General features: G+C 40.7%; 2 protein-coding genes across 2 annotated transcripts; both read right to left on the reverse strand.

Moving 5' to 3' along the window:
• Positions 1-4982: 4982 nt before the first annotated feature.
• Positions 4983-69595, reverse strand: TTC17 (tetratricopeptide repeat domain 17). Its single transcript, XM_086748796.1, has 25 exons — positions 69380-69595; positions 53988-54077; positions 52136-52305; positions 50998-51109; positions 49712-49843; positions 48917-49026; positions 48486-48630; positions 47983-48122; positions 47579-47739; positions 47102-47214; positions 45434-45574; positions 44879-44994; positions 43605-43779; positions 42930-43007; positions 40160-40384; positions 36717-36903; positions 19193-19363; positions 18296-18546; positions 17262-17427; positions 14736-14856; positions 14244-14403; positions 13642-13725; positions 11034-11153; positions 8688-8831; positions 4983-5219 (listed from the first exon to the last, which is right to left on the reverse strand). Exons 1-25 carry the CDS (start codon positions 69593-69595, stop codon positions 5088-5090), a joined length of 3660 nt encoding a protein of 1219 aa, XP_086604922.1. The 3' UTR covers positions 4983-5087.
• Positions 69596-70892: 1297 nt separating this feature from the next.
• API5 (apoptosis inhibitor 5) lies at positions 70893-87273 on the reverse strand. The gene is made up of 14 exons (XM_086748754.1): positions 87097-87273; positions 83414-83575; positions 82354-82447; positions 81277-81342; positions 80781-80932; positions 79229-79435; positions 78523-78627; positions 77753-77842; positions 76982-77163; positions 76683-76776; positions 76110-76166; positions 75201-75277; positions 74712-74848; positions 70893-73065 (listed from the first exon to the last, which is right to left on the reverse strand). The coding sequence occupies exons 1-14, from the start codon at positions 87163-87165 to the stop codon at positions 72986-72988; spliced, it is 1572 nt and encodes a 523-aa protein (XP_086604880.1). The 5' UTR covers positions 87166-87273; the 3' UTR covers positions 70893-72985.
• Positions 87274-144179: the final 56906 nt, after the last annotated feature.

A 144179-nucleotide genomic window follows, 5' to 3' on the forward strand; every position in this document is an offset into this window, starting at 1 on the left:
CCAATCATTAGGTTTAAAAGGTTAAAAAAAAGCCAACTACTTGCAAAAAGTTTGAGAGGCTGCTTTTTAAAGAAGTCAGCCTTTATCAAAGCACTGTTCCTAATCAATCCTGAGCTTTTCAATACTTGGAAATGAGAAAAGCTTAAAGTATGAGAACCCTCTCACTTAATTCAGACTTTCAGTTTCTTAACATTATGTGTACAGAATATAGGCTGTATTACTCTTGTGCAGATTCCCTAAAAATAATAATAAAAATAAGTTGTCTTTAAGTTCACTGCCTGTCCTTTCCTGGTAGTAATTTGTAGGACAACCTTCTGTTGACTCTCACAGATGACCAGCATCAGACTTCAGCAAGAAGACCATAAATTGAAAAGAAGTTTTCATAAGCCTCAGTGTTCATAGACCCATTCACTTTGCTTGGATCAATACTGGCACACTTGAGTACATTCAGCAAATTAAGAGAAAAATAAAAAAAACCCAAAAATCAACAGAAGCAACCCCACAAGTGACAAGCCTTTCTCTTTGGGGATATTTCTTTCAAGAGAGTCTAATTGATTCACAAACATGGGCAACTGGTCCTCTAAGAAACCAAGGCAACCTGCAGCATTCCTGAAGGACACCTCTAAGTGATGCTTGAGACGGGAGGACCACCCTGAACCCGTCACACAACATCCAGTAGCTCTGCAGAAGAGGAGCTTGCATTTTTCTGAATGTCACAGGAAGTTCTTCTAAAGCATTTTCACTCTTTCAGTGCTGATGCAGTGACTATTAAACTCTTCCCGTTCCCCGCTTCATAGCTCTCCACACAGTTGTTTCCAATTTGCGTTGCTACTGTTCTTGTTCTCTGGCACTGCAACTCTTTCTCATACAAAGACATAAACAGCAACGATTCCAGCTCCAAAAAACTCCGTATGTTCTAAAAAGACATCAGACAGCGCGTGGGAGGAAGAGAGGTGCAGCAAGGAGGGGAAATGCCTTGCCTAGAGTCATACAGGAGGACAGCAACAAGAATAGGAACATTACGATTCATGAAACAGGTCTAAACCCAGGAGGTCCTAAATTGCTACCCAGACATGTTCATGACAGCTACTGAAAATCGCAGGAAGCAAAAGTATCACACTACTGCAATGCTAATACAGCATCTTTGGCTACATCACACAACTGTTACAGAGAGGTTATTTTTTTTTTGTTGTTTGTTTTTAATCTTTTGCCTGTAAGAGGGAAGGAGGGAGGGTTAGACAGTGGGAAAGAAAACTTTTCTGATTAATATTTTCAGTCTGTTATGAAAAATGGCCATCACAGGTGATGCAAGGTGTCCATAAGTGATGGAAATTAAGATCCCAGCCTCCACTGCATTGTGAAATCTGTTTGAACGTGATGCTGTGCGCACATTAAGTTCCAACGTGGCATTGTAGGATTTTCTTTTCTGTATGGCACCAGTGCAGCCGTGAGCAGTGCAATGATGCCATCAATGGTGAACCAAAACCACCGCTCCATAGATAAAAGTATCTGATTCTCTTCCTGTAGCTTTTGCCCTCAAAAGCCCCTGGATGTCAGGAGCATGATACTATCTGCAAACAAATGGAGACTTCCCCCCCATCCCAGCATCTATACTTCATTTCTATGTATACTTTGAAAACAGCTGAGGAAAAGAACTTTTTTGGAGAAGAGAGGATTTTGCTATTTAGCTATGGTTATGTCATCCCTAAAACAGACTACTTTGGTGACACGTTTAGCAGAGCCAGTCCATATGAAATGAGTTGCTAAATCTCATTATTAGAACTCATATTGAAGTTCAGTTGGTCAAAAGCACCTCAACAGTCAATGGAAAGGAACAGGCAGTTTGAACAGGCAATTTGCAACATTCTACAACAGGGAGGGTGGATCACCCTCTCAGGATAATAATCTTTTCCATTTACTGAAAATAGAGCCTAGACAACTACCTTAGCTTATTCTAAAATAGCTTAAATGGAAGGAGAAGAATCTCATTTTTAAATAGCTAGCTCAACCCTGCAGAGTTGCACCTTTGCTCCGTAAAATTCACTGGCTTCCCTTTCAACATGATGTCCAACTTGTCTTCTGCTCATAAGATCAGCAAAATTAGTTTTGTTTGTTTGTTTTTTTAACATTTGAACACTGCCAAACTACTCAAAGCCACCACTCTTTGTATTTAAACAGGAGGGCTGAGGACATGGAGATGAGCGGAGAGTCTTCCATTCGCCTTCTCCAGGGTGGGAGCCAGCGCTCCCCAGCAAATTCAATGGGTGAAATCTTTAAGAGACACATTCTGTTGCTGACATTACATCAAGTTTATGCTCTCCAATAGATCTTTCTGCTTCTCTGCTTCAGTTTTATGTACTGCTTATGCAGTACACTTAGAGGAATTATCTAAAATTTCGGAAAATACAGTTAAAAGGAAGCATGGGCACGGGCTATTTTAAAATTAGTTGTATGGCAGATACAGCACACAGTAGCCGAGTAGCAAATGAACAACTGTTCATACAACTTTTATGAGAGTAAGGCAGTACACATTCCCTTAAAGTAGTTAACCAAGATTTAGAAAAAAATTACATGAACTCAGACTACTGCAGTTTTCAAAAACCATTTCCAAGGTGCAAGTTCTTTGGAAATGCAAACAGAACAAGAGCAGAAGCCTACTATCTCCTTGCTCGTAATACCAACTTATAGTATGGTCATGTACACAAAACTTAAGCGTTCCTGCCTTTCGTATGATGTCAGTATATAGTGCACCTTGCTGCATTTCTTAATAAAAAATAAGCAAATACTGCAGTACACAAGATGTAAACTGACGTGAGTATTAACAGCTAATTTTAAGTGCCCATCAGTGTTGTCTATGAGCATAATGCTTGGTGATCCAGAAAAGGTCTATTTTAACTCCACGTCATGTCAAAGCCAAAGATGACCGTCTGTGCTCCAGATATTGCTGCTCTAGGTTCTTATGGACCAGCCTTTCTGTTCGCTCAAATCCCAGCATCTCTCCTCAGAGAGTAGAAAAGAGTTCAGCATGTGGCAATCACTTGATTTGACCATATGACTCATTAGGAAACCAAGTAGTAAGATGGTTCCTCTGTACCAAGAGAAGTTTTTGCACATTGCATTTTAAAATTAGCACACAAAATGGAAGATTTACCAAATATACTTAAGTGACTCCCAAGTATTTATCAACCACTACAAAAGTAAAGCAGAGCAGTTAACAAAACTGATTAAAAGCAGCCTCTCTGTGCTTTGCCTTAGTTCAAGGAAAAGCCTTTGCTCTAACTTTTTTCTATCTCAAATAGAACTTCTTTCCATTTACTTGTACCTGCTTTACTGCTTTCCCCTCCCACATCTCTGCGTGAGAAATCTCTGTAATTCATTATCCCAGTCCATGGTCCTAGAGGTGGTGTATCAAACCTTCCAGAAAGGGATTCTCCTCTTGAAGTTTATATAGATACAGCTTTGCCCATCTCCAGCCAACAACATCCAGCCTTCAAGGAGCCTTGGGAAGGGAAGGCTTTGACATACTGTTGGCTCTGTTGACAAAAATTTAACACATTCACCCATTTTTTAAAATAAAAATAAACCCAACAGTAGCATTTGCTCATACCTCTGTCAGGCTTTGTAGATGAACAAAAATTACTTGCAGTAAAAGAGAGGTAAAATCTGCATTAGAACTGCTCATCTTCAATTATGCATATTCAGAGATCCTTTTATGAAGTAAAAAGTTAAAGTATTAAAAAAAATTATTGACATCATAGTTTCCACCACTGCTGTACTTGCTCTTAATTTGCATTACTGAAAGAGGAAGAAAATTGGAAAAAAAAAAAAAAAAGAGTAAGTTCATAAACATTGTTAGTTCTTTAAAAAGAATCACTAAGCAGTATGTTTAACACTAAATCTGGAGGATAGGTTACGTGACAGACAGCTGATATAGTTAACTTTCCCTTATTCTCTTCTGCCACGTAAAAGGAGTCAGGCACAGAGGTGTGGGAAGTTTTCCATGGATATAGAGAAAATAATTGTCTAATCAGGAGTGTTAAAGGTTTTCCTACCTCTCAGCTCTGTTGCTCCTGGGGAAAAGGCTCCTTGGAAGGCTCCCCAAGCCTCGACTCTTGCAAACGGCGCATGACACAAAGATTAGAGGAGAAGCTGTGTTTTGTTCATAAACAACTTATTTTATTTCAAATATGTGCCCTTGTTGATTCAACAATGAATGATGTCTGGAGAATCATGTCCTCCACCAACCAAAGAGAGAACTGATTTGGAAATGTTCCACCTGACTTATTTGCTGATGATACCTTGACACCGCCTCCCTCCTCCTCCTCGGCAGCTGAAAATGCAGCTCAGAGTGAGCATAAACTTGCACCTTATTCTGAAATGGCTAAAAGTACAGTGAACAAATAATTAGTAAATCAACCATTCAGGGAGGCAGAGGGCTGTGAATATATAGACAAATATAAAACATGTTATTGGGATTTTTACTGATTTTTTTTTTTCTGCGAGTAAGACTAAAAACCACTTTGACTTTAGTGTCCTGCTGTTCCCTCCTCATCCCCCAACAGAAACAAACAATTCAAGAAATGCTTAATGTTCCTAATGTTTCTTATAAACATTTAAAATCCTGTCCCTCTCCTTCCAAAAAAGCAGGTAATGTGGTATGGACTGAACAAGACTGGACAAAGCATATGGACGAGTTGCTGATTATCTCCTCTTACTATTTGGTATGGGTGTGTGCTTTGCATTTCCATTGACCTCGATCGTAAGACATGAAGCAAGTCATTTTGAATCTGATGCCAATTTGAGCATTAAGGAAAAACTAACAGTGCCTGGGTCTCAGTACAGGTGGTCATGGACTCATGGAAGTTTCTCAGTTTAATATTTACATGGATGTTTTAAAATTATGGTCTGTGAAATATATTTTCCAAAGATGCTCCTATATTTGAGGAAAAAAATAAAAGAACCCTTGATCCGAATTCCATCTCTTTTTAAAAGTCTTGTTAAAAACTGATTCATCAATTTATCTTAGCACACTTAAAAGCAGAATAGAGAATAATGACAACTTTTAAAAAAGAGAAAGATGCTGATCTCTAAGGAGACCGTCGCTCTTTTTTCATAAGTAAATGACACTGAATGGTGCGGATTCGATTCTTTGCTGGGGCAAACTCCGGCTGAAGTTTTAGTGTTGACTCGTACCATTTCATTGCCTTTTCAAACTCCTCCTGTAAAGAAAGAAAGAAAGATTGCAAAGAGTTAGATTCTAAAAAACAGTAAACACGTACATTTTCCTATGCCCTTCCTGTCCTAAGTAGCTGAGCAGTATAGTATGCACAAAAGCAACTGAACCAATCCTTGTAGTTTAGGATTCTCCCTCCTCCTCCAAACAACTCTGATATTTTCTTGGGCTAATGACCCAGTTCTGCATACTCCATAGAAGGGAGTCAAATCACTGCTAAGCATTACTGACCAATGTTCTTGCCTTTTCCTTTCAATAGTAGGTCTTAGCGTTCTTGCTGTAACTTTTAAAAAAAGATTTCAATCAGAATTTACACAGATCAAGCTTTAAAGTCCTAGACAACGCAAAAACATCAACTTTGCTTGAAAAGTCAACATTTTTAGAAACAACTTGAAATTATTTTTAAAAGATTACTCAAAGTAAAAAACAACCAAACAAAGCTTTAAGAGCACACACAAGCTAGACAATTTCAACTGATAAGCTGGACTCCAGAAAGGCAGTAAGAAGCATTCATGCTGAAATAACATCTGTTTTTATACAGCTGAAATCTAATTACCTATGCCACTCCTCTTTTTCATTAACTATTAACACCAACATCCAATAGCGTATTAAAAGAAAAACAAAAGGGGGAAAGACCCAAAACATTCTGGATTTTTCAGTCACTTTCAACACTGTTTTTGTTCTCTTAAGTTCCTTTTCTCACTAACTTTATTTGTCCAGCAGAGGTAATAATTTCTAGCCACATTATAAACACTAACTAGATCAATGTGAGTTGTAAAGTTTTGATTTTTTTTTTTTTTTAAGTGTATTCTAATACAGTTTCAACAGGAATTACACAGAAAATCCCATGTTAGTTTGTGGGAGCACTGACAAACAGCAGTGAAAACAGGAACCAGATTTTTCAGTTTTTAGATGTAATAATTTACATTTGCTGTGATCTGATTATTCTGATGTTCCTTTAGATTCCCAATAGTTTCTATAGCATTCATCCAAAGTTCTCAGTTCTTTACATGGCCAACTTACTGAAAAGTTTTTCAACTAAAGGAACCTTGGCCTCTATAACAGAATAATGCTATACTGATATATGCTATAATGCTATATTATTAATTAGCATGACATCTCCTACAACCTGTTGGCCAGAGTCAGCTCTCAACAGGTTAAATATGTTGTAAATAAACTAACTTGTCTTTATGTTAGCATGATTTGATCCAGAAGATAAATTTTGTCCTGTTGCTACAGTTGTTTCATATAATGAATATGGGGCTTCACCGAGATGCCTCTCAGACCCAGGGAGAATGAAGTTATCCTTAGGTACTGTGCTAACTTTAAAAAGACATTGGCAACTAAAGCATCAAACTTCTACTTAGTTTCTTTCAAACAATTGTCCGAAGTTATACCTTAATAGAACCAATTCATGCTTTTTTTTCAGTTTGTGTGTTTGACAACACTGTGCATTTCAACTCTTCTCAACCCTGATAGCCATATTCCATGATTACCTGCTCAACTTGTCCTGTTATCTCTGTGACCCCCTCAACCACAGGAGTAAAACATTAAAGACAAATCTATGACAAGTGCTGAAAACTGGCAGGGACACATAAGAACATGTGTAATTGAAAATAATTTTGACACAGACATAGATATCAACTGTGTCTCAGTTTAATGGTGCCTCTTTTGCCTTTCAAATACACTGGCCCTGTTAAAGATAAGGCTGAAACACACAGGAACCAATACAGCATTAGTAAGATAAAAGGAATGAACGTTTTGTGTTCAGAGAAAGCACTGGAAGCTACATTGCAGATTAGAATATATAGACAGTATGAAGAAATTTGAGTTCAATCAGAATTATTTTGGGTGTTGATAATCCAAATATTGAAATTAAACTTCCATTGTGTTTGTTCATCACAACTCTGAATGAGGTTTCACTTATTATGTTAAGCTCAGCTCTTCAGGACAGAGATCCAATTTATCATTAATTTCCCAGTATTATAAAAATATCCTGTGTTTAGATGGGCAGTCAACCAAAATTATCAATTGTTTGCTGCTGTCTTAACAAAGCTTTGCAGACAGCATTCTGAAGTCAGCTTATAAAAACGTTGGCCTTCAAGTACTAAATGAGGAATAAGAGTAAAATGAGTAATAAGAGTTCTGGCATAAAAGAAAAATAAAAAAAAAATTATTTCGGATTGATCCTATCCTACCTGAATTTCTTGAATGTTGCTCCTCCAACATTATGTGTGAGAATAAGATCTTTAAAATACACATATATGTATGTACTTGTCGTAGTTCAGCCCCGATCAGGACCAGACTACGCAGTCTGTCTCTCGCTCCCCCCACCCTCCGAGAGAACAGGAGGAGATGATATAAGAAAAAACAGCTCAAGGTTTGAGATAAGGACGGGGAGAAATCCTTAAAGTTACCGTCACGGGCAAAACAGACTCGACTTGGGGAAAACTATTCATTTATTTCTAAAATTAGCAGGAGAATGAGACAGGGAACAAGATAACCTCCCCCCACCCCTCCCTCTTCCCGGGCTTAACATTATCTCTACTACCTTCCCCTCCCAAGCAGCACGGCTCGGGGGAAAGGGAATGGGGGTCGCGGTCAGTTCATCACGCGTTGTTTTACGCCGCTGTATCATCGTCAGGGGAAGAACTCCTCGCATTCCTCCTCTGCTCCAGCGTGGGGTCCCTCCCATGGGCCACAGTCCTTCGTGAAACTGCTCCGGCGTGGGTCATCTCTTCCTCGGGGTGCAGTCCCTCTAGAACAGCTGTCCCAGCGGGCCCTCCATGGGCCACAGCTTCCTTCAGGCCTCCACCTGCTCTGGCGTGGGGTCCTCCACGGGCTGCAGGTGGATCTCTGCCCCTCTGTGGACCTCCATGGGCTGCAGGGGGACAACCTGCTCCACCACGGTCTTCACCACGAGTTGCAGAGGAATCTTGGCCAGGAGCCATGTTACTCTTCCCCCTCCTTCTTCACTGATCTTGGCGTCTGCAGCTGTTCCTCACAACAGGCTGGCAGACGTCTCTCAGGATCCTTTTTACATCTTATTCACTTCTCATCTCCTCTCCACTTCTTGCAGCCGGGCCGGGCCGAGTCGGGCCCAGTCGGCTGCCCGGCGGGAGGCCAGAGGGTGAGGCCTGCAAGGCCCATGAGGCTCGCGCCTCCCCCTCTCTGCCCCCCGCTCAGCTGCTTCACATCTTCTCCTCCTTTTTTTCCTGTTTTCCCCTACTTAAATACGTTATTGCAGAGGCGTTATCACGGGACATTCTGCTACCAATTGGCTTGGCCTTGGCCAGCAGCGGGTCCGCCCTAGGCCTGGCCGAGTCCACTGAACAAAGGGGAGCGACTTCTAGCAGTTTCCTACAGAAGCTACCACCTTAGGCCCCCCCTCACTAACAAAACCAGAACAGTACTGTAGCAAACACAAGACATAACTGGGTGACAGCACACTCACCATTGCTACGTAGACGTTTGCCAGTGTGAAATGATTAACCACAAAGTGTGGTGCTATTTCCACTGCCATGGTAGCCACAATGATGGCATCATTCCAGAGTTTTGCGTTGTGGAAGATGTTTGCTAGGCTTATTAGTGGTACATCCTGGAAGAGAAGAGAAGAGCAAGCGATAAACAGTGAGGTTGTTTCCATTGAAACTGTCTCAGGATCAGCAAGACAAACATAATATTTCCCCACTGGCCACTCTCACTTGATTACTGCGCACTCCACTACCTGGTGACTTTGAAAGTGATGAGTCAGATCTATTTTACTATAAAAGGGCATTTGGACCTCAGTTATAGACAAAAAACCTCACATACATACATCTGCTCACAATAGTAACAAACACTACTGTTACACAAACAACTAAAAAGTTAGATGCTCTTTCACTAGTTTTCTCCCGAAAGATGAGACACATTCTGAGAGGAAAAAAAAAAAAAAAAAAAAGAAAAAAAAAAAGCTGTTTGTTTGGCCACCCTCCTTCAACTCTTGCATAAAAGGGGAAGGAATATGAATAAAAGGGGACAGCAGGGAAGTGAAAAAAGCATCTAACCACTAGTGCAGCTGATGCACTGGTTTTTATCCTGCCTCTGACATAGAATTTCTGTATGATGCTGGATAACAGCTATAAATAAAATTTTCTCAGGTAGTCACTGATGGTATGATTTTATTTCCTGGATTTCCAGACTGTGACCTTGTCTGACTGACAAAACCGTTGAGCCCTGACAGCCATAACAGACTCTCAGGGAGCTGGGCTTCACACCTTCAAAGGACAAAATACTACTTAGTAGCAAGTCTTAGGTGCCCTCAACAGGACAATAAAATTTTTGGATGTATTTGATCCCTGCCTCCTTGACTGCTACAAGGCAAGGAGTACGTTTGGTGGGTAAGTCGTTGATGTTTGCAAAGCAGATATTATGGAAGGCACAATCACAAAAGAAGCCCACAGGAAAATTAATTACCTTTTATTTACATGAGAAGAGGCAAGAGAAAGTAGCAAGAGTGCGTAAAACCAAAGATGAGGATAAAACAAAATATTAAGTATTAATATTAAGTATTAGTATTAAGCTGTTCATTCAGTGCAAATTCTCACTGAGTTCAAGTTGCAGCTGTATCTTTACAAACAAGACCCACAGTTTTCTCTGGAGGCAGCTTCAGTATGGGGGATAAAAACAAGGCACAAATTTGGAGAGTAAGCCAGTCCCAAGCAACATAATATCACATCTCTAGAAAACAGCTACACCATTATCTTGCCGAATTGTAGTTTCCAATCTGTACTCTGAGACTTACAAGTCGCGCAGTTAAGGGCACTGTTTCTGAGGAACCATTCCCATTTACATAGAAAGACAAGAAAATAAGCAAGAGCTTGTTGCGCTAGATCTTGGTTCCAACTTCGTTGTAAAAGGACAAATGCAAAGAGACAGAATTACAGGGGACATAGATACACAGGATGTACATTTCTGAGTTGAGGCATTTCTACTGTTAATGGCTAAATCCTCCTAATAATATTTTGAGAGTGTGAACTACTCTGTCTCTTGCTTTTCAAAGAAAGACTTAAGACCAAGATTCAAAAAGGAGTATACATTTTGCAGTGCTGCACAATTTGTTGCTCAGGTCCCAGAGTGAAACCTGCAATGTTGAGTGAGGAGCCTGTGTTGCATTTATCATTTCGCAAGAGCCATCTTGGTGTTTAAGAACAGACATTATAATGCTCAGCATACTATGTGGCAAGATGAAGGGTATAAAGGACTTTAGTAAACTGAAATGCTAAACAAAAGATTATGTCCAAAGTACAGCCTTTTTTGGAGCAAAGCACAGAACTGCTGCACAAAGTCAGGCACAAGTGTCCAGCTGAGATTCACAGCTCAAACACTTAAGATTTAAGCATTTAAGTTCTTTGTTTAGATATCACCTCCTCCCCTCTTTAAAAGCACAACCAGAACATATACTCCCCACATCTTAGGTTTGTTGTTCAGACAAAGGCTGATGAAGAATCAAAGTCCTGCATAACATGGGAAAGTTCAAGCCTGCGTTATTCAGAAGGGTGTCAAACCCACCGAACTGCAGGAGATTCCACTGAACCTCTTTTGCAGTTGTCCTTTTTTTTTTTTACTATTAATTTTAAAAATCAGACAGTGCACACTAAACAGGTGGTGAGAGTCTTGAGGTTTCACCACAACTAGCTAGTATCTAATACAATACAGACACTTGGGACACACAGTGCTGGCCTTAACAACAGCCTGTGAAAGCTCTATTGTGACAAGCAAAACATTGTTTCATCTGAGTAGCGGGCACATGCGTACACACCTTCATGTGATGGGGTGCATAGTGCAATGCCTGCCGTAAGCAATCGATTGCCTTCTTTCCTTGGCCTTTCACCCTCCAGTAAAGAGCTGCCATGCTAGAGAGGACCCATGAAGTCTGATTCTGGCAAAAGAAGAACACAAAAACCAGTCATGTTAACACCTGTAGTGAACAGTCATTTTGTCTTTCACTCTTCCAATGTATTTGATATATTGAGTTAGAGAGTGTTACACCTAAAACTAGCATTAAACTATTTCAAAGCAGCAAAAAGTTTCTAACATATATGCAATAGCCAGGTAAATGAGATTGCCAAATGAAACAACTTCCAAATGCAACATCATTTTCTTAAGAAAGGAAGAGCAACAACAGAAACAACAATTCCAGCAGCCACAACAGCTGCTAGCCAGCTGCCTGATGCTGAGCATCTAGATGTGTATACACATCATCCACCATAAAGCAAAAAATTTAGCTAAGTTAGCTGATCGGACTCATAGGTTCTCCGTAGTCACTGCAAAGAGAACGGATGCTCTGGGATGCAGCTCAGAGTAGAAGCCTGACAAGTCTAGCTGATTAAGTTTGGTGCCTCTAGCTGGCTGACTCCCATGTCACGTGTTAGAAAGGAAAATACTATGTGCTTCAATTCTGTGGACTCAGATACAGTAAATGAATGTTTATGCTCACATATGCAATTAGATAAGTAGCCATCTTGATTTGTTTAATTAGCTCTTGTGAATACTGAATGAGATTAGTAGACAGAATAACTGCATTTTATTTCCAGCACAGTTGGTCTTACTGAGAATTCTGCTTCTGACCTCAGCACTAAATTTTCAGCTTATTTGGATAAAACTTGCTGTCTGCAGGGGGAACTGTAGCATGCAGGAGAAAAAAGTTAGTATAGGTCTAAAGAGGAAAGAAAACTAACGTTTTCTAACATGAGTGCAACTAACTTCTAACCAAGTACAAGGTCCTGCACCTGGGTCAGAGCAACCCCCAGTATGAATACAGGCTGGAAGATGAAAGGATTGAGTGCAGCCCTGCCAATAAGGACTTAAGGGTATGGTGGATGAAAAGCTAGACATAGGCCGTCAACGTGTGCTCACAGCCCAGAAGGCCAACCGCATCCTGGGCTGCATCAAGAGAAGCGTGGACAGCAGGTTGAGGGAGGTGATTCTGCCCCTCTGCTCTGGTGAGACCCCACCTGGAGTACTGTGTCCAGTTCTGGAGCCCTCAGCACAGGAAAAACATGGACCTGTTGGAGTGGGTCCAGAGGAGGGTCACAAAAAAATGATCAGAGGGCTGGAGCACCTCTCCTATGAAGAAAGGTTGAGAGAGTTGGGGTTGTTCAGCCTGGAGAACAGGAGGCTCTTGAGTGACCTTATTGTGGCCTTTCAGACCTAAAAGAGGCCTATAAGAAAAACAAGGACAAACTTTTTAGCAGGGCCTGTAGACATAGGACAAGAGGCAATAGTTTTAAACTGAAAGAGGGTAGATTTAGAGTAGATAACAAGGAAGAAATTTTCTGTGATGAGGGTGGTGAAGCACTGGAACAGGTTGCACAGAGAGGTGGTAGATGCCCCATCCCTGGAGACATTTAAATCAGGCTGGACAGGGCTCTGAGCAACCTGATCTGTTGAAGATGTCCCTGTTCACTGCAGGGGGGTTGGACTAGATGACCTTTAAAGGTCCCTTCCAACCCAAACCATTCTATGATATTGGTTTTGGTTTCAAAGCACAGTAGTACCTCGGCTTTCAGTAGAATAGGCTAAAGGCACCAAACTGTTTTTTCTGAGCCCTTTTCTTATAATGGTTTAGGATATCCTCCCTGCCAGCTGGAAACATACAACAACAATCCCTGCATCCTTATCTACCTTGTAGATCCTGGGAAAATTATGTCCCAAATCATCTCCTCCTAAGAACCTCAGCTGACGTACTGTCTTTCATTCTTCCAATTTGTTTGGTATACTGAGTTAGAGGGTGTTACACTTAAAACTAGCACTAAACTATTTCAAAGTAGCCAAGTTTCACCTCAGCTGAGGTCCTTCACAGCCTTAATCTACTAGGAAGCCTGGCTTTCTCAGGGGAGAACAGGAAGTGGAGCCCTGCACATGATGCCGTACCTGTGGCCTGAATGCATTTGACACTTCAGCCCAACACTGCATAAAGTAAAAGGAAGCAGGCAGAGAAGAAAGGAAGCCCCTGCCTGCTATCTGACCACTGCATGCCAGGAGTGTGACTGGAGATGTGAGCTGTAGCTTAACTCAAGTTTCCATAAACTCCAAGGCAATGTAGCACAAAAAGAAAGAAGAAGGCTGAGAACTGTTGAAACAGTTTTATATATATCAACAACCAGCAACACTGCTCACTGCAGGGCTGGAAACATTAGGAAATTTGACAAGCTTAGCTTTCAGTAGAGAGAGACGCAAGACACTTGACAGTGTAAGCACAGGATACAGCTCAACAAAATACCTGTGAGGGCATTACGCAAATCCCTAGTCCAAGTACTAATACATTCCTTGACTGGGATTTCAGACAATCGGTTTGAGACTGGATTGACCACTACGTCTGTCATGAGTGGTAGGCCAGACTTCTAATTTTTCTCATTTACACGTACCTTTTCCAGAGCTTTCGCTATTCGAGTACCAACTTGTTCTAATGACTGTGGTGAGTACTGGTCTTTGCCAAGATTCTGTAGCACCTGTGGAAAAAGGAATAACAAGTGCTTAGATGCTGGAACCTGGTAAGAGATGTCCCTCACTTGTTGGTTGCTTTTTTTTCCCCAGCCTTTTACAAATGCTGTAACCTGTTCCAACCTAAACATCACTGTCTATCTTCAATTAATACTATCAGTATCATCCCACAGTGTTATACCTCCGTGGCACTGAATACTAAGAACGGTAGAAATTTATGTATGCTCAAAAATGTATTCTTTCACTAATTCATCCATCAAGAGCTATAAATACAAAGACACTAATGGTGTTTCAGGATTTCTCTCAGGCCAGATTGTTGATAGCTGGGAAAATATTCTGGTAAAATCTTGCTTTCAGCTTGATTGTTTTTATAATATGGCAATAGGCTTTAACAGCTGTTCTTACGGTTTTATCCAGGCATTCACTTGGTGAAGGTCACTTTTGGGGACAGGCCACTGAGCTAAATGTGCCTTGAATCTGCCATGGTGTGGCCATTTTTGTGTGACAGCCTTCAACTCTGGCATACCTCTTTCAGTTGACTTTCTCCAGTGTAGTGCAAGCTGGCTCGACTAGAGACACCTTGCAGGTGGTCCAAAGTATGCATACTGGCTGGTAGATTTGGGTTACAAAGGGGCTCCATGGCTGGTTCTTGCAGCTGTGTGGCAAAATCAATGTGTTCTGTAATGCTACAAAGGTCATAGAAAAAGTTAAATCAGTCAGGAGAAGAAAAAAGAAAAGTCATTACAAAGTTCTCTAATGAGTGTAAACTGCCCAGAACCTGGCAGAATCTCATTTCAGTAGCTCAAGCAGCAAGATAAACTAGATCTTCCATCTGCACTTGCACTCTTCTTTGCAAGCCCATTGATGAAATACCACATAATATTTTCAAATTTATTTGAAATCCTGGCAGTGATTTCTTAAATAATACTCAAATCTTCAGTTTATGCACATGGAAGGCCATGTAACTTTCTTGCTTTGTGAGAGTAAGTTAGTTAAGATTCATATAGAAGATACTTACTCAATGTTTTTAGCAGAAACAGCAAGCCATGTGCTGGCTACAGTCGTAAGCTCTACCCTACGGAGTTTCAGGCATTCATCAGGACTTGGCCAGCCAAGGCTACGATAGTCACGCCTTTCTCCTTGAGGGGAAAAAAAAAAAAAAAAAAAATAGAAGAAACTGTCTGGAAGCAGAAGAGATTCTACTTCAGTACAATGATTTACAAAATATTTTATACCAGTGGATACATTCCCTATATTACACAAGTCATAGTCCTGCGGCCAGATTTCTTTAAGAACATTCCTGAACCTAAATGCACAGAATGGAACTTATGGGATCCAAAGACAGAACTGGATCCTATGTAAGACAGATTATGAGACAGGGTTTTAAAACTTGTTTCATTACACTTTTTCAATAGCTACAAATTAAGAACGATTGCCACTCTTGTTTACAGGTAATGTCTCTGCTTAAATGTCCTTTAAGCAAGTGAGTCATCATTTATGCTTAACAGCTACAGTAAAAACTAATAAAAGTTGATTGCTCCATCTTCTGACAATTCCAGGTGCAAAATACTGACGTTTCTTTTAAATGAATATTGTTTAAGACCAATAGTGGCTTTTACTGCATTCTTACACTCAAGGTAGCTCTCACTTCAGCCCTCCCATTTTGCAGAGAAGTTAACTGAGGCAGGGAAAGGTTAAATAAGTTTTTTTACGTTAAAAAGAGATCACTGGGAGAAACAAGAACCTGATCTTCACATTTGAACCAAAGCCTACTGAAATATTTCCCTTATATTTGGCGGATACTACAGCAAGTTCTAGGAATCCAGCTCGTGTTAACTGTTAGGAAACATTTTCCTCTCACATCAGAAACATTGGAACTGTTCAGAATATAAGAAAAATCCATTGTAGCCATAAATTTGCACAGCTGGAAGCCAAGTTTAATAACGTGCCAGTCTATTGCACTAGCTATGTAGGCAGTATTTCAGTATTTATTTCTAGTTACCTGAAATTTTGCCCATTTGGATGCAAATTCTATCTCCAATCCAAGGTATAGTAAACTGCTTCACTATAATTTCACAAAATAACAATGAAGTTTGTAATACCACATCTTGTAAAGTATTCTGATTAAAGGAAAACTAACTTCCAGTAACACTCAGAAACTTCAGAGGGGAATGATCAGCTCTCCTCACCAGCACTGTGAACTACCTGATTGCGAGTTCTTATTTGCATGAACAGCAAAAGACAGAGGTATGGAAACACTACACAGAGATAGTTCAGTAATCTGAGAGGCAGTCAAACGTAAGACAGCTAGCATCATTTCCTTGTTCTACCAGGAACTCCCCAGGTGACCTCCAATAAGTTACCTGAACTTTTGATGATTTAGTTCTTGTGAAGAGGATGTCAGTGGACCCTGCCTGAACGGAGCATCAGGAAGGTAACTACTTTACAATCGAGGGATGCTATGTAATAAAGCCACAAAAGTAGCTTGGGAGAAAGAAGATACATAAAGGAAAGTATGGGTGTGTGCTCATAAATGATAGTCTGTTTTCATGTACTCCCTTCCCTCTATTTAAATATTTAATTCAGTAACTTACATTCGTCAGTTGCTAAAAAAAGAGCTTGTTAAAGATTTAATGCACAAGTCTTGCAAATGTGAAGTCACTTTCTAGGTCATCAAATTGTCAAGGACTGAAATGTAAAAATATCACTAAAACATCAGCCCTACACCATAAAGATTTTACCTCAGTTGAAATCAAGATAAGACAAAAGTGGTGGTGTTCTTTGGCATCATTAGGTTCTAGCAGCTCTAAACTTCATCCCAAGCAATCATGTGCTGATGATTTCTGTCCACCTGAAGACATCAGTGGAACTAGCTTGCACCGTAATAATAGACCACTCTCCAATTCCTGTTACTCAGCTAGCAAAGAGTCCACCTCTCTCCCCAAACCATCTCATCTATGTTGGTGTTAAACTCTACTCTTCTGTAACTCTAGTCTTCTGGATGAGAGTCTCTAAGTTTTCTCTTATAATATCACCAAATCAATTAGAGCAGAACACTTAAATTTTATTTTTATTAGACCAAGTTTTCTGCCTTTTGTTTTTGAGTTGTGTGTCTTATGTTTAGTCAGTAATCAACTCAAGCTCTCATCTTGCATTTGTCCCCGAAGGGTTGTCTCTCATCTGATTAAAACTGAATGGATGGAGAAATTAGTTTAAGAAAAATATCATTAAAACTTCCTCTCTCTTTCACAGTATCTACCTCTTTCATTCTCCACTCTTACCACCTCATCCCCAGAAGTTCTGGGAATTAACTTGAACGTTTTCATTCAGCAGATAAAGTTATGCGGCACTTCAGGAAGAAGGTGGAGACGGAAGAGATTTCTAATTTTTCCACGTACTCATCTAGAAGCCGTATTTCACTACATAGTGTTTATAAAGCATATTTATGCTAATAAACCAGTGTAATATAAAAGCTGCAAAGGAAATAAACCAGACTAACACAAAAGTTGCAAACGACTCTCTCTCTTTAGAAATAGCAGGTTACCTATTGGTCCAGGGGAAGGTATCTTTGGTCCACTGATCTCCAGGGCAGTTTGGTAAAAGTTTTCATTTTCTCCACTAGTCTCTTCTTCCCCGTTTCTCCCAGCTGGCTCCTGGAGATCCAAGCTTTCAGCTTTTGGTTTCTTTAAACGTTTGACCTGAAAAGTGATCTGCCAGAACAGTATTGGCAAGGTTAACATTAAGAAACACCATGAACATTATCTGCTCCAACACAGTACTTGTTTTAGCTGAAAGATTCAATTTCAATGATGTTAAAGATGAGATCTTCCTCTCTCTCCCTCCCCTCCCATCTCAACTCATTCTTCAAAAGCCTGCTCACTTTCACTGCATCACACCATGAAAACAAAGTACATAATTTTGTCTCCAACATAGCAGAAACCCAGTTTAACTGCTAAAGAATGGAAAGGCATTTTTCATTATAAATTTTGTTTGTAACACGATGACAACAGATATTACATTGTTTTCATGCTAACCACATCATAGAATCATTTAGGTTGGAAAAGACCTTTAACCTAACATTACCAAGACCACTGCTAAACCATGTCCCTAAGTGCCAAATCTACCTCCAGGGATCATGACTCAACCACTGCCCTGCGCAGCCTGTTCCAATACTTGCCAAACCCTTTCAGGGAAGAAATTTGTCCTAATATCCAAACCTCCCCTGGCACAACCTGAGGCTGTTTCCTCTCACCCGATCATTTGTTACTTGAGAGAAGTGACTGACATCCACTTCGCTACAACCTCCTTTCAGGTAGTTGTAGAGAGCGATAAGGTGTCCCCTCAGCGTCTTTTTCTCCAGACTACATAATGTCAATTTTAGTGATGTGGAAGCCTTTCCTTTAGAAGATGGACTGAAACTACTGGTTCATTTCATACGAGTCAGGAGACAGCTCTTTTAGGCCCGTAGCAGAAGTTCCTATATATATTCCAGCGTTAAACTCCCTGAACTGTCCTCATCTTTCCCTCCTCCACAATAATAAGTTGGTACAAGACATAAATAAACTCATTCAAACGTACCCATTCAGCTTCATCATCATCACCACAGTCCCCAAAACAGGAGCTAGCCAGTCCATCCTGAGATCCCTTCTTTAGGACTCGGATTCCCTGCAAGTCCATCCGACGACCTTTCACCTCCAGTGCCCCTTCAAAAGCTTCCTGAGGCCAAGAGTTTTCAAACTCATCCACCAAAGCCAGCATCTCTTCAGACATCTGATCATCTTCTAACGGCTCCATTCCTTCTGAACCGTTGCTTTCTGCAGTGACTGCGTCTAAGAGGGAATACCATAAAAATGTCAAAAATTCTCTGCCTGCTGCTTCCTCAAATTGTATAAAAAGGATCTTTTTTCTGTGACCTGACTTTACCACTTGCACAAATATCACTACTCACTGCACGCTGCAAATGGAGAAGGGGATTGGAGAATGCAGACTTCCCCACTGCAAAGAATCACCCACTCTTGGTTCAAAAATCAACACCTCCAGACCACTTTCATCAGTTTCCTTTCCAAACCAGAATTCTGCCTGTTTGAGATTGGTGTCTTTTCTCTACACCCTGAACAAAGTGCTCTGTATCTTAGCCATAGGCACTGTTTTTCTTCCCTTCTGTCTGGCACAGCTGATATAGAATTCACTGAGGTAAAACCAACACCTGTTTGTAGAGCCTTGCAAGAAACTACATCCTATAGCTTGGAAAGCATCTAAACCTTGATCTCATTTTTTGATGTAATGCATTTTAATGTAAGAATTGGAAAAGAAGAACAGTGAACAGAATGAAACAGGTTCTAAACCTTACTTGTCATTTTACAGATGAGGGGGTCAGGAGGGAAATCATAGCTTCTTGGAGAAAGGAAGACAGCTCTTCTGAAAAATCTAGAAATTGATTCATTTGTCAGCACTGATTTTGTAAGACTGACTTACTTTCCAGCCTCAAGAAGGCGGGATCCCTTGCTGAACTCTGAGTAAGGACTTCTGGATCTTCTGTACCTCGCTCAGAGTGTCCTTCTGTCACTGCTGTAACTGGCTCATGGTGGTCATCAAAGTATTTCTCCTTGTCATGACTGTCATCTGGATTTTTGTCATGACAGTGGCCTGAAAGAGAAAAGTTTACTGTAAGACCTCTCCTCCTGGATATAAGCGCAGAAGCTGTACCAAGGAAGTTACAGTCTTCTAGTTTTCAACATATGATTTATTAGGATAATTCTATCAGGTATCAAAGACTTCATTTGGTGATTAAAAAGCTGATCTGCCTCTTGACAAGGCAGACCACCTAAAACAGTTACAGGAAACAATGTTATTAGGTATACAGTGTGAACTACTAATGAAAGAAAAAGGTATCTATGTGCATAGTACATAGAAAATTACTGTGTTGGCAGTCACTCCAATGAACATTGTCCAGACATATTTTCAGTGACACTGCACCATACGTGGGAGTTGCCTGCTATACGAACTTCACTTAGACAGCGTAAGGCTCACTATGCTACGTGCAAGAGAAAAAGGGCCAAGGCCGACTGATATGGGATGGCCAGACTCTGACCTTCTGTGTCAGCAACAGACAGGACGTAGGTAAGACTAGCTCATTAAACAGACAAAAGCTAAGGGTATTAATCTGTACAAAAAATCAGAAGTTCATTCAGCTGAAAATTTAACATCTGTAGTTCTGTGGTCAGGTTATAGGCTCAGATTTCACCAAATACAAAGATCTAGGAATAACATTGGAAAATCCAAACGTAGAGCCAGTAATGAGCAGATTGAAAAAAAAAAAAAAAAAAAAAGTGCAAACTTGCAACAGCAGCCTTTGAGCATCCTTCAGTGAAACACTGTTAAGCTTTCAGAGACTTTAAAGCGTAGTCACCTGCAACTTTGTAGCAATGTTTTTGATCTCAAATACATTTTAACCAAAGATCTCTGATTTTCCACTAATGATCACTTGCCAGTCTTCCAGGGCAAGAAGTGTTTAGAGAGCTGCTCCCTCAGCCAACCCCCAGCACCGCACAGGTAAAGAGAGGATCCTCCACGTGTCTGGGAGGCTGGGAGCTGCCCTGAACCCCACCGCACAGCTATGGGACCGAGACACGGATGGGGCACCTGCCTGTCGTCACGTGGGAAGGCTGTCACCACGCAGAAAAAACACATTCTGTGTACAAAGCTGCTGCTCTCAGATCCCTCCTTCCTTTATTTCAGTCACTGGTGAGTGAAAATATACATATACAATTCATGTACAAATGAATTAAGGAGCACACAGCGAATCAAAGAAAGCTTAAATTAAATGCAAGACTCACAAGTATGTTCCCCATTCTACTCTCATGAATGCAAATTGTACTGCTCCATGCATATGGAAAGCATTATTTTTTTCAACTGGCAGCATAAAAATATGAAAAGTGTGAATAAAGTAGATCAGTGGCTCCTTTCTTCTCCACGCAGTGATCCCATGTTACAAAAGAGTATTTTTAGGTCTCACTCTTTTATCTGGCTAGGAGGAAGAGAGAACATGGTTGTAACTCTTGTGTAAGGGTAACCTGTTCCACCATTTCTCAGCAAAGTGAAACTACAGCTTTTTGCTGTACGCTTTCTACTTTTGCATCTGTGAACACTCAGGTGGCACCCCTGGAGAAGAAACAGAGCAGCGTTTTCTGCAGGAGAGTGTCACCAAAATCAAACAAATAAAACTATATTTGTAAACCCTCTGTAAAAACTATGTTTTGCCATACCTTTTCTGTTGTATATAAAAAGTCAAATAGTGTTATTTTATGAGTAAATATATAAACCAGAAGCAGTTAACTTCATAAACTCTTCTAACATCAGCCATACAGTTACACTCTGCCTTTCCTACTCCATCAGTCATTGACTCTTTAATCCCCTTCTCACCTCCCCCATGCTGTCAATAAAAAATTAACTGGTTTCATTAAAAAAAAAAGTATAAAAGAATCACTTCAATATATGCAAATCTTCATGTTCAATTTATAAGAAATGGTGTGCACAGAACTCTAAAACTGAAACCAGTCCCCCTGCCTGACACCAAACCAGCCTGATTGTGATGCAAGTCAGGTGCTTCTCAGTAATGTGACAACCACAATTCCCTTTGCTGAAGGTCAATTCATCATTAGTATAAAGAAAAAAAGCAAAGAGGCTGAAAAATAGACAACTATTTTAAATGAAATAAAAACGCCAAAAAGAGGAAAAAAGCTGGAAACAGCAAGCAGAAGGAAAAAAAACATGACGGCACTTAAAATTCTACTTAAGGCCAACTCTGTTAATATTAATTTACAAACACTGACAGCTGAAAACAGACTAGATGAGAGTGCTGGCTTTCTTGGTATCTGAGAGCTGCTATATATAGAAACCTGAGGGGCCTATTTTTTTTAAATTGCTGCTTTCAGTTGTCTAATGTCGCAGGAGAAAAAAAAAAAAATGCTGGTTGAAAAACCAATGGAAGTTCAAGATCTCTGATGAGCGTACCATGAAGCTGGTGGTGCTGAAACACTGCAAGTCAGAACCTTACAGCTGGAATCAGCTGGATGCCTGAAGACCAACAGGGGAAGACCACCAGGCAAGAGTGTGAGACCAGCAAGGCAACCACGTAGCCCCAAACTCCAGGCACATTCACTGGCTGTAGAACATCAGTTGTGTTGCTGCACTACTTACAGCACCTTAGCTGTGTGAAGGGCAAAAGTGACTGCCACCCTACAAATGCTCAGCTATGTATTGCTTATTAACATTTCACATATATTCTGGTTGTTTAAAGTATGCACATATGCATTTTAGGTGTAAATTCCTAACATCGTGATATTGCAGGTACACAACTTGGAAGTCTAAAACTGCTTCATAGTACTTCATCAAATCAGCTTACTCCATCCTGAAAACTTGCTACAGAAGGACCACTTTCTTCCTCATTTATGTTCTGAGAGCAGCTGTTGCCACTTTTTCTACTGATTCTGCAGAGCTAAGAAAGCCCAGAGGCATAGTGGATCAGTAGGTCCTACCTTGTGTATTACGATACCTGGTTACTGTGTTCCAGGCAGTGAAACAAAGAAGGTATAGAGATGACACAAAATAAGCATCTGGGTCTTTAAGTGACAAAAATAACATAAATAAATAGTCTGATTGTGCCAGGTTAATGTAGCAATTGGGAGGGAGAAAAAGAAAAAAAAAAAGAAAAAGAAAACAGTTCCTAAATTATAAAGCAAATCCATTGGACAGAAAAAGCAAATCCGCTGGATAGAAAAAGCAAATCAAAGTCCCAATTGAAGCATTGAGACTTTGGAGATTAAAAGCAGAACATGGTATCATATACTAAAGGTCTCAATTTTTCATATTGTTCTAGTTTACAATGTTTCGGGGCCAATGTGAATGAACTTGTACGGCATTAGCATAACACATTTCAAATACTGAGAAGGTCTGCTAGATCATCCATCTCATCTAATATTAACCACTTTTTTGATTTTTAGGACCCTACTCAAATAAGTCCACCGAAGCTGTGGTACCTACTGCAGTTGACAGGGCTAAAAAACCCCCAAACAAAAAGTCAGACTCAAGCTCTTGTTCAGGAATTGGATGATTCCAAATACTCAAGCTGAAAGCCATTTAGTGCAAGGAAAGAAACACCCAGAGTGTTGACATCTGCAGCAAGGAAGGAGAAGTGATGCAGTAACTGAGACTGAAGACTTGTTCCATCTATAAAGGGATAACAAATATTTATCCTGAACTGTACTTCATATTGCCACATTTCTCAGAAAAGTCACACTTGGAAACAATTATGAACTTCTCTTATTATATATACACTTTTTTGGTACTAGATGGGGTGTGTTTTTTTTTTTTTTTTGTTTAAGAGCAAATTTCTGTCAGTTTGGATGACTCCAGACCCTCAGACTGAAAGGCACTTCCCAAAAGCAAGGAAAGGAACATGTAAAGTATGAAAAAGAGGAAAGATGAACAAACAGCACTCCCAGTGTACCACAGGGAAGTGCTGCACCTTGAGGAAGGTCTTGAAAGTAATCAAACTCCACCACTAATGAGAGCATTGATTATCTTAAAAATCTAAATTAACTGTCACTATAGATGTTTGTGTCTTGTGGTACATCTGGCAGAGAGGACAAGGCCTCACTAAATATTTTCACTGTTTGATTTGTATATGTTAAGACAGATGATTTGGTGTCATCAGCAGCACTGGAAATAAAAAGTAAAATTATCTCCAAGTGTCTTTGGTCAGCACAGAGTTTTTACTGACTTTTTATTCCTTGTTTGCCAGCCCAGACCTTGCAAAATACGGTGTTCCTAAATCCAACATCTATGTTCCAACATACTAGGTTTAACAAAATTATTGGCTCCTAACTTCTTACAATGAGACAAACTAATTTTCTTCATTTTTTGGTACACATTCAGAAACTACCATGGCAGAACATGCTTCGAAACTAAAAGTCAAGTCATTTAAAACTTAGGTACTAACTTTTTTCCTACCACTTGGAATAAGCAGAGCTGGGTTATCTCTTGCATGATTACAAGAGTCAAGCGACTATCGCTGTAGTCAGTGACTTGCACTAGGTTATGCAAAATGCAAGTTATCTGGAGATAAGCATCACTTAAATGATGTGCCCCCTTTACGGTTAAACAATGTAAAGAGAGAACTCTACTTAATACAGGTGTAATACCTGAGTTGTTAGAGCACAGAACTGAAACCAAGCTGCCAGCAGCAGTTATTAACTCCATACTTGTATTTTTGGATGCACACTCAAAACTAGTATTCCCCACTGAAATTCAGTAAAGGTAGTTCTCTCTTTATACAGCAAGAATGACATATCACTAAGCTTAATGGAAATAGGTTTTAATCCCTGCAAGCAGATGAACAGTCTCACCTACAGACATTTCAGGACCAGTGCATCAATAAGCAATCTTGTTTTTACTTTTGCTAGTCACTGCTTACACAGATGCAGAGAGACATGAGTCAAAGAGGGTGGTATATTACCACTTTACACATCAAAGTGTGTAACAAAATTAATGCTGCTCTTAGGTTATGTGAAAACTTGAGGGGTGCACACTCTTGAGTGACAATGCATAGTTAGAATTAGGCTAAAATATATCCATTATAGAAATCAAACTGAAAACCAGCATATTGTCACCAATCACTTTTATAGAACAAGTCTTGTTCGGTGCTTCATGTCACAGGCAATATAATTTACCAGGGTTTACAAAAATAATCTGGGATGAACAAATTCACCTACCAGAACCCTTCTGTGCACCTAAAACTACTGGGATCTCAGTCATCAAACTTTGGGCCAAACTAGCGCCTGAAGAACTGTCTTTGTGCACCACGGTCACTTCACCACAATACGACATTAACAAGTGTTACTGGGAAGTGCTGTTTGAGAAATCGTCCTTCAAATAAAATATAAACATGAGCTTTGACTTCCATAGCAATGTTAACATCGCTGATTAAGACACTGCATACCTAAATTAACCTGACGTTTCAAGGTGAACATAATAATGTCCTAAAGATCTTGTGTGTCATTAACAGCAAACGTGTTATTCCAATCACATACGAACAGATATTTGATTGCAAAACATTTGTTAAAGGAAAAAAATCCAGGCCAGTTATTTTGAGATGAGTTTTAAAAGCAACAGGATGAGCAGTAACTAGAGAGGAGACCTATCTTTAGCACCTGCTGCTGCTCTGCTCACCTTAATTATAAATTAATATGGTTCTAAGATTTTGCTCTAAAATTCATGCATTCCTTTTTGTACCGTTTTCCTGAAAAAAAAAAAAATTACATTTCAAAATTAATCCCACGATTAAGCTTCAAAATTAGAAACTACAAACCACTTATGACTGAATAGGATTGTCATCAAAAACATTACAGAAAGGTCACAACCTGTAACTGCTGAAATGCAAGACAGCACTGCTCCAGAAGTAGTACCAAAGAAAATTTGGTGCTTTCCACACACACAAATGTAAAAAAAAAAAAAAAAAAAAAAAAGTTTTTATATATATAAACAAAGACTTCTCAGTTTATTTTTAGTGAAAAATGATCAACAAAGTGACAAATGAAGCAGGGAAGTAAAGGGAGCAGAAAAGCAATTGTTCTTAACTACAATTACCTGGCTATGAAATACTGACCCGTAAATGTTTGACAGGTCTATATCTAACTGAAAAGGAATACACAAGTCCTACTACATATTCACTGTGCACTATAGGACGTAGGAAAGATACAAAATAGATGGGCAACAAGTACATCTACAGAAGCATAAAATTGTTCGAAGCCTTGTTGCAGACTCAAGAAGCCAAACAGCCCACCCAGCGGTCAGTCTTGCTCTCTCTGAACCCAACAGTATCACTGCCCGTTTTCACAAGTGTACCTCCAGTACCTTTCACAGTTGTAAATATATGGGATAAATCACTAAAAAAAAAGTATTACTACCCACACATTATCATAGCTACTGTTCTGGAATAATGAAGGACAGTTTGTACTAAGTTCACTCCCTGGTCAAGTATTTCAAGTTAAGTATCAATATGAGTACTGGCAGACAATGATGAGTATAGTGCTCAAAATTTAGACTAAGCTTTTGGTGTGTTTTCTCCCTAAACAGAAATGCTGTTTATTTTTAGCTTTCGTCTTTAATATAAACCCTCCTTTCCAAAACTGGAAGTTACAGAATAAAAACAAACATTTTTAAAGGACAGGACATACTCCTAACTGAAAAATAAAAGTTAAGTGTAGAGAACACACTGAAATATGAAGTATTTTAAAACTTGATTTTCATAAATTCCTACCTCTTCTCTAAATTTCTCCCTTAGATGAGCGGTCAGTGGCCCTTCTTCAAAGATGATGAGAGGCACGCTCAAAAATTGAGTATTCAGAAGAGTGCGCTACATAATAAGCTTTGGTCTGATGCATAGCAAACAACAGGATGATTTATTTGGTCAAAATTTAGAGTCAAGCACACAAAATGAAGCATACAAAAGTTCTTTCTTTTTTATTATTTATTCCAACAACAGGTTTTCAATTAAGAGAATTGCATAGTAAAATAACTGTTCTCACTTGAAGGGAAATAGTTTTAAAATCTGATTTGCAGCCAAAAGATGCCTCTAAATTGGCTTAGCTATAGATTTAAAGATTATCTATTTGTCTCATGACAGGAGTTCTGATTAAGCCTTTCAAAACATAAAATGCCAACAATACATAACCACATTTCTTGTTCATATTAAGTGAGAGAAATACCTCACCATTGCATAACAGACCAGTCCCTGATGAACAGACACACAAATTCTCCTTATGAAATATAAAGAAGTGATAAATAAAACATGGCAAAAAAATTAAAGAGGAAGACAAACCTATTTAAAATAGAACACAATGCAGTTTAATAAGGGACATGCATGCAAAACATCTTGAAGAATTCAATACGCTACTTTATAACAGAGTAGAAAATGTAAACTCTCCTCATCAACGCCTCTTCCATAGTTAAAAACAGAAAGGGGAAAATCAAAGACAGTGACTTCCTAAAGTCTTCACTCTCTTCCTTCCTCATCACCCAGTAAAATAGGAGCCTTTTTTTTTTTTTTTCCTTTTTTGTTTGTTTGTTTTGGTTTTGGTTTTGTTTCTGTTATTTAACGATGCACATCTAGAAGAAATAACTTGCTCTATGATGTCTGGGAATAGGGCCCAAAATACAGAAACCTCTAAACATCTAAATTTAAACTCTCCAATCCTGTCAGTGGATAAAAGAGACTAGAAAATATCTCTTTCAGAGGACTCTGGTCATACATATAGAGTAGGAAGGTAAGCAGCACTTCAGTCTGAATTTCAGCCTGAGCCTCAAGAATAGCTTAATTTTTTTGTGTGTGCGGGTTTTTTTTGTTTTGTTTTTGTTTGGGGAAAGACAGCAAGAGAAACAAGCACATATAAGTTCTGAAGATAAAGGCTTGTCCTCAGTGACTTCTATGTGCTTTTTTTTTTTTTTTTTACTGTCAGATAAGAAAACAGTTACTTATTAATTCCTTAACAATAACCACTCACCCACAGTAGATCACAGTATAACGTATGCTGTGAATATCAAATGACTAAGATTTAGTTCCCTGCACAAAACACACTTTTGAAATCTGTTTCTGATTAAGCCATGGAAATTCTTAGTTTAAGGATCACTAGCACAGGCAAAGGCAACAGTGGCCTGCATTTGTTTTGCTTGCCTTCTAATCTCTCCTCCATCATAAGCCACATACCTCTTCTTATGCTAAACATTCAATATTTTGCCAGATCCTGTTAGACCCTACGGTACCTACGAACTCAAGTTTAAAAGGGATTTTAAGTACAAGAGTAACCCACTCACAAGAAATGGCGTCACGCAGTGGAACCCTACAACAGTTTGCTAATCCCATTACGAGTTACTGTTAGCTTTCCACTTCTCTCTGCAGGGAGCTGACAATATAAAGCCAAGCAATGGCTTTACATGTGTCTTTTGACTGCCACTCTGTCTGTAAGGTATGTGCCATATATTGGAATTTAAACATTATTCCACAGGGACTTGACTTCGTATTTTCTATGTTAAGAAGATATTTTTGATTGGCTGTATTTATTTCTATAGGACGAGGGGTAATGGTTTTAAAATAGAGGGGGGTAGATTTAGATTGGAAATTAGGAAAAAATTTTTTACAATGTGAGTTATAGAACACTGGAACGGGTTGCCCAGAAAGGTGGTGGAGGCCCCATCCCTGGAAACGTTCAAGGCCAGGCTTGATGAGGCTCTGAGCAACCTGATCTAGTCAGGGATGTCCCTGCTCCTTGCAGGGGGGTTGGACTAGATGACATTTGAAGGCCCCTTCCAACCCTAACCATTCTATGATTCTATCTCTTCACTAGGTTATACTGCTCACCAAGAGCAGATCAAAAGTCAGACATGATCCATGACAATTTACAGATTTGTTTGGGATAGATATCCATGCGATCTTCCTCCCAACTGGAGATCAAAGCAGAGACACTGACACACTCAAATAGCAAAACAAAGCATTAACTGATCAGGTAGGTATGTCCCTTATTAATCTAAGATAGCTTTTAAGTGCTTAGCAGTTTGTCTGACAGGCTACGTTTTACACAATTCCATGAAGAAACAGAGTTGTTACTGTAAACAAGATTTAATTAAAAAAAAAAAATAAATCCTGGTTTTGAGTGAGTGAGGAACAAGAATTGGATTAGCCTTTTCTTGAGCCCAGGTAAGGAATACCTGCAGAAGTTAAGTTTCACAAGAATACTGCCAATGACCCTAGTTGAGGAATCAACAAGGAAAATACTCTCCCCACACTGCCAGAATAGTACAATGCTACAGAACAGTGCCTGCAGAAAGACTAGGAATTTTTGGAAGAACGTTCCTTCTCCCCAGAAATGCTGCATTCAAGAAGCATCAGCTTCTTCCTACACGGAAACTTGGAATTGTTCTAGTTTCAGTCACTTGTAGCCAGAACACATGATAGATTTAAAGCTTTGAGGACAGTCAGAGCACAACAAACTCTTATGAACAAGCCAACCAACCTTAAAAGGAGAAAACAAATCGTTAAAGCAGACAGATCAGGGGTAGTTAAGTGCCTGGCACTCCAGGGCTCAGCATGCAGTGCTCATTTTAATCTGCGCACATGGCACTGCATGCTGCTTTGAGACAATCTCAATATGATTCATTACAGGCTGAGGCTACACATCACCACTTTACAAAGTTCTCAGATTTAAGCCAAGTGAATACAGCTTTCAAGGCCTTGGCAAGTTGTTAATGACACTAAACTACACATTGTCAGTTCTCCCATACGTGAGGACCACATGTTCTTTCTCTCCCAAAAGTGCTTTAACCAACGCACTAATTCAGTATGTACAGCTTTATTATGAAGTTGTTTGTGCAACTGCATCTTTCTGGAGATGTAGCTGGGGAATTTATTATCCCTCCTAAAAAGGCTGAACATATGCAATTATTGGACCTTTTTAAGAAGGTCCAGCTCTAGGCAGTGGACACTATTCAGGTCCAGGAAGAATTTTTAGCACTTACATGCAAGAAACCACTGCTGGCAAAAGCAGTCTGCTAAAAAGCACCAAAAACATTGCAGAGAAATGTTAGTATGTCTGATAACTGAAGGTATCAGGTTATGAAAAATTTACTTGGAAAGAGAACTTTTTCCCCTTCCTCTCTAACCCCTGATGATTCTCCTCCTACTACATGAGCATGTAGTTACGGTGAAGTAACTGAAGGATCCAGATGACATACCATGAAGAATCATTTGCACTACAAAGGGAGATAAAAAATAGGAAGTGTCATATTATATTAGTTTAATACCGTATTGCTTTTCCTTCTTATATTTATAGTTTTGCATCAGTAAACTCTCACTGAACTCTAGTACAATTCTGAATTCCCTTCCACCATGCTAACCCCATTTCCTCAGTGACTCCTGCAGCTGAGGCCATGACTTTCTTCTCCCTCCTCTGCTAGCTTGTGGCCTTCTGATCCTGGGAAAAGATAGAATGAATACAGAACACTGAATATTGCAGGCATATCATTTTTAACAGAGCATGATCCAAAGTGAGACTGATGACTGTTGGGAGAAGTTGTTAGGTACACTTTATGCTTTAAATAAGCAGATTAAATACCTAAGCTAGCAAGACAGACTTCGCATGATGTAATCGCCTAATGTTATAGCATAAAAAGAAGCTGCAGACCAAATTCACCCATTAGCATGTTTAAAAAATGCAGAAGAGAATGACATTTGAGCAACAGAGAGAGACTTAAGACAGCACACTTTGTTTGCTAGTTACAGAAACCTTTAAGATGCGCAACAGCTTTCTAGCAAGCAGTAGCTGGGAAGCAATGTGTATGAGCAGTGGGTATACAGCCTTTGGATTCTGGTGTAGCTAAAATGCCACCTGTGACATAGTATCACATTCTTCGATTTTTAAGTTTAAGAATCTCAGTCTATACATCTCTGCAGTTTTGAGAAGAGAAATATATGGAGCTTGGAAACAAAAGACAAGTTTCAAAGTGAGCTTGGCATGGCACTATCAGGATGAGGTCCTTCACTTTCAACTTTCTTTTCAGCCACTCAAGAGATGCCAGACAAAGACACTTCAGGGAAAGATCGGATTTATACAGTAGAAAACAAATCAAATAGTAAAAAGTATCAAAAAGCCTGTGTCTGGGTCAACTATCTTCCAGATTATAGCACTAAAATTCTAGGAATGTCACGATTATTGCAGCAAAGATGGATGGTAGAAACTGCTTCTTCCCTTGCTGGGCTAGTAGTGCAGAAACAGTAGCACAAAACTGAAAGAATAATTGGGTCATGTTATTCCCACAGAGTACATTCTCACGTAAGATTTCTCCAGGATCTCCCAGTCAGAGGCATGTCTGACATTTCCTGGCACCCCCACTCCCTAGGGATGTCTGCCTCCGACGGGACAAAAAGCAGTCCTCATTCTCCATATCTGCCAAGTGCCCGCATTCAGTAAGATGCTTTCATTCCATATAAGTACAATTGAACCTCCTCTTAATCCTTTAGCGCTGCAGAGCCTAAATACGGTGACCTAGATTCCACTGACACAGCAGCAACAAATCTTTCAGATGGACTGACATCTCAGTTGCCAGAGATGCTTGAGGGAGAAAGAATCCAGCTTGATTTTCAGATCCCAGGTGGAACATGCCGGGTAAACGATACGTACACAGATGTATGCAGGTGTGTGTAGGGGGCAGACATAAGCAACTGAGTATTTAACTTCAAATGATAACATTGATTTTGGAACTGCTACTATTTAAGACAGAACCCACTTTCTCTATGCTGCTATTAAATGACAATGCAAACATCTGCCATGATGTGATTCTGAGAGCTCTGACAAGCTGTTCCCATAAGGCAATGGAGAGAGACTAAAGGCAACAGAGAAATGAATGGTCACAGATTCCATCCCTTTCATCAATATAATCAGATAAATAAGAGCACTAACATTCGTGGTAGTCTAACTAAGGCTCAGGAGCACTCAAGAATTCTGCCTTTACATGATACGCAAGTCAAAGAAAGAAAAAGCTGAATTTTAAACATACAGTAGAGTTCAGTTCAGAATCTCATACAATTAATTGGTACAGATTCTGGTCTTTTGCTTCAACTAAAACAAGATTAATTTCTGAGCTAAGCTCAACACTTCGCCCCAAGAGTAAACATCCCCTCTTTCCACCTACCTATTAACACTGTAAGTGATGAGCATTCTGTGAAGGAACAAGATACAGCTTGAGAAGGAAGAAACGAAAATGCTATTATGATAAAAGTGTCTACAAGGACCTCATGCTATAGCAAATGGAAACAAGACTTAGCATCCCCTTGCTGGAACTATCAAGTCAGTCATAGCTTGTAGGGGATCACTGAGTAAGTGAGAGGTGCACTTAAAAAGGTAAAGTATTTAACATCTCTATGTTTTAACACACTACTGTAAAGAAAATGTATGTGATGCTTTTGCTTAGCGTTTGAGTGTCTGAAATCGCTATAGGGAACACAAAGTGACTGCAGCTGTCAAGACAGAGTCAGAGGCTTAAACTATAATGTTGATTTAAGCAAGTTATTTAATCTGTCCATAAGCTTACTAACAGAGTTTCAAGCAGAGATTTTCCTTTCAGGTCAACCTCTCCTCTTCAGGTCAATTTGCTTAAAGGTCTAAGCTTACTAACTCTGTAAGAACTCAAGTGCTGGAGGACAAAAGAAAATCCATACACTCAGAAGATCAAATACCTTTTCCCCATGTTTTATTTTAAGAGGAAGTAGATGAAACAAGGCTTTTGATTTCATGCTGTACGGGGCATTTGCACCACAAGAGGGCACTAAAGCCATACCTAAAGATCATAAAGCAATTGCTGTACACATTACAGAACTAAGTCATAAAGTAAGGAAGCATGCGTTGCTTTCACAGACACACACACTCATTACACAAAAACACTCAGATATCCTGATGGCATGCACATACACTCATCATGTACTCACACTGCCCCTACTTCCAACAGAGCAGCACAAAGCTTTTTGTAAAAGCACTATCCTGCCAAGTAATGAAAGACAGTGAGACTAAAGAAACCTGAAGTTTGAAACAAGTTGTGCTTCATGTTTTGAATACCATCAGCCTACTAATAAAGTTTAAGATTTTGAATTTCTATCTTGTCTAAAAGAATGTGAAGTGTGTGAGCTTGTAATGAATTGGAACTGTCAGAGGCAGATGCTTAGTCAGATAAGAATAATTTGAGTACAAATGACTTCTGCTTGTCCAAGCGGCAATTGTTTATATGCATAAGGAAAAGTCCTACGCAACAGCAATTAACAAATCAGCATGTTTCAATGGCCAGATGACCATCACACTAAAAGTATGCTTCTAGTACATCGTAACCTTTTTAATAAGGCTCGACAGCATCTGAATGTTCGTATCAGCCCATGAAGTACCACAGAAACATCCCCTTGGGCATTAGTTGGGTATTCCTCTACAGACTTTACCACATCATCCAGTAGCAACACCCTTAACACTGCCAAGTCACCTCTGGAAGGACTTTCACAGGATAATCCCATAACAATGAAGTCCTACAACCATGTTCTCAGTTGTACGTGAATAAGGCAGTACGTGGGCTGTTGGTTCACGTAAGGCAGGTGTATGTAGCACGGCAGCACTGTTGCTGTATAGCAGCACTGTTGCTGTACAGTATCTTTATTAGCTGCATCTGACTGAACTCCTGCAGTTGCCTAAAACACGTCACAGTCATACTAAGTTTTGGACACTTCACGCACCTCCTCCGTGACTAAAAAAACTCTACCAAAAACCTTTGCAGATTTAGGCATCCTTTTACAATGAAAGCAAACATTTATATAAACTTTAATATAGGAGGCAGAAGTTAAATAGAAAAGTGTTGATCTGAGGTTTTTAATTCCTCTTCTCACATGTATGATGTGACTTGGATTTGAAATACAAATTTCTCTCTAGAACAAAGGTAAAGTAGAATAAAGAAAGTACCAGGCAGTAGTACACAGAGGAGCACATAAGCAAGCATCCAACAAATCAGCATTAGTGTATCACACTTCCAAAGTCCTGTGCTAACAGCAAGTGTCCCAACACATTTGAGAAAATTCCTGTTTCTTCTACTTGAAATACACACCAGGTACATACTGTAACCAAAAATCAGACTATAAATTCAGATTTTTGATCTCATATTCCATCTCATGCTAGCGTATAACTTCCACTGACCATTTGCTGGATTCTGCCCCGGCAGCCATGGCTCACGGCAGCAGAGCAAGGAACCCCGTGTCTCGCTAGTTAGTTCCGTTCTCGTGAACGGAGGCTTTTGACATGTGAAGTGAAAACACAGCTATCACACAGGCCTCCAGCCCAAAGCACAGGCAGTCCCACTGCTGTTACTTTCAGAAATACTGAATGAAGGCTTATCAAAACAAGATATTAAACCAAAGACAACATTTGACATTCCAATTTCTTGGTAAATTTTTCAGCATAACATATCCGTCTTAAAGGATATAAATAGTTATGACATCCCATAGAGTGCATAATAACAAGAGGAGAAACAAAATTCAGTATCAGATGTCCCCAAGCAGCAACAGATGATCTGAAAGGCTGTGAAAATCTTCTGAAGTAACAATCCAGTGACACTGGGATTGTCAAGCATATATTTGATCTCTGTATTTACAAATGTGCTGCATTAGCTCTACTCCTAAAGTTCCATTCAGAAAGGTGTGTGAAAGCAGTGTTAAGTTTGCCTCTTGTCACCAAAACATGCTTTCCAGTCTGTCACGGAGCCAAACCAGAGCAGACTGTGTTGCTTTATGAGTCATGATATTAACATTTCAAAAAATGCTGTAAGGGCAATAGGTAATGTTAAATACTGGCATCCTAATACAGTTTGCATTTTTTAGGTTCTACGTAGTGGTTGAATAATTGTATATAAGATTGTATTACATATGTAAGGTCAAAATTCCAACTTGCAATCTCTTTTCAATTGTTTTCTTTGGACTGAAGGATGAACAGAAGACTCACAAAACATCAGGATACTTCTAAGTGTGAAGTGTGATTTCTGGGTATGCATTCTTGAAATAATTCTGGATTTGGAGACTTCACCTCACTTTCTTACAACCTGTCAAGGTTCCTCTTGAGTCAGCTGAAGTTTACAGTGGGGCCTGGGGGGAAAAATATTTCCCCAAACCTTATTAAATTAAAATAGGCAAATCTACCTTTCCATTCTTGAGTTCTGAGTTTTGACTTAAACCACAAATCATCATCAAGGTTGAATTAACCAGTATGTTTATTTTACACTCTGCACAAGAATGTACAAAGTACATTTACACTATTTGTCAGGTTCACACTTTCAGGTTTCTTGCACTCAGACAAAAGACGACCTAAAGGATATTATAAATAGAAATGAAAAAGAAAGAAATATTAAGACAGGAAGAGTCCCAGAAAAAGGGAAAAATATAAACACAGAGTAAAATACTTAAATACTGGAATACCAAATTTAATGAGCAAATTAACATGCTAAGGCATATTCAGCTCCCTCTTGATTTAGCAGCTTCACAGACTCCTTTACAAACAAAATTACCCCAATGTACCAGATGAATATATTCATGCTCACTTTGATAACCTGCAGCCAAACTAGCAAAAAAGGAAAAATAAGCATATTTCCTCATATTCCAAAAACTCAAACTTCCTAAACAGCATATGCAGTAACGGTTGACCTCAAACTCAACATCCTGGATCAGGAATTGATGCAAACAGCAGCCAAGAATCAGTCAAACTAGGAGGAGGACATTTTTAAGTTTTATGACAAGTTGAAGGAAAAAAAGCATAGAAAAGAAAAGACAGACTTAGAAGATTGCTTTGGGGTTCAAATACAGCCATTGCTCATTACCATCTCAGCTTTCTGAATATACTTTTAAATTACTTTCTGCTTAACTTCAAAATAGAGTGGTTATCATTAAGGCTTGACTGGAACAACTTTAACCTTGTGAGTTAAAGCCATTTTTAAAGAAATCTTGATAAAAATAAACAAACATTTTTTTTTTTTTTTCCCTGAACAGTGGAAGTGTCTCTTGTGACAAAATGTGCAAGTCCTACTATTGCTTACAGTATCTGTAGGGATTTTTGAGGGAAGGGCAATCTGATGTTAAGAGATTCAATGAAAGGTACTAGTCCAAGATTTGACACTGTGGAAGTCGGTAAGAGACCCATCAGTTGGGCCATAATATCACTTACTACACTATGTTTAGCCAAACAGTATTCGTTTCTCTGCACAACTGATGTGCTGTCAAAGCAGCGTAAAAATGCGTAAGGCCATAAAAGATAGCACTGTTCTAATGGCATAGTCCTGGAATTTCACCTGCAATGGCATCATCCATATTATACCAGGAGGTATGATGGCCCCTGGTTTATGTTTAGACAGTGCAATCCTAGATACTAAATCAGAGTAAGTTTCTCCACATCTTTCCGCTGGAGAGGCAACTGAAAAAAAAAATTCAGAGAAAGTCCTAGCAATACTAAAAATCTAAAGCGTTTCTCTCATGCGAGGTTTCAATTTAAAAATAAAGGAAAGATTAGATGGAAAGATATCTCAGTAACAATTTGAAAGAGAGGGGATTATAAAATATATTCTCAAGATTGCTCATGAGTAGCATATTAGCCATATGCAAGTATAGACAAAATACTTGAAATATTCCAGTGGGATTCACTGAAATGAAAGACTCCTTCTCCAAAAGCTATTACTGGCTTTTTTTTTTTTTATACAAGTAGCCACTAAGGACAACAAAGCATTCTATCTTAGATTTTTTCAAGTATTTTTTTTGGAGAGATTAGGTTCAAAGACATTCTTCTCAGAGTTCTGAAGGGTTAAGAGCAGTGACCACAGACCCATATAAACAAAGTAATGTTGACAAAATATAGTCTATTCTGTAAAGACTGAACACAAAAAAAATGATACCCAAAGTACCGAACACATTGAAAAGATACGAATTAACTCTAAACTGCTTTTCATTAAATTCTTCAGCTTTAAGAAAACATATCCATCTGATGGTGACCTTTGAAGGGATGTACAAAGGGGCTATCGAGTAGCCTAGCAGTAGTAGCTGTGCACTTCCATAAATACTGAATCAAGCATTCCTCATTTACCATTGAGAGATATTAGTGAGGCTGTTATGGTATTCCTGACACACTCAGGAAGCAATGTGCACTCAGTGTCAGCCCTCTAGATATTTAAGAGGTCATCCTCAAGCACTTCTTAATGGACTGTAACTTTTCCATTAAAAGCAGTACCTCAACCTTGGTCCTTAAGGGGAGAAAGCACTTTAAAGCAAAAGGGAGGATCCTTGGGGGGGGGGAGGGGGAAGTAGAGTAACTGTGAATTTCAGGTGCAATGCCCAAGGCAAACAGGCATTATTTCACTTGTGGTTCATCTTTCAGCAGTTGCTTACCACTGCACGCAGAAGAGGTGATGTTGTAGAGAAAAGGATAAAACTGCAAACAGCGGATCATCTTCAAGCTGCTTTCACACTCCAAGCACTTGGTCGTCAAATCCAGTGCATGTCTGAAAGCCTGAAGGGCTCCACTAATGTTGTTCAGAGCCAGATACGCGTTTCCTAGGCTCAAAAAAGTCAGGGGCTGAAAAGAGAAAAGCAACATACGCCAGTATAAGTATGTTCATTGTTAAAAATTGAAGCCAACTAGGAAAACTCTCTGTCAACCCACATCCTCACAAATTTGGCCGGAACAAATTTTAAAAATGTCTTAAATAGGGACTGCCTATTCTTAGAATGGAGAAGTAACAGCTTAATGCACTGATGCTAAACGAAAGCTGTTTTGACATAAGGTTGTGTTCGGGATTCCATCTTCCTATGATGAAAAACAGCTGTTAAATACACACAAGCTGAAATGAAGCATTAAATACTTACTTATAACCCATCATAAACAATACTTACTGCATAGAGTAGCAAAGAACTAAATTGAAATGCTTGAAGAAATTTTACAATGATTAAAATCAGGAAAAACATAAAAAAACCCCACTAGAGTTTAGCAGGACAGATGCATTTCATTTGTGAAGAGTGTTCACAATTTAATGGAGCAGAACTAGGTTACTGAAAACACCAGTGTCACACTAGCTCAGGGGTATACATTTATGTCTACTTTCAACTCTTTATAAAACTTAATATTTTTGTCCACTGCTTTTGGCTAGTCTCCCTAAAACATGTACTTTTTAAAAGACGTACAAATTATAAACATATTTCTCACTGTGTAGAATTTAATCAGCACTTCAATACAGGCACACAGTAAAGCATTACATTTTGTTTGCTCACTGAAAAGTCTTTCACTTACACAAAGTAATTTGCTGCAATTAACAGTATAATGCTAGAATAATGACTACAATATTGTAACTTAGCCGTCATTTTTTCCACTGAAATAATTTTACATTCATTATCTGAATATGTGGAGACTGATCAGTAGCTTAAGATTTTTCACAGCATCTTAGCTTGTTTTATTAAAAAACATTCAGAAAAAGGTGCAAACTGAGCAACAGGATTTTTTTTTTTTTTAAAGCTTTTGCTAATATAGCACATACTTCCCTCCCTGTAGCTGTAATTAATTTTAATTTGTATCTACTTTCCATTATATTCCAGGAAATACTATTCAAGTACAAACTCTCCTGCCAGATTTTTTGATACAATAGGTATTACAGGACTGAGAATGGCTGAAAAAAGGAACAGGCGTTACTGTAATGAGGCAGGACTTGCCAATATTTTTAAAGAAAAGCCCCACTCGCACAGTATGGTCCTAAGGATCCCTAGGCTCCTGCCCTCCAAGGCTGTGCATTCAAGTGTTCTTCATCATTCAAGCATAGTTCTTTCTGTAGTTCCTTTTTGCACTCTTACTTGACACCCAAATGGGGTAGATTCCTTTCCAACAATTGCAAAGCTGTTCCTGGATGCTATATTGAAAAAGCTTATTCCATTTTTTGCTTTATCACATGCTAGATGACTGGTGGCTTGGCAGGTTTGAGCTCTGTCTTTATCTAACTACAGAGGTCGAAGCACAGAAAAAAGTCACTTGAACTTCCTATTGAAGCATCTCAAATCTAAGACCAAAATTACTTGCTAGAGAAAAGGTGTCCCCTGCCACATCTCCCCCACCCCCACTTCCTTTTCACAACTGTTCTGAACAGTCTAGTAGTTTAAACAGTTTACACAGCAACTTTCTATGTGACATAGATGACAACCTACAAAATGTTTATAACGTTACCATTCAGAAATACAAAAACCTGTTTTGAATCTATGATTGGAAGTAAAGTCACCAAATAACTAGAACACAGCTTTTCCTCTGGGTATACAGACGAAATCTGGGGCCAAATAAAACAGTACAAATAAAAAGTTAAGTGACACAGAAAGATGTCTATACAGCCAAAGATCTTTGTGACATACGTGCTACCTTAAGGGTTTTGAAAATCAAGATACAGTGCCAACAGCATTATGGATCTCTGTTTAGATGAAAATGTGGCCAAAATACCAGGATAAGATTCCTTGAAACCACTGCTAAAAAGTACAGGTTTTGGAAGGCAAAAAGTCAGTCGTGTTTTAGAAGAATTTCTACTCTAGATGTTTAAATTCTTAGCAACTAATATTCACCCTCAGTGTGATCAAGAATCATAGAATAGAATCATAGAATCACATGGTTGGATGGGACCTATAAGATCATCTAGTCCAACCGTCTTCCCACTACCATTGCTGCCACAGCTACTAAACCATATCCCGTAGCTTCTCATCAAGCCGCCTCTTGAACACTGCCAGGGACGGAGACTCCACCACCTCCCTGGGCAGGCCGTTCCAGTGCCTTACCACTCTTTGAGAGAAAAAGTTTTTCCTCAAGTCCAATCTAAACCTCCTCTGGTACAACTTGTGGCCATTTCCTCGGGTCCTGCTTGTTGCCTGGAAGAAGAGGCCAAACCCCTGTTCATCACAACCTGCCTTCAGGAAGCTATAGAGTGCAATGAGGTCTCCCCTGAGCCTCCTCTTCTCCAGACTAAACAATCCCAACTCTCTCAGCCGCTCCTCATGAGACTTGTGCTCCAGACCCCTCACCAGCTTTGTTGCCCTTCTCTGGACACGTTCCAGGGCTTCAATGTCTTTCTTGTAGTGAGGGGCCCAAAACTGAACACAATACTCAAGGTGCGGCCTTACCAGTGCCGAATACAGGGGGATGATTACCTCCCTGCTCCTGCTGGCCACACTATTTCTAATGCAGGCCAGGATGCCGTTGGCCCTCTTGGCCACCTGGGCACACTGTCGGCTCATGTTCAGCTGAGCATCAACCAACACCCCCAGGTCCCTTTCCTCTTCACAGTCCTCCAGCCACTCAGCTCCGAGCCTATAGCGCTGCATGGGGTTATTGTGGCCAAAGTGCAGGACCCGACACTTGGCCTTGTTGAACCTCATGCCATTCAGCTCAGCCCAGTGATCCAGCCTATCCAGATCCCTCTGAAGGGCCTCCCTACCCTCAGGCAGATCAACACCGCCACCCAACTTGGTGTCATCTGCAAACTTACTGAGGGTACACTCAATCCCCTCGTCCAGGTCATCAATAAAGATATTGAACAAGATGGGCCCAAGTACCGACCCCTGGGGGACACCACTTGTAACAGGCTGCCAGCTGGACTTGACTCCATTAACCACCACCCGCTGGGCACGGCCCCCTAGCCAATTCTTTATCCAAAGAAGGGTATACCTACCCAGTCCATTTTAAGCTTAATTTAAAGCTGGTAGTTGAACTGAACACATAGGTAAACAAGCACAAATAAGTAGCATGTATTTAGAAAATAATGAAGGAAAGGACATTCACCACTAAATGAACACAAAAAACATCATCTTACCTCAGAGGCATTGATGGCCAAAGCCTTCAGCAGGAGCCTGCTGGCATCCAAATGAAGACCATAATGAATCAAGAGGTTAGCAAGATTGACCAGAGGGATGTCCTGATACTCATGTGGAGCCAAACTAAATGCTTTTTGCAAACAGGCGATAGCAAAGGTGCTATTTCCAACTGCACGCCAGAACAATCCAGCTTCATTAAGCACAAGCCACAGGGGATCTTCTGGCTATAGGAGAGTCAGGGAAAAGGATGAAAACACTCAAAGAGGTGTCTCAGGAAGACAGAATTGCCTGCTCTTTGGCGAGAAATAAACAAACAAAACTCACCCTTGCATTCGACCGTATTTACTAGATACAAATTACACTTTGCTGTGACTGCTAGCAGATTATTCAATGTGCTCTACCCTACCCAAACTGATTCGACTTACAGTCTGAACTGTAACTTAGTAGCAGCTGCTGCTCACACTCCTTATATCACGACCACAAAATCCCTTAAAACATACAAGTAATAAAATGGTTAGCTCATTTCAGAAAGCAACATTTTGTGAGCCACTTCAGAGTCTTTAAATTGTATTAACACAGATCTATATAGAAGTGTTACAATTTGAAGGTCAGGCAGGTTTTAAATTGTAGTTAGACGTGCTTCCAGGTCCTATATCCAAAATCAAGATCTTCTGTCAATTTAAGGTTTCAGAATTGTTTTTTTTTTAGGTTTAGTTATCTATTTGTCTTATGAGAGTTGACAAGTGACATGCATTAGATACTGTTTAAAGATTATAAAATAGCAAGCAACAAGTGAGGGTAGGTGGAAGAATGGAGGAACTGTCAAATACACCTTGAATGTTCCTTCCTCCTCTTTCACCTATAACAGAAAAAACAAAATGCTCATCCTAGAGGAGAAACAGCAAAACTTTAAAATACTGACAGGTGGACAGAGATATGTAACACATCCACTTTCAGATGGAGCAGTCTGAAATGGTTTAGAAACATTTACATTCTAGTTTTTAATATTTTCATCATTCTGTGTTACCCAGTTCTACTGAGTTTGAAGTACAAAAGCAACAACTGAAATTCATGTCCAATCCAACCCACGTGTCTGAAGCCCAAATGCATGCATTAGTAAGAAACACATAGCTAGGATTAAAGAAGTGAAACTGATAAGGATCTTTACAGTAGTATTGTAACAATGCAATACAGTTGGCATTACAGTAATACTGTGTTGAAAAAGTTAATCTGTACAAAGATTTTCTTCCAGATTTTGAAAACAGTCTCACACAGGAGGGTTCTACCTGTGGTTCAAGATGAACTGGCAGATATCAAGAGGATATACTACCTCTTTGTTCGGAACACCTTACATACTCTTACAATCATAGATTATTTATTACCTTTATTTTGCAATGCACATAGATAACATTACTTGCATGTTATTCATGCCAAACTCCTCACTGAATTACACTCCATACATAGGCCTCAATGACCTTTCTTTAGAAAAGAACAGAATGGTTTGGGTTAGAAGGGATCTTTAAAAGTCATCTAGTCCAACCCCCCTGCAAGGAGCAGGGACATCTCCAACCAGATCAGGTTGCTCAGAGCCCCGTTCAACCCGGCCTTGAATGTTTCCAGGGATGAGGCACCAACCACCTCTCTGGGCAACCTGGGCCAGTGTTCCACCATCCTTAATGTTTCCCTAATGTCTAATCTGAATCTACCTCCCTCTATTTTAAAATCATTACTCCTTATCCTGTCACAACAGGCCCTGCTAAAGAGTTTCTCCCCATCTTTCCTGTAGGCCCCCTTTAGGTACTGGAAGGCCACTATAAGGTCTCCCCGGAGCCTTCTCTTTTCCAGGCTGAACAGCCCCAACTCTCTCAGCCTGTCCTCATAGGAGAGGTGCTCCAGCCCTCTGATCATCTTTGTGGCCCTTCTCTGGACTCACTCCAACTGGTCCATGTCCTTCTTGTGTTGGGGGCTCCAGAGCTGCATTAGACATGTATAGGAGTGTTCTGAACAGCATAACAACAGGAATCAACTCCTACTGTTAATTTTTCTTCTTGGTAAGACAGATGCACATAGTAAATGGTACTGACTTTAGACTGAACCCAATACATACATACACTGCCTTGACACAACTTGTACAAGTGAGTTAATTTGAGAAATAGCAGCTTGACATGTCAAAAAGAGTCAACCTCTATTTCAATGCTTCCTGTCATTTGACTTGTGATGACTCTCAAATGCCCCACGCAAGATGGAGGTGGCATTCCACTGGGTGTCATACAGATGTACATTCTTTGCCCTAGAGTACTAATTATCCTAACAGAAGATTGACAGAGGGTTGGTTTCTTTGGGGGGGGGGGGGGGTGGGGTGGGGAGGGGAAGGCAGGCTAGTGAGGAGGAGGAAGAGCAAAAACCAGGCATGTAGGGAGAGTAGTTCCAGGCTATTCAGTTCAAGGAGTAGTTCCAGGCTATTTCTCTCAGTTAATTAAACTGAGTTAATTAAACCATTACCTAATGTATTGCTGCTCCATGTACTGCAGTCACTACAAGAACAATTAACTACAGGGCTTTTTGGTCCACGCTAAGCTACATTAAATGGATACTTCTCTAGATGTTCACACTTTACTTGTAAACATGGATTTTTAAGTTAGTTTCATCTCAGTTACAGGCAGTAAATAAGCTTATTTATTGCACATCACTGACTGACTTCTTTAAAAGTATAAAACAAATCTCAAATAAGAATTCAGAATTTATCTCATGCTTCAGTTTTTCACATACCTTTTTCATGGCATGATCTAGAAACGCTCCTATCTTTTCCAGTGTAATAGTTTGATTGTTGATACGAGAATGCAAGACCTGGACAACAAAGATTTTAATTTTTTTTTTTTTTTTTTTTTTTAAAACTGAAGAAACTTTACAGTAGATATCTACACGGGTCATTCAAGTCTCACTTCCCTAAGTCTCCCCTGCAGTAAAGGGGAGGGTGGGGGAGGAAAAGGAAAAATTGTTCTAAATAGAAGGTGTGAACATGTAACAAGTAAAGCATTCAATTTCCAGAAAGTAATATGATGGACTAACTTTGGTCTAAAGTTACCAACTTGGTAGAATACAGTAGTTATTGGAAACCCAAAGAAAATGAATCATGTCAAGTGACTGTTAGAAGTTTTAAAATAAAGCAGTAATTTTAAATAGTAAATTACATTTCCTATTCTGGGTGCTTTTGGTCAGCATTTGAAAGAAGTCAGACAACAAGTCTTATGCTGAGTGACAAGTTCTCCCTTTCTCCTGCCCTATTAGAAAGCAATTGCTCCCCTGTTTTGGAAGTACTGATTGGCTTGCGATATCATGTAATCTTTTAAATATCAGAACCTTTCATGTTCTGAGTAAGATTCTTAAGGCAATAAAGAGGGGTACTTTAAAATGGAAGAAAACCAATGACAAGATGTGTCTTACTTGTCTTGCTTGATCATCTGGCATCTTGAATTTCAAATCTAGATTACTGTCTAGTTCCTTGATGAGTAGGTTTAGAGATTCGTTGTTACGAGCATCAGTAATGGAAGAACAGTCTGGTACCTGGGTTTCTCCATGCTCGACAGTATCTCTTAGGATACTCAGGATTGGCTGAACTCTAGCAATAAGGAAAATCAAGACAAATTAATAGCATGTGCTGCATGTCACTCACACATAAATGTAAGAATTGGCTACGTATCAACTGACAAGTCTCATATTGTAGACTGCCACAAGACATGAGCTACAAACCAGGAGAGTTCAAGGACCACCCTTCCCTTGAAAAGTCATCAATAAATAAGGTCTTTATTTTCCATTTTTAAGCACAGACTACCTGTAGATAATGGACAATGCAGTAGAGATAAGACACAGAAGGTTCTCATATTATGCTAACAAGGATTGTATGAAGTTTAGGACTAAACAGATAACTGAAACTGATTTCAAAAACATTAAGAGGTAGCTAAATTACTTGAGAAGAACATCTTAAGCTGAACATTGTTTTTGTCAAAGGAAGCTTCAGGACCATTTGTGGATGGGAATCTTTGCTTTAACACACATGGTCAATACTAGAATTATCTGACTAGGAGAAGAAAGCTTATAATGTTAAGCGAGAGTCTACGATGAAACTGCATTGATCTACGTAAGGTAGCTATTGCAGCACAGACATTTATTTTATCCTATATATTAACAAGTATTACCAACTATTCTACAACTAAGTTGGTTTTCTACCTCTGTCCCAAAGGAATAAAGCCAGGGCTTTCCACTCCTAATCCTTTTTTAGTATTTTCTGGTCTTCACAATTTTCTGTTACAACTAAAGCTAGGAGGAAGTATGCAATGCACAACAGTTAATTGTAGTTAATAAATAGATACTTACCCCATTCTCTCTCTCTCAAGGTCTTTTTTTTTTTTTTTAAATATACTCTAGAAGACATTCAGACTTGTGCTTAAATTCTCATTGTCTTAGTAATACTGTAGATATTTCATGTATTCAACTTATACTAACAGTCAGGGAAGAATCACCATGAAATTGGATCTGTTACAGTAAAGACAACAATAAAGGAAAACACCCTACTCCTTCTGTGGAATGGCCAGAGAAAGAGGTCTAAACACATCTGCGCTGTTGATTACTAATTGCACCCATCCTCTCCAGAAAGAAAATGCTCATTAAGACATCAGTGTGAAAATTTACAAGTATAATTTTTAAAAATCAGCACTTGCCTGAATCCCCTATTTTCTGGAGGTAGGAAGTAAGTTGGCAGTTCTTCTGGATCAGGAATTTTGGGAAAAGACTTCATGCACTCTGATCGCTGAGGCCAAAGAATATGCTGTTTGTCCTAAGTAGGAAAGGAATGAATTCTTATTATTTTCTCAACATTTTTAATATTCTAATTAACAAGCTAATAAGAACATAAGGAATAATCTGGAGGAAGAAGAGTAGAGATCTTTAAAACTTCTATTTTTGCATCTTTTCTGGAATAAAAGAAGTTTAGTTTTCTATCTTTACTCAGCTGTACTGCTTTATTTGCAGCAGATGTTCGCAAAGGTAGCTAAGAACAACCCCCTCTGCACTGTAGTAGAGTTTCAAATGATGGGAAACTGGTACAGAGAAACTACAGAGATGCTTATGTGTTGAAGAAATTCAGAATGCTACATTCTCCAGTGCTGCCACACATCAAAACTGTAGTCCAAATGCTAAGTTTCACATAAACAAGGAAAAGATTTACTCTTTCACAACTCCTCTTCGAAAGGGCAAAGCTTATCCCATTCACTCACTCTGTTGGATTCTACACTCCACACTGAAACGATAGAACGAGCAACAGGGGAAGACTGCAAGGACTGGCTGTGGTCGCTTTGGTTTGCATAAAGATCCAAATTTACAGATGTCATACTAGAAGTTGAAGAGTCTTCACCAAACTAAAAACAACAGAAAAACAATATTTAATAAGGAAAAGAGATAGTATAATACTCGTTCAATTTCTGCACATTTTCCCCCACCATTTATGTAGTTAAGCCTCACTGATGAGCTGAAATGCAGATAGCAGAAAAAAAAAAAAAAAAAAAAGGAAACTTAAGCTTCTTGATCCACTTACACCATGGAAAAGTAACATTCACATTGTAAATAAGCCAACAATGAAAACTGAAGTGCAAATCACAAAAGAAAAAATGCTAAAAGGTACCAAGCAAATGTTTCTCATAGACCACAAACAAAATCTACATATCTAAACCGCATAGCTCTAGTTCAAGTCAGAGTTACTAAGACTCATGGCTTGCTAAATTATCTTGATAATCCAAATTTATGATTACTATAACAGGAAGAACATCCAAGATAAAAACACAGCATAATTAAAAATTATTATTCCTGTTTCTTAAACTAGTTAAGGGGAAACTCCAGAACACATTCCACATTACAAAATAAATGAAACAATAATCTTTATCTGCATTTCTAACAGAGCAGCGATGTTGCTTGGTTAGCTTTCATTCTAGATTTTCAGTATTAGTATATATCCTGCTTCCAAAACTTCTCAGTATTGCTGTATCAGATTTCCTTGGTGTGCTAGTTCAAGATATCCAGTCTGCAAATACTCACAAAACTGAGCTAACACCTTATTTTTGGCCTGCAAAAGCACTCGCTAGATTCAACACCATTGAGCTCTGCTCTTACATCTGTTATTTGCTTACAGCAGTTTTGTGCTCCTTCTGGTAGGAGTAGCTTGGGACATATGACAGTGTAATAAACACAAAGAAATTATAATCCATTTTATAGCCATAGAGATAAGTGATTGATACAATATTATTGTAAACAAACTTCTAAGCTGTTATATTGGAATATTCTTTCCACTAAAGAATAATTCTTGTTCCATATACCACACGTACATTAGAAAACTAACTCCTTAGAAAACCTTTGCCTCTTCATCAGCATTAGTTACCTAATGCTTTTTCTTGTCCTCTATGAAGGAAACTTAAACTGGAAAATGAAACACATTATGCTCCTGCCAGTATGCCTGAAATGTAGTATATTTATGTAAGAGAAAGCTGTAATTCCTCAAGTGAGGATTCTTGTACCTACTAGAAAGAAATACTTGGCTGTTCTATGCAGGTCGAAAAAGCAAAGTAATGAACATAGAAGTGGCTGATATCTCATAGGAAAGTAAGACTTTGGAATAAAATAAAGTTTTTCAATTCAAATAATTCTAATAGTTCTCTTCTCTAAGTAAAATAAAGTCTTATACAATAAACTGTGAATTTCTATAATTGATAGCTGATCTCAGCTTGCATTACTAGGAAAAGAAACTAGTATTAAATATTTTACACTCTGGAAACAGACTAAATGATTTCTCACTGTAATTACCTCTTTGTCAAGCCTCAAAGGGGCTTTGCCTATTTTGCTAATAAGGCAAATGAGATGCAACTTAAAGCCGTGGTATCAATTCACAGACAAACCTGAACATATTCCACATTTTCAAAAATGTCTCCACGGTGATAACGAACAGGCTGGTCCCACTGGCAATGCAAGCTATGCTGCTGGTTGCCCAGTCTACAAATCTGATGGTTCCCTGCAGAGCACAAAACATTTTTTTTTTCTACTATATAACTGAGGTTTCTGAGGAGATAAAGACAGCATACAGCCAATATACAGTTAATCCCTCTGCCCTCAATTTGGTCAATTCCTTCTATTTATTTAATCAGCACAAAGAAAATTCCATCTTTGAAGGACTAAAAAAAAACCCAAACAAACCAAAAAACACCCAAAAAACCAACACCCTGTTCAAGAATACATTGCAATCCCTTGTTTTAACATGCAAAACACAATAGGCACTCAGGGCTACCTTTGTATATATAGAAGTTATGTCTTTACGTTAATGTGAATATGTGCAATTCTTCATTGCTATAATGAGCGTGAACTCTAAAAAGTTGTACCTAATTGAGCTTCTTTTGCCATCTGTGTCTCGTGAATGATGTTCCTCAAGATTTGTTCCTCCTGGATGAGCTTGTACTTGTCTAAAACATCTTGCTGCCTAAGGTAATGGTCATGCTGCTTCTGATATTCCTTCAATTCATTTAATGTTCGCTGAAGTGATCTTCAAAATTCAACAGCAGAAAAGATTTACTTCGAAAGCTTTTTAAAATATCAGCTTTTCCTACAGTCTTGCACATTTTCAACTTTGGGTTTCTTAAAGTATCCTTATGAATAATTTTATTGCATAGTCAAAGAAATATAGAAAGTTGAAAATCATTATTCTATTTGAAACGTAAATAATTGCTGCAACAGAATAACAAAAGTGAGATTGTATGAACTGCCACTAGGACATTTCTTTAGTTACCTATGCTGGGCTTCCAATTTTTGCTCAAGTTTTTGCTGACACAGGACAGCATGCTTCCTTTTTACAGCTTGCTCAAACCCTGGTTTGGCCTGTAGAGCATGATCATAACACAGAACTGAGTGGTTGTACTCTCCAAGCATCTGAAGAATGACCAAGAGAGAGAATTAGCCATTGTTCAGTAATACTTAATAAAAAATATTCTATTTTTTTTAGGAAGTCATTAACTCAAATTTTAATTTGTGGTAACAAGTAGCCTGTTGTTTCTGAAACTCAAGCCACTATATATGCTAAAGGGAGGCTGCAGGAGAATTTCCCTGACATTTATTGCCACATGCAGATAGCTGAAAGACAGACTTTTGGATGAAAAGATCTTGCAGAATCTTAAACATCGAGTGTGAAATGTATGTGAAACACAAGATACATTGTAAAAGAGTAAAGCATTACAAGTCAAACTAGAAAGATTAAATAATCTACAAATCTTGGAAGATAAAGATAGTATTTACTGCATATATATTTCCCAAAGTGTAATAGCTGGTAAAGAAGTCACTGTAATCCAGAGCTGCATGGACCACAATAGCTGCATCTGCAGAGAAATGAGCCCGGTGCAGAATATTTGCCAAATTTACCAGTGCAATATCTTTATTTTGCCTAAAAGAAGAAAAGAAAATGAAAAGAAAAAAAGAAAAAATAGACATTAAAAGAAGGTCAGACTGCGTAAGAATCATGCATCATGTTCATTCTTCAGTCACATATTAAATATGCAATTTGATAGGAAAATGTCTAAATTATATATATGCCTAGTACAGCACATAAAACCTAAGAACAAGTAACATGGATTATTACTTAGCATACAGTCTTAGAAACTAAAACCTCTTTATGAATTAGGATAACTAGAAAAGTAATCTGAAAAGAAATCTTTATTAGCAATTCTTACCTTGAAGAAAAATGAAGGGCACGCATGGCACATTCTACTACTTGATATGGCTCATTCTTTATTCGCCAGTAAAAAGAAGCCATATTATAGAGTACCCAGGAAGAAGAGTTCTGGGGTAAAGAGAAACACATGAACTGTACTAACTACTAAGACATGAACTAAAATGTTAACCAGGGCTTTAATTACTATGGGATGGAAAGCTGAGCACCAAACCTGCTCTAAGTTATCCTCTTCCTCTGGAAAGGCACCATCTGGCAACATGTGTGAGTGTTCAGGAAGAATGAACTCCCATATAAATGTACTAAAGAAACAGAACTTCTGCCTTTCAGACAGGTAAAAATTCAAAATGAGATTAAATGAGAAGTGACAGTAGTTTAAGCACCAGCAGCTTAGCTGGAGTTCAGCGAGAGTTCCTATATTTTTCAGAAAGGCATTTAATAAAAACCTAGACCTTTCAGTATTATTGTTTCTTCTTTGTTCTTTAAGTACCTGCATTTTTGTCTAAAAGCTCTTATTATCTTGACAGAGCAATGAATGTGGCTTGCTAGACCACACAAATACATGAGTCATTAAAGATGATAGTAAGTATCTGTTCACTGGCTTTGCTGATGTCTTCTCCTACCTCTGTTTGCCTAGCAGAAAATGTTTTTAGTCTGCCTTTTTTAACAGTATTGTAAACAAAAAATATATGTGCAAAACTAGTACTGGATCTGACCGCATGTACCAGGCATATTTAATCTCATGAGACCTTTCTAGCACTCTTTTTGTGTGTACAGTAAGATTACAGTTTCATACCTTCATTAGTCCGTCATAAATACGATGACCTATTTCCTCTATACTTCTTCCCAGCCTCCGTGATAAGTATGTGAAGATTGGATCTTCTTTTGGTAACAAGGGTGCGGAAAGATTAACTCTTTCTTGGACACCCTAAAATAAAAATTGAATATAGGTATTCACTGACACTTTAACTAAAAGTAGAGAAATACACAAAACAGCATGACTCCCAGGAAAATTTACAGCTTGCTTATTTTACATTCCTATTATATTTTTATATCAAGATCTTAAGGATTTGACAGGATAATGTCATCTTTGACAGATGGATATATAGAATAGAACCACAGAACATATATATTACAGACAGGCAAACACCAGAAGTCGCCAAAAGCAGCCTCTGCTCGTGAATTCTACAGGAGAAATATACATTTCTGGTAGCACTGTATATATGGCAGCTATTGATTTCACTAATGCCCACTGAAGCACTTAACTCGTGTTTCTCAGGTTACATGCACACTATGGAAGCGTCCCCACATCTCTTCTTCTCTTCCTTCCTTCTCCAACAGCAAACTTACTTGTTTCAAAAGTACATCCAGACCCAGGAACAGAGCTAAAACACTTCAGTTCCTGTTTTGTTTGTAAGGAAATCCTTATTTGTAGATTAATTTATTTTGAAGACTTGTAATAAAATAAACATCAAGACAGGAGCACTAAAGCTGCATCCGCATTAGAAAATTTGCTCATATAATACCGTTGACAAAAACAATTTTTGCACTGCACTTCCACTATAATCTTTCTAAAGCACATGAACTTTGTATTAGTAAAGAACAATGATCTCACACTCTGGGTTAGTGCTTGGCATTCAGACACCAAAGAGACAGTCGAGTATGTTAGGAACTACTGACAAGCCTGCAGTTTTCTGACCCTGAATCTTCATACAGTTCATCAACCCTGCCCAGAACTCTCCAATTTTCAACTGAAACTATTGACAAGTTAGAAGTATTTACAATGAAAGCTACCATTTTACTAATGAAATGTGTGTTACAAAAATAAAATACTCAATTTTCCTAAAACTGCTCTCTACAATAAAGCAAACAACAACAAGAGAGAAACAAGATCTACGTAACTGATGGAACTGTCCTCCTATAAACAGGTACTTTAATTGGGACACAACTGTGGTTTAAAAAAAAGTTTGCAACAGTCTTGAAAGATTACAACACCTTTCAACCTTGACTAAGAACTGCCACTAAGTTTTCTATTCCTATTCCTAATGGGGGAAAAAACCATACTTGCATTTGCTCGCTTACCCGTAAGTGCTGAAAAGCATGAATGCTGTATGGAAGATCTAGAACTTTTGTACAGTCTGGCTGCTGCAGGTCTGGAGGCACAGGCGACTTTGTGTCTATATAGTCTTCAGGGCTGAGGACATAACAATGTAACAGAGCAAACTCCAGATTAAAATACTGCTAAGGTTCATAAAAGACAATACTGTAGTTGACACAGTATTCTGATTTGACCATTACAAAAATACTGTGTTTGAGCACATTAGATAATTTCTGATGTCTTCCCAGATTTCAGTTGTATCAGGATGTCATCACTGTAGGATAAAGTAAATACACTTCTGTCTGCCTTAAAGAAAACATCAACATTTGGATAGCCTCCAAAATGCATCAGCGTCAACCTAGTGTATTACTACTACGATTAACGACTTGCCAGGCAAATGGCAATGCATGCAGATTAGAAGACTCTTCAACTGAAACAAAAAAATCCCAAGTATTAGTGAGAAGTCCAAATGAAGGTATCTGAGGATAAAATTAATATTTTCCCACTTCAAGTACTCATCTGATTACGTTAAAAAAAAAAAAAAAAAAACAACCAAAACAAACTCAACAAAAAAAACAGTCAGCCCTGAAGATGAATTACCAATGAAGCTGAATGTCAAGCAGACTGTCCACACATCCCTTATTTGCTAAACACAGCAATATGTGTATGACCAGAAGGTTCAACAGCTCGGTAATCAACAGAATTTCATTCAAATTTAAGTCAAGACAGTTCCCACTACAAGAAGTGTATCTAACTCAAAACACTCAAAGCACACTCAAGCAAATTCAACCCCCTTCTCCATGATGCACTTCAGCTTAATTCACGTCTGGTCATATCAGCACAGAGTTACAATGGCAGAACTAACTAGGAGGCTGGGAACAGAATGGAGAAGTTTCAGGGCAGGGCTAACATGGACAGTTTGGGGGAGACAGCATTTCTGTGTTGTACCTGTTCGTAATTAGTGGCAGAGGCTGTTTCAATTTTCTTTCATACTAACACAAAATAAAACAACCGTCATATAAAGAGCAGACAGTGATAGTATTTTTATTTTTAATGGCATTTAGATGTTTTGTTTATTTTTTCATTCAGTCAAAATCTTAAAAATATAAAGCATCTTATTACCGGATATCTTTGCTCTCTAAGGTGATGTACGTGCCATCGTACAGATCTAGGTCCCCCAATGGCACCTTTGCTTTAATGCAGTCTGGATCCTCTTTATTATGCCTTTGTTCCAGCCCTGTGTCTCTGTCCTCATTTTCCTCTATATGAATCTTTTGAGCAACTAACTGTTTCTGTAGGAATAAAGAAAAGGAAACAGAAGAATGTATATTGATGAAAGCAAATGTTACAGTTCCTAGGAGTTGAACAGTCCAACTTTTTTCTTAAAACTAAGTCCATTTGAAGAAAATTGAAAATACTCTCTTCATATTTTGGGAATATTTCTCTATATTTTAGAACATCTGTAGGACATTTTTTTTATTTAGATGGAATATAAATACTTTCAATAGAGATAATATGACTTGAACAGGCCCTTATTTCTCCTGTTGTACCTAAAAAGAGGGCTAATAGCATTCCAAATTCATGGAGGGCCATTCAGAAAAAGTAGCTATAATTGTTAACAGTATGTCAACTTTTCCATATTTGGACCCTTCTCCTCTACTGTAAGACCTCATGGAAATAATATCAGAGGTTGCAAACAAAATGATCTTCTTAACCATTCAGCGTGTTAAGTACAAGTGAGGTGGCAGGCTAATGTAAGAATTGAGACTGAAAATAATTTCTATAGATCAGCTTACAATGTGCCTTAGGAGCTACCTTTCAGCCTATAAAGCTCATAAGTACTGATTACTATAAGCAATCAATGGACTAACTATCTGTCCCAATACAGTAAGCTGTATTTAATTCAGACCTAGATCTGCAAATTGAAAGCCCATTACATATCATAAGGATTTGTATACGAGAAATGAGAAGAAAATTTGCATTTTTAATTAAAACCATGCACATTTGATAATACACTACTATGCAATACTAGAGATATATACAGTAGCAGCAACTCTTATGAGATCTTACAATAGATAACTTCTGCTGAAAGTTATTTGTACGCCACAAATTGTACATTAGTCGTTTCCAAACCTACAACTCTTGTTCTGAAAAGCTTACAACTGTTGCTCTGTCTATAGCTAAAATGTCCACTATCACAAAAACAAGCATACCTTGATGAGAAAGACTGGCTGAATATAGTCACATAAGGGGCAGTCCTGCTTTTTTTCGCCTCTTCCACTTCTCCCATTCACCTAAAGCTACCTCTGGGGCTCATCAAGCTTTCCAGTTAGCTAGTCATGCTAATCTGAAAAAGCCAAAGCTGGCACAAGAGAAAGACGTGCATGGGCAGAAGAAAGGCTGTGAACTGTTAGCTTGCCCAGCCCATATAGTACTTAAACTTTAGTTTAAATTATGAGTTTGAAGTTCATTAAAGACCTTTCAGAAGGGTGTTTTCAGACCCTTTTTCAATAACAAATGGGTTTGAAGAAAAACAGGTGACCTGATCTCTGTGTCCTAGAAAGAGCAATGGAAAGAACAGCTTGAAAGACCCAGAGAGGAGCTGAGATAAATTAATGGCCTACAGGCTGTACTCTAAATAGCAGCTATAATAAGTCTAAGACAACACTTCTACAAATAGTTCTGGAACACAGTAGCTACAGAATCCACTATCTAAATGACTTTACTTAAAAATGTTAGGGTTTACGGATAACAACAGGCAATGATGCAGCTGGGGACAATGATAACCAATTCAGCAAACCTGAGGCACAAAATTCTGGAGATCTGAATAATGCTTCATCCTTTCACTGAAGCACAATTCATGAACTGAAGCACAATAATGACTTTTGTTCCCCATCTAAATCTATCACTAAAAAGCTTATGATAAAAAATTTGTATTTTCAAAAATTAGTCAGTACTTAATGTTATGCTTTACCTCCAGCTCTTTGAGGTAGTTAACTGTTGTTTCTTGTCTCATTAGTATTACCAAATCATGTGGGTTCTTCAAGTTCATTGGCGAATCCACCTGCAAGACATTTCAACAGTCCATAAGGTAAGATATTCTCCTAATCAGAACAATTTTAAAAGGTAAGAAGTTATATTCATTCAACTACAGTTTGTCTGTTCAGAGGTTTTCTGGCCACTCAGCATTCACAATATGTCCATATTTTAATATGTCCATATTTTAAGTCTGTACTTCAAACAACGTTGCAATCTGAGAATCCAATTCAAACTATACTTTAATTTTAAACCTATTTTAGTTTATTGAGGCACATAAATTCTAAGAGGCGGCAAGTAAATTTCTCACAAAAGAAATTACTAAGAGTATCTACTGCTGAAATACTATATATCTTAAATTGCAACTGCAAAAACCTATTTTCTTTTATAACTTTAAAATTCCTCCATCAGGTCCCTCAATAAGCATAAAGTACTTCAGCTTCATGTCAAGTCCTCCATGCAACCAATTTAACACACTGATCTAGCATTAAGGATTAAGGAAATGAACAAAATCAAGAGGTAAGCAGACGAAGACTGAAAACTCTGTTACAGAAGATGGTGCTACAGCTTCCATAGCTAATGCACAGTAGTTGGCAGCTCAATGAAGAGTGACATTACAGGTAAGTCACAGGCAAGAGTGGTTACATGCCAGACTTTTACTGGTCCCTAAATGGACTTGGTAAGCTATGGCACTTCACTCCATAGCTGAAATACCCTAGCTCTGTCCTCATGCCAAATCAGTTCTGCTGCCTGACTGCGTGTGGGAAAGTTGCAACGGTCAAGAAGGTGGTGTATGAGCAGCTGAGCTGATCCAAAGGCTCACTGCTGCTGAAAGGCTCACATTCAGGCTTCCAGCCCCATTGTCTCCACTTTGTCAGTGCGATACCAGTTAGTCCTGCATGTCAGCTCTGGTGCCCATCAGGCTGTCTTGTGAGCTAACCCAACCTCAATAGTTGAACAGGACACAACCCCCTATTGGTTAGTTTATCTGAATTTGTAAATTAAATTAGCTCATGAGGATTCAATGAGTACGAGAAGAGAAGCGACAAAATGGACAGCAGTATGTGATGACAGGATGAGAGGAACAAGGGTGACAAGGATAGCAAGATCTCCCATTTTTAACATAGTGACTGTTATGGTAGACGATCTACACCAAGACATTCCTGGATTCGCTCAACTTCCATATACAGATACGGAACTAGCTACTGCATAAAGATGTAAGCTGTACCTGTGTGTTAGTCCTGGTATCTTCATGGGCTGTCCACTCCCATGAAATATGTCCAAACTTGGTTACATTATAATTTAATGGAAAAGTTTGCCATATATACATGTGCAGGAGAACCTCTTGAGCTCTAGCTCTTCATTTTGTGTCAACTTGCCAAACAATGTGAACACATTTCTGAGACTGTCTCTTTTTGTAAAGAACTGCATCTTCAGTAGGACAACAGCAAATTTCCTGGTCATTTTAACATGTCCTGTCAACAGATTAAGCCTTGGGCCATGTTCTCTTGGCTGTGAGTCAGATAAGAAGCTCAAATCTACTTTCTTTGAACTATTGACCGTGAAGACCACATTCCTTGCAAGCCTCCCACTGAGTAAAGATCCTATCCTCTAATATGTTGTTCCTTTTATTCTTCTTACCTCAAAGAAAAACCCCTAAGACTGGTTTTGGCTAAATTTGGCTAAGTATTCCTTTTGAAATCAAAAGCTGAGCTGCTTCTTTTAGTATGGACCTATTTTGACGGATGGCTACCTACACTTATACTCATGCATAACTCACTTTCTACCTTAGCAAATTAATTCTCTGATATCACTAGATGAACAGAAAATATTAGGTACTACTGACACCATACTTACACTAAGAATTTGGAGATTATGGATTTAACTGTTGCCAATAAAAGGTGATCAAGTATCCAAAATGATCCAGAGAACCACAGAAAATATCATATTAAAAAACCTAATGATATTGTTAGTCAAGTATTAAAGTCTACAGCATTTTTCTTGCAGTCATATTTCTCATTTCCTCCTGTGGGCTCCACCTCACTTTGAACCGGTTGCACACAGAACAAGCTATGTACTGAATGCAGCACTTGTTCATGCCTCATTTGCTAAAGAAACTACTGTGGTATGTGCAAGCAAATGAGAGATGAATTTGCAAAGAAAATAAGGGAAAGTTTTATTGTGTTTTAAGCACTTAATCACCTATTCCAAAATAGCATTGTTTCTCTGACAACCACAGGCTGCTTGCATGATACTACACAGTCACTGAGAGCAAAGTCAACTATTAGCTCCTCTGTCAACGACAAACTGCACCTGGGGAGTGATTTTTTTTGCAGAAAGTTATGCAGGCACCACCATTCAGAAAGCCTTGTTCTGAAAGATAAAGGATCTCAGCTTATAATTCATTCAGAAACAGAATTATATTCAGGGACAGTTTCTGTTTTTAATTTTTGATAAAACAGCCTCATGAGAGTTAGGTCTGAATTTAGTGTTTGGGAGTTTGGAGCAACAGGTTACCAATCCAGCATGCACGGCTTGACAGAAAAGCAATGCAACAAGTACCAAATTCCTATCAGCTATTACCTGGCAGCAGAGATCAAAGTGACAACAGTAACTGAAAAGCAATGTGGCTGAATTAATTCATAAAGTTATGTCAATCCACCAGGAAATCACCTCAAGTTAAGTGGCATGCACGATATTTTTATTTAGTCTTCAGACTTTCACTTCCAGATCTGACCTCAGTTTGTCACCAGCAAATGAGCACTTTCTAAAAATAGTAAAAATCTTCAACCTAGTAGAAAGTTTAATAATATTAAAGAGATTATGACTGCTAAGGTTATTTAAGACCAATGCAGTGCATAAACAAAGAGCTCTAAACCCAAAACTTCAGTAGTAAATCCAACCTTACATTTATTTACATTTGATCCTTTCTGACTCTGAAAGTTCAAGACTTCCATTGCAAGAAATGATCAGAGTAAAGACTACTATCAGCTCCTAAAAATAAAAATCTAGTTTAGGTGTAAATTTCTGAGAAAGAATTTGAATGGAAAAATTAAGCAGCTATACTGGACAAGTGTACATGCAAGGTTTGCAAAGGAAACTTGAGCCAGCACATCCAATGCATTCAGAGCACTTCTGGCAGCTTCTAAAAGTGAGCTGAATATACTGTCTCAGTTCTTATACCCTTCAAGTTTACACATCTCTAGTATGAAGGCATTACAAAACGGTAACTGAGGAAATAAGAAGCATTCAGATCTACAGAAAAAAGTTATGTGACACAAAGGAAAATACATTCTTAATTGAAAACCACAAGAGATCTTACGATATGCTACCTGCAAATGAGGAAAATAATGCCAGCTTGGCCTTCAACAGGCATCAGTTTGGAGGATGACAGTGCCCAAACTTAAGAATTTCATAGAATTTAAAGTGCAATTTCCTGATCTGCTTAGATTGATACAAAAAATCACGCCGCTGCCAAGTAGGGGAATCCCGTCTTTCTTACTACCTGTAATCTTAGGAGTCCACTGAGAAACAGGCCAGCCAATTCAGATAAAAAATAACTTCAAAGATTAAACAATTAGTTTTCAGCCAAATCAGCAGGCTGGTCTGAACTGGCCTCAGGTGAGCACTTCATCATCTCCCTCTCCACAGCGATGGCCACATGGCTCTCGAACTGCGACCTGTTCCTCTCAGATCCAGCCAGCAATACTGTCAAGACTTCTGGTCCGTTATCCACCTTTTTACAACATCCCTCCCCAGATCAAACATGTTTTCTTTTACAGTGCCAGCCGTTTCTACAGCTGGAAAAAGACAAAGCTGACCTACTCAGCCATGAAGAGCACCAATACTACATTTGCCATCAAGGGCAGGAACGTTACCTCATGAAGAATTTAGCACAGCGAGTAGGTAGCAAACAAAGATATAATACTCGCACAATCTACGCAGCAGAGGTAACAGCAGCAGCACGTGCTGAAATTGAGACCCCACACCTGGAGCCCTGCACAGCTCGCTCCCTGGGTGCTCACACTTTGCCCCATCCTTGCTGCTGGTGCTGCCAAGTGCCACCTAGCATCTTCCTGCTTTCCAGTGCAGCCATACTCCCAAACCCAGAAAATCATACCTGAATAAAAACGTAAGACATGCCAGAACTTTCCTGTGTGCTGCTGCTTGGATTTGGAAAAGCCCTCAGAGATTTACTCGACTGACAAATAATTCTTTAGCCAGAAATACAATAGTCCAAATAAGATGTACCTGATAGACACCTGGAGACTGTTCTGGATTACACCCCTTCCTTTCTACAAGAAAAATACTCTGAAGACTCTAGGTAGATTTTAGAAGATACTGGTTTCATTCAGTCTCACGCCATGCCTGTGCTCTCACAGACACTTGCCACCTCTATTTAGTCACCCAGAGACTGATCTGGTTGTGGAAATTCCTCCAGGTTCAAGAAAGTATCACAAACAAAACAAGAAGAGGCTGGTTCTACCAGAGAAGTTCTACATGAAATATCAACTTGTTTTTCTTTTCCTTATGTCTCTTGCCTTTGCACAGTTGAACTACATGTTCACGGCATCCATTAGAGAAAATATTTCTGTAGACAGAAAACAGTAAGCAACATGAATAGTACTGGATCATTTTTAGGAAAAAGCACAGCAAATCCACAATTGCATACGATCTTATGGTACAAATGGTACATATTTACTAGCTCATAGCCATAGCTCCCCTCTTATAACAGCTCAGGTATTTTTGCAAATACTTCCGCATTGAAAGCCTCCTGCCATGAAATAAAGGGCGTTCATGGCCCCTGTCTTACTAAGCTTCACCAGACTTGCTCATGATACAGTCCTGGGATCGCTGGAGTGAATAAAAGTTTGTATTTGTTTTAAGTACTGCTGAAGATTTGTGTGGTACAGTGTCTGTATTTAACATCAGTTTTTAAACAACTAGTAAGGAAAACAGATCAAAACTTTCCTCTGGAAACCAGCATAGGTCTGACTTCAACAGTTAAAACCTTATTAGAGGGCAGGTGTTATTTCAAAAGCTGTAATGTTCTATTTCAGCACTGTAAGAGCTGCAATCAAATATCCAGGTGTTCTCAGATGCTTCTTTTTACCCTAGGATTGAATCCACTGCCAGGCAGGCTTTGGTCTCACTTCAGTGTGCTGTACTCTGTTCCCTGACAGCCTGGAAGTTGCAGATGTACCTCCCCCCACCCCTGCCACTGTCAAAACCACTTCACATTTGATGCTTCTTGTCACATGGAACTGAGGATGGACAGGAACTGAGGATGTTACCATAAATTCAAATTGCATTAGAAATGGTAGCTTTGCTTTTACGCGATACAGGACAGTGGTGTACTAACACTACAGATCCTTCACCCCTTCATGCAAAGGCTGTTGTGCCTCATCATCTGACTAAAGTAGTGAGACGAAGGAAAAACAGTCAGACATTGTGACTGAGCTCATCTTTTGCAAAATCTAAGCAACTCCCCACAAGACTCTGCTGGGATGAAATGGAACAGAAGTCAACCAGCAGAGCATCTACAGTCTTGTGGCAAGGAGAGCAGAGACTCCTGCACCAGAATCAACTCGTGTTCCAACTTACTCATTTTTAACTCAAAGCGTCAGGCTGATGGCAAAGCATTTACTCTTCCTGCAAAGTGCTGAACCTGTGACATTCAAGATGAAGTGCTTGAAATGCAAGAATCTGACTTCAATTCAAACACAGTCAACAGGAAAAAAAAAAAAAGTGCTGAAAAGCTTTCCTTGAACCCCTGATGGCTACTATAGCTCCACTGCGGAAAGTCAGCCAGTAAACCACTTCTAAAATAAGTGTTCTCTGTTCAACTTTGCCCAAAGGTGAAAGTTTCTTTCTAAAGTGCAGTTCAAATTTATTCACTGTCACAAAGTACACCAAGAACCTGATTTAGCAAGAAACACACAGAATCTGTGTGACAAAAAAAAAAAAAAAAAAAAAAAAAAGAAAAAAAAAGAAAGAAGACATTGGAGTTGAATCAAATCCTTAAGTTTTAGAGTCTCTTGTGTTACCTGCATATATCAAAGTCTCTGAATAATTAGACTCGTAAGTTTTGCCAAGCCTTCCAGTGTATTTTTCCCCACGATCCAGTCATATTGCACCATGAAGTAAATTTTTAAACGCGAGAGTCAATGAATACCTCGGTCACCTATTTTTAGGTAAGGCTTTTTTTAAAGGACTGTGGAAAGCCCACAGTTCACTGACGCACAGGAACACCAAAATCAGAGCAGATGTTAGTGCCTCTGCATGTCCTAAAAGCATTCTGCTACATAAAGAAGGCAGATTATGACAGAAAGAAGCTGGAAAAGATACTACATCAAATGATCGCGTACAGCAAAATGGGCTCCTCGTACTTGCTTTATAGGCTTGTTTTACAGACAGTGGCTCTTTTGTCACTGTACTTGTAAATGAAGGCAATTCCCACTCAAATATGCGGTAGCTCCTTGCAGTCTCAAGTGGGAATGAAGGATCTAAGAACTGATGCTTGCCTTTTGGTATATTCTTGCTATCTTTGAGATACTCTACACTCCAACATGATGCTACAACGGCATTTCTGAAAAAGCCACCAGAAAAATCTGTATCGGTTTCAGTGCAAGACAAGCTACAAAATTGGAAAATACATGCTTTGGCTTATCTGAATGATAAGCAGGGAGTGTCAGAAGATACTTGTTCCAAGGGATGTCACTGAAAAATTCACACTGAAAAATTATGTTGAATTGAGTTTTTATAGTAAGTACTGAGCCATTTAAAAGCTTACAGCTACAGAATCTGTTAACAAACAGCATTAGGTGTTTGGGTATTACTAAGAGTAGTTGCACTACAGGGAAAATAGAAATTTTAAACACTTGTAGCACTTCAAATATAAAACCTAACAAAGTTGCAATATTATTGAATAGGTCAACTGAGATCACTTCCAGAGAGCACAGCAGCTATGAATATCGTAGATAACAGACCTAAATAAATCAAAGGAAAACAAGACTTTATTTGTAACACCACTTGTCTGCAACATTTTGTTGGTCATACTTGAGGGTACAAAACAAATTTCCAACGTGTATATTCCAGCTGAGGTTTGTATTCTACAGCAGCAAAACAGATGCCAGCCACACACTCAGTTGAACTGAAACAAGAGACGAAGAGATCGCTCACACACATCTGTAATGCACAAGCACTTGCTTTCATAAAGACTGGGTCCTGCCGCCTGCTCACTGCCAAATCCTAAAAATATTAAGTGTTCTAATGCTGAAAGTACAGAAAAGGAAAAATACTGATTAGATGTACAAGGCAGCTAAAAAGCTTAACCCTGAGCAGTAATTTTGCCAGCAGGCAACCCATTAGTTTTTTTCTGGTTAAACTTTAAGGGAAATAACTTTACCAAGTGAAGTATTTTCAGGGCAGGCACTTTATATCACGGTTCCCATTTCCTAACTGGTTAGTAACAGGTAGGGATTCAGCTTTAAATGTTAAAAAAAAAAAAAATAAAAAAAGAAAGTTCTTTACATGAAATAACAGTGGACTTCACAGTCTCACTGACTTTGCTCTTTTGAGCTTTGATGGAGCCTTCATGCAAACACGTGCTTGGGCCGCGTCCAGGCTACCAGCCTATCCTCTTGCTGAGAAGCTCACAACATGGGGAAGGCATGCCAGGCACCAAGCACGGCTTTCACCAGAGAACAATCAGTTTTGAACAGTTGATTTGTATCATATCTTGTCAGTTTGTCCTACCCTTATTTTAAAAGTGATGGAGAACAGGATGAGCGGCCAGGAAATCAAAACGCGAGGATGCTAAGAGAAATGGGACCTGGGAGCCACCCCGCGCCTGGAGGACAAGGTTGTATGGAAACACCAGGAGTGGCGGAGCGAGCCAGACACGGTGCCTACACACAGTCACAACCACCTTCTGGACCTACAAATTTAATCACCTTGGCATGTATAACTATGCTGGGCTAAATCCAGATATTTTTGTATTAAAGCTTTGCTATGAGTAGTCAAAATCTGGCATAAGGTTACCTGCTAGACTGTGGCAGGCATAAGGAACATGGGCACCAACAGCCGTATTTCAGCAGATCGGATCTGCCTCTCAGCTCCTCCACCTCAGATGCAAATCTTTTGCTGCTGAGTTGAGAACAATAAAAGCTACTTCTCCACCACCACTCTCTAAAATAACAAAAAATTTGCATTTCTGACTGCACTCCACATACAGGCTACCACAAGGCCTCTTTTTATCAAATTTGGATCTAGCCATGACCTTCACAGCAACAGAGAAAGACGGAGGCTGTGCTCCCCTGTGAGCAGGCAGTGCTGATGAAGTGCGGTTCTAGGTCAGCAGCACCCCATTGGGGACAACAATGTTAAGCATCTCAGCCATTCACTATACAAGATGTTCAGGTTCAAACTTTTCAAATACACCTATGAAAAGGCAGAAAATTTAAAGTGAAGTTCGATTTTTAAAAAACTATTATTTTTCACATTAGAGGAAGACCTAAATCCCACAGTCTTTCAGTGATCAGGAGAGAAGTTTTAAAACAAAACAAGTTTCCCTTTTCCCGAGGATAAGCTGAGCTTGCTTCAAAACCACCATGCTTTAGTCAGCACCCTGGGGTTGGATGACATTCTAATGAACCGCAGTAGACTCACACCAACCTCCAGCCTAGGTCTCCTTGCACGCCCTCATAAAGAGGCAGTGGCAACCGTTTAGGAGAAGACATGCTATGTTACACACTTCAGTAAAAACAAACAATTTTTTTTTTTGTTTAGCACACAATAGACTTGGAAGTATAAGTAATTCAGTCAAGAAAGAGGTCATATAGCCAAGCACACCAACCTTTGGAGAAAGAGCAAAGCAAACATGTCATTTTTAAGATGGGACTGAGTGACTGCCTAGTATATTGCAGAAGATGCTTCTGTAAGCAGTAAATAGCTTGTTATTTGCCTGCACTAGACTTTCAGCTTTCCTTGGTTTTGGATGGCTGCTTTCCTCTAGTCTTGAGCATATGGACCACTGTTCTCATCTCAATCTGTTAGCATAAGCGTGCAGTCAGATAGACATCAGTAATGCATTAACCAACTCTAAAGCCATTCATGAATCATCTCGCCTTGCTGCAACTTGAGGCACACTTGCATTCAAATCCACAATCAACCAAACAACAGTTAGGTAACTCCTAAGGTAACTCACCTGAGGAAGACTTGGGAGTGATGGTGGATGATAAGCTCAACATGAGCCAGCACATGCACTTGCAACCCAGAAGGCCAACCAAATTCTGGGCTGCCTCAAGAGAAGCGTGGCCAGCAGGTCGAGGGAGGTGATTCTCCCCCTCTACTCTGCCCTGGTGAGACCCCACCTGGAGTACTGTGTCCAGTTCTGGAGCCCCCATAAGAAGGACATGGACCAGTTGGAAAGGGTCTAGAGGAGGGCCACGAAGATGATCAGAGGGCTGGAGCACCTTTCCTATGAGGACAGGCTGAGAGAGTTGGGGCTGTTCAGCCTGGAGAAGAGAAGGCTCCAGGGAGACCTTATAGTGGCCTTCCAATATCTAAAGGGGACCTTCAGGAAAGACACGGAGAAACTCTTCAGTAGGGCCTGTTGTGACAGGAGAAGTGGTAACGGTTTCAGTTTTTTTACAATGAGGGTGGTGGAACACTGGCCCAGGTTGCCCAGAGAGGTAGTGGATGCCCCATTCCTGCAAACATTCAAGACCAGGCTGGATGGGGCGCTGAGCAACCTGATCTAGTTGGAGATGTCCCTGCTCCTTGTAGGGGGCGTGGATTAGATGACTTCTAAAGGTCCCTTCCAACCCTAACTATTCTATGATTCTATTATCTCCTCTCTTTACTTGTACTAAGTCAGAACTAAGCACGCTACTGCACTGCCTGAAATTCAGATGCAACGTTTATCGAGCAGCTACTGTTAGCCCCGAACAGACTAACCAGGCTTGTTCACTCTCTTCTTCAGATCATCGCTAACAAACTTCAAAACACATGACAGCACATTAAAAACAAAATAACTTTTTGCCAACTCAGATTCCTTGCCAGAGGCTCTCTACTCCTGGCAACAGTTCCCCAGTCCTGCTTTGGACCATCTGTTTGGGAGGTTTCTTTGTTTCTTTCAGTTTAGTTACTCGAAACTAAACTTTTTCAGCGTTTATAGTAGTCCATATAAAGGCAGTCCTTTGAGTCCTCACCAGCTTGCTTGGCTTTAATCACCTCTATCGAGGGATCTTTAGAAAGACCCTACGTCAGCTCTGATATGTCAGGTCTCAGGGATGACAGCAGTCAGTCCCCACCAGTAAAGCCATGACTGACCACTGAAACTGCTTCCTGCACTGTATTTAATCTGTCAATTGTTTGTCCTGTCTTTACGCCAAGTTTCTCTCTTCTCTTGCAGCACACTAGTATTTCTGTAGAGAGGCTAGGTTCCCTACTGGCAGACAAGCACTGTCTAAAATCAGTTATATATTAGCCTGAACTTTATACTGTGAGTCGTGAAATGAAAAGGCTTATAAACATGTGCAGTGAGCAGATACAATCTAATTAGAGAGAGACGATTACTCAGTCCCCGGCTTTGCAGGAATACACGTTTGAAGGTGGACTCAGACTAAAAGAAGAATGTGAACTGATCTAGAGAATGATGAATTTGACCTAAAAGCAGGCTAACAGAGCAACAGATACAGCTTGCTGGCTTTTCTCTTAATAGCTTACTGAGACAAAGAAATGTTACATACACTGCTGGGAATTAATTTGTTTCACCATTCGGAAACGCTCACGAGACACTGGAACAGCAGGGCCTACTTTGCAAGCACTCCCATTTACCAGATGAGATCTTGCTGATATACAGAGAATTGCTCAGTTTGTGTTAATTTTGCCACCCCTGCCAGGTTGTTACACCACTAGGAAATCCAGCTCAGGCCTCAGTCAGGGTACTGCTAGTGATCTTATGCCACAGGAAAATCAATCTCATGTTTCATGTTAAAGGCTTACATCCTTGCTGCGCTGTAAAGAGAAACAGCTAACAGAGATTTTAGGGCAATAATGTAAAATATTTTTACCCTTCCTCCCTCAAAGAGATTCCTGCTATTATACTTTTTACCTAGGCCAGGATCTGTAACATCTGCTTTCAGCTCCTCATCCACAGCACACTTTTGTAACAAGGAAAACAAGGCTCACAGTAGCAAACTAAAAGCTACAGAGAAGTTCTTGTCACTGGTGCTTATCTGGACATCCATAGCCAGTGGCTTATTTAGCAGAGGGAATGTCTGGGTTGTACTACCACTTAAAGTTTTGCCCACATCTTAATTATACAGACTTCATTCTGATAAACTGAGGTAGTCCAAGCAAAGATTGTGCCTGTGCCTCTGTAAAAAGGTGACAGTCTTTAAAAATGTGTTTCAGACTGCTTGAGAATGCTAATATTTCTAAAATAAAATAATATAAATGGTAATTAATACCACCACTTTTAGCCACTTCCAGTCAAAGACTGCTGTGCTGGAAGCACTGTGATCAGCAGCGCAAGGTCCGACAGTGCCTGCTCACCAGCAGCATCCCTTGGGGATCAATACCGGGGCCAACACTGTTTAATGTCTTTACTAGTGACAGGGGAAAAAAGAACCTCAGCAAGCTTGGTGTCCTCTGCAAATGCAGGCCACGGTGGAAAGAAGGGCTGTAGTCAAAGAGCTGGAGAAATGGGGTGACAAGGACCTCACGAAGTCAACAACAGCAAGTGCAAACCCAGTGCCTGGAACACAATGCCTCGTGCAGCAGGAAAGGCCGGGGCTGAACAGAAAACAGCTTTGCAGAAAAGGATGTTTGGGCTCCGGTGGGGAAAAGGTTGGTGATGAGCCAGCAGCGTGCCCTTGCAGCTGAGGCGGCCAACTGCATCCCGCGCCGCAGCACCAGGGCTGGAGCCGGCAGGGAGAGGGGAGTGACTGTCCTCCTCCGCCAGCCACCCGTGAGACTGCACCTGCTTCAGCCTTCTGTCCCCGGTTTCAAGGCCAGCAAAGCCCATTCAAGGTGGTGAGGGGCCTGGAGCACAGAACACGCAGAGCAGCTGAGAGAAGCAGGCTGGCTCAGCTGCAGGGGCACATTAGCTGCTGTTTTCAGCTTCTCAGAGGCAGGGCACAGAGAAGATAGAGCCAGACTGTTCTTGAGGTGCAACAGTGAGAGGAATTGTACCATCTGTTGCTACACAGGAAATTCTAATTAGAAAAGATGAAAAAAACCCAAAACATTCACACTGAAGGCAGTTGACCACTGGACCAGGTGCCCAGCAAGGCTGTCAAATCCCCAGCCCTGAATACAAAACTCAGCCCGGCAGGGCCCTCAGTGACCGGATCTAGCTGGCCCTGCTTGGAGCTGTAGGGCAAACGGAGTTACTCTATGATGCTACCTGGATTATTGAGTTAGAATGAGCAACAGTTAAAATTTATTCCAAAAGCAAATCTTGACTTACACAGCTGTCTTTCAGTAGGTAAGGTGCTTGCAAGCAGCAAGAACTAGCACAACAGATCAATATTTGCACGTTCAAAGGAGGAGTCTAGAGTACTATGGAAAAACCTGATGCAACAATATCTTTCTACAAAACAAGAGTAGATCAATTAGAAGTAGTACAGAAGGCGATAACAGGAACACTATGCACACTGAGAAGCTGAAACACCATATACTGCAGAGAAACACAAGAAGCTGAACAGCCAAAGAGTTTACGAGATGAATGTGGACAAAACCTCCACTGAAAATGCACAACGTAAAAATGGCTGGAAAGAAGGATTTAATGGCTAAGTGTACTGGTAAAAACACAAGTTCTCATAAGTACCAAGTTCACAAAGAATATTCTGAAAAACCAAAGTGAAGGGATGCTCTGCAGGAAAATTTTAGGCTTATGTCTTGTTAGTAAGTACTTAGGTCTTAGAATGAGGAGAAGAATAGCTCAAGTACTTTGGAATATTGTGGTTCTACCAATGAACTGATAAATCAATTATGAATCATCCAATTGCCAATAAATCACAGAATATCTCAAGTTGGAAGGGATCCATAAGGATCATTGAGTCCAACTCCCTATTCCTTGCAGGACTGTTGAAAACTAAACTATGATTAAGAGTGCTGTCCAGACACTGCTTGAGCTCTGACAGGCTTGGTGTCGTGATCACGTCTGTGAGGAGCCTGTTCCAGTGCCTGACCACCCTCTCAGTGAAGAACCTTTTCCTAATGTCCGGTCTCAACTTCCCATAACGCAGCTTCATTCCATTTCCTTGTGTCCTATCCCTGGTCACCAGAGAGAGCAGATCAGCACTTCCCCCTCCACCGCTCTCCTTGAGGAAGATGTAGACTGCAATGAGGTCACACCTCAACCTTCTCTTCTCCAAGCTGAATAAACCAAGTGACCTCAGCCACTTCTCGGAAGTCTTGCCCTCCAGACACCTTAGTCACTCTCCTCTGGACACACTCTAATAGTTCGAGGTCCTTCTTATGTTGAGGTGCCCAAAACCACACACAGCACTTGTGGTGGGGCTGCACCTGTGCAGCCCTGAATGGGATAGTGACAACTCCTTCCTATTGCTGGACAATGGGAATTGTCTGTTGGTTTTGCTGCAACTATTGAACGACAATTATGTTCTGGCATTTAAAACAACATTTAAGTTCACGCTAGAAAATGCCACTCTTCTCATTCCCCAAAATACAACTAAGTGGACAAAATTAAATTCAGAGGTGCTCTGCAGGGGTGGTAATAACCACAAATTTAAGTATCATTTTCGCAAGAGTCAGGGACACGACAGCAACAGATGCTGAAATACATCTTACACAAAAAACTCACTGGATAATTAGCAGCACTAACATCCCAGCTACCAAAGAATCCAGCTCTTCATATTCCAACTAATACCATACTTATAATTAGAGTTCCCTTCCCGGAAATGGATGGATTGATTTTGACTGTGCAGGTAAGAGGAGTTATTCCACAGATAGTATTTTACCATCTCAGCTACAGACCTTGAGAACATTATACATGGAACATGGGAACGCCCTTGCTTAGAAAGCACTGGTAACTGTAACAGAATAGCTTACTGCACAGCGATGGTACATCAGTCAACTGACATCATAAAAAGCGACTTCTTAAAATCAGTGCTGAATTCAGCTGATCAGATTCTCAAGTCATTTTAGCTAACTAGATTTTTTCCAAGATTATTTTCATGCAATAACCAAAATCAACACTTGACTCAAATTTCGTATTATACAATTAATACACACACAGATGCTTCCTGACAACTACGATACGCTCTCACCACTTCCCCCCTACATAAAGCGGAAAAAGGAGATGAGATGGCAGTAGAAGTGTTATCATTCTTTAATTACGATTACTTAGGGTGAGAGGGTGCCTGGATCCACACAGACAGCTGAAGTACCTGAGAACCATAAAGGCAGCAGGGGCTTCCTGCAGAGAAAGCAAGTTCCACCTGTCTGATGTCCCTAATGCTTTCTGATGGGAGACCCAAGCAGAAATTCTTACAGAAGGAAGGTGATGCTAACAGACTCTCGTCTCTCCACACTCTTCTTTTATGGGGGGAAGGCCACACTGCTTCCTACAGCGATTAACTCTTCCACTCCTGAGGGAAACCGATCTGGCAGCCCTGCTGAAGTGCAAAGCAGACCTGCCGTGAAAGTGGATTTCTGGTGCTGTTCCCCTTGCAACAAAGAGGGAGCAAAGCAAGCGCGAAAAAGCCCGAATATGAAACACGTACCAGCTCTTCCAGCCGCTTACTGAACGTGAGGCACAGGCTGGCATCAAAGTAAGACGCTTTGACCAAACCCACGAAATTACTGCAGACGGGAGCACCCGCATCAAACAGGCACCCCACCGTTCCCCTTCCTTCGGTCCAGAAGGAACGAAAAGCGGCCGGGGCGGGGGTGGCAGGAACGTGAAAAATCGCAAACTCATTCATAACCCGGGCGGCGCCAGCCGCGGGGAGGGAGCCCCGGGGACGCTGGAACCGCCGCTGCTCAAACGCGGTTCCAGCTGCCGCCTCCCTCGGCTCGCTCAGACCCACCGACCGCTCCTCACCGCCGCCTCGTCCCGCGGCTCCGGAGACTTCAAGCCACGTTTCGCGAGCGACGCCAGCTCGCCGCGGGAGACCCCTCGTACCGGGGCCGCCCGCCACCGCCGCCCGGCTGCGGCTTTCGGACGGAAAGGGCTCCGCACCAGGCCGACAGGCCCCGTCCCCACTCCGCACGGCTCAGGGTGGACCGGGGCTGCGAGCGAGCGGCGAGGCGGGCCGGGGCAGGCGGCGGTGGGCAGCTCTCCGCGCCGCTCACCTGCTGCTGGATCTTCCCGTCCTCGGTGACCACCCAGTGGGTGGTGGCAGCGGCCGGCCGCGTCCCCGAGGCCAGCAGCGAGCACAGGCCCAGGGCCCAGCCGGAGAAGACCCACGCCCGCCCCAACCCGCCCCGCCCGGACGCTCCTGCCGTCGCCATCTTCCCCAATCCCGGCCTCCCCGCGCCACCCGGAACCGGAATGGCCACCACCGCCATTTTGGGAGGGGGAGGGCCGAGCGGGGGGTGCCACCCGCTGCGGGGCGGGCCCGGCTGTGGGGCGGCCCAGCTTTGCCCGCCAGCAAAGCTGGCGGCCCCGGGTCGCTACCTCAGGCGGCGCCGGGGGCCCAGCTGCCGGAGCTGCTCCCCCGCCCCGCAGCAGGGGCAGCCACAAGGCGAAGGAGGCCGGATCGGGGGAGGGGGCTCCGTGAGGCAGCCCCACGCACATCTCACCCGGCCGGGGAAGCCGAGTCCGGTTACCGACGCCTTTTTGCACTTTAAGCAGTCACCGGTAACGGCAGGGCCGACTTTAAACGCCAACAAGCAGCATATGGTATCGCGCTGAACGCTTTCATTTAAAAAAATAATTTCTGTCTAGTGCCCGCTGAAACGTTTGCCAGGGCAGCTCGAGGAAACGGCCTTCTGCCCCAGTCAAACCAAAGGGTACCTGCAGCTATCCCCAGTTCATGCCAGGTCACTGGAAAGCTGGTTGAAGGTGGCTCTGAAAAAACACATCGCTCCTTTTTCCTGCTAATGCTTTTCGGTTACATAGAAAAATATAAACTTTTCCTTTCCTGGTCCAGTTAATGATAAATACCAACCCAGCAGCAGCAGCCTGTTTCCTCAGTTCTGAGTGAGATCTAAAAGCTCACAAATTCAGGCAGTGGTCTGTTTGATCTTTCTAAGTTTGCAAGCAAGCTGCAAACAGTTCTGCTTCTTGGGGACACCAGACTTCCCAGAGCCTGTGAAACAGTAACATTCACCTGTAACTCAAACCCATTAAGCAGAAACAAGAAAAAGAAGTTTACAAATGGTGTCAGAGTGGTTAAACTAATGCAAGGGATTAAGTTCCTCTCAGGACAGAGACCACACTCCCACAACTATGACAGTTCCTTGCTGCTGCCAGAGTTTTCACATCAGGCATATTACAGATTTCACCCAAACCCCCAGGCTGCTACTCCAAGCCCCTCTTGCTCTATGAGATACTAACAGAAGTTATTGCACTGTCAGCATCCAGGAGGTAGAATAAGACATGATAATTCCCAAATAACATGTATGGCATGCAGCTTTTGCTAATATTTAAATTCCTATAAAAAATTTTGCATTTAAAATTTGAATTACTTCAAAGTTGAAACAGCTAATGCAGTCTTGCTAGAATATATTCATTCCTTAGTCACACACAGCTCAATACATCTATAGCCATCTAAGGAGTAAGTCAGTAAAAGAGGTACTGCAGTACGTTTTTACTAAGCCAACATAAAATGATGCAGAGTAACTGTGAAACAATGAGCCAAACAAAATTACAAAATGAATTTATTCCAAAGCATAAGGGAACATTTACAATTCAACAAGATGGTGAACAGGTGTCTCCACAAGAACTCACTGCATCAAAATTAAATATGAAACTGGGGGGGAGGGGGGAGGAATCTAACTGCTTCTGAGGCCACAAGAACTTTGCACATCACTTCTGAAAAACAGGGGCCTTGTAAAGAAAATTCACTCAAAATTCAGTGAGAAAATAACCTGCTAGTACCTAGTTATTAGTCTAAATACAAGCTATGTTTAGGCTTTGAAATTACATTTTTAAATCTGCTCAAAACACAAATTATAGCCACAAGTGCAAAATGTCTATTCCCCCCCACCCCCCAATGAAAGCTTATTACCTATGCAGTGCCTATTTTCAGAGTGACATTTTGATCTCACAGATTTGTCCTTAAAAGCTCTTTGCCACGTTTGTTTGTTTTAGTGACAAATCTGAGTTTAGCAGCTGGCATGTAATCAGAAATACAAAGTTGGCTCACATGTCCTGGAATGTCCAAAGTTTGCTGCCTACTGCTCCAGAGTTAAGCAAGAATAGGTTACAATTTAATGGTGACAATTTCTCTAACTTTGACATAGTTTCGGTATTCTGCCTTCTGATTATAGTGATAAATATCAAAGAGTGTTAATGAAGACACCTGAGTCAGATTCACAAGCAAATACAAATGGAACTAGGTGGGGAAACATCACTTGCAGGCATTTGTCTGAGGATATCAGATGGATGGACAAAAAAAAAAAGGAGGAGAAGAAATAATCTTCATTCTTCTAAAGCCTAAGCTATTTTACATCAACACGCCCTGGAACACTTTAAAATCTTTTCCTCTGTCCCAACTTCTTTTTATTATCTGCTAGTTCCTTTACAATGTTGAATGACCTGAGAAGTAAAAATTTAATTTTGAGTGGTGAGAAAAAGAAACAAACAACCAAAACATTGTGCTCTTACGTTGTACTTTTTGGGTGTACACCAGTAACTAAGAATCCCAAATTGCTATGGAAAAATATAGCATGGAATTGTTAACTTTTCCATCTGAATTGAACTACAGAGCTGGAATTTTTCAGTGTTACCCAAAATACAATTTTATTTATATATTTTAAAATGCAACTATATTGGTAAAAAAAAAAAAAAAAACAACCCACAAAACAACAACAACAAAAAAACCCTCAAGTGCCAGCTAATCCAGAAATCTGCAAAACATAGAAAAGAGCCAAGTACTGCTACGGTCCATTCCAGCCTTTGAAGCTTAAGCACTGCATCAGTCTTTACCCATTCCTGGAATAATTCTAGTCATTTATTGTTTTATTTTTCTGGTTAATTTACTGAAATTTCACGGCATAATTATATGCACATATTCATATTAAACATTAAAAAATCATTTGCAAAACATCACTTTTGCATTACAATGCACGGAGAAGAGTAAGATGTGCAAATCAAAAAAACACCACATTCTCCACATCTCTAAGTAAAAGGACTGCTTCATGCTACAAGCAAAATAAATTTCTATCCATGTTGCAAACTTTTTAAAAAAACAGCATGTATCTCATTCAATTCCATTGGAAAAAAAAAAGTAAATCAAAGCAAATCTAACAATGGCACTCTTCTCCACATATTGCAAAGTACGGTTACAGATGAGGAAAGGATTACTTCAGCTGCTAAGTTTATCTGACATGTATCTCTGTTGTCATGCCTTTCCTGTTCATTACTTAATACATAAACTCAGTTATATAGTTTCAGTTATGCAGTAGCTGATTTTTAGATTAATACACAAACTGTCAAGATGTAGGTTTTGATAAAACATCTACGCTCTTTTCCAATTTTGAGTAAATCCTGAAGACACTTCAAAAATAAGAACCCAAAACTGCTGACTGTAAGCATCCAAAAATACAGCTGTAGTTTCACTATGGACAAGTTGTAGTCCGTTAGAAAAGTAGATCATACATACAAAGGTATAAAGAACATTTAAGTCAGTCTTAGTGGAAGGCAATCCTTGAAGGAAACAAGACTCCAAACAGACTTGCTGAGTAGCACTTTCACTTTAGCCCTTCAGGGGCACGGAAGATTTAGCGGTCTACTCAGTAGATTCTTCCTCGGCTACGATTGCCACGTCCTCCCCAGCCTCTTCCTCGGCCACCCCGGAAACCACCTCTTTGCTCTGAAATAAAAGTCAAAACTTTTCCATACAGGTTTTTTTGCTGTATACAGATTAAAATTAAATAGCAGTAACTGGAGGTACTGAAGGCTGATTTAGGTCTCTGAGGCTAATCTTGCTTACATACCATGAAACCTCAGTTGTACTTTGATAGACAACCGACCTCATGAATTGTAAAAGGAGGTCAGGAGAATTAGCCTCTCTAAACTAAACATAGTCTTTCTGCGTACTAATACTATGATACATAACTGTCCTATTATTTTAGAACTATATTTGGGCCAATCCACTATCATAGAATTGAAAACTGGTCTGTAAAGAATTTCATTATGCTACCTAGCTCACCCGTCTGTCCAATAACACCATGTCGACCTTGAGGTCTTTGTCTTGACTTGCTCCTGGTGATTTTACAAAATGATGGAAAACCACAACTCCATCAGCCTATCTGTCCTTTTCTATCCTCAACATTAAGTTACCACCAGAATACTTAAGTTTTTTTTTTCTGGGGTGGTATCTTAACTGTAACCAATTAAAAATTTTGGACACAGACAGATACCACACAAACTAGCTGTATACTGTAGAAAATTGTTCCTTTCCATTTGTTAAGACCAAATCTGATCACAGCAAAAACCCCCACAAAACACTCTGTTAAATTTTCTTCAGATTTGTGAAAATACATCAAACTAGTTTCCCTTCCATGCTTTCTCTTCACATACAGTCTTAAAATACAGGTCACATTAATTTACAAAGAACTGTGTACTTATTTTAAAGAGTACAGAAATCAAAAGCTGGTCAGAGGCCTAATCATCTCACTCACAGGAAACAGCAGCAAGCAAGAAAACATTTTTGGTTGAAAAGTTTCTAATTTTTAGAACTGTAGGACTACAAACTTATCTTAAAAGACACAGTGCATCACCTGAAGAAATAATCAGTAAGAAATTTGCAGAAGATTTTGTCTTTTCTCTTTGTTTTATATATAAAGACAGTGCTTTGTATCAGTTTTTCAACATAGGGACATGGGTGATAATTTGTCATAGCAGGCAGTTTACTTGACAGGGGTAGGACCAATGGGCCTACAGGGATGAGGAGAACAGGCTGCTGCCATTGTTGGGTCTATTCATCCAGTCTGCAACTGCTCTAGTGTTTCGCTCAGGAATACGACTTACAGAGAGACAGAATCAATCTGACTGGGAGCATGAGGACGTAACTGTGTGTGCACGGTGAAACTGGCATTCCCAGAAGTTCTGAATCAGGTCTGCAACATCAGCAGTGTCTGTAATAGGAATGCTGCAGAGGTCCAGTTGTATGACAGGAGGCAGCCCAGCTCTGCCACTTGCAGAGACTGGTCTGTCCAATGAGAAATTTGAAGTGAGGGTGCTGTGTGTCATCACAGAGAACACAATAGTTCAATTACTAAATCTATGTATTAAAACAGGACAAAAACTAACTTGTAAATGACATAGTTTATAGGCTGGCAACACTCAGACACTGTAATAGATCAACAGCTAGAAAGAAACCATTACAGACAAAAATTGGTGACAGTACAATTTGATCTTCTAGAATGTGACAGTAAGATGGCTTAATTTGCTTGCTCCCCCTGCCCCAAGGCACAACTGTAACTAGACAAAGTTTTTCCAAGCTGCCTAACTTACCGTAAGAAAAACTACCCAGGTTACTGCTGTATTTTCCACTGGGAGGATTATATATTTGCCTGGCATCCCTTTTTGGTCCCGCTGAAGCTTTCTTTGGGGGTGAACTTGAGGTTGTATCTTCACTTGCTCGTTTTTGACTGACAGAAGAAAACAAAACCAGATCATTACACCCTTGTGGTGACAAGTACAGGAATAGCAGTTCAGCCTCAAAGATTAACCACTGGAAGCTAGTGGCAGCTAATGAAGATGCCCAGAATAATACTTCAAAGGAGGAAGTAGCTAGTCTCCAGTTGATTCGATCTATTGTATCCCTAAAGCAAGATTAAGATTATCACTCCATAGCCTTAACTCCTTCCAGGATAGGTGTTATTTTCGACTGTGAAACTTCTAGCTCATATGCTGTTTGTATTATATATACACAGCCCGGAATCTTTATTTTACAAATACTGAAAATTAACACCACTGGTTTTTTTTATAAAAAGCTCTTACCTTGCATCTGCCTTCTGTACTGGTTTCCAGGACAGTGTAACTGTACTTTTATAAGAAGGTGGAATGTGGAAGAGATCCTATGGAGGGAAAATCGGACAGTTTATTCTACAGTTAAAGATATGTTGACTGCACTTCAAAATTTTAGCTACCTACTGAGATTCCAGAACAACAGTTACTTTCCAACAATTTAAAGTCCTTTTTGAAGTCCCATGGCAGAGGGAGAAGGCAGCAATAGCTGGCCACTGTAGCCCATGATATGCTTTCTCTCTCTCCCTGTGCACATCAAGCACATATAATGAACTACAACGGCTCCTGCAGGGACACATCTGATATCCCTATGACGGTAAAAGATAGGCTTCTCAATACTGTGGGCACAGTTTTTGGCTTATCGTGGTGATTGAGGGTGAGAGAGGGGAAGTGGAGGGAGGAAAAGGTGGTTAGAAGAAATCAGAATGGTTTCAAGAGCTCTGGGTACAAGTCTCTTTCTGCAGCCCATCTCTCCTATACTCCTTGGAGAAAAAGGTTCTGTATAGCAGCTTGCTTTGCCTCCTCCCTCCCTTACATCTCCTTGCACCTCTTCAAACTACTCTTTACCCCTCCTTGCCACCACAGGAAAGGGAAATGACAAAGAAAAAGGCTCGGCCAGAATCCAGAGACCCATAAAGCAAGGTCTTCTGCTCCTGTGGGCAACCACCGCTGCAAAAAAAGGGCCTCAACACCCTGTCCCAACAGCAGCAGCAGCAAAGGCTAAGCAGCTTCCATAAACAGCAGATCCATGTCTCTTCAGAAAGAGTAACCCTGAGCTGGCTAACACTGACTAACTTAATAATGTGATACAATTCAGTTCAAATATTTTTTTTCATGTTACTCTACTGTGTGAATTTACTCCTTCATAATGTGAGAACTTACCTTGATTAAAACATTAATGTTATTGGTTATTTTCAAAGCAACCACTTTAATCTTGTTCTGTATTAAAAAAAAAAAAAAAGAAATATCACTGAACATCTATTCTAGTAGCTTTAAATTATGCCAACTGCATTTGATGAAGTTGTAACATTAAATTGGCTGCTCTTCCTAGTGAATTGCTATAGCAATAGTAATAGTGAAAGGTGTGTACACTTCCGAGCTTTAAACTATTTTTAGGCTTCTTGCAGTTTTACACTGTCTAGTTGCTTTTAACCTTGCAGTGTACTTCCCACTAAATTTTATTCCCCCTGAATATATGAAAATTTCCTCTTCAAAACGGAAAGCACAGTTAAGCCAAATACATGCGGATGCAGAGAGTAGCTAACAGTAGAAACTAAACGATCGTCTTAGCTTGCAAAAGGCAGCATCAGGTAAGACGCAGCTGCCACAGATGTTAGCAGTATTATTTCTTTTATCTATTTGCATGCTTACAACAGATTGCAGCCCATTAATGTGTGCCAGTGGTTATTTTGGTAGGCTCAATGAGAAAAATCAGAATTCCTGAACAATACTTACCTCCTCTGTTTTCAAGGCTTCTCCTGTTTTCCCTTGAAGTGCCAGACGAAGCTGTCGAATATACACCTGCAACCCTCGAGCAAAATACTGTAGCCTAAAAAAATTAAAAGCAATCTGCTAATACATTTTACCTATTACCATAAAATAAAAGCTTAAGCAAAAGTATGCCCCAATCTCATCTTTCCTCTTCAGGAAAAATGCTCAAAATAAGTTGTCTTTCAAAATGAGTTGTGCTTCTTTAGCATCCAGACAATAATAATTCACACCTTCTAACAGAACTCTTGCCTATAAATGATTACCTGATTTTAAAGTCTTTCAATTTCTCTGCATTCAGCTTGGCTGTGAGGAAGTCCGGAAGCTTACGACCCAGCTGATGGAAGCTATACAATAAACACTCCACGTAACTGAACTGCAACTTGGGCTCTTCATTGCCAGCATTTTCCCCATTCTCTGCTTCCTCTGGAGGAAGGGGCATATACTCCTAATGAACAGAAAGGACAAATAAATGCATGAGATACATTTATACAGACTGAGTGTTCTTTTGTGGTGTTTGAACTGGAGGGTTTATTTCTGCTGATAATTTAAGAAGTATCCTCCATCCCTATACTAATGTGATGATCTGCTGCCTGAAGTCCTGTGGCAGGTGTTTTGCCTACACTTAGGTGACCTGACACCTCTGACTCAGAGGAAATACTACGGTAGCACTGCTACCACAGGAAGCAACAACGTCCCGCACCAATGCTGCTGAAACAGCGCTGAATTTGCTTAAAAACAGTAAGTGCAAATATAGCCTTTTATGAGATCAACATGAGACTCTCATGAATATAAATTTTAGAAAGAACAAAATCACATGAGTTTACTGGATTAAAAACATTATACAGGTAACAGCTCTCTATCTACAATGGCTTTGAATTGCAAAATTACGTTTGACCTTATATGATAGACAGAGCTATGTTTGAAACAACCACTTTAGAGAAAGCATAAATAGATTAATAGATAAAGTAATTTGTTTTGATTAAAACTTCTTTTTTTGAAGTGTTTTACATTGGTAAAAAACAAATTAGTCTTACCAGTAATTTATCAAATAGCTTCTTCAAATTTGATTCAAGCTTTTCCATATCGCCACAAAATGAACTCATTTCAGCAAGAAGCTTCAAAACCTACATATAAGGACAGCAGAGTTTTTGTATGTTAATTTAAAAGTACAAACGATTAACTTCCAACCTAAAAGCGATTATTGCATCATTACGGCTGGCACAGTAGAGGTCAGCTATTACAATTAAACCTCTCTCAAACATCAGGAACGAATACAAAGAGGAACATGCCTAGTCTGTTTATTATGTCCTCAAACAGAAACACAGACTTGTGTGTCTAATCCCAACAAGCATCATTAGTCAACAAGTAAGCAAAGCTTTGTCTCTCACCTTCAAAGTGAGATCCACAGAGATCTAACTGAAGCTGCAGCACTGATTAACGTAAGGAAAATTACAGACATTAAGCCACTCCCTTAGGAGACTACATTAGCGCAAGCCATGCAACAATCATTTTAGTAAATGCTGTGTGCTTAAAAAAATTGACAGTAATATAAAAATGATTACACCAATTTACTTACTCTAGCCTTGCCTCAAAAGCTGAGGTCAAATAACATGTGCTTTAAAAGGCAATGCTCAGTCATGCCTCAATACAGCAAACTTCTTTTTTTTTCCTAGTGTACCTAGCTTTCCTTCAAGCCAAGAACAGAAAACCACTTAAAGAAAGGTGTTTGCAAGTTTAAAAATAGCTGATTTTGTCCAAGAGGCTTATTTTTTACAATTTGAAAGATATTTTAGCTTTGGCTTACCTCTAACTGGATATCAAGACCCTCCACTGGAGTAGTCAAAGAACTGAGGTTTGGCAGAACATGCTCACAGAAGTAAGTTACAAATTTTGTGGAATGAACGTTTTTCTGCAAAACACAACACACATTATTCAGGCTACTCTTAAGAGTCTGAAGGAGTTAAATATTTTTCCCTCATCACTCCACCACCCTTATAAATGCCTACCACACAGCTATACCTTAAAGCTTTCTTAAACTTTCCTCTAACTCCTAAAATGCAGAGACCCTTCTAGGCAGCTTAAACTCAGAGGCTGTTTGCAACAGGGGCAGAAGAGATTGCTTATAACCCAAAAGCAGGCCTTTAAGTACTGCAATTACCTGGCATTACCCTTGCAATAATCAAACTCATACATGTACAAACTTAATGTGACAATCTTGTCATAATTCAGTGTAACATCTTAAGTTTGAAAGAAAACATCAAAGAACTGTGAATAACTTAAAAGCTTGTTGTATTCAGAGGCTTTAAGGATACTTTCCAACATTTTAATACATTAGAAGCTGAAGGTGGAGAAGTACTGTCATTAAAAAAAAAAAAAAAACAACAACAACAACCAAAAAAATATACTATCATATATCCTGTCATTCTAACATAATAGCTGAGAACACTGAAGAGAAGCTACGGCCGTTAACTTTCCACAATATTCCTCATGCAAAACAAATAGATACATACTGAGAAGAGTGGCACCGCCTGCCGAGTACACTGCAGAAGTCTGTCCACACAATCTGGATCAGATGGATTGAATGTTTGTTCCAGGTCAGCTTGTTCAGCTACCAGCTCCACTAGTTGTTGCCTCCCACTTACTGTCTGTAAGCTTTTTAATCCAGACAATATTTTCATGAACAGAACAAATTCCTCGCCTGTCACATCTTCCAGCACCTTGACAGAACACCAGAAAACATATTTCTATGGTGGTAATTTGCAAACTTCCAAGTCAATGCTACTGGATTTGAAAAGGTAAAGTATGCAAATATTTAGCATTTAAATTTAGCTTCTAGTTATTCAAAAACACGCGTTTAAAAGAACACATGAAAACATGCAGTATAATTGTACGCACCTCCAAATTTAAGTAACTGCCATCAAGTTTTGCATAGAAAACATTATTTTTCTTGAACACTAACCTTAAGAACAAATTTCTTATCTAACAAAACCATATGCTTTGGACAGAATGAAGGTTAAAGGACTATCTACTCATTATTGATTGTTTTAATACTTTTTGTATCTTTCTCAGCTTGGCAAACACACAGGAATTTCATTAAATTCAAAGCAAAATGCAAAGTCCTGTATCTGGGATGAACTAACTTCCCTGCATCAGCAGATGTTGGGGACTGACTGGCTGGGGAACTGCTCTGCTGAGAAGACCCTGAGGGTTCTGGAGGACAGTAGGCTAAACGTAAGTGTCAGCAGCATTTCTTGGGTAATGAAAAGTGTCCTGGGCTGTGACAACAGCATAGGTAGCAGACTGAGGGAAGCAAAGGGATCGAGGATTCTCCTTTGCTACGCCCTCATTAGATCAAATCTGGAATACTGCACCTAGTGTCAGGCCCTCCTGTATGAGGAAGTTCTTGGTAAGCTTTAGAAAGCCCAGGTGATCAGTGTCTAGAGCACACGACCTGCGGGGAGAACCTGAGGAAACTGGGCTTTTTCAGCCTGAAGGAAAAAAGTCATAACGGGGTGACGTGATCTAACACTCATCTTCCAACACTTAAGAGCAAGTCACCAACAGTACGAGCCCGGTTCTTTACTGAGGCAGACATAGTGAGAATAAGACAACGATACAAAACTGAAATGGGAGGTTCCGACTGAATAAGGGGGGGGGGGGGGGGGGAAAGAAAAATAAATAACATTGAGGACAATTAAACATTGGAGCTGGCTGCCCAGATGGTATGGGAAATCTCAATCCTTAGAGGTTTTCAAAACTTGACAAGGCACCGAGAAATCTGATCTGAATTAAGCTGAGCCTGAGTCATCGAAGTGATGGATCTCCCAAAGTCCCTTTCTATGATTATAATAAAAGCCATTCTTACAAAATGAAAAGATATTTTAACAGTCCCGCAAAAAAAAAAGCTGCAAAGTTTGGGTTGTAGTAGAATGAATAACTAGAAGACCGCATTTGTACAATGCTTAACTCTACATGTGGCTTAAACAAACAGACCTCCAAAACAATGCCAATGATAAGGGATGTTTAATAATACTTAAGTTTCTGCTGAAATAAGACACTTACCTTCTTTGACTCAGTCAATATGAATTCTTCTACCTCCTTTGTCATCACCTCCTCAGGTAGGGTTTTCAGTTTTGTAGAGAGGAACTTGATGGCTCGCTCTCTCACGATATCCTCTCCCTGAAGAATTTGACTGAATAAGCCTCCCAAAGTACCTGAACAGAAAATAAATCAGGTAACGCAAATTATTTTAGAAGTGAAGAGCTAAACTTGCTATGCAGAAGAAGGAAGTTTCCTCCTGTTAAGACTCCATGACACATGTTAAAATAACTGCTAGAGTATCTTTTAAGAAAAAGCACAATATTCAAGTAACTTGACATAATAATCCATATTCTTTTATGGGTCTGTATAATTCAGATCCACAATTATTGAAAAGTTCAGTATCGTTAAAACCAATCAATGACTGTACTAAGAAGATACAAAATCAAGTCCTGTTCTCATCCTACTAGAGCCTGGAAAGAATTAATAAGAGACATTTACAGAAAAATGTGTCCTTTACCTTTAGCGTCCATCTTAAATATACTGAGCAAAGCATTGTTCACCAAATTGAATTCTGCAGAATCATCTGAAGAGAGAAAAAAACCTGATATGCATATCCTTGAAATGCAAACATAACAGCAGAAAAAGAAAGAATCCTGATATTACACGAGTAGTCTATACTCAACGTTTAATTATAAACAACATAACTTGTATTTTTAATGACTACGAGACTGAGAAAGTAGAAAGCCATGAATATGAAAGCTGGAAGCAAAACAAAAAGCTATTTTCACTACAGCCTCCCTGCCAGAAGTTTAACATTACAAACCCAATAGGACTGAAAACTTGAAGGGAAGTTATTAATCAATATATTTAGTAATTTTAAAGAATACCTGAATAAACAAGCTGACCTTTACTAAGTTACTTCTTAAGTAATCTATGTGATTTCTAGGTGGGAGAAACAATTTTCCTCTTGAACTAAATGAAGAAATGTTTAAGTTTAAAAAAAAAAAAAAAGTACCTTCTGAGAAGCCTAGAGACTTAATCATACATTTTTATTACAAATTTGAACATCTAATATTTAGTGCTCTATAAAACTTACTGAGATTAAAAATATACATATTGTATACTAAATTCGGAATTAAATATTTTATACCAAAAATGCATTGTATGGAAGAAAATGCCTTCAGGATTTTTTGAAGTTCCTGAGTATCTGGATTAGGAATCCAGTAACTCTTTTTCAGAAGGCAATTTGCTGCATTTCAAAACTGGAGGGGGGGGTTGGTTTTTTTTCTCTCCCCTTCTTCTACAGATGCTTTCAGAGAACATAATGGGAAAAAATTTGTTATATTTAAAAGAAAGATTTTCAGTTTAGATTAGTGTTATTAGCGACCTCTCAGCAGAAGTAGCAGCATAACTGTATAGCAAATATAAATGGGGAGGAAGAGCAGCAGCAGAACACGAATGGTACTGGCATGGACTGCTTTGTAAGAAATTACGCATCAACAGAGGATGTTTTACAGAATAAAACTGTATATTATATATATATATTTAGATGTGCCACAAGGAAACCAGCCAGGAAACTATCAATGTCTCCTACCTGACTGTAGAAGCTGGGTCAGTATGTCTGCTACCCGAGGAAGATTATCTCCAGTGGCAAACTGAGGCAATTCCTTGATTGCTTGTCGCCGAATCTGTCAAAATTGTCAGTATCATGAAATTAAAAAAAAAAAAAATAAAATTAAAGTAATCACAAAAAACCCCAGGCAGTTCTAGTACTAAAGTTTGGCAGAAAAATCACCAAATTTGATAAAATGACCGCGTATTATTTTAACACAAGTATCATATTCAGAAAGCGATGTTCAAGTTTCAGACTTTAATGGCAGTCCAAACTTCACATTTGCTACAAAATTATTATGACATATTTATGAAGGAAATAATGTACTTTTCTTAGATCTAACTAGCAACTGGAGAAAAGCCAAATTCAAACAGCACCTCCGTTCACAAAATCATTCATTTGGTTAACAAAATAAAGGGCTGGAATCTGTGTTATTATGGAGTCTTATTTGCTAACAGGAAGGATAGTTTTACAGTTGTACATATGGCAGAGACAAACTCCAGGTTTTGTTCCCAGTACTGACAGAAATCCTTGAATGATTTGCCCAAATCATTTAAGATCTGACAACCAAAGATGCTCCAAAGGTACAGCTTCTATTAACACCACAGAAGCAACATGAAGCATCTCAAGGCTTCAGCAAGAATAGATTCAGAATCACATCCCCATGGTTCTCAAGTACAAGCAAAGTTTTATTGTGTTGCAGCAGGATTATTAGAATAAATTACCACAAACTGCTTTTTGAATGGAAAAAAAATGTAACAGATATTAAAATAAACTATATCTAAGTTTCTTTCTACAGAACTATTCCTTTCATCAATGACAGGAGTGAAAAAGACAAATCAAAACTGATGTATTTCCCCATACCATCACACAATAGACTTTTTCTGGCAGGAATACAACTAAGTCTTAAGTTTTCAAAGACTAACCCTCCCCTCCTGAAAGACAGCCTATTAGGAAAAAAAAACAAAAACAGGAAAGAAGATAAAAGAATAACAAAATACGAATTCAATGTATCAACTTGCTACAAGGTTCTTGTTCTTACAGAAACATCTTCATCCTCACAGAGGTCCAACTGGGCATTGATAGCCGAGTCAGCTAGCTCAGGAAAATGCTTGAAGAACTTAGGAATAAACTGGGCTGCAAGTCTCTTCTCCTTGGCACCTCCTTTAACACCATCCAAGATCGCCTGGTATGCATCCTTATGCTGAAAGAGGAAAAATAAAATATAAATAGAAAAATATTGGGGCATTCTCAAGACAAGGAAAGGATTTTTTTCTCTTTCATTCACTTCAGCTATTTAACTGAACTATATTACACAAGCTTCATACAAAGAAATAAATTTATCTCTTAGATAAATATAACCGTGCCAATTTAGTAAAATTTGCCTCTATTGACTGTTTTTTTACCGTTATTCTGGTTCCTCTGTCTGTTCCAAGTGCTTACCATTCAAACTGCCAGCCCTAAGGATAACAGCTCTTGCACACCACTTGTGATTGGATTAGTGCAGACTCAAGGAATTACATGATCACCTTCACTGCACCTGGACAGTTTCTCAAGGAGTTTCTGTCTTCTGTCTGCTCATTTATTGTCTCTCAAGTAGAGGTTACCTCTCCCAACAACTGTGCTAAAGCATCTTCGGCATCTATTCAAGTAGTTAACTTAATCTGAGATAAAACATAGTTCTTAGAAAATCTGTTAATACAGACTAAATTCCACCCCCCCTGCCAAAAAAAAAAAAATTCTCCAGTTGAAATACAGAAATAAACTCTTCAGCAACAGAGCAAAATATTCTCTAGCTGCTCCAACCAGAATCATACAGGCATGTCTCATTTTATGCCTGTGGGATTAAAACTTCAGAATAAACGGAAGTCTTTGTTGTGGTTAGCTATGTGTTTGCAAAATAAAAGTCGGCATTATTAGGATGCTAGCAGAAAACAGAACCCTCTATCATTAATTTTCCTCACGGCTGTGAAAAAGAATGCTTTTGACAACTTTCCTTCTTTGAACATGAACATCAGCAGCACAGGACATTTTGCTTTACTTACAATAAATTTCCCAGAGCCACATATATAATCACACCTACTCCACACAAAAGTTCACCCACAGCAAACAGACACTCTAATTTACAAAGCAGTACACCGCATTAATCTCCTCTAAAGTAAGCTGTATTTTAAAATTCAGTACCAATGCTCCTTAAACACTCCCTACACCTTGTTGATAGCTCTCCACGTTGCCAGATTCTGAACTGGACTGGGACACTGATCTGGAAGAAAAATAATCAGGGAAAAAAATGATTGCTTTTCAGCTGATCCACATGCCCATCTTGTTTGCTCTGTAGCTGTGCCAACACAGTGCACTCAACAGCAAAGGCAGGAATAAGCCAGCACAAACTGACCATCATTTTAGGCACAGGTTCTCAGACTGCACATTAAGAACAAGTTTTCTGTGGAACAAATTACTTAAACGTAGTAAAAAAAAAAGTAAAAAGACGTAGTAAAAAAGCATACAGCAATGAAAGAGTAGCTTGTGTTCCATGAATTTGTATTTCTGCATGCTAATTACTCCTGTCATTTCGGCAAAATACAGTTCAGGCACAAGTTTGTTTCAACCTGTACCTGGCTGCACTGAATGCTCAAGGAAAAAGTAAGCAACTGCAGAAGCAGCATGATCCTTCAGTTTTACACATTTCATCCGAATCTGCAACACAGGAACATCCTAAGCCAGAGACAGTGCCCAGACCTTTATTCTTAAGAAATGTCAATTGACCAGTCATCTGCTATTTCCTCTAGATTAGTTCCTGAACCAATTCGTACTCCATAGCGTGACAAACACACCGCGACATGTTTCAGTGTGTTACGGAGAAAACTTTGTCTTCCTCTTTATTTTAAGCTTGCTTCCTAATAGTTTTTTTCAACTTCTAACCTTCATTCCACTCATGTAGTAGACTCATCACACCTGAGCCCCCTTCTCAACTGAAATATTCTTTTACAAGCTCAATACTTCCAGCCTTTTAAATTACTTCTTTTAATGTCATACTTCTGGTTGCCCCTTTGCTCTTCTTCTAATGTTCAAAGTTCCTTTTTTGAGACAAGGTGACTATGACTTCTTGTAGCGAAAGACCGCATTCATAAGGTTGTTAAGACAAAATAAAGGAATAAGTGGGATAAAATTGGTGAATAAGGAACAATTACTCATGGCTTCTCAGAATGCAAAAATTTGAGACATCAAATAAGATCATGAAATGACAAGTTCAAGGGAGATAACTCCTTCACAAAAGTTAATGATGTAATAGGACATTTTGCCACATAACATTTGTATGCTAGAAATATAATCAGTTAAAAAAAGCTTCAGAAAAGTTTGCTGAAGAACAATCTAGCAAGACAGTCTTTGTAATTAGTCTATCTCTGGCTCTAGGCACCCACAAGCTGTAGAGAGGCAAAGCTAGGAGAGTATATCAGGAATCATCACTCTATACTTACTCCGGGAGGTTCTTGCACATCTGCTACTGATCCCTGACAAAGGCTGCATTTCTTAATTGCGCTGGAGTTTGTTCTACCTAAGATGGCCATTCCTGTCTTACAAAAGCTACCCACAATAGTCCAAATGATGATGGACTACATATTTGTAAAATGGCACAGGAATAGCACCTGTTTTTATTCTGCATCTCTCCCCATAGTTCCCAACATTTTAGCTGCACTTTTTGTTTGGCTCTGTGATGATGTTTTTGTTGGACTGTCTGAAAGGATGCTTTGTTTCACTAGGGCATAACTACACAAGCAAAGTGAACAGACTTGAATTAAAATGAAACAGCCTTTAAAAAAAAACAACCCAAACCCAAACAACCACCATATAATGTGCTCTCTTAAAGAACCTTTCAAATGAAAAACCACTACTAGGTATGTGCAAAAATACTCTTATGTACATGGTGACAAAAAAAAAAAAGTATCTGCTACTTTTTCAGGTAGCCATTCAGTAAAATGAGAGCCTACTGCAACTCAAAAACCAGTTTTAACTAACTCTAACATTTTGTATTGATAATACACTACGTCATCCTCTTTTTTTTTAATAATTTTGTAACAGTATAAACAAAGAGCAAGATTTTACAGGTAAAAATCTCCTTTAGTTGTGAGGATCAACCTTCCATTCTTGCCTTAAAGAAAAAAAGAAAAAAAAAAAAAAGAGAACTATAGGCAGTTATCAAACCATAAACAGACCTCACCTCCCTCCAACAAGCCTTACAGCAGGAGAGCCTGCCAGAAGCTCTCCGGAACTGCAAGAGCGCCGGATCAGATCCGGATGACTACCGTTGTCGTCTTTAACGCCTGAAGTCGCCAGGCGGAACTCCCTGCCCCCATGCAAAGAGCGCTCTGACTCTAGCTCGTAACTAGTTAATATCCTCCACGCCACATTTTTAAGGAGAGCTGACGACAGGGCAGAAGGAGGAGGAAGATGCTGCAAAAGCGACGAGAGCTGCTAGCGGCCTTGCAGAACCGCAGGTGCGAAGCTCATCTCCACCCGCCCCGGATCGTCAGGAAACCTACACCGATAACAGCCCCCGGCTGTCCGGCGTGGCGCGCAGCCCCTCCGGCGGCATCACCCCCTCTCCTCGCCCACCACCCGCCCCGTCTCAGCCCGCCCAGCCCGGAACTCCCCGCGGCGGTGGCGCCGCCGCGCTACTCAAGCCCGAGGCCTAGCGAGGCCTTGCAGGCCGCAGCCACGCCGCACCTGGCCCGCCGTCTCGGTGGCGTCCGCCAGGATCCCATAGTTACGGTAAAGCTCCTCCACGGTGGGCATGGTGCGGCGGGGAAGGGGCAGAAGCCGCCGCTGTAACCAAGGCCGCCACTAACGTCGCCGCCGCTCAGGCCGCTGCTACCGCTCGGGCCGCCGCCGTCAGCACCACCGAGGCGGGAGTCCTAGAGCAGCCGGGCACCGGTGCCTGCGCAGCGCCCCTCGCCGGCTGGCGGTGGAGCTGCAGGGCCGGGTTAAAGGCGGGGGGTGGGGGGGAGAGGGGGTGGGTGTAGGTGTACCCGCACCTCCCCCGTATGTTGAATACCGGTGGGGCTTAGGAGGTATTAAACGGCAATTCAATCTAAACAAGAGTGCCCCGGCTCCCGCCTGGCGCCTCGCGTCTGGTTTTTTGTAATGGGAGCGCAAAACATAACACACCCTCACAAATGCCTGGTGTTAAAAATACTTCAAAATTTGGTAGTTTTTATCCGCCTGGCCCTCAGTCTCCAGCCCTGGCACCCAGGGGCTTTTCCTGTTATCAGGGGAGTGGATATCAGGGGATGTGTGCGTTTGCTCAGAGAAGTGCCATGTCCTTCAACTTTTCTAACCTTGCTTGTTTTTCCTGAGGTTTTCCTCTCACTCCTCCTTTCCCTGATCGCGCTTTCCCCCCAGCTACTCGTTTGTGTATCCCTTTTTGTCTCTCACATACAAATACTATGAACGACATACGGGAAGTGCCTGTTGTACACTGAGCTCCTGGTGCAAGAAGATGGTTTCCCGTGATTTGGTGACTTTCATATTTTATTGCACAGAAAAATGTCCCCTAATTCCAGTTTATAGGAACCAAAGTATCCGCAACTAATGTCAATGGAGACAGCATGCACATGGTAGGCTCAAAACCTAAATATAAATTGTGGCAAAAGTTAAAAGGCTGTAGCAGTGTCTTCCCCTCATCTCAAGATGCTTTAGCATCCTGCTGATTTCACAGGCACTTAAAATGTAAGAGCACTCCCATTACGTCAGCAAAAGGCTGGACCTTTCTTTCATGTCCCTTCCAGAAGGATGAAGGACACATTCAGAGGCGTTCGAAGCCCCGATCTGTCTCCAGAGCCTGCGCAGGCAGACCGCACGCAGCAGGGATGTACATCAATCAGTTACCTTACTTTCATTGTTCCTTTGCTCTTGCAGTGTTTCAGCAAGTGGGAGCAGTGACCGCATCAGTCACCTTTCTCCTCTTCCTTGAGTTGAGGCCGGTGCCTTTACCTGTTCGCAGGTGGATTCATGTGGTTCTTGCACGCTCTGATGGGGTCTGAGGGTGCATGAGCTTGTGGCTGGTGTCAGATCCAGGAGAGCACTGACCACGACCTGACCCTTGGTGTGCTTGTGATCATCACATTGACACAAAGTAATCTTAAAAGAATATGCTGGTTAAGCTTAGTAGTTGGAGCAACATGTAACATGAGAGGAAAAATATTTTTAATGCATCAGAAGAGCTATGTGCATGACTAGCTTACCTGAACCTTTCATTTTTTAGGAGGGACAGCTTCCTCAGGACACCTGGCGGATATTAAGAGATGTCCGTCTCTCGCCCTCCAGCATCTTTCAGACAGCATCGCATCTGAATGTAGACTTTACAACTTTTTATAATCATCTTTATCAGCACTGCCATGGCAAGCTTTTATAACTTGACCAGAAAGGAGGAAAGATGAACCTCCCATTTAATTGCTTTTTAAACCTCCTGAAATGTTTCCATAGATGGAGGTGCCTTCTTATCTCCTTTTCTTGTGTTTCCTCAATAGTACGCTATTAAACTGTGATTACATTCTATAACAAATATTGATAATCAGATAAATATGTAGCATTTATACATTAATGTACATATGAGAGCTGTGGAGAAAAAAGAGAAGTAGACATGAATGAAAATGGAGGTGAGAGGGGTTGTGTGCCTTCCAGAAAAGACTGGCGCTCTGTGGGGGAGCAAGACGGGTGCTTGAGATACCAGAGAGTGATGGGAAAGGAAGGTGAAGTAAACTGTTGGACTTCGGCTGCACTACAGAGAGATGAATAGGTGGGGTGAGACGGTAAGAAATTTCGAAATACTACAATAACATTATCTATTTTGTTATACCTAAGTATGTATGCATTATTTGAATCACATTTATATATTTTGTATCATAACATCTATTATATGCCTTGGAATTATACTTTTTAACCTTCTCTGGCAATGATACATTCAGCTGTGCTCATCGTCTTTCTAACAGAGAACACGCAAAATGAAAAGGGGTATCAGAGCCACATTAAGAAAATGTTTTCTCTGAGGTTCCTTCTGTATCTGTTCTTTGATCTCACATACATTGTCTTTTGTTTTTTTCCTCATCTACTTCCTTGTTACTTTATATAATTCTTCTTTTCTTTTTTTTCCTCTCCTTACAACAATTTCAATTTTTCAGTCTCCAGTTTTCACTTATATATTAAATATATATGAAAATACATGAAATATTTTTTTATAATGAACCTGTTTAATCACCATTAGTCTTTAGCATTAATATAGAAGGAACATGAATGAAGAGTTGATGATCTTACAAGTTTAGGAGACATTGTTTGAAATGATTTTTCACAGTTAGTCAGGGATCTCTTGGTTTGTTAAAGCTGGGGTATTTTTGGAAATGTATCTTTAGAAATACAAAAGCTTGAAATGCACATAGCTTTTTCAGACTCTACAGTGCAAGCCTCCTAGTTTCATGGAATATGACTGATCTTGCAATCAGTCAGGATTTTCCTCTCTTCCTTCTTCTCAATCTCCTCAGGCCAATGCATATGGAGAGAACCCTATGCTAAATTACAGACTCATCTGATAACAAAGTGTTATCATCATACATTTGACTTCCATTCCTGCACACTGCCACTAATCCATGCACACTGGAATCACTGCAGCTTTGCACAATTTTCAGCAGGTTCTCCAGAGGAAAAATAATTTACTTGTGAAATCAATGAAATTTGCTTTTTTTTTTTCATCAGAGGAAAAAAAAAAAAAAAAAGACTATTCTTATCCCACAACTGCCCTGGTCTTTGGTCCAGGATAGACTTCAGACAAAGCCATAGACAGGGGCAATAATAGACTTCTGTTATGACCATGACAGAAGGAGAAGACATGCTTAATGAGGATTTCACAGTGGAACAGTGGTTTAATTACATGAATCCTCAGGAACCAAACCTGGAAGGTTTCTGTGGGCCAGATAAAGTGTCTGAAATAGAGTTTGTTTGCTGGTTTATGCCGGATGAGCAATTGATCCTGAATTCTTCAAATTTTCTGTTTCTCTGCTTGAGTCACTAGTAGAGCTTAGTTTTGCAAACGAAGGGATACAGTAATGATCCCTCACCCATCTTAAAAATGTCTTAATGTTTTTCAGCACAAGGTGTCCAGATATGATGGGGGAATGCATAAAAATATTCAGACATCTAAAGCTTTTCATTGGCACACATTAAAGATATCTTGCACGGTTATAAGCATCTAACCGCTGCCTTCAGCCGTGCATAGCTTTCCCCCAGATGCCTTTAGGTGTAATCTGATTTTCTTGCAAAATTTCTCCCAGATAAGGCTGATCGCTTCTTTTACCCAGTGGAATGCCAGCCCCCTCCCGCCCCTGTCTGCTGCGTGGACAAGCAGCCCAGGCTCGGCAGCGCAGGCCTACAGCCCAAGCACTGCAGCCCAGGCCTCGCCGTACAGGCCCCGCAGCCCAGGCCTGCAGCCCAGGCCTCGCCGTACAGGCCCCGCAGCCCCCGCGCCAGCAGGCGGCGCTCTGCCCCCGCAGATGCGGCCTGGCGCGCCGCGTTCCCCCCGCGGCTGCTGGCAGCTCCGCTCCCGCTCCGGCGACGGGGCCGGTGTGTAATCAAGTGGTCGGTGCTCCCGCAAACAGAACAATACTGAGCCTTTATTAAATGATTTCCACGCAGTATTGAGAACCGTGTTGCATTGCTGCCTGAAAAAAAACGTTGCACCTAGTCTGTTCCAAGTGGCATCTCCAAATTCAGCTGGAAAAAGATTAGAGAAATAATGTTGAGGGTTTTATTTTTCCTCTTTTTTTTTTTTTTCCCCAAGTTGCTGCCTTTGTACATGTAATAGTAGCCTGATTGTACACATCTTACAGTTTTCCCTGCTACAGTGCGCAGGAATCTTAAAGCATCCTTTTAAATGACTGGTGAACTTGTTTCAGTAATGCTCACTCTGTTCTGCAGTTCAGAAGCTACCACAGCCCTGACAAAGCATCTGTGCCTTGCATATTAACGATACTTAATTGGCACTACTATTTGGAGTCCAGAATGCTGTGTGCCTTTCCACACAGGCAAGGTTGTCCAAAGACTGAAAGCTCAGCCCTTGCCAGAGTCAATTTGATTCTCTTGTTTGTGTGGACAATTCACGCAGGAATAATAGAGGGGAAAAGTCCTGAAGGGTAGAAAAATGTGACTGTGAAATGTAATATTTGGCAAGAAGACTTAAAAATGGACATAGCATCTGCAAATTCTTCAGCTCGAAGAGCATCTACAGATGCTGAGATTATTCCACATTTGTTGAAAAGTTCCATGTATATACAATGCTGGTTAGGGCAAATTGATGGGACAGGTAATGGGTACTCCATTCTCCTTTTGAAAATATATAAAATAATTGGGATGTTAATTTTCTACAGGCTGAAGTTCGGATGCATTGTGCCTCTCTGCTAGCATGGTCATCGTCCATTTGCCATGCTATGGTCCCCGCTGCCTCCTGGGACATTTCAACATGAGCCCATTGCTTCTCTGGGCTCACTCAGGGTGCGTTTAATCTCTGAATTTTGGCTCCAAGCATTTGCATTGCCATGCTGCCAGTTCAGGGTCAGTGTGCAGGGGCAGAACAGCAGTGGCCCAGCTGCATTCACTGTTTACTTTCGGGCAGTTTCTAGACTCCTGGCAAGGAGGAGGTTCAGATGCCTTTGGGAAGACAGCTGGGGAGGGGGATGTTTAGGAAGTGTAATGAAATGGGCAAGGGGAGGCTGAAGAGTAAGGATATGGAAATTGCAACAGTTTATAGGAAATCCCCTGGAATGGCAATAGAACACCAGCAGCTCTAGGACTGACTGTCATATCGACAAGGAAGAGATCTCAGTCATCCACGTACCAGAGCTAGAGATGAAGTGGTAATGTGCTTGCAATGCTGAAGTGAGCAGCCCTCATGAGTGCCGGGGAGGGAACCCCTTTCTGTATCTGTCTTTCTTTTAATCACTGCTACTCATGTGATTATACATCAGTGCCATTAACTACTGGGATTGACTGTGGGATTTTCTGTTCTGTCATGCTAGCCTGTGTGTCACTAAAGGAATGTCTGGGTTTGCTTCTCATACTTGTTGAAAAACCCTTTCACTTCTACACAACCATTAAACCAGAAAGTTACTGGTTTTGAGAATGTTTTGAATTAAACATGAGCATAATTGAAAAGCGGTAGTAATATTTTTAGGAAAATTTCAGAAGGAAAGTTCCGTAAAACATACTTTCCAAACATTGGAGTGTGGCTAGACATGAAACTTTTCATGCAGTTTCATGTGAATTTTCACAGTATATTTAATGAAATATTCCCTGCCATTCTGATGAAGTATTTCCACGACTTGAATAACACTGGAATCACACAAACCAGACCATACAAAATACTAATGTTTTGTGAAATATTTCAAATAACAACGTAAAATATTTGTGTCACTATCCATGAAGTATGAGCTCTCAACACCTTGTTAAAGTCTTGAAATTCATAGTGATATTCATGGAATAAGAAAGCAACACAGCCACAAATTTGATCAAATGTCAGTATGAAATCACCAAAAGCAGGAACATAAGGCACCCTTGAGTATTTGTCCAAAACAACCGTCACTTTGGAGAAGGAATTTTGCACTGCTACCTCCCAGTACTCACAAAGTATTTCCACCTTTTTCTTGCAAGCATTGGGCAAAACAGTGCTTCGAACAACAGCAGGTAGTGGTCCACAGCATTTCCACTTACCACGAGGCAGCAAAATTTCCCCTTTTGGCACTCGGATGCTTTCTAATGTCATTTTTTAGCTACAAATAATTAAACAACTTCTTTCTAGCTTACACGTTATCAAGTAAAAGATTTAATCACACATAAAGAATGAGCAGTCTCTCCAGAATTACAGGGAGAATACCAACAACATTAGTGTCTGTTACAGAAACAACTCAGCCGTTTTGTTGAATGTGAGTTTGAGAGTCCCTGGCATTATCAGAGTCAGGACTGTTTCTAGACCATCTGCTTTCATACTAGTAAGTCTGCCATTGTGCTTATCCAGGTATTGCAGCCCTAGGCAATGGTACCCATTTCTACTAACAGCCTCTGACATCTTGTGCAGGAGAAAGAGAGAACAGACATCCAACATTTCTTTTTTTCAGACTTCCAACTGTGTGTGTGCAAAGCCATCAATAATCTCGGAACATTGGCCAACCTTGTAACATCTGCTGATACTACCTTTCTCATGCCACTGCCCACCTCCATCTGACCTGTTTGCACCACACTGGGCTGGGGCAAACAAGGATGGCACACTTACCTGCAGAAACTCTGGTGCTTGGGCAGGTGGCAGTGACTTTGAGCTGAACCCTGAAAAGACATCCAAAAATACGTTTTGTCTTAGCAACTCAGTAGATGCTGATGGTTGTCCCAGGACCTTCCCCACCACTTGCCTCGATAAACTCAAAAGCAGCATTTCAGCCATGGATGCTGATCCAGCTCCCACATGGTGCCACCTGATGTCCTGTGCTTTCCAAGGCTCCTGGGGCTGCTGCTGGTGAGACAGCTGTTGCCACCGCTTCCAAAACCATGTGAGAGCTGCTCTGCAGCACATTGTCAGTGCTAAAGCCACATGGCAGCAAGCTGTGAAAACTTCTTCACAGCTTCTGTGTATTTGCAGTGGCATTTGCAATGGCACGGAGCACTGTTTTCATCTGTGCTGGCTGGTAAGAGGATGAAAATGACACTGGCTAGGCAGAAGGAGCTAGATGGTGACAAAAGAGAGACAAGAATCGTGAAATCTGAGGTTTGCTTTTAGCTGATTTTGGCAATGTTCTCCAGAGGTACTTCAGAAAAACCCCAGCAGTGGGGGTGGAATACCTGGAATACTTGGAATATATGTTCAAAGTAGCACTTAATAATAACAGGTCCCTGCCACCTGGATGAAATACTGTGGGCTGTGTAAACATAGCTACAGAAAGCACAGTTTGCAGCACTTATTGTGCCCCAAATCATAGTTTGAAATAGGATGTCTGAGTAGTCGAACTCTTTCTGCTTAGAACTTGCTTTGAATTAAATGGTGTCCCTCTCCCCAAGCCACACTAATGAGAAAAAATCATTCTAAGTAGATTCAGATCTTTACTACATTGGAAAAAGTAAGGTAATTTCTATCTGTCTCCAATTATCTTAAAAAAGAAGCAAAATATTCTTTTCTCTTCTCCCATTTCTTGAACTAGAGAAATTAGACTGCCAAAGAGATTTTTTCTGGCATAGCTCTAAGACTTTTGTTGTCATGGGGATGTCAATTAATGGGGTAGTTTGCTATGTTCTTAACCTAGCTGTGCCAGCTGAACTTTTGCATGTAGACCAGGTCTTACACTAATCTGAAAACTCATAAAAATAGGAACTCGGCTTTCTGTTTAATAAATTGTCTTCTGAAGACTTCACTGAACTCCTTAATGTTTTTCTCCTCAATACTGTACTGTATTAAGTAAATGAATGTACAAGCATGTATTACATACATACGGATTGGAAGATGCGGTAAACCACACAGGTTTTGTTAATGCACACAGGTATAAGCAATCTGAACTTTACTGGCATAGCTGGCTGCACGCAGATCCTGCAGGTGCGTGTTGCAAGGTGCGGGCTGTTCCTGTGACTTGTATGATCTGCGAAGACACTCATGGATAATGTAATGCACACATATGTGCATATACAAAATGTCTGGTATCATGCGTGTACCAAATATATCGGCGTGTGTGTAATGCATGCCTGAGTGCATGATTACATATTTTGCTGGGTAAATACAAAATGTTTTATACTTCGTATACTCGTTTGTCAGAAAAGTGTGGAAGTATATAGTATTCAATGGAAATATTTTAGAATATGCAATGTGATATGTATGTGTGACTTAAAGCCCAGAAAGCATCTTTGTGAGCATGTCTAAGTAGACTGCACTGGCAAGTTTCCTTTTTCCCATTAAAAATATTTTTAATTATTTAAATACTCAATAGAGTTCTGTGCCTACCGGGGAAGCTGGGATTGCTGAAGGACTGCAAAAAACCCTGGAGAGAAACAGATATTACAGAATTTTCCTAGATGTTTTGCACTGGAGTGCTGCAGCTGTCTCCTCTACCCCAAGAATCTGTGCTCCTTGGACTACATGAATATTCTGTGCTGAGTAGAAATCCTTGCTGTCTGCCAGCAAAATGTTGACAGTGCCCTTTGTTGGCTTCCCCGGGGAGTTCATGCAAATCACTCTGAAATACAACAAACCATAGGATCCCTAAATGCTCCTAAACAAGACCAAATTAGAAAAAGGTTTCACATTGAAAACATAATTTTCAATAAGCGTCTATTCAGTGGGAATGGGAAAGGGGCGGGGGAGAGCTGGCATGTGAGATAAGCTGGATTTGTTAACATGGTTTGAAAATGCTTGCTGGCTAGCATGCCTTTTTTCCCTTGCAAATGCTCACCTTGCTGTAATTTGGTGACATTTGCACAGTTGCAATATGATCTGCTCTTGTAGTTCAGGTAGCAATGAACTCTGCCCAGCAGGTGGTAGACTTGAGACAGCCATCAGCAGGCTGCATCCTATACACAGGTGAGCACTGCTGCACAGGCTGAAAGCTGGAAAAGAAACGAGTCTTTTCTCTCCTCAGTCCATCCCTATTAGCATCAAGCAGTGCATTTATGAGAGTAATGAACAGGGAAGCTGATGACTGAATGGCTGGCGACCAAAGTGACATCTCATTCCCTCCAGAACAGCAAAGTGTATAACTTTGGTATATACTTTGGTGTATACTTTGGTATAACTGATGTGGGAGGTGGTTTTTCCATGAATAGACAGTGCTTGTCTGCTGGAAAGGCGCTGGGGACCCTTCACTACCTGAGTGCATTGTGTCAGTACGCCTCTCTTCTGACAGAGGAAGAGAAGCAAGTTAGGTGCTGCTGCAGCTAAAACTACTAGAAGGAGAGGCATGAAGTTCATCATAATTAGCCAGTTTCTTTTACCCCTTATTCTTTCATTCTCTCTGCTCTCCAACATGGGGCAGCATTGAGCATTTTTCCTAGTTTTGTGGATAAGAGTGAATGTACCTAGTCCTTTTCTCCCAGCTTTGGTTTGCTTACTTACATTACTTTGACTTGGACCTTCTTTAGAAGACCTTTTTACTTTATTTCATTTTCTCTTTTCCTTCTCATCTTGTTTTGTTTTGTTACTTGTTGCTCTTGTTAGAAATTATCCCTTCCTTGCCTTTAATCTAAGGAATTGCCGCCTCTTGGCGTGGCTATGCCATGATACTTGCCCAGTGTATGGAGTGACATTTGTATGTGCTGTGTAGGTTATCTGCCCTCTCTCTTGCATTTCAAGGCACTATGCTTGAGGAGGGCTGCGAAGATGATCAGAGGGCTGGAGCACCTCTCCTCTGAGGACAGGCTGAGAGAGTTGGGGCTGTTCAGCCTGGAAAAGAGGAGGCTCCAGGGAGACCTTATAGTGGTCTTCCACTACGTGAAGGGAGCTTATAGGAAAGACAGCGAGGAACTCTTCAGCAGGGCCTGTTGCAGTAGGACAAGGGGTAACGGTTTTAAAATAGAGGGAAGCAGATTCAGACTAGATATTAGGAAAAAATTTTTACAATGAAGGTGGTGAAACAACGGAATGGGTTGCCCTGAGAGGTGGTGGATGCCCTGCAAACATTCAAGGCCAGGTTGAACGGGGCTCTGAGCAACCTGATCTGGTTGGAGATGTCCCTGCTCCTTGCAGGGGGGTTGGACTAGATGACCTTTAAAGGTCCCTTCCAACCCTAACCACTCTATGATTCTATGATTCTGTATGTTTTAAGGGTTTCTTGAAGAAATATGAGTATTTAATAGGCTTGCCTGCTGACAAAGCCTTCCCTAAGTTTGCCATGTGCACTTGCACTCAGATATTCTTTCTGGAGTCAGTTTGACAAAAACCAGGCTATTTTGCTTTAGAAATACTCACCTATGTGCTTTTCACCTCTAAAGTTCTTGACCTTCCTTAAAAGCATATGCTGTCTGTGCACGACTGATTCAGGTTAATTTTGTGTGTGCCATGGAAACATGCAAGGGAACTGTTACTTATCTGTCCAGTTCATTCCTATAAGAAAATACACTAAAATTTGACTTTCAGAAGTACACAGGAATTTTGAAGAAAGGTTACTTTACTGAGTATAAATATAGAGAAATTATTGTCATACACATACATAGAAATATCAAAATTGTATTTTGAGCAAACTAAGTGTAAGAGGAATTTCCTAGTAAGTCAAGCCATTACTGGAACACTCCAGATAAATTTAGCACTAAACTTCACCTTTCTTACTTCTTTTATTCCCCTAGATTTTCAGTTTTATTGTTTTCCTTAGCATGTCTGCCCTTAAATGTTGCTGAAACCAGGCTAGAAGTTGTTCACTTATCATTTTCTGCCAATGCTTTAACTCTTAATTTACTTCTCACATTCCTTCTATGTGTCTCTCATCTCTTTTCCAAAGCTCAGAGGCAAGAGGAGCTCATTATGTACACCCTCTTGTTATTTTTGACATCTCTGACAGAATGGTACCTCAGCTGTATAAGTTGGCCATTTTCCTCTCTCCCTCAACCTACCATCTGTAACGTATTCCAGATGAGCACCAGCTCCTTGGTGCAGTGCCCCTTTTGTCTCTGCATTCTTTAGAGAATCCCAAGTAACGGGTTCTCTAGTATAATTATATCCTTTCATAACGGAAATCTGCAATTACAATACAATCTTACACATACTATGGAAAACTGCATATAATACCCAGTAAAAGTGCGATATTCACTTTAGAACAATGTTACAGGCAACGCGTTATCTCACAACAGTTTGGGAGAGGCACAATGGCTTGGCCTTAATTCCCACTTTGTCTGTTTCAAAAGGTGTGAACCCGTCACAAGTGAAGAAATCTGAGGGTGAGCAAAGTTTGTGGCAAAGTTTGTGGACTTCTTTCCTTACCAACTCACTCCTCTTTCCACTCTGAGTTTGTGACAACAGAGAGCCACTGAAGCACCTTCTCAGCTTTCACCTAGTGCTGACCAGAAGAGCCATTTCTCGGTCCAGACTGAACAAGCTTGATGAGAAGATCCTCTGCAGCTATGGATCTCTTCCTCGTTTGTTCGATGTGGCACTAAGAATTGCCTCCTGTAGGGAACTAGCAGTGAGTAGCCATCTTTAGCTTAGGAAACAATCCAAGCTTCTGCTTCTGGCATGGGTTCAAATGTCTTGCTTATTTACTACTTCTAGTTTGGCTAATAATACACTCTGGAGCATGAAGAGCTCTGAAAGAGAGACCTATGCTTCCCCTGTTAAGATCCAGACAGAAATACCAGCTACTGGCAAGGAAACAGCAAAAGGTTAAACTGTTTGACATGCACTCTATGGAAGTTTACAATACAGACTGGTTCCTCATTAGTCTTACTGGTCCCAGTGAGCAATTCCAGCTAATCCCTTTCTCTTGCCATTGAATTTGGCCCTTCCGGCAGCCAACTCGACTAGCAATGGGTTATTTATATGTTACTTGCAAAGGAGCAAGACAAAATTAAATGTCTGAATCACAAATTGAACAGAGACGTCCAAGTTTCTGGGAAACACCTGTGGTTTTCTCAGAACTCCCCATATCACAGATGAATGCCTCTGATATCCCGTGCAAAACAGGAATTAAGCTGGTCTGTTCTCTCTTCTGGATTTGTTTAGCCTTTCCTGGAGCCAACAGGCAACCTAGTCAAATGTCATCTTGAATATACCTCAAGTGATATGTAAAGGGGAATTTTCAACCAGTCTTGATTATTCAGGATCCATGGGCACTTTTTGATCATGCTGGTGCTCAAATCAAATCTCAGTTCCCATAGTCCCTCTTTATATGTGAAAGAGGAATGGGAATCTTGCGCATCAGCTATTCACAAGTAACCCTTTCCCACCTGGATGCCAGAAAAGTTTGGAGTCAGAAATGAACTACACAAAACTTTTTGGTTCATCCATATTAAAAGCTTGTATAAGTTCAATTGCATTTTTAATTGTAAACAGACTGTGTGTTTTTCTGTGCTCTTCTGAACAGCTGCAGTGTTATCCCCTGCGTTCACTGCATTTCATTGGCAAGTCAAAGGATTTGTGAAAGGGATTATATGACATTGTTGCCTGCGATAGCAGAGGACTGGACTCAATGACCTAGGCAGTCCCTGCCAATCCTGTGTCCCTATTTTCCTGTGATTCCTGTAGAGTATGTAAATTATATTAGGATTGCTGGCATGAAAGTCACAATACTAATCTTTTTTTGTTATTGCTTTATCCATTTTGAGCTGGCATATCCATATCACAGCACTTGATTTTCTGTTGTCTTGCTGCTTATGCTGTCATTTAAACAAACCCACAAAGGGTGTCAGAACTCAATTGAATCGGAATGGAAAAGCTTGAAGTTCATTTTGCACAGATGTAAAATGATTACCTAGACAGGAGGAGATAAGTCCCCCATGTATATTTTGATACACCAAAACTCCAAAGCCAGTTTTGGGCTGTTGGTCTGTGAAGTGTCCTCTTTCAACAATTTAACGCTTCAAAGTATAGATACCCCTGTGCAAACAGAGGATTAGGATGTTCCAGGCAGAGGATTATGAATGCAGGAGAACTTTCACGCAATGAAGAGCTTCTTTGCAAGAGAATTTCCATTGTAAATAAACACGTAGTTCTGAAAGCAAATAAATTAATGAAGTTTGGTTTCCTATGGTTTCGTGTATGGTGTTTGGATTTTCTAGTATCTGGTAATGTACAAACTACAGGTGAGGCATTTCAGACAGCTTTCTTCATGTGGACTATCTAATGTGGAGTGAGAATGATCATATGTCAAAAATCCTCTTTTTCTCAGGCAGGAAAAATAGCATGTAAGAGCAAAATTTACTCCCCAGCATTGCCACTGGGGCATACTAACCACGAGAAAGAAGCTGCAGCCTTTCCTCCCATCTGTCCATTTATATGGCCTGGGACAGTGCACTACCATTTGATTCAGGAAGAAATGTGCTGCTATGTAGCCCATCTGTATCATGGGCCCCAACCAGCTCTCCAGCTGTTTAGCTGGGAGAAACTAATAATTTAGAGACAGGGCTGCACATACTTTCTATGACATGTTGGATGCTCTTACAAGTGCTTTTATAAAGTCTGCTCTGCCTGCTTTCTGTCACCCTGGAACTCATCACAGAATGAGCAATTTTTGCCATGGTGAGGGTGTAGTAAAGCACCTGTGACCCACTGTCGTAGTTCAGCCCCGATCGGGACCAGACTACGCAGTCTCTCTCTCACTCCCCCCACCCTCCGAGAGAATAGGCAGAGATAATATAAGGAAAAACGGCTCAAGGTTTGAAATAAGGACAGGGAGAAAATCCTTAAAGTTACCGTTATGGGCAAAACAGGCTCGACTTGGGGAAAACTATTCAAACAGCAGGATAATGAGACAGAGAACAAGATAACCTCCCTCCACACCTCCCTCTTCCCAAGCTTAACATTATCTCTACTACCTTCCCCCCTGAGCGGCACAGGGGGGAAGAGGGAATGGGGGTTGCAGTCAATTCATCATGCATTGTTTTATGCCGCTGCTTCGTGGTCGGGGGAAGAAGTCCTCACATTCCTCCCCTGCTCTGTTGTGGGGTCCCTCCCACGGGCCACAGTCCTTTGTGAAACTGCTCTGGCGTGGGTCATCTCTTCCACGGAGTGCAGTCTCTCCAGAACGGCTGCCCCAACAGGCCCTCCACGGGCCACAGCCGCCTTCAGGCCTCCACCTGCTCTGGCGTGGGGTCCTCCACGGGCTGCAGGTGGATCTCTGCCCCTCCGCGGACCTCCATGGGCTGCAGGGGGACAACCTGCTCCACCATGGTCGTCACCACAGGCTGCAGGGAACTCTTGGCCAGGAGCCGCATTACTCCTCCCCTCCTTCTGAACTGACCTTGGCGTCTGCAGCCGTTCCTCTCACAAGAAAAGTTCTTCATAACAGGCTGGCAGATGCCTCTCAGAATCTCTTCACATCATCCATCTCATCTCCTCTCCACTTCTTGCAGCCAGGCAGGGCCGAGTCAGGCCCAGTCGGCCGCCTGGCGAGAGGCCAGAGGGTGAGGCCTGCAAGGCCCATGAGGCCTGCGCCTCCCGCTCTGTGCCTCTGCCCCCGCTCAGCTTCTTCACATCTTCTCTTGTCCCTTTTTTTTTCTGTTTTCCCCTTCTTAAATACGTTATCGCAGAGGCGTTATCACGGAACATTCTGCTACCAATCGGCTCGGCCTTGGCCAGCAGCAGGTCTGCCCTAGGCCCGGCTGAGTCCACTGAACAAAGGGGAGCAACTTCTAGCAGTTTCCTACAGAAGCTACCACCTTAGGCCCCCCCTCACTAAACAAAACCACAACACCCACTCAAACACGTGAGTCTTCAGTGTGGCTCTAAATAACTCTTCAGGTCTTTCATTTAAGGCCCCAAAGCGGGCACGTTGTTGGCCTCTGTGGAGTAGGGAAAGTTAGATTGCCTTACACTGCATGACTATTTTATTTTAATAACAGCATTGACGATTGAGCTCTTTAATTAATATCTGGAAAACAAAGGGAGGATCTACTATTGAAGCCCTTGGGCCATTTCAAGGAGTGAGTGAGAGTTAGAATGATCTGGATAAAAAAAAAATAAAGCAGCTTCCTGAAAGACTTCCTCCTTAATACTCATTTTATGTCCAAATGCCATGGGAAGTAGGATGTTTTTTCAATGGAGGACACATCCCAGGACCATCACAGAGAGAAAATGATGGTGTTATTTGGGTCAGCATTACCTTTTTTCTTTCCTGAGCCACTTTCTCTGAAGGTTCCCAATGCAACTGAACAATGACAGGTTGGCCTTCTGCCCCCTGGAAATCTATGTGTAAATGTCATGGTCTCCTTTTTCTACCTGGCAAAGGGAAGCACTGCAAGGTCACAGGGCAAGGTGACACCAAGGAGGTCAACAGCCTCTGAAAACAATGTTCCTGCACCCTTTCTGCTTCCATCTGTGGTGTGAATGCAGCTTGCTAGTTATTTCTATTTGCAAATTTAGAAAAAATCTAAAAATATGCTGGAGAATCAGAAAGGAGGACTGGCAACTTTCACAGTTTTAAGTGGAGAGGCTGGGAGGTGTTACACTTCTGACACATATAACTTTTCTCCCAGGCTGGGTGGCCAGTACAAGTATAGGCCTCTTACAGATGTAACACACACAAAATTGGATCAAACACACAGAAAATTGAGAAGATTAAATACCTCTCAATGGAAACTTTGACAGGCAATAGTTCCCTCACAAACATTGAGTTTGCATATAAAATAAAAGTGTGAAGGAAGAAAGGACACAGCTAGTCTTTGACAAAATACAACAAATACAGTCAAGTACACATTAATGATAAGTACAACAAACTCTTCCGTCTCTTTGGCAGCTGTTGTTCATTCAGCCTACCAACTTGCCAGCATAAATGTTCATTATTCAAGAGGCCGTTTTATACCACTTTTCCTCTTCCTGCTGCTGTGTCCACTTACATCTTGATGTCAGATGTTATAGTGTAAGGTCCAGCGATGCACTCAGGCTAGTTTACCTTGAGCTCAGAGTGCTCAGTGCTGCCTGAGTTTTATGAGGAGATATTTTGGTGTCACGAACATATGGTCTCTTGATGGTCTCAGCACTGGGGCCCTAAAGCCACTCACCATTTCATTACTACCTTTAGTCTTAGAGGTATTACCATGTAGGCCATCTTTACCCACTGTTTGTCTTGCTGGGTTGTGTGTTAGTTGCACTAGCATCTAGCCAGCTTTTGCACATCAGAGTCCTAAGGTGGTGGTGGGTTACATTCCCCTGCTGCTGCTACTGCTACTTCATTATTAATGAATTCAGCTGTTATTGATTCACTGAACTGGAGGAATCCATCTCGTCATCACTGACTCTAGAAGTGTCTCCACACCAGTTCAAGAGATATTTTGCTTATCTCATTCACAATGGTGTCAGCTCCAGTAACTATTGGAGGGTATTGTGAAAAATGGTGGTGTTGACGATGTTCTTACAGGCTTTTCATTTTCCTATGTTTTTGTATATCCTTCATTTTTAACTTAGGCCAATTAGGCAGAACAGCTATAGTACTTCTGGTTTTAGTGCCTGCTGTGCGGGCATTAGTGGAGGTCAATGCACAAAGCAGCACTGGGCAGTGCAGGCAGAACTCAAGTCATTCTCATTCTTAACATCCATGAGCTCTGAAGGAGCTGTTTCAGCTTGGCTACTTTTAAGGCAGAATCAACCAAAAATGTTCATGCTACCAGGATTGGTGACGTTTAAAATGGCTATCGTCCAGACCCACAAACTTAATTCAGATGAGCTATTCCAAGGACTCACTCACCCTTGGGAAAGCAGGCTTGGAGCTCTATCACGGATAGTGCAGTAAAACAGCACAACAGCTGCTACTTGTCTTTTTTTCCAAATGCATTCCAGAGAGGCTTGAGGAGAGGCAAGATACCCAGGGCTGACTTGAAGTAGCATCCTTTGGTAATTAAGATCTGACTGGCTGAATGACTCTGATGAATTTCTGAAGCACTGAACTGAAGGACCAGGAGCAGATTCTCTTTTGGCATGCTAATAAAAGCCTGTGCTGTGAGTGGCTCCAAAGAACCATGTAAATGTAAATGAAGCCAGAAGATGAGTTTATGAAACAAATACCAAGTTTGTCTCTTATTCTCTTTGCTTTGATTTCTGCTACCAATTAAAAGATAAAAAACTTTTACAGCATATATAAGTCCAATTAGATCTTGTAATGAAATCCTCAAATGCTACCGAGGTGGAACTTGCAATAATTAGTTTTGATACGTAAATAAAATTTCCAGATGCAATTTGTTCTTTTAAGCTCGTGTTCCTTTTTCAGTTCATAATGTTTTATTATTTCACTGATGTGTAAGAAGTAACTTCCAATGTTTCTGTTCCCTTGGTTCTTGCAGCCTCTATGCTAATACATTAAAAAGAACTGGAATTAATGACAAATCTAATAGGTGATTATTCTAGTGGCAATGCTATGAACTGGAATTCTAACTTTAAGAATAGGTGAAAAACATTCATAGCCCTTTAGTTTCACACCTTTGTCCATCCAGGGAAGGGGAAAGAAACTACTGATCATCAAGGAACTGAAGGCATGACATGGATTTTGCAAGTGAGCAGTCTGAAGCCATGGGTGGCTATGATGCTGTGCCTGGAGTTATGATGAATGTTGTGAGCAGCTAATAATTTCACAGGCTGAAGTAAGGACCTTCCACTTGGTGAGATTTTTTGTATAAAACACCAAATATCTGTTCCACATCCCCCCCTTTTTTTTTTGGAAAACATTTAATGAGGTTATGGAGGTAGAGCTTAAACCATACATATTAAGTAGAACTTTTTCACTTGCTACTTCACTGCACTCCTTTAAGACTAATTTCCAATTAACCAAAGTAACACAGTCTCATAGATTACACTGGATCAACAATACACAGAAAAGATGGTCTTTTGCCTAAGAAATGTCACAAGAAGTTAAGATTGTGCAAGCCCCCTTTTCCATACTGCGCGTTTCTGAGTTGATGTAGACCATCACTTAGGGTGAGGTTTTGGGGCATTAGCCTGTTCCTTCAGAGGAGTAACATTTTGTGCTGGCAGTTTAAGTGCTTAAATCCTTGTTTTGAAGAAGCAATAAAGGAGTTAGTTAGACATCTATGTGATCTAAACTGCAGGCATAATGTTGCATCTCCTGAAATGCTCCTTATTCACAAGATGGAAATAATAATACTTCTGTACCTTATAGCTGTGTGGTGAAACTAAATACATGAATATTTATAAGAAACATAAGGAAATTCAGATAAAAGTTCATTTAGTCATTCTTACAGAGTAATGTTTTAGGGTGTATGTGCCATGGTACTGGGAACTGAGTGCATACAAAAGATAGGGAGATGCTAATTACCATTGCTCATGTCCTGCTTATCTTCAACAGCCATAGATATTCAGAGGGCAGGGGCTCTCAGAGTCCTGCAGTATTCAAGGCATAGGATTGCAGATGCTAGCAGGTCTGCCTCTTCTGAAAAGCTCTATGCCCAGGCTGCTGCATTTCCACCTCAAAAGACACCTCTCTGGACTCCAGTCTTGGCTGCCTTATCAGTGTACTTCTCCTGCTGTCTTCTTTCTTTCTCCTGACTGACACCCTGGGCAAGTAATCTTAGCTCTGTCAAAATAATTTAATGCTATGTCCTTGCTGCATGTCTCAGGTTTTATCTTTGCTACCATAAAGGGAAACTTGGGTAAGGTCTCGGCATGTACATTACAGACCTAAGTCAGTGCAGACAACAGGAGAGGGAAAGGCCAGGTTTATCACCCTGGAACACAGCCTATGGCCGCAAGAAACCTTTCTGAGCAGCAATCCGTCAACCTGTCAGGGGCTGGGAGTGGTGGAGACAATACAACAATGTGGCTTATACTCCTTGACAGCCTCTGTTGATTAAAACAGCTTCCTGCCCCAAAAACCACAGAAGTCCATACATAGGACTACTCACCTGATTTGTTCTCTAAATATGTTTAAAGTTAATACAGGAGGGCCAAGCCACCTCTGAACCAGAGATAATGTTTGTGCCAATGGGAATATTTTCAGCATCCTGAATTGTGGAAGCAGCCTGATGTATGCTGCCCACTTTAGCAATCTTGCTAAAAATTGCACAGCCTTAATCTCTCTGACCACATCAAGATTGCATCAATTTCCACGGCTCTCAGCGGGGATGCACACAACTAGCTTCATTCCATCTAATCTGAGATGTTTAAGTCAGGTACTTCCACTGGGGGTCAAGATATACCAAGATATCTATAGTCAAGGGAAAGAAAGAGAGGCACCTCCAGAGGATAACTTGGATTTAGCTGGCGAGATGCCATTTTGTGGCAACATCCCTTACATTAACAGAACATGACAGCTAACTGAAGTAACACTTGTAGTCCGGAAGCCGTATAGCTACATTAACACAGCTCGGTATCCCAAATTTACAACAAAAGCACATCTCTGAAATGTGGTGAGTTTGAATGATATACGCTGTTTATACACTCCTTCCAAAGTACAGCTGCAGCCAAGCCAGTTTACAATGTTTTTTCGGTACCTCGCAAATAACTGTCAGTGAATTCTCAACTCAGAATACAGCTAAAAACAATAAGTCTCCTTCCTCACAGCCAGAAGACAACAGGCATTTTTCATCCCAGGACTGTTTAGGTAATGAAAATATCGGTTATTCAATGAGCAGCTCCTTAGTGTAATTTGCAATAAATTAGTGAAAACAAAAAACCAAAACAAAACAACTTGCTTATGACCACTCTCAGCAATCATGACCATAACTATAAAATGAATCAATCAAAATCTCATTTCTGAGAGGGCAAAAGAAATATCCAAGTACCAAAGATACTGAATCCCATAAAAGACATATGCTAAGGATGTGTTACAGGCTACCATTTATAGGATAAGCAAGTTTAGTTATCTTAAGAATTGCAGGGAATCTGAATATTCACTGCATGTCATTCTCAAAGAGTCATTTTCATTCAACAAGAAAAGGTGAAATGTCCTTTTCAAAACCACTGTCAGGAGCCAGGCTTTCTTTAGCAGCACATCAATCCAAGGTGTTTGGTCTCAGCACTTATTAGAAAGTCTGTAAAAACAAAGGAGCACGTGTGTGAGGCCCCAGCACTCAGAAGCGGGCTGGCAGCATCCTCTTAGCCCACGTGTGCAGCCCTGGCAGCCAGCAGGGATGGGGGGGGGGGAGGGTGGGGAGGGTGGACTGTGACCCCAGATCTGCCAAACCAAAGAAGGACATTCCTTAACTGGGAAGAGGAGGTACACCGGGAGCAAGCATTTCCAGTGTTCTCAAGGAGAAAAAGGGAACTGCATGATAGTTTCCCAGAGTAGAAATAATATTTTTTCTTTTTTCCACTTTTTAAAAATGCTCAAACCGGTAGTGACACACAGCTTCCCTGAGTTTATCCCTCCCTAGCCAGACATTTAGAGAATGATGAGATGGGTGACAGAAGGCATCAAGAACAACAGTGTGTTCAGCCCTTGTGTGATGATGGCACCCAGCCTCAATCAGCAATGGCAAAACTCCCAGCTCACGCTTGACTTCCCCATGCCCTTGGCAGGGTGGTGTGGACACTGCGCTGGAAGGGAGCTAGGTATCACACTGCCAACCATCAGCAGTGTGCTGTGGTGCCTTATCCCCTGTCAAATAATGGCAGAATTAAAACAGGAGCAGAAGTGCTAATAAACACACGAAATAAGACTTTCTTCTTTACACACACAGAGCTCTCCCTTCTCCCTCATCACAGAGATTTGCTCAGACCTGCAAACATGCTTTTAATTGAAGAGTCTAAATCATCAATCATATAAAAGAGCTTGCCACATTCTGCACTGCCTACCACCTGCTTATGAGGAAAAAATAGAAAGTACCAAAGAAGCATATAAATTGAATTGTATTGAAAATTTACTCAGTCAATCTTTCGGGACCAATTCTTGTCTCTCAGAACTGATTTCACTGCACTATTTGTCTTGGTAATATAACCAGAAGTGCTTTCTTCCTTCTGGGAATTGAAATGCCTCTTGCTGTAACCTCTGCTGCACAGCAGCTGAAAACACGGGGGCTGTATTACCTACTGGGCAAATTCTCAGCCATTAAAACCTTTCTATTCTTCATCATGGCTCACTTTAAGGTACCCTCTGTTCTTAACAGAAAATAAGCTGTTGGGCCCATTAAACCATTCCTTCAGAGATGCTCAATCCAGTGTATGCCAGAACTAACGTGCCCTACTCTCCAGCAGTGGAAAAAGATACGATTGTGATGGGCCATGAAATAGCAGCCTTTGCACACAGTTTGATCATCACAGCCCGTTAAATGATGCTGATGTTTTGCTTTGTTCCTGAAGAAAAACTGATTTACTTGTAGCTAAAGCCTCTGGTAAGAAACGTAATTCTGAAATTGCAATTTTGGTTGCTGTTAACAAAGAACCAGGAGTAGGATGGGAACTTCTGGTTTGCTGTCAAATTTCAGTGTGATCCCTCAACCAGACTGAAGTCAGCTCTGTGGACTAAGGCAGCAGTAATCTGAAGGTGACATTCCTATATCTAAGCAGTGTGGGCCTCTTGCAACTTAGGACCACTCTCATGGGTAAATTATACTCATAGCAACAGTTTTGCCAGTTCAAGAGTGCAGAAAGAAGGCTGGATTGGCTTATAGCACTCAGGAACTTTGCTGTTTAAGAAGAATCGTGTTTTGCAGTTGAATACAGCCCCAGTGTAGCAAAAAGAGATTTGATGGAGAGAGGAGAAAGGGGCAAGAGCAAGACAGTTTGATCAAAGAAGCGATGTAGAGAAATATGTCATGAGTGGACTGAAGGATGCAGGTGTTTGAGACACCAGTGAGAGTGAGGCATTAAGACAAGGAGGGCCTGGTGTGCAGGTAAGTGACGCTTTTCAGTTAGCTCTCAGCTACTGGTATTTTTGCAAAGACATATCTTCTAACATATTTGTATTGATCTTTGAAGTACAAGAATACTCTCATGACAAGAACCAGACTTTCTTCCTGTCTTAAATATGCCCCCAAAGGGTCTATTTCCAAGCATCCTTGGTATCATCTCTTGCCTTTTCCCAATACTTCTTTCAAGTCTTATTCTAGAAGATTGATTTGTCTTTCATGTGCATGGGAAATCCTCCCATGTCCACTCTACACAAGCCTCTAGTCCAAACAATTTCTCACGTGCTGCTGCTGTGATCTATGGGAACAATATATATTGATTAGTGGCTGGACATGAAACTGTGCAAGGCTGAAGGACGTTTCTTTTATTGAGAACCAATTCCCTGCTCGCTCCATTTTCCTGTTATGAGCTCCAGAAGCAAAGATTAATGACAGCCATTCCACTTGTTTAAACAGCTGATGTCTCAGGCCTAGGTCCCACCTGGGGCTCCCTTCTGGACAATAACCATAGACCATTACTGAGCTAAGCAAAAAACCACCATAAAAATAGCAAAGATTTAGCTTCCAAGTTGGCAAAGAAAATAATTTCTTCAGGAGCAGAAAACCCATTGAAGGACAGAAAATGAGAACCACTACTTGTAGCAACAGAATTTTTGCTATAGTCCATTATTATTGAATTTTCATAAATGCAGATTGCAAAATGCAGACATTGCTGGGGCGAGATGCAGCTGTTGGATATGAAGAGACACAAATGCCATAACTGTGTGATGGTTGTGTTCACAGTGAATGAAAGGTAGAAAATGACAAGGTCAATAATAATAGATGTGTAGCTACAGAGGAAAAAGCTGGGAGAGTGTAACAACCAAGAAGAGTAGAAAAGGCCTATGGAGCTATTTTGGGCACATACAGCAAGTGTTTTTGACACAGAAAATAAAGAGAATATAGACAACCTGGCAACAGAGCTGGACCATGGATTAAAATCAGTGCATTAAAGAGAGGTGGCCTAGAAGCAAGCCTGGCATTTCTTGCTCCACACTCAAAGACCTGGCTAAGGAGACATATGGCCCAAAGAAAAGGTACAGGTTGCTTTGCTGCTTATTTGGCACCGAGAGAAGTAAGATGACAATTGTAATGAAAGATGGAGAGATTGTGTTGCTGCCACTCGTGTTACAGTTATTTTTTGGTTAGAGGAATTTAGGTTCCAAGATTCTTGCTCTGTTATTTTTCACTAGTACAAAATCAATTTGTTGGAAAAAGTTGTCAAGAATAAAAGTCAATTGTTGTGGTTTTGTTTAGTTAAGAGGGGCCTAAGGTGCTAGCTTCTGTAGGAAACTGCTAGAAATTGCTCCCCTTTGTTCAGTGGACTCGGCTGGGCCTAGAGCGGACCTGCTGCTGGCCAAGGCCGAGCCGATTGGTAGCAGAATGTTCCGTGATAACGCCTCTGTGATAATGTATTTAAGAAGGGGAAAACAGAAAAAAAAAAGAGAGGAGAGAAGATGTGAAGAAGCTGAGTGGGGGCAGAGGCACAGAGGGAGAGGCGCAGGCCTTGCAGGCCTCACCCTCTGGCCTCACGCCAGGCAGCCAACTGGGCCTGACTCGTCCCGGCCCGCCTGCAAGAAGTGGAGAGGAGATGAGATGGATGATGTGAAGAGATTCTGAGAGGTGTCTGCCAGTCTGTTGTGAAGAACTTTTCTTGTGAGAGAAACAGCTGCAGACGCCAAGGTCAGTTCAGAAGGAGGGAGAGGAGTAATGCAGCTCCTGGCCAAGATTCCCCTGCAGCCTGTGGTGACGACCATGGTGGAGCAGGTTGTCCCCTTGCAGCCCATGGAGGCCCACGGAGGAGCAGAAATCCACTTGGAGCCCGTGAAGGATCCCACGCCAGAGCAGGTGGAGGCCTGAAGGCGGCTGTGGCCCGTGGAGGGCCTGTTGGGGCGGCCGTTCTGGAGAGACTGCACCCCATGGAAGAGATAACCCACGCCAGAGCAGTTTCACGAAGGACTGTGGCGTATGGGTGGGACGTCACAACAGAGCAGGGGAGGAATGTGAGGAGTTCTTCCCCTGACTATGAAGCAGCGGTGTAAAACAATGCGTGATGAACTGACTGCAACCCCCATTCCCTCTTCCCCCCTGTGCTGCTCGGGGTGGGGGAAGGTAGTAGAGATAATGTTAACCTTGGGAAGAGGGAGGGGTGGGCAGAAGTTTTCTTGTTTTCTGCCTCATTATCCTGCTGTTTGTAGTAATAAATGAATAGTTTTTCCCAAGTTGAGTCTGTTTTGCCCATAATGTTAACTTTAAGGATTTTCACCCTGTCCTTATCTCAAACCTTGAGCCGTTTTTCTTATATCATCTCCCCCTGTTCTCTTGGAGGGTGGGGGGAGCGAGAGAGAGACTGCGTAGTCTGGTCCCGATTGGGGCTGAACTACGACATCAATTAAAAGGACTACTTGCGGTACTCATATGAGTGAGTACTAGGAGTTCATCGCTTTCTGCCTCTTTAAAAGCTCTAGGGTCAGATTTATGGGGTTGTTACTATAACATAACTTTTTTTTTTACTGCAAAATTTCACACTTAACTCTCAGGTACAATCAGAGAAATAAGAAATAGGGCTCATGCAGCCACCAAGCCTTCAAATTACATTTTCTTGCCTCATTCCACATGAAAAATACCAGCTGAGCCTTGAGTTACATTGCAAACCATTGAACTAATGAATGTTACATCTTGTAGCCACCATTAACTTGCAGAGATGGGGGAATTTGGAGGGTGCTATTTGGCTGCATTTTGTTTCAGTAAGGAACAAAAAAGGAAAGGAAATACTGCAGTCTCCACCCCTGCCATCACCACTTTGTGACATCCATTCTGTGGATGACACTCCATGTGTCATCCGCGTAGGCTCTGAGTGATTAAATTTATAAGTGCTTTCAGGCACATTGAATGAGGACTACTCAGTCAGAAGAATCAGTCTGGTCTCAGCAATGAGTTAATCTTTTAAGTCTCACCTTAGTTAAAAGGGCTTTTACAGGTCCTTGGTAAAACCCCAGCTGTTACTTTCAGAGAACTTGTGAGCACCAGAGTAGAGGACCTAGGTCTTAGATCCCAGTTCCTGCACTCTGGGGCTTTGGGGAGGAGGGATGAAGCAAGTGTGTTTTACCAGCAATGACCTTGTTTACCTCCTTTTCCTTGTTTTAGGCTAAGGAAAGCTGCTGAACCTCACCTCCTCCAAGAGGAGGCTGGGCTGGCTTGGCATAGCCCCTCTGTGGTGTTCAAAATGACAAATGGAAGAGTCTGGAGGGGATTTACTCTGTGAAGCGCTTGGGCCTTAGCAAGCTGCAGAGCAGCCTGGCTGGGCTGCCGCTGCTGTGGCCAAACCAAGTGCTTTTGTCTGCTGACCTGATTGCGCTACCTTCCAGTGATGGTCCAAAATGAGACGGTGTTATCCCTCATACTGGTGATTTGACAAAGGCTGCCATTGCCTGGACTGCTTGGGAGACAAATGAAGATGGGAACTTCTCCCTGGAAATTTTGTAGTTTTTATTTGTATGTCGAAGAAAACCCTGGCTTTTGTGCTTACTTAATACGGTTGCTTTGGGCCTTTTTGCAACTGTCAGGCTTCTGTGTGCACCCTGACACATCAAAGAGGTTGTGTTGTAAAAGTCAAATAATGGATCCGCAAAAGCTAAAATTTTGAGATGTCAGCTAAAGGGTTTTAAGGAGAGAAGATGCAAGTTGCAAAAAATCCACATATATTCTGCTAAGAAACAGCTCAAGAGCAATTTCACATAAAGCAATCCTCCTCCTCACGTTGGGACTATATGAAATAAAGCTCCGCTGATCCTTCCTGAACCATCTCACTAAATCTAGCCTGACTCTTCAAATAGCTCCTGACAAAATGGAGACTCAACCTCCAATGTAAGTCTTTTACCCACCCCTCTCCTTCTGCAAACAATACATAAGTGTTCAAGTGGTTTTACTGACCTCAATAAATGCTTGCAGGCAGGCAAGGATGATCCCAGATGCTGCCAGGAGGAGGCCATTAAGATTCATGTTATGTTTCCACAGTCCCTGTCAGCTGGGAAGACCTCTAAGATTTTACAGTCTACAGGTGAGCTTCAGTCTGGTGGTGGTGTTCAGGCAAGCAACTGAGGCTGGGTGAAGTGTGGGGGGAAAAGATAGGAGATTGCCTTCCTGTTTTCCGTGTCTAGGAAGGGCTAAGCAGCACTCTGCAGGCAGCTCCCAAAGAGTCAGGTGGGAAGGTGACTGGAAAAAAGCAAGATGAGAGGGAGAAGATGCAGAGACATTGTTCTGCTTCCTACTCTGTACTAGCTAGCAGAGTTTGCTGGTTGCATGGGTGAGAAGAAGAACAGGCTCTTCCCCAGGAAGGATTTTAGGAGCAGATGCGATTCCTTGCTTGCCAGAATGCTCTGACTGCTTACTTTTGAGTCCTGAAGGGCAAATTTATCTCTAACATGAGTCAACAGGTTTTCATGACAGCTGAATAAGCTCCACTCTCGTTTGTAAGAGGAATAAGAATGTTTTCAGCAGCTAGGCAAAAAAATCCACCAAACAAAACCAAAAACCCCCAAACTTATGCTAGCTCTGAAATTGAGTGAGCACTGGGTAAATTGCTTCCAAGCGGCACATAGAACAAGTGTCTTTCCCCTGCTCTCTCCAAAACAGCTTCCTACCCAGAGGATGCTCCAGGCATGCAGCTCCCATATGTTACCAAAATCCTCTTGTGGGAGACAACAGGGTAGTAGAGCAGCATGTACACACTGACAGGGCTGTGCTGTGGGACATCTGGCTGGGGAGCATCACGGCCACTGTGTGACTGCAAATTCTGTCAGACATTTTAGAGTGAATCAGGCTCTGGAGTGAGGTATCCAGTGCATCCTAGCTGTGTTCCCTCCCCTACTGGAGACAGAACCTTGTAGTGTTTATTACTTGCCCAGTTTCCTGGTGCTTACTTTCAAAGCCTCCACAGGAGAACTTTACTTTGTTAGTCCGTTTCTAGAATTGCCTACTCATTTTGGATTTCCTACTGTACTTTACACAGATTAGCAGAAGGAAGATTGAGCAGAAGGTGAGAAAACAGGTTGCTGGCTCACATTCATTTGTGAAAGTAGAAGTCTGACCTCAGCTGGAGAGCAGTGACTCTTGTAGAGGTATAGCGTATGAACATTCATGCTTCAGAAACCTCAGATTGTTTTTAGTTTTCTGTCCCAAGAATAGGAATCCCACAGGGCAGGTAGAGACTCTCTTTGAAGCTGCTGGACGCACCCAGAATTGGCACACACATTTATGATGAATACATTTTGACAAGCGCTAAATGAAGCTGGATTCTGCTCTCAGCAGCAAAAACTGGAATAGGCATTCTGATGGCAATGGCATAATTTTGGATTTGTTCCTGAGCACTGAGCCAGTCTCTGGCCCTCAGTCCTCCCTCCTTTATGTTCATGGGAACCTTCTACTGAGCATATGCATTAGTTTGTATCTCTCTTTTCATCTTCCTTTCAGCATGTAAAATACCAGCTTTGAAGCAGAACTTAGATGTAGCAGTCAAGAAGCAGATGGATCCGAAGGAGATACAGAACTCAAAGGCTGATTTTTTCTATACGCATCTCAGCATACAAATGCTACTGAACTTGGTGAATGTCTTTTCCAAGTTTATTTCAAAGGCTTTCAGTACTCTGTAGAAAGCTGGCTTTGGCCATCCCTTCCTCCCTTCCGTCTTACATTGTCTTCCTCTGCTATCCTTTGAAATCCTTCACTGTTTCACAGGAGCTTTATTCAGTCTAAGAAATTGTATTTGCATTTTTGAACAGAGCATGGACAAATTAGAAACAATTGCCACTTCTTTCAGTATCAGAATGAAACTTCTTTCCAAGCAACTGCACTTTGCTAGCCAGGCTGTGAGTCTGACAGTCCTAAGGAACAGAGTTTCCTTGGGAGCAGAGTTCTGTGTCAAAAAAAAGTGACTCTTCAGAAACCTGGGAAGAAAGCTTTCCCAGAAAGGCTTTCTCTTGCTGCAGGGAACTCCAGCTATTTTATCTTTTTTCCTTGCTTGATTTTTTTTATTTTTTTTTTATTTTTTATTTTTTATTTTTTATTTTTTATTTTTTATTTTATTTTTTTTTTTTATTTTTTATTTTTTATTTTTTTTATTTTTTTTTTAATTTCAAAGAACAACTGCTTTGGAGGAAGCATCTACTGCTTCATGTTTTAATCTAGTTTAAGTCAACTCCCTGATCATAACACAATGATGACACCATGTTTGGCATATGCTCACTTTGGATTGTTTTTAAAGACTTCCAATATTTTGAGAAACTTCTGGTTTAGCCATATATTCTTTCATATCCTTTTCCATTATATGTTATTTCCATTGTTTCTCTGCCATCCCAAAATGCAGTGTTTGAATCTCCTTCGCATTGTCCTTTTCTGTAACAGTGCCCTGAAGACTGCTGTTGTCAAATCCCATATTCATTTTGGTTTTATTTTTAACCTCTCTGGAGATTTTGAACCTCAGCATCTCTGGTCATATTTAAATGACTTTAATAAAGCCATTTGTATATTGAAATGTTCTAAATGATTTATCTCAATAGCATTGTGCAGCTGCAGCCGTTCCTCCCTTCCCCTAGACAGAGTCCCCAGCCAACAATCCCAAGAGGGCTACAGACAGCCAAAAAAATAAACCCAGATTCTCAGGAATGTGAACGGATGGAATTTTATGAGCATATTCCTCATAGGGAATGTTGTGGAGACTTTGGGACATATCTGTATTTTAATTAATATGGTTGTCCTACATTCTCTTCGGGGACAAGGGCAAAAGGAAGCAATTTTAATGAGATCCCATAGGTTTTTGCCAGGTAAGTGATAATATCCAGAGACAAAATTCAATGAATTAGGTCAAGGGAATCATAAGAAAATGTCTGGTTAATGGATCTGTTTTGTTGTAACAGTTCACAGTTATAGCTGATATCTTTGGAGAAACTGTGATAGAGTCTTAAAGCTAGAACCCTGCTTTTTGCCTGGGTTGAAAGGCACTCTGGCAGTAGTGAGAAACGGGAAAGAGGTGTCAATATGAGAGCAGGAGATGCATGTGAATAGAAAGGTAAGAGAGTTTTCAATTGTTAGGCTGAGAATATAGGAAGTTATGGAAGGAGAATGGTAAAGCATCTTGAACTAACTTGCACTAAGTTCTAAAGATGAGGAAAACAGGAGTGAAGTTGTTGTAAAGGAGAATTAAGGCTGAGGAAAAGCCCCATCTGTTTTTTCATATATTGGTTTATTTGAAACATATTTTTGCATAGTTTTTGGTTTATGTTTTCCCCTGATTTTCCAAGGTAAAATATTTTTCAACAGAAATTGGAACAGAGTGATATTCTTTAAAAATATACTCATTTTTATCTGAAAAAAAAACCCTTTTTTTTTTGGTAAATATTGTCACTGAAGACAATATGGACATACTTTCCCAACTGAGAAAAAGGGTTTTAAATCTGGAAATAATTAAACTTTCTCAAGGAGTGAAGAGAAGTGCCTTAGCTATACAAGAGAAGAGAGGAATTGGAGCACTAGGAATGGGACTTTGGACTGGATATTGGGCATATGTATATGATCCCCTTGCTGACTGGAATCAGGCATTCGAAAGTCCTTGTTCTTCAGTGGCAAGAGGACAGGGGTGACGTTATTGCAGTGCTAATAAATGGAGACTTACTCTGTAGTTCATTTTAAAGAAACTTTTTATTTTGAACCAAATGTCTGTCTGTGCATGCTTTAGTTACCAGAGGGGTTAACCTGCCTGACCAACAGGATTGGGACACCTAAAGACAGACCACAGCAGGTGCAGTTTGTAATGTCAAGTTCAGAACTGGCATGCGTAAAGTATTGCTACCAAGCAGCTGCTTGCTGGTGTGGATAATTGTTTGACGTATTGAGTTCTTGTAGTCTAACAGCAAAGCACGGAAAACAGAAGTAGAGGGTGGGAAGATCCCTGCGGCAAAGGAATGAATTATCCAAATCAGTCATTTGGGTCTATGTGAAAAATCAAGATTCATGTATTAATTTCTTGGGTCTCTTTCAAAACCAGTCCTATTTTAATGTATAAGTTTCTGTATAGAATACATGACAGATTTTGAAGTCAGCTCTGCTTTGCTTTTTATTGCTGTTTATTACAGCTGAACAAAGATGAAAATGTCTGTGAATGAATCTAGTTCAGAGAAAATCTCAGCTGTATTAGTTTAAACAAAGAAACTTAGCTTAAACACAGGAGTGAAACTTGATAAAGTTGTGGCTGGAAAACAAGGTGTAAACATTTTCCACCTGCTGAGAAGCTCTTGCAATAGGTGCAAAATAGGCTTTCCCTTAATCCTCTCAGTTTTGGATATCCTTACTGCATCTGAGGTGTCTCTGTTCACTTTAAAAATGGGAAGGCAATGGCTGCAAAATGCAAGGTGTTCAGAGTCTTGGGAGTCGAGATGAGGATCTGTTGTTCCAGAAACCAACCAAGGAACACGGAGATCTCCATCAGCATCTTCTTCCCTTCTCCTTTACCTCTCTTTCTAATGTTTAACCAGGGTTTCAGGATTTTACAAAAATTAAATGGTCAAGCATGATGTTTCTGAAACAAACCGTGGTTGACTGGAAGTGCCACCAATTCAAGCCCCTACATACAATTTGGATTCTTATCAAGCTTTTTTTTTTTTCACAAATGACATAAAGCATTTGAAAGGTCAAAATCTTCAGAACTTAAATGTTGTTGCTCATTCTTTGCTTTGCTTCTGAATAGACTGATTTTTGTATTTCTCCTTTCTGACCTTCCTTCCTCCATCTGCTTGTATAATTTCTACAGCTGTTGTGATTTGTTTTATAAACTGCCTCTGTCTAGGCTGCTTCAGTCCTGAGTGCACTTCGTTTGGGGCTGATGTGTTGCCTAAACTGTTCCCTGTTCTTTGATGATATTAACAAATCGAGTTGCCTCACTGGATTGACTTTTCCCCTAATTTATTTCAGAAAGCCTTTTGGATTGAAATCTCCAAACCCATCACAACTGCCATTGTAAATCAAGCTGACAGTCAATTACAAGATGGACTATGTATTTGAACAAGCCCAGCTTTGAAGGCCCAAGCTTTTCTAATATACTTATAGATCTGCAAATGCTCTTCGTTTGCAGGACACAGGGGTGCCCATTGCGTATGAAGAGCTGGTGCTGGAGTGTGGTGTAAAAAATCAGCAGAACTGTAAGAGAACTCAGAGGAGTTTAGTCAAAATGACAAGAAAACACTATCTACCTCCTAAGAAATAAGCCTTAATTGGTGGGAGTGCTATTTTTTAATGAAGATTTATTGTATCTGATGCATTAACACTTTCTCTGCTGATAGATAGCAGCCAGGTTCTGATGTATCAACATGCATTTCAGAAACAGCAAGGCACATATTACCCACACAAAGGCGCTGGAGTACATAGGAAGCTTGTAATCCATGCAGAAATGCACAATAATGCATCTTGCACCACTTTTAGTTTTAGTGGAAAAATATTGCAGCGACACAGTTTGTGATATGGGCGTATGTGTCTGTGAATAAACGCCAGATAGCACTTGGCACAGTTTAATTCCTCTCCATTTGGTAAATCATCTGGTGTTCTCCCTTCTGTTGCATATCCCAGAATAAAATAGAAGAAGCTGTCTTCAAGTGTACAAAAAGAGTGAGCTTAGGCTGCACAATGACCGTGTTTCTAATGCATCAGAAATGAAGGTAGTTCTCTTTGATTTACCATTCTGTTAGAGTCATCAAAAATCTGCAGAGTTGTGGAACAGCACCAGCTGGGTAATTGCTGCCATGGTATTCAGCATGGGCTTTCCTCATGAAAGCTGCTCCAACGGGGTGGTGTGTATAACTTTGTGTAACCTTGCACTGAAAAAGGTCTGACAAAAGCAAGAAAAACAGCTCATACTTCTGGGAGGATGCAGTTAGTCCAGCCCTGGCATGGTGGAACATATGAAAGGCATACTCTGTGCTAGTCTCTCTGTGAGTCTTCCAGTTTATAATGCCGGTAAATCTACTGCCTTGATTTGAACAATAATAATACAGAAATCTAAAGAGATGTTGATGTTTTGAGCTAATGGGAAAAACGTAAGATTTGTTTTTAAAAATGTGCCTGTTGAAGAACCTGAGGAATATATTCTGGCTTTGAGAATTAACACATATTCTATGACTCACAGACCTGGACTAGAAATAAAGACGAAAGTCACAGCTCACATGCTGTGCTTGTGTCACAAGCCATCCTCTCTCCCTTGCCTGCAGGAATTTTAACAGCACAAGGCAAAGCACAGGAAATGATGTGAAGAGTGTACCAGGACTAGTGAGGAACAGACCTATCCCCATCTGCTTCTTTGGCCCCTGCAGCTTTGGAGGAACATCCTGTCTCTGCACTGGTTTAGTCTGGGGCAGAAGAAAAAGGAAAGCAAAGCACAACGGCGAATCTTGATTAACTGCAGGAGCTGCAGATAGTGAAATGGCCAAATTGCCCCTTTTGTCTCTTTATTAGCATTACAACATTATGTTTGATCGATCAGTTTGAGTATGTTATTTTACGTGGCAGTGGACTTAAGAAAGGTGACTTGCAGTTTTCATTCTATTTAATCTCTTCTGCTTATCCTTTCATGCTCTGTCTTGTTCCTAAACCATGGCTTTCCTCCTGTTCTTTCATTAAGTTGGTAAGTGGCATCCTTCATGGGCGAGAATAATGTGACATTTCGTGGGGTGAGTAGTTGTTCCTTTCCTACATGAATCTTGTTTCATTTGGCAGCCAAATTCTATTCTTCTATTACATCTTTAAGAGAAACTTAGAGAATGTCTTCTGTTACTTGGTTGTTTTAGGGGGACCTAATTCTTCAACTGTGCCAGTGCTAGACAGATTGGGCTGAGAATTCCCCATATGCAACGTGTACACATTTGTTCCTGTACACTTCACTTGTTTCTTCTCCTAACGAGCATGGGGCTAGGAAACAGAGTGCTTCTCGTGCCTCCACCTTCTTGGCAGCTGGCTGCCAGTCTGTGGATGAGATCAGACCAAAGTGAGAATGACCTGTTTGCTGCTACCAGAGTTACAAGAGGCACGGTAAGAAACTGTCCCTGCCAGCTAGTCAGTGTAACTCACCTGTCATGTGTAGTTCTTCCTTTTTCACTCAGCTGTAACTCGGATTTAGGATATATGTTCCACTGTGTGAATGAAAGGAAGACTCAGTCTTCTTGGACCAACAGCAGTTAATCCGAACTTGCCACAAGTGGAAGTTGTATGCCACACATTTTGTTCTGACATGGTTGAGCTGGGCATTACTGCAGGCAGTGCAGCCTGGCTTTCAGAGCCTATCCTTAGGACAGGTGTCTGCTCCATGCTTTGCCTGCATCAGCAGCTCACCTAAAACCTCACGGTGTGCTGTGGCAGGGCAACGGAGAGCACCTGTAAATCCTCCCATAGCAGGAGCCAAAGTCTCCTGCTACTGCTATTGGAGCAAATGCTGCAAAGAGCAGTAGCAGTCCTAGGTCTATCTCTGGTGTTGAACTATTTCTAGTGAAGAAATATAATCACTCCAGAGGCTGTGCAGTATTTTAAGCAGTTGCAAGTCCCTATTGACTCTTCTTTTGACATCTTTTTAAAAAAGAAACATTAGACCTGCAAACAAAGCTCTCTGCCCTATGTGCTGCAAACTGCTTACATGCTTGCTGTGAGACTCACACAGCAAACAGTAACTATCCAAACAGATCAGAATGCACAATTTTTGAAGAGGGTGTGCACAGAAGGAACTCTGGAAATATTTCTTTCACTGTTTGACGTCCCAGAAAAGATAGGATGCTGATAAACTAGAATGAGACCACATAACAATGGGATGGAGAAAATGACTTGTTTCTGAAAAAGGAAGTAAATATATACAGACTCATTGTGATTTTTTTTTCTGCAGTGGTATATTATTGTAGTTAAAAATGAGTAATGTAAGAAATACATGTGCCTTTATATGGAGTTCATGATGTTTACACCTGTTGCTTCATTTTTTTTTTTTTTGCCCCCATGTAGATTTTAGGTAAAACTAATGAATTTCACTTTTTCCTTGTCTGAGTATTTTATGGCTCCAGCACTGTTCTCTACCTTCATCTTATGTTTAAGTGATTTTTTTTCTTCCTTTCTTTGGTCATTTGCATAAAATCACAGAAATGGTGTTCCGTAGGAATTTACACACACCAGTCCGTGGACCCTTGTTCTGACATTTGTTTCTGGTGCTTTCCTATACCTGCATTTCCATTCATATCTCATTCATACCAATATTAATATTTTCAGTATTAATATTTCTGTTACAGATTTCTCAGATGAATGGTAAAATCAGCAACCGTAAACTATACAGTACCAAAGAGCGAAAACTATTCTTTAGCAGAGAATCACTGCAAGCTTTACGTACCATCAAGTCCCAGTTGACACAGCTGAAGAATTAGCTGAGACTTAAGCAGAGAGAAAAGTGAAATTCATCCAATAGCCCTTTTTTTTTGGCTGTCAGATCTCAGCCTGCAGGAGCGAGAGCTATGCAGTAACTGTAAGCATGACTAAGAATTGAGAAAGACAAGAGCCTTCACGTTTAGCTGACACCACTCCTGGTGCTGCAGTGAGGCTGTGACAAGACTGCAGCAAACTGCGTTGTCAGGTGGGATGCAAGGATGATCCATTCATGCTTTACACTATTTGAGCCCTCCTTTTGAACTACCTCTGCATTATTCCCTTTACTTAAACTGCCTCGCTGGTTTTAATGAATATCACTTAATGTCATCCTGGAGAAGGGTAGTCCGTGAAAAGAGTAATATGTTTTGCAAATTTGATCTAAGGTTTCAGTCAGTTTATAACATGGACTGTCTGACATGCATGCTAAGGGATTACCGTATGGGTTCTTGATTTATAGATCTCGCAGGTATCTAAATATCATGGTAGTTAAGCTCCCTTAAACACAAGGGGACATTTACAGTTATCTAGAGATTAAAAAGAGCCAGTGTAAAACAGCACCCTATACTGGCATTTCATTTCTTGGAAATCCAAATTGTTTGCACACCTGGAGTTTTTAAAGATCTTTTTTAAAGGAATAGTGAAGTTACATGCCCAGATTTGTCCTTTCCCTGTTCCTGGTCATTTTCTCTACATCCCATTATCTTTTCCACATTAGTAGTAGTAGTAGTAATAATAATAATAATAATAATAATAATAATAATAAAGACAAAATCAGTATCCTTTCATAAATCATGACATTTTGAAGCAATCCTCAGGGAACAGTGACCCCAAATTCATACTAAATTCTATTTCCTCCCTTCTATTTATGTACAACACCTTGTTTCACAAGGGGAGAAGCATATCTGGTGGGTAAAGCACTGGTGCTGCCCATGATGCTGAGGTAGGGGAGTAGGTGGTAAATCCCATGGTGAGGAGAAGGTGGACTCACAAGTCTGTCCCCTTCACTCGTTTCCAGCTGTAAGGGAATACATTTTTTTTTGGAGAGAAGATGAGATGCAGGCCTTCTCCCATAATCTTTTTATCTTTCCCTATTCTTGAAGAGGTAGTCCACTATTTTGCTGTGGGCATTTCTGTTTCCTTGCTTAGCAAATAGAAATGGATTGTGATGCCTACTGTTCCCTCACTGTTGTTCTCTTTTTGTGTAATTATTCCATTTCAGTGGTATGAGAGGATCAAAAATTTCAGTTGTAGTCTCCAGCTTTCATGCTTAATAGAAGTAAGGCCCGTGTCTCTTTTATACTTTATACAGAACCATTTCACCTGAGAGAAGTGAGATATGCTGTGCTTTGATATTAAGTATTCCTTGAAGGACTTGGCTGCTCTAAAGATCAGGAAGTTAATGATATTTTGTCTCACAGCAGGGTGACTTTTTAATGTATATTTTAGATAATACAGCAGTTCAGTGATAATATTGTAGATTATTGCATTTCCTTCCTGAGGCTTTATAGTAAATGGGTAAATGTTTCTGGGCAAGCAAAGCCTTCTTCAGTTTCAAAGTTTTTTTTCTACTTGTCCTTTACGGCTAAGTATTTCTATTAGAAGGGCTTTTGTGATTGTGTTTTTCCTCTTGGCTTTTGTTGGGAATGATTACTCCCTGTGGAGACGGCTAGCGTAAAACTTCTGTGCTTCATACTGGAAAATGCAGTAAGACATAGACCTTGAGCTCTGCATGTGGAGCCATGGGAATGTGTACTCACTCTCCCATTTACTGGAACAGCAACATCTCAACTTTATCAACTGAGTCAAGCAGCCTTTTAAGGCTGAACATGGTAGCTACTTGTGCAAATTAGTTTTACACCAGTCTGCATTGATTATTTAATATGTGTTTTCTTCCCTATGGGTTTGGAAGGTCATGTCCCAAAGGATGGACACACAGTGTTCCTGTTTTGAACCCAGTTCACCTTTTCTGTAACATCACTTAAGATTCAACCACTTACAGTGACAAGCAGCTAGGGCAGTTGCTGTACTGTTTATAAATTAGTAAAGTTTGAATGTGAAGTGATGTATGGGCTTAATCTGGAGAGGCAAAAGAGAAAACAGTAGTAAAAACAGTCTATGCTTCCGGAGTTCACTTTGGAAAAAACCTGCTACTCATTTGCCGTGCTTACAAATGCTTTTCATTGAGATCATAAGCAACAGAAAGCTCATCTACACTGCAATGCAGCATGAGACTGAGGTGTCTGCATGACCACAAAGTAGGCTGGTGCATATAGGTAGGGCAGTAGCTCTGCCTGGAGATACTAGCTTTTGTCCTGAAAGCATCTTAGCAAGATGCTCTGTATGAGTTGTAGCTCATTCTCTCTGGACCTGTGCTGGACCGTACTGCCTGGGGAGCCCTTTGCACATGTGTGTTCTAATGCATGGCACAATAAAAGTGTGATGACAAACTATTGTAGAAATGAATAAAATCTTTCACCTTGTGCTCAGAGATAATTTGATCTTTAACAGAGACAGCCTCCTTGTGAAATTCTGGATCACTGGATGGCTTATTCCTGGATATGACAGAGAAATGAAGTGCTATCTGGTGTATAGAGATCAAAGATCCTGATGAGCAGGAGACTTCAGAGATGGGGATCTTGTGCTGTCATCTTGGGTCCTGAACCTGCACACGACCTGTCATACCTTCAACCCTAGTGCAGACAAGGAGGCGAGGAGAAACAAGGGTTCTCTCACTGTATCATGTACCTGGCATGGTTCCTCGTAAAAGACCACAGAAATTATCCTCTGCTTCAAAAGGATACATGCTGACAGTTTGCCCTAGAGAAAATGATTTACCTATCTGAGCAGATAACAGTAAATGCCTGGCACAGAGCCGTACAGCTCCAGGTCTAAAGGTACTGCAACTCTAATAGAGGGATGAAAATGCATGAGGTATTTTAATTGAGCAATAACTGAAATGTATGATTACATGAAGAGGTAGCCTTTCTAAGGTAGTCCCTCTTAATATGTGTGACTTTGCATTATGCCTTTGAGCTTTTCTACACCAGAAAAATGAGCAGAAGTAAGGTTACATTGGGTTCAGTTAACTCTGACCTAAAGATGTCTGCTTTGCGGCTATAGTTGTGCTGCAACGTTTTTTTACCTCAGATGAGCAGGTCAAAAGGTAGCCTTGACTCCCTGCAGATTCAAAGCGATCACAGCAACAGTGTTTTCTACCACCTGTGCTTCTGCCTTACCCGCTACCTGCCCGTACCACCGCAGCCTGTCAGATCGTGATGGGTGTCAGGCGCTTGGGTGGAGTGTGTGACTGTGAGCCAGAACAGCAGGTGGTTAATTCACATTGGATTCCTCCCACAAGAATTGAGCTGTGGCTAGGAAATATGTAGGGAAATCCCCAGTTTGTTTCACCCTGCTGAAGGTCGGAAAAAAATTGTGAAAATTAGCATCTGCAAAGCCATACACATGTCCAGAATATACATTACTGAAGAGCAAGAGGTTGACTAAACACATTTTTTCCATTCTTGAGGATGATCTGATGTTACAGGTATCATGAGGGTGTGTTTTTTTTTGGCAGACAGTTGTCTCACAGCTTTCTGAGTCCACCTTTTAATTGCTTTCTGGCTCTGTAAGGGAATTTTTGCCATTTGTTGTTTAGGCTTAATTAGGGTAATGAAATGCCCTTATGTGAACCTCTGAAAGCATTCTTCCTAGTTTGGAAGGGATTTCTGCTGGTGAGCTCTACTCTAGCTCTTTGGATCATGTGTGCTTCCCTGTGCCTGAGTGGGTAACTGCTGGGATACCCTGAATATTGCTGGAATAGAACAGTATAGAATAGAATAGAATAGAATAGAATAGAATAGAATAGAATAGAATAGAATAGAATAGAATAGAATATTTCAGTTTGAAGGGATCTACAACAATCATCTAGTCCAAATGCCTGCGCAATTCAGGGCTGACTGAAAGCTAAAGTATTTCATTAGGGGCATTATCTAAATGCCTCTTAAACACTGACAGGCTTGGGACATCAACCACCTCTCTACCAAGCCTGTTCCAGTGTTCGACCACCATCTTAGTAAAGAAATGCTTCCTAATATCCACTCTAAACCTCCCCTGGCGCAGCTTTGAACCATTCCCATGTGTCCTGTCAGCAGAAGAGATCAGCACTTCCCTCTCCACTTCCCCTCTTCAGGAAGCTGTAGAGAGCAATGAGGTCACCCCTCAGCCTCCTTTTCCCCAAACTAGACAAACCCAGAGTCCTTAGCCTCTCCTTATAGGACATTCCATAATTTCAGGCTACCCTGATCTTCTCTGATCAGCTACCTATAGGTGCTGTTGTACCTGTTCCTACTAAGGGTCCACCATTGGCTTTCGTGCATGGGTAAATGACTTCCAGCTGTCTCCTTAACCACTTTTGGCCACTGTAGCTCATCTTATGTCTGATGTTTCTGGTTCTTCCTAAGTGTCTGTGCTGACATGCTACAGAGGTGCTCCATGGTAGGACTGAGGATTAAGGTAATGCAATCTGCAAATCCAATTGTGATGCTATCCTGGTTTCAGCTGGGATGGAGTTAATTTTATTTCCATTAGCTGCTGTGTTTTGGATTTAGTATGGGATTTGGTATGTGAAGAACTATGATGTTATTAGTGGTTGCTAAGAGATAAGGACTTTTTTCAACTTCCCAGGTTTTGCTAATGTGCAGATGCAAGAAGCTGAGAGGCGTATAGCGAGTACAGTCGACCAAAACTGGCCAAAGGAAGTATTCCATACCATAGACTTCATGCTCAGTATACAAGTTGGGGTTGGCTGGTAGATAAAAATCTGGAAATCACTGTTCTGAGATTGCTGCTTGGGATCATTCTGGGATTGCTCCTGGTTCCGCTCCATGATCACTGCTCGGGGACTGCCTGGGCATCAGTTGGCAGGTGGTGAGCAGTTGCATCACTTGTTTTTCTTGGGTTTTGTTTCTCTCTCTGTTGTTTTCCTTTTCATTACGATTTTTATTATTATTATATTTTATTTTATTTCAATCATTAAACTGCTTTTATCTCAACCCATGAGTTTTTTTACTTTTACCCTTCTGATTTTCTCCACTGTCCCGCACGACATCCTTCTCTCTAAACTAGAGAGACATGGGTTTGATGGATGGACCACTCGGTGGATAAGGAGTTGGCTGGATGGCCGCACTCAGAGAGTGGTGGTCAGTGGCTCAATGTCCATGTGGAGACCGGTCATGAGTGGCGTCCCTCAGGGGTCCGTGCTGGGCCCGGCCCTGTTCAACATCTTTGTCGGCGACGTGGACAGTGGGATAGAGTGCACCCTCAACAAGTTTGCCGATGACACCAAGTTGTGTGGTGCTGTCGACATGCTGGAAGGGAGGGATGCCATCCAGAGGGACCTTGATGGGCTGGAGAGGTGGGCCCGTGCCAACCTCATGACGTTCAACCAGGCCAAGTGCAAGGTCCTGCACCTGGGTCGTGGCAATCCCAGGCACAAAGACAGGCTGGGCGGAGAATGGATTGAGAGCAGCCCTGAGGAGAAGGACTTGGGAGTGCTGGTGGATGAGAAGCTTAACATGAGCAGGCAATGCGCCCTGGCATCCTGGCCAACCGCATCCTGGGCTGCATCAAGAGAAGCGTGGCCAGCAGGTCAAGGGAGGTGATTCTCCCCCTCTACTCTGCCCTGGTGAGACCCCACCTGGAGTACTGTGTCCAGTTCTGGAGCCCCCAACACAAGAAGGACATGGACCAGTTGGAGAAGGTCCAGAGGAGGGCCACAAAGATGATAAAAGGGCTGGAGCACCTTTCCTATGAGGCCAGGCTGAGAGAGTTGGGGCTGTTCAGCCTGGAGAAGAGGAGGCTCCGGGGAGACCTGATAGCGGTCTTCCAGTACCTCAAGGGGGCCTACAAGAAAGATGGGGAAAGGCTGTTTAGCAGGGCCTGTTGCAATAGGACGAGGGGTAATGGTTTTAAAATAGAGGAGGGTAGATTTAGATTAGAAATTAGGAAAAAATTTTTTACAATGTGAGTTATAGAACACTGGAACGGGTTGCCCAGAAAGGTGGTGGAGGCCCCATCTCTGGAAGCGTTCAAGGCCAGGCTGGATGAGGCTCTGAGCAACCTGATCTAGTTGGGGATGTCCCTGCTTCTTGCAGGGGGGTTGGACTAGATGACGTTTGAAGGTCCCTTCCAACCCTAACCATTCTATGAATCTATGATTCTATGTCTTGCAACTGTGTGAGGACCTATTCATGACTCACAGTTGCATTCACCCTGCCTGGCCTTTCCTGTGTTCCACGCCCAGGTATGTCCTTCTGCCTTGCTAGGTGTGGACTCACTTGGTAGCGGTAGGTAGCCTAGGCGAGCTGAGAGCACCAGGAACGTGGTGGATACTGGCGTGGCTGGTCACAGGGACTTCACCGACATCTACTGACTGTTGTGCCTCTGATTTATGCTGGACCAAGGTGAGTCAGGATAGCTCAGCTGGATGGTAAGGGAGATCAGACTGAAGGCAGTAAAAGTTATTTGAGAGCTGTCCTTTGAGTGTATATAAGGACTTTAATTTACAGCCAGTAAGTGGCGCTAAAGCTCCATGAGAAGTTATTCCTTTAGAAAACAGTTAAAAATTGCTGATGGAACTTCTTTCTCCCCATTTCCTTGTATTTATTTAGTCCTTTTGTTGCACATAAACAGTCACGCTGCTGGGAGCTCATGGTGTGAGCTCTTAACTTTTCTATTTCGTTCCTTGAGTCATAGACAGAACACAGGATCTTTGCCGCATTGACTGTGCAGTTAGCACTTTCCCATGCTATTTGTTTGTTTTGCAATAGTTCTTCTCCTTGCTAATTTCACACACAAATTTCTCCTGTCAGTTAAACACAAAATAATTGCATTTGTGTATATGTGAGCAGTTATGTTTGCAAAGATGACTTTCATATTCTTATTAATCTAATTCAATTAATTTCCTCCGTGGCAATTTTGTGTTCAGGCATTTGGGGAAAGCTATCCTTTTGCTGCATTGTTATCCAGTATGGCAATTCATATACAGCATCTAACATCTACGTCTAGAGCTTCGTCTTGAATCCCTTTAGTCTCTCTTTACTTTCTCCCTTAACTGGAAACACTTTGCAATTGCGTTTACTGATCTCCATTTTTGCCTAGTCTGGATCACCTTCTGCTTTTATTCAGCTTGTCTCCTATTTATAAATATTAGCTCTTCATTTGAAGGATTTAGGCAGGAAGGTACTTAGACATGTGTCTGCCTGTAAGCACTTGAGCTGTGCAATAGATTCCAATGGGACGGGTTTAACACCAAAGTTAGGGATGTGATTGAGTGCTTCCTTGGACCAAGATCATTAATACTTCACCTTGACTTACACAGCTAAGAACCCGATCAACAGTGGATAACCGGAGAGGCTCAGGCAATTCTTTGACAAAGTATATTTTTTCAAAATCCACTAGCAATAGTGCAACTACAGGTCCTTTGTTGAATAAATGCAGACTTTTTTTTTTTCTAAACGAGGATATTGCCTGGAACCATGAAATGTATATTATTATATTATTGGGCTCAACTCACAAGTGTGGCACCTTCTCTATTGATTTTGACAAACTCTTACTTCACTACTGGCATGGCTGGCCATTTAATTTGAGTTCTTGGCCTGTAGTCTGGGAAAATAAAGATCACAGAACAGTCCAGATCTAGCATGTGCTTTTGGAGAAATTTGCATCTGGCACTAGCAGACCCATAGCCCATTGAATCTGGCCTTTAATTTATTAAGTCTATAAAAGGAGCAGCTGCCATTCTGCAAAGGTTTAGTATGATCCATTAAGTGCAGTTTGGTGACATGGGATTGGAAGGAGAGGTCTGTGGAGTGTTAAGGAAGAGAATTGCAGGCAGGTACTTTTCTCTTTAAAGATGATTAATTCACCAGTTCTTGCAGACATTCTGGGTCCTTTCCTTCCTGGTGCCTTTCTACTGACAGTGGCAGAGATATGAAAAAAAATAATTGCACATACACACACACACACTCACTTGCTTGTATCCCTAAAATCTCTGTGATATCAGCAAACATTTTGGCATTAGAGTAGCACTGGAGAGAGCACCACAGCTGTTTGAGATGTGAGGGGATGGAAGGGAGGATCAACATTGCAGAGGGAGGTTCTGCCAAAGACATTTTTACACTGGGATATTTTTCTGCCCAGCAAAATGCAGTATTAAATCAAGTCAGAACAGGCCCATCCCTGCTGTGTGCTTCATCCACAGCTGTGCCTATAGCAGCATAGCTCTTCCCTCAGACAGATAAAGGATATGTGTGGGCATCCATTCCTTTGCCATCCGCAGGAGAGGGCCCTACAGTGACAGCTGGATGAGCTCAGTGGAGATGGCAGCAGTGCCAGGAACACCTTGCCAGAGTCAATGGAAGAATGGAAACAGTTTTAGAAGGCCCTGGTTTGACAACACTATCTCAAGAAATAGTCTTTCAGAATAATCAAGTAAAATTATGAGTTGTTCTAGAAAAATTAAAATGCTAGTGTTTGGAAAGTTTTGTAGGCTGATTAGAAAGCACAATTTTATTTCGGGAATTAAAATTCTTTCTTTCTCATCCATTTCTGGAGACTGGGATAACAAAAATGATTTAGAGGTTGGATTTCCTGAAAGGATGAAATTATACCAGGTATGAAACTCTTTAAGTGTTTGTTTTATTCTCCCAATAGAGGTTTAAATGCACGTCTATGCTTTTAATGTGTTCTTCCTTCCTGATACACTTCATTTTCCCCTGGCAATTTCTAATACAGGAACTGGTTATGAATGATTTCTTTAAAGTATATTTTGGCTTGTTCTGTACCCGCCTCAACCCCTCAAACAAAACCTTTTTTCCTAGGACAGTTTTATGTCCTAGAGAATGACTGTGCGTTTAAGCTTTTTCCAATGAGAAAAGATGATTGAGGCATCATCTGATTGTCACTTCCATCGTGCAGTTGTGTGCACTCAAAGCACTTAAAACACTCTTCCACCTCCGAATTGGCATTTCTTTTGCGTCTAATGGCTGTTTGGGCTGACTTTTTAAGCTGCTGCTCCCACACCATGTCCCTTTTCAGACCATTTCACCTAAATCCAAGCAAAGGGCTGATTGCTACAAAGCATGAGACAAGTGCAATATGCACTTCTAACAAGTGAGCATCTGTACATAGTGGCAGGCAAAATGTCACTGGCCTCCAATGACTGGTGTTCACTCTGCCAAGATATGCTACTTACAGCCAAAGCTCCATGCTAGGTTACAAGCAAAGGTTGTGCTTTTGTGAGCACTGAATATACACAGGATTACTTACTCTCAGCCTGACATCGGACACTAGCAGCCCAGGACTGGGGAATTACTGCACTCTTGCACTCATCCAGTGAGGAAACCATATGCAGTAGCAGAGTTAAGAAGTTGCTAAGATCTGGCAGAGCCTGATCAGGACAGCTGGCTGTAACATGAAAGATTCTGGGGATGAGGCCTGGGACACGAGGATTGCTATGTCTTACCTGGAGCAAGCTGAAGGGTAGCTCGACACCTAGGCCGACACTGCTGGATGGAAAGAAGATATTCATGATATACTCTGATTTTGTACGAACAGCCTTTCCTAAATATTTTTTAATGTGCTGTCATTATAACACAAAACCCCACATGGCCAGGAAAATTGCTACCTTTTTCCTCTATGGATAAATCCCCCTGGATTCAGTTGCCACAGTGAGTGCAGAGGCATAATTATTACCTGCTATTTCTCTGAAGAGAATTTGTAGAGTCCTAAGCCCCTAGGCTGTTTTCTGCTCTCTGGATACACTGACATACCCCAGAGAAGGAATAAAGGAAAACATAGGAGGTGGAGGGCAGGAGGAACAGGAGCCTATGATCCTGCCAACCAACAGCATGCAGAGTTTGTGTGCTTAAGGATAATTTTTAAAGAATTCAAACAAACAGGGTTTTTACAGCTCTCTACCCTGTCAAAATGATGCTTGAAGGGGTACCTCTTCAAGCAGGAAAAGAGAGTAATGGTTTTGTGGCTTGGGTCAAGGTCCTTAGGAGCAGACTGGTGTGCTTGATGGATTATCAGTCTCACAGAGGATCTGGCCTTGCCTCCACAGACATGAGTCACAACTTGCTTGTCAGCTCACACTCTTGGGTAACATTTTTGAGAAAAGCTTGAGACTTTACACAAAACAGAAAGAACATTAAGCCTCTGAATACCACTAGCCAAAGAACAGTGAATGATGTATTAAGAAAGGTTATGTTTTTATGTTAGCTCAGGGGCCTAGATGGCACTCAAGCCCAAACTAGTTGATGCCTGTGTTCTGCTGTGTTGTGTTGGCTCACCTTTTCACTCTAAGTCATTAAATCATCTGACAATATAAGTAGGACAGCTTGGATAACGGGGTCTTAGCCCCAGCAAGAAATGTAGATGTGACCAAACTTGCCCTTGAAATCCTAGCTGCCTTTTTACACTTCACAGTTACTCTTTGATGATGCAATGGCATACCTCTTCTCATGAAGTCTTGTTCACAGCACAGCATGAGTCCTACTTATGGCCTGAGTCAGGCTTGCACAGGTCATGAAATAATTTAATGTGAGGTGCCTTTGTTATATGCTGAAGATGTTAAACAATGTGCAGTCAGTAAGACAAGGAGTGTCAGGAAGAAGGGGGAGTGCTTATGAATTGGCAGCTGCCTGACATGTTACGGAAGCAGATGTTATGCTTGCTTCTCCATTTCTTCCTCTATTGTGAAAGAAATCTTCTTAGGAGATTTCTATTATGAAGTTGGCAAGTCATTTAAACCAGTTTTTTCAAACACAGCATGTGTGTTTCTCATTTTCTGGGTCCCTAGCTTCTAGCTTATTTTGGCCTCAAGCCATTGAACATGTTGAGGATAGAGACCGAGACTAAGAACTTAATTCTGTGTCCTCTGGGAAGCTCGTGTACAGAGCTGAAGACTGGTAGGTGCATTTGCCGTAACCCCTGTAGCTGAGCTAATGTACTGTAGCTTTCTTCGCTAGCTGGATTTTCCTATGAGGCACTGTGTGAGTTTGCCATCAGAGACTGAGGAACTGTCTTTATCTATGCACGGCATTGACCAAAATGGATTTTGTATCAGTAGCCTAAGGTGCCTGCACTGTAACCGCAAACTCCGTGAGCAGTGCACTCTGCCAGTTGGCTAACTTGCTTGACTTCAACTTCTAGCACCTGTTTTTCATCCACGAGCTTTGGCTGAATAAGGCAAACAGAGCTGCTCCTCTGATTATTGCTGACAGTGACTGATCTTCATGTGCAGTATAAACTCTCCTTGAAGGACTTGAGCAATGAAGAAATGTGGTGGAAACTTCCGGAAAGGTACTGCAAGCGCTTATTAGAGCTATACCCAGATTTTCCTTATCTTTGGAGAGAAGAGGAAGAAACTTAACAGTTCATTTTAGTGTGAGTGGATGGGAGGGGAACTAATTATTCTGATTCAAGCAATGGAGGTGGCTTCTCTTTGAGGCTAAAGGGGAACTTTCAGCCTGCTTGTGCTATATGGCTAGAGGTGTTTTGTCTTTATTTGACTCAAAAACCCAAAATAGATGGACCCCATTCTGAGCTAGCTTTGCCCAGGCTGACTCTGCATTGACCTCTAATTTTGCAGCCCCAGATTATATTCATAAGACATATTCTCTACACAGTCACTTGCTGTTAATGCTAAGTAAACACCTATAAATATTAATTTTGTATTTCAACACTGTGCAGTAGTTTCTCATTTAAGTGAAATTAAATGTGAACTAAGCATAGATGTCTATGCATGATATGAAAAATTTACCACAAGAGTGATTATTCTGCTCTGGCCAGCTTTTCAGCCACCTAGTTACATACACTTCTTTAGCAAGAGGGCAAGTACTGTCAGCTTCCCCAGTCAGTTAATATTCCTGTGGTTAATTCCCCTGCATTCCCAAGACTGAGCAGCTTTGTGTGTCACACTGAATGTGCCTTCTATAATCTTTGATACTGCCAGTGATAAACTGGGGTTTATTTGCGTGGTCTTTCACTTGAGATTCTGTTCACAACCAGCAGCTGGGTGCTTTCCTGTGTGTCATATTATTGCTCCAGGCTGTTTAGAGGCCAATATTTCAACACCATAAATGCTGATCCCACTGTAGTCTTTCCCTTATGAGCAGCTGAAGCATCTCTTTTGCTGTTAGTGAAACATAATCTGAGCTATTGGTTTTGGTCATCATATTAGCAGAGGCAGCTGGTACACAGAGAGCTCCCATGTTATCTAAAGGGGAAGTTCAAGTAAACACCAAGTTTGCTTAAATTGGGAAGAGAAGCAGAGTCAAAATACAGAATTGCTTTTGATGTTTTTTTTTTCCCTTTGAATTACTGTGGAACATAAAGGAAAAAAGCAATGTGGGAAAAGGGTGGGTTTTTTTTGTAAGAGAGGGGCCCAATCCTGGCTCAAATATAGTAAGAGCTCCAAGATAAGCTAAATGATGCTGCTGTTGTAGCACCAAGCTTTTTCTTGGCTTCTTCTTGGCTGTAACATGGAAGTGAGACTGGAGTTGGTCTGTGACATTTGATGTTTTACATTTGGCCATAGTTTTCTCTGATGCCCCATAGGATGGCAAATCCTCTCAGTGAGCTCTTGGCAACATCTCTGGGCTGGGAGTGCCTGTGGATGTACCTCTACAGGCACACGAGTTCAGAGACCACAGCCTTGCCCTGGGACTGACAGCTGGTCTGGGATGGGCAGGACTGGGCACTATGCCTCTCCATTGCTGACTGACTAACAATGCAAGTTAGTGGTGTCCTTTGAGATCTTCTGAGGAAGGATGCAGTGCATGCCAATGATGTATGCCTGCCCTATCCTAATCCAAACTGGTTGGCACCTAGTCCAGTTCTCCATCGTGCAGGTGCTCATGGCTCTAGCTTATTTGTCTATCCTTGTTCCTAAGAGTCACCTTGTAGGTTCAAAGACAAGCATCAAAGGTAGTAGTGAGCCACTTTCTGCTGTTCAGTCAAAAATATGAGAGCTTGAAGGTTCATCACATTGGGGAAGAAAAAAGGACACTAAATATTTAATACCAAAAAGTTAAATATTATCATAAAAGTAATTTAATATAAATGGCTTTCAGCAAACCCTTATCCATATTTCATGACTGAAATGGGTGGCTGGTTTCTAATATTTGTATGCAATTAATTTTAATGGGTGCAGCACATTACTTACAATCCTTTGTCCCTCAGAGACCCTGGCCCTATCAAGAAAAGCAAATAGCAGGACATCAAATGTCAGTGACACAGAGGGTGATGCAGCACCCTGTGTATAGATCTGGAAGTGACAAGTTAATAGGCTATTGACAGTTCCTGAAGTGTATGGAGAGTAATTACTCTATATATCGGAGGGTAAACGAGGAATGGCAGGAACTCCATGAGGTAAAGATGTCTGAAAATATGAATTTACATTATGGACATATAAAACTTCAATTTTTCTTGTCTTTATAAGGTGTCATCTGAAGTCCATTTAAATAAGTAGCAGTCTTCACATAGATTTTACAGAGTTTAGAAGGGGTCTTCTGTGAACTTGGTATATATATTGGTGATATCATAACTAGCTTTGCTTGAGTGAAGCCAAAGGAAAGTTCTCTGATCCTCCAAACTCATTCATGCCCACTGAGATTTCCTGTGAAGGAGGAAGCTGCAAGAGGAAGCAGGCTGTGTGCTTTGTGAATGCTTGAAGTTGTGGGGTTTACTGTTCACAAATATCCTTCCAGATTGCATGAAGAAAAATATGTGTAAGGCATCTGATAACCTTTAAATAGTAGCAGAGATTTTTAAAGTTAACCAAATGTGCCTCAGACTGTTAAACTGGACAGAGAAAAAGTCTGGCACACTTGATTCTGGAAGAAATTTCTGAAATGATAGAAGGAAAAAGAAATAGCTAGTGCAATACACATTCTAACACTAAAACTGATTTAATTGTGGGCTTCTGGGGATGAAACTCTACAGCTTTAATTAGTATCAAGCTTAACTGTCTTCTATTTCAACCCTGAATATTAATTAGTGATGCCCTTGGGGTAATCAGCCCTTGTGGATCTCTGAGAAAAATGAACTGATTAGTAGATTGACCTTGACAGTTCCTAGGGAAGAAGATGAAAATACAGACTGTTCAACTGTGCTGCACTGTAAACTTAGTGTAATCTAGTGTACTGGGAAGCTCAAAGGAATGGGGAAAACTTAATGAGGAATTTAGTTACAAAGGATGCCACTCATTTTTCCACTTAAAAATGGAAATCCTTATTGCATTCAAGGCATGAATACAAGTTAAAGGACTGGATACCTGAAGTTGTTTGGTACTATATATCCATTTTATTTAACCAACACTCATAATCTGTTGTCTGAGCTTTGTCAACTTGAACTTAGAGTATCTGGAAATATTTTCAGAAGACTCCCACTCTAATTAAATAAAGCCCACAAAATGTTCCTCTTAAACACATCTCGGTCATCTCAAGTTTACTTTCTGCTGCTTCCAACAAGCAGCTGACATTTTCAGGAAACTGAAGTTTTTGGGACAAATGGAGGGAGATCTAGTGAGTTCTGCACCAGATTTGCCCCTAGCTCCCTCACACTTGGTGACTTTGCCATAGATTCTTTGCTGGGTTCTTCTTCTGTCTTTCTCATTAGTTGTGCAATCCTGGACAGATGAAATGTATCTGCTTGCCTTTTCTGAGCATGAATGAGGAACAAAAATCTTCATCATCTGAGATACATTGTGATGTCTTGATCCGAGATACTCAGAACGCAAAGAAAAACTATAAAAACTTTCTATCCCTTCATAACCTTTTGTATTAAACTTTGTTGCTTCTTCTTCCTACAGCCTCTTTCTTATCAAATGATTTGCCCTTGAATAAGTGTGTTACGCCATTTCCTACTTTCTTGTCCCCCAAGTACATTTTACAGCATGGAGCAGCTCCTGTCTTTCCTGTGCCATTCGTATCCCCTGAAGCCGTAGCTAAGAATTCCACTGCATGGGCGCATGACCCGAAGTTGCCATTCAAGTATGCTTTTCAGTTTTTATTTCCCAAAAATGATCAGAAGATGTGAAAGAGTTATTATTGCAAAACCATAGGTTTGTATTTCAAAGCATATTTGAAGCTAGATAAGCTGCGAAAAATACTTTAGGCAATGAAAGAATCTCGGTCTTATACTGAAAAATAGAAAAGATAAGTAGTGATGTGCTCTTGGCACACAGCTAGGTGGTCTGGTTTTTTTTTGTTTTATTGTTATTGCGAGGTAAAAATAAGATAACATCATGATGTACATTCCCTAATATAAATTTTGAACATAGGACATATAGAGATACTGAAGGGTAGATAAAAGAATTCTGAACTTTGTAAAAGTCATTGAGGTCATCTTACCCCTATGAACAAGTCAAACAAAAGGCATCTATATATAGCACTTCGAGAAAATTTGATGCTAATTGAAGGTGCTAGCTTTTTTTATATCCCTGAAGACTCAGATTCTCAGTTTATCAGAGTGTAGGTACAGCAGAGCTTGAAGCAATCAGAAGTAGCCTGCCAGGGTACCTAGAGGAGCCCCTGCCAAAGGAGAGGGGCTGTTCATGCCGTGTGGCTCCCACAGAAGTAGAAATCTCCAGTGTCACTGCCAGCAAAGGAAATTGCTAGTGTCAGCTTGGTTTTATGATTCAATGCAAACATCATATATGTTCAGAATGAGGCATGTTGGCAGTAACAACAGGAACATCTGGTGCTGAATGAGCCAGAGCCAAGTCAAACTTTGGATAAGACTACACGATGGTCAGACTGCGGTGTAGTACAAAGAACCTGGAATAGTTTTAAACAGATGCAGGAGGTGGATCAGGAACTAGAAGGTAAGGTGAGCAAGAGGGGCGGTGGCATAGGTCACGTCCCGTTATTGCTTTACCTTGCAGAGGCAAAGAGCCCTGGAAAGCAGAGAGGCTGCTGCTGCTGGAGCTGGCCTGTAGGTGGGGGCTCCTTCTCTTGAGGGTAAGAGGGGGTGACTCCGCACCAGTAGCCTATGCCTCCATCACTTTAGGGACAAAATCCTGCCTGGTCAGGACTCTCCAACATGCATTTTGTTCTAGCTCTTTCTGACTCAATTTTCCTCATTCCTGCATCAGCAAATTTCAAGTTTTTTTTGTTTGTTTGTTTGTGGGTTGTTTTGTTTTGTTTTTTTCCCCTGTAAGTTTGCTGCATTAGAAAAAAGTGATCCTATTTCAGCAAGAATTGCCTGCCTGAAGTGTAAATTAACCTAAATGGAGACCCGTGTTGCCATAGCCAAGTTATTTTTGGTACCTAAGGTAGTTTTTTAAAGCCAGCTCAGGTTTCTGTATGCTACACTGAATTCTGCAGACCACAAGTATACCTGCCATGTAATTAGAACTAGATTCAGCATATCAAATTGTATTGAACATTCTGGGATGGTGATTTTAGTCCTCTCTACCACTGAATGTCTGCCAAAATTTAAACTTGATGTTAGTCCATTCCATCGTATAGTGTTAGTAAGTTAGAAATAATGTAAATAAGCCAGTTGAGAGACTGTAATTAACATTATAGACTGCATTTTAAATTTTCTTTCATTTTCTTTGCTTCTCAATGTTATACATCTTCCTGCTTGTAAGTCTTTCTGGAGGGAAGTTGCATTTTTTGTGTGACCTGATTCTAAAACCGTTGGAATACTTCACGGAAGTGCTGAGGGACTACTGGCATTTAAACAAACACAACACTTTCAGACAGAGCCACCAGGACTGCTAAAGCTGACAGCGCTCTGGGAGGGATGTGGTGCTCGAAGCATCGGAGGCTGCTGTGAAGAGATTGGTAGAGCAGTGGGGGTGGCTCTGGACTAAAAAGCCAAGTTGTGGAGGAGAACAGTTGCGCTCATTGATTAACTTGCGAGTAAAATTTAAGGAAGAAATGCTTAGGGACTGCAGAAAAAGGAGAAGGTGTTTAATTCTAGCTGGTATTACTGTGTTTCCTTATTCCAAACAGGATTTTATGACTTATTCATTCAGAAATAAATCTGTGTTTTGCTAAAAATCTGAAGGAAGTAAGGTGGAAGCCCCAGTGATTCTCTCATAAAATGCTGTTTCCTTTAATTTCTTCATGGCAAAGGTCCAGATTACTACATATTATGGCAGTTACTACTGCAAAATTTGCTTGTGCTTAGCTGTAGTTAAAGTAAACCCATCTGTTACAAGAACGCTGACAAGCATTTACATTTACGATGAATTTATAAAATTTGGACTTTGGTCTAAGAAGCAACAAAGATCAGAGGGCCGAAGAGATTCCTCCAGCCTCAAGGGGCTGCAGCAGGACGCCAGGAGCAGGCTGGGCTCAGTGGCAGGGCAGCCAAGGGTGCTCAGTGCTGCCCTGCAGTTAGTCTGTCACCAGTGAAATCAAGAGACTGCTGGTTTCATGGGTGACCTGTGGATCAGCACTTCCTCCTCTGCACCTACGGCCGGATTAGAATGTTATACCAGCTGGTTTCATGGCCTGGAACTGTCTTTCATTTTATTGCTCCTAAAAGCCATCATCACTTTTAGGGTACAGGACTTCTCTTAACCTCCACCTGGACTGGACTTTCTAAAATTTCCTCCTCATCTAAAGTTTTGGTCCTTGGGATCTCAATTTCCTTCACGTTTTGTTTTGTTTCATTTTTCCCTGGGGAAAGTAGGAGGTGGGAAGAAAAAACTCTACCTGGATCAGAAGTGTTGTCAGGGTTGGCAAACTGGTAATTTCTGAGTGCTGTGTTGGAAATTTTTCGAGGCAGTGCTGGTACTCTATTTAAGATCACTGCATTAGGAAAAATAGCAAGCCATCAGTTTCAAACTGTGAGGTAAAGGAGCTCTAATATGCTGCAAGACTCCTCAGCTTTAAAACACCATTCAGGACAACATGGGCAGGCAGGCTGGCTGCTTCTGCACTATCTCCTGACAGGTTAACAATTAGTTAATTGGTTCTGCTAATTACAATGTTCATTAAGTGATCCCAGGTGGTAGCTTTACCCTTCCTATCCATATCACTGAAACATTCTGAACAGGATTTCATGCACAAGTGGAGGTAATGGCACTTTCTGTCTCTCTCTTGCACATAGACGTAGCATGGGAGCATAAGCGATATTCAGCCTCCCATGTCATGTATTTCAGCTCCATCTGGGGTTACTTCCTGGCCTCATTTCAAAGAGAAGAACCACATTGTTCTGTTACAGAAACACTACTCTATTTTGGTTATTATTTTCTACACACTTTGCCCACTTGAATAAAGATTTTAGTTTCATGAGGATGATAGCATTAATAATGCATGTGACTTACAAAGAAACAGTGATTTACATTGCCCAAGTACTGTACAAACAGTAATTCATAATAATTTGTATCACCGTAACCTCAGAAATAAAACCCAGGAAGGATGCATTAGGCTCCATGTAATCAGTGGTTTCCATACTGCTTTCTGGGTGGCTGTAACTTCTGGTTCAAAGCAAATCACCTGAGTAGTTACAGGTTGTTGCAGGGATGCCCCACTGACTCTGCTCCTCAAGATGCCAATTAAGATTTCTGGAGTTATGGGATTCTGGTACACTGCTTTCTCATCTTCTCCCCAAGAAAGCCAAATGCATCAGGCTTTTTCTTCAAGATTCTGCTTTGTGCCTCTCTACCTAATTGATTGAGTATCTTTGTTAGCATTGCAGATAAAAATCCCCCGCTTTTTCTATGCTTTTATCTCTTCAGCTCTTTTCTTCTCCTCTCTTCTGCTTTAACTTCAAGGCAATGAAACACATTGGTTAGAAGTGCTGGCTGTATCAGTTAATGTGGATTGTACTTCTGACTGAGTTATTTTGGAGTGAAAGGACTAAGACGTCCTTGCCTCAGCTTCCCAGTCCATGCAAAGTTGAAATTTTGAGGTAAAAGAGACTGTGTACGTACAGAGTAGCATTATCCACTCACACAACTCTTCTATAGGGCTCCATAAATCTTTGATTGACTTGCTTCTGTTACTGTTAGCATGATTTGTTTAGTTCTCTAGATGTTCTTCAGTCTGTAAAGCTTTTTGTGATATGTTAACATGAGTGATGCTACATGAAATTTACGATGACCATTTCAATAAAAATGTGGCCATGCACTACAGGGTTCAGTCTGCGGTTCACAGACACCTCTTTTTGTTTCTTTTGCAGAGGAAAACACCAGGTGTGTTTTCCAAGCACTCTGTGCACTCTTCGCTCTCTCTGAAGCCCAGGTTGCTTACCTCAATTAAATATTCATGCCATAAAGGTGAACATTGTGCAGCCAAATTTCCTTTTGAACACATTGTGGAGAGAGCTTTTAACGAAGCCTCTCACATGATGCCTAAAAGAATTTGTGCGCAAAGCTATTCCATTTAGAAAGTGTTATACAGGTTCTGTGGCAAGTGTATCATATGAATGGTTATACAGATTATTTTGGAAGGGTAACCAAAATGCACTCCTACCCAAAATTAGGAATTTAATCAAAACCCTGAAGCCTCCTTTCTCTTTGATTCCTTACAGCACACTCCCACAATGTTTTTGCTCTTTCTCAGGCTTTTCTGGAAGCTCGTGAAAAGCCCTTGAGAAAAATCTCATCAGGAAAGGATGATATCTCCTGCCAACTTATTTTAATATCTTCTTCATAAGGCATTGACTAGAACAGTTCTTTCAGTGTTTCAGTGTAATCCTTGAACAGTTAGAGAGCTGTATGCAGGGGCAGCTGGAATCAATTGCTCTGTGGTGTAAGTGTGTGGCCTTGGCGTGTGGTTCAGCTATAAAGCACTGAACACCCCGAGTTCACCAGGCCCTGCACTGCGCTGGGCTCTGAACCACATGAGACCCCAAACTTTCACAGTGCGTTGACCTCCAGAGGAGACTCTCAGGGTCTGTCCAGGACATCTTGTTCTGATGAAAGGAGTCTTTTTTCCTAGTGTTTCAAAGTCCTTTACCCCTCAGCAATTTTCCTTTTAACTGGTTTTTTTTTCTTAGTTTTTCAGATGAACTTTCATTTCTTTTTTAGCATTTTTTAAATTATCCTGGTGCCATACTGAGATGTGGCTGAGATGGAGACTCCAGCTGTTTTTCAGTCACGTCTGCAGATCATGTAGGTATAATCTCTATGGTAACTGACCCATGTTGGGTAGAAGAAAAAAAATGCTCAGAACTAAAGGTTAATTGCTGTTTCATTTATACATGTTTTGTGCAACTCCAGTGTTGCAAATTGAGTATCCAATTAGAATGAGACTATTAACAGATTGAATATCTTTTTTTGTTACTTGTATGTCTGGAAAGGTTCTTGAAATATTTTAGAAACAGTGACTCCTTTTTCATATGCTCTCATGCATGGGAAATCCTGGCCAACTCTTTTTCTTGAAGGAGGAGGGAAGGTACTTTCCAGTACAGAGGGAAACCATTTTTTTCTTGTGTAGTAGAAAAGATCTACCTGTCATTCTTCCCCTGTCCAGGACAGGAATAGCTTTGTGTGATCATGGTCCTAGCAGGCCATCTAGAGAAAAGCACAAGGAAACTGCAACTAACTAAACAAATCAATAGACAAAATCTCTCCCACTTAACCCATGGCAAGTTCTGTACAAGGCTCTGGAAATTCTTTTGCTGCTCGACCTGTACCCCATGCAATGAAGATCTGATTATTTGCAACATAGTCGTCTTCAAATGAAATAGCTCAGGTCTTTAAAAGTGTGCTGTCAAAGTGTCTGAGTTCTCTTTCAAGGGATTTCCCAGATTTAGGAAAGAAAACCATTTGTTTAATTAAGAAATGAAATATATGTTGACTAGTTTTCTCTCCTTAGAGTATTTGGTGGATCTGTGAAAATCTTTAAAAAAAGTACACTGGAGCTTAACTGTTCAACTGGAAAAAAAATATTTTCAAAATTTTCTTCTTACTTTTTATGGTCAAATGTTATGGATTTCACTGCTAGAGACAGATGTATCTATGACAAAATACTTATTCTAATTTACTGAAATATTGAGACAACTGGTAATTATGGATTATAGTTGATTTAGAGATTGGACTGCCTAATCTGGTTTACCATTTTAACTTCTCAAGCACGCACATTTGGGTTATACTGCTCATGAAAATAGATTCTTTTTTTTCCCCAATATCTCCATCTTGTTTATTTGCATATTTGAGACTGGTATTTTGACTTTCCATGCACTCAGCACAACCTGCTTAGAAAAACTTTCTGTTTTGCATTTATACCCACCCTCTTCGGGCAAACATTTGATATCCTTCTAAATAAGCATGTGAATTTCCAGGAACTTTTAATTATTTTATTTGTTCTTCAAAAAGAAACATCTCCACGTGGTCTTTTTCAATTAAAATTGTTCCAGTGGTTCTTAAGAAACTCCAGGGATCTCCTTCTTCTCATGGATCTGAGCAGAGTGGATTAATCTACGTTCAAACAAAATTAGAGATATAATTACTTTATAACCTTTAAAAGAATAATTATGTTCCTAACACAATAACCCGTGTTTTGGGGACCCTACTGCAAAGAATTCTGGCCTCTATTGCAGACTTACTCCTTTTCTTCGTACTCCCTACAGAACAGAAAACTTAGACTTTCGAGTGCCTTGGGTGAAAACGGATGACCTGTGGGTTCACAGCATAACATTTGGTATTTCTGGCTCTACTTTGCTTGTTGTTTTGGGAATTGCAACTCAGAACCTGTGAGTGACATTCTGAGCATAGGAACTCCACTTAAATCAAATGAAGAAAAAGTTGCTAGGGATGTTCAAAATGTTCAAAATATTTGCTGTTTGTCTATAAATCAGTAAAATGCGAAATATCATGACACTTCAACTGCTTAGAAGCTATTAGCTTTCAGCATACATTCATGAAAAAATTTCATAAAATATCTTGGAGTTTTATGTTTATTGCCTTTCTGTATTTCCAAATTAAATCTACTCATCTGAAAAACTAAAAAAATGCTTTACTGTAAAACTGTGTCTTAGATCTGATAGGCTGGTGCTTGCCTGCATGCCACTAACCAGAAAAACTCTACTTTTTGAATACAGCAGTATTATTGATGATCTAAGTGCTAGCTTCCTCACAAACTTTTTAGTTCTGCATGATTACCAAGAATAAAATGGAACAAATGGTTTCAGTTTGCAAAAACAGCAAAATGGTACATATCCATGTTAGAAGTGCAGAAAAGTAGAACTCTAACACAAATGAAGTCTGTCCTAATTTGCATGCCAATGAATAGTGATTGTACTATTTACATAATTACTGCAAATGTTCTGATTATCAGAATTTACATCTAAAAAATGCTATGTGGAATAAGTTTTAAGAACACTGTTAAGTACTTTATACCTGGTTTTGGTATCTCAGTGGGCTGATATCCAGGTTTTTAAATGTCTTTAGTTGACTAAAGATGTACAGGAGGGCTAGCTGTCATTTTTAGAAACACCACAATCTTATTAATATGATTTTAACAGACATATAAAATACGTATGTACATGCAATCAGAAGATATTATATAGGTAAAGTGGTTGATCACGAAATTACTAGAAAAAGACACTACATCCCAAGAAGTAATATAGATCTTCATCACACAGGTATCAACTGAGTAAATAATATGATATGAGGCACCCAGCTGACTTATCTGACAGATACTGGAGGTGTCTGTTAGCTTACTCTGAGCTGTCTGGACCACTTGGCTGGAGAGTCATTGAGGACCCTGAATTGAGATCCAGATGGAAACTGGGTTTTCCTCTCAGAGAAGCCTGTATGGTTTCAAAAATACTGAAGAGGATGCCTTTTTGTC

Source organism: Chlamydotis macqueenii, chromosome 5, assembly GCF_036417535.1.
Source record: "Chlamydotis macqueenii isolate bChlMac1 chromosome 5, bChlMac1.mat, whole genome shotgun sequence".
Classification (NCBI taxonomy): Eukaryota; Metazoa; Chordata; class Aves; order Otidiformes; family Otididae; genus Chlamydotis; species Chlamydotis macqueenii.

What these genes read in the sequence shown, in the direction of transcription:
- TTC17 (XM_086748796.1), bottom strand. Translation starts at nt 69,595, where the DNA reads ATGGCGGTGGTGGCCATTCCGGTTCCGGGTGGCGCGGGGAGGCCGGGA. An exon ending in ACGGGAAGATCCAGCAGCAG is followed by an intron (nt 54,078 to 69,379) that starts GTGAGCGGCGCG and finishes AATGTCTTGCAG; the next exon opens with GTGGATTCGCCAATGAACTT. An exon ending in AAATTGGAAGCCCAGCATAG is followed by an intron (nt 47,740 to 47,982) that starts GTAACTAAAGAA and finishes TGAATTTTGAAG; the next exon opens with ATCACTTCAGCGAACATTAA.
- API5 (XM_086748754.1), bottom strand. Translation starts at nt 87,165, where the DNA reads ATGCCCACCGTGGAGGAGCTTTACCGTAACTATGGGATCCTGGCGGAC. An exon ending in ATTTAAGATGGACGCTAAAG is followed by an intron (nt 80,933 to 81,276) that starts GTAAAGGACACA and finishes TTTTCTGTTCAG; the next exon opens with GTACTTTGGGAGGCTTATTC. An exon ending in AAGCCTTGAAAACAGAGGAG is followed by an intron (nt 76,167 to 76,682) that starts GTAAGTATTGTT and finishes TTTTTAATACAG; the next exon opens with AACAAGATTAAAGTGGTTGC.